The sequence below is a fragment of the Erpetoichthys calabaricus genome, chromosome 3 (genome assembly GCF_900747795.2).
Source record: "Erpetoichthys calabaricus chromosome 3, fErpCal1.3, whole genome shotgun sequence".
Lineage (NCBI taxonomy): Eukaryota > Metazoa > Chordata > Cladistia > Polypteriformes > Polypteridae > Erpetoichthys > Erpetoichthys calabaricus.
The window spans coordinates 133,029,162-133,173,340 of record NC_041396.2 but is presented as its reverse complement, the minus strand read 5'-3'; positions in this window follow the sequence as shown (position 1 = coordinate 133,173,340).

Sequence of the window (144,179 nt, the reverse complement as noted above, 5' to 3'; positions counted from 1 at the left end):
AATGTGAATCATGGGGCATATGAGAGGATGAGCATACAGTAACTATCAAGAAGGATATTAGGGAAGCTAAAAGGCATTTAGAGAGGAATACAACAGATAAGGTGAAAAATGACCCTATGAGATTCTTTCAGTATTTTAGTAGTAAACGAACAGTCATGGAGGAGGTGGAGTGCATCAGGAGTAGTAAAGAGGACTTTAATAAAAATACTGTGATGGATGGCCGGCTTCCTATTCCGGCCCTCACCCCCAGGCTGCCAGGAGGAGCTCTCCCGACAGCATGGACGAGCCCCGAATTCCAGCAGGGCCTCATGGACTATGTAGTTTTTATGCACAGCCCTGCTGGATACCTTGGGGACCACTGGGAATCGCTGTCGGGAGGCCCGGGGTCACATATATGCCCTATAACTCGGAAGTGCGTCATAATCCCGGGACAGGAAGAAACGACGTGCTTCCGGGGTGAAGATAAGGACTGTTTACCCTGACCCGGAAGGAATAAGGAATTGTGGACTGTTGGGCAGGAACACCTCCGGGTCAGGGTGTATAAAGGACTCTGGGAAAGCCCAGTATACTGAGCTGAGCTGGGAGGTAGGGTGGCGAAGTGTCTGGGAGTGGAGGATTGTGATTGAGTATTGGATTTGTAGTTATATGAGTAGTGTGGAGTGGAGGGTGCTTTGTGCACGTAATTATTGTAAAATAAAGAAGTCTTGTGCTTTTACCTGGTGTTTGGAGTGGTACCTGGCGTAGTCGGCAGGATTCTCTGGCCGTCTGTTGGCAGGGGACCTGTAAGTCAATTAAATATTGTGTATGCAGACGACCCTAAGAAGGTCCCGCTTCAACACACGAAGGTGCAAACACCACCCACTATAGAGAGCGCTGCAACGGTGATGAGTCTCGTCTCATACTGGTTCGAGTTGGCGAAAAAGTCCAGGAGGAAGAATGGGCGAGTCCAAATGATACAGAACCTCACAGAAATGTGGCCACGGGAGGATGCCGCGACGCTGTGGTCTTACCTGACGGGTCCTGTGGAAAACAGAGCTGAGATCGACTTAGTGAGAGAATGGGGGCTTAGGCACAAACAGAGCAGTGAACGGATGACTGTACTGGAGCCTGAAGCAACCCATCGTATGTTGGAGGTATGTGTTGCGACAAAACCGAGGCGCAAGGAATTGTGTTTTCTTCTTTTACAGAAGCCGAGCGATTCGGGTTACCCTATGAGAAAGACACATGCCTCATACCTTGGCAAGATGGCCGCGAAGACGAGGAGTCTATTGAATTACGGCTGGGGAGCCTATTCGCTGACGACGATCACATGGACTATCCTGGTGCAGGCTGGGTAAAACGTCATCAAAATACAAAATCACCTGACCAGGAAGGGACCTGTTTATTCGCCGACACACGTCGTATGACCTCACGCAGTGGATGCTGGGAAGGAGAAGGTCAATTGCGGTCCGTCGGTAAGGTCGTCCTCTCCCGAACGAATCCAAACTCCTTGAAGGGGATGGGGGAGGCGAGCGAAGCATCGCCGAACTTAAATAAAGAGAAAGAGGGGCGGGATGTGACTGAAGGCTCTACCGTTAAAGAAAAAAAGGCAGATCTCAGTTGGCTCGGAGCAGCCAGCCGTCCCTCTAAAGACTCCAACTCCAGAGAGCCTTTGCGCGACCCAGCCGAGCACGTGCCCAGAGGGGACGTGCTCATTGGCTCCCGGCCGGCAGGTAAGGGGAATGAGGAAGCGAAATTACCTCCGGCCGAATTAAATAACATTTTGGACATGCGGGATCTCGAGAAGTTGCTCGAGCCCGTGAATCGTTTCTTGCAGGGATTACAGGAACTGAAGGAACGCGTGGAGGAGCTGGGAGCTACAGCCGAGGCGCCGCTAAAAGGACTACAAGAATACCTGCGGCGATTAGGCCGAGAAGCCCCGGTCTTGGTGGATTTGGCGGTACAGGTAAGCCTAAGCCGTACCGGATATAATAAAGGGACACAGTGCCATCCGGCCCCGCGGTTAATAAGTAGCGGTGCCAAAGTGCTGTGTGCCTGACAGTGGAGCGTGGCATGATAACCGAGTGGTCGGGGGGAGGAACGAACGAGCCAGTGCAAGCGTGTGACGCGGCCTCCCGGAGCGAACCGAACCTCCAGACCCCGGCCTATGTGTTGAGCGAGGTGTCGCTGGTAACCGGAGGGGCGGGGGAAGCGCCGATCGCACCGGTTCAGTTGGAAAGTACTGTTACCCGGAGCGATGCGGTGCTGATGACGCCGCCTCTTAAGAAACGAAGGTCAAAGGGCATGCAGACAGCAAAGGGGCTCTCTTTTTCCAGTAGAGAGTCCCCAGCTGTGCCCAAGCCCCAGAGTAAGCAGGAGATCCACAAAGTAAAACGCGGGTCTCCTGACAAGGTGGAGATACAGGTTGAGAGCAGCAGGGCGGCCCTAAAACCCTCCTTGGTGGAGAAAGGGACGGAGATGGAGCTGAAGGAATTTCCGAGATGTTTCTGGTCTCATAGAGGAAGACAACCAGGAGGGCATCGTCGGTGCTACAACTGCCGTCGGCCGGGCCACGTGTGGCGAAATTGTCCCCGGAAGACAGGAGAGCGGTGGGACAGAAGATACACCGTTCCCCCAAGGTTCTCTGGGGGGCCTAGACAACACGGCCAAGGTCCGACTGCCGTGTCCTCCTGAAGGAGGACGTCCCTCGCGGGGCTGGACACTCCGCCTTAGTTGTCGTCACTAAGGGGGGAACTGTGATGGATGGCCGGCTTCCTATTCCGGCCCTCACCCCCAGGCCGCCAGAAGGAGCTCTTCCGACAGCATACACGAGCCCCGAATTCCAGCAGGGCCTCATGGACTATGTAGTTTTTATGCACAGCCCTGCTGGATACCTTGGGGACCACTGGGAGTTGCTGTTGGGAGGCCCGGGGTCTCATATATGCCCTAAAACCCAGAAGTGCGTCATAATCCCAGGACAGGAAGAAACGATGTGCTTCCGGGGTGAAGATAAGGACTGTTTACCCTGACCCGGAAGGAATAAGGAATTGTGGACTGTTGGGCAGGAACACTTCCGGGTCAGGGTGTATAAAGGAAAGCCCAGTACACTGAGCTGAGCTGGGAGGTAGGGTGGCGAAGTGTCTGGGAGTGGAGGATTGTGATTGAGTATTGGATTTGTAGTTATATGAGTAGTGTGGAGTGGAGGGTGCTTTGTGCACGGAATTATTGTAAACTAAAGAAGTCTTGTGCTTTTACCTGGTGTTTGGAGTGGTACCTGAGGGTTCAAGAGGTGGATCGATACCTCTACTGCTACAATACACATAGTGAAACAGCAGATGCTCTAAACTTATTTTTCTGAAGTCTTCACATCTGAGAAAGTAGATAACCTCCCAGTGGTAACAAGGACTACAAAGGAAGTACTGAGTAATTTGGAAATTATCAAGGAAAAAGTACTGCTCAGATTAAATAGGCTGAAATAAAAAAAAATCAGCAGGAACAGATATTTATCCTCATCCTTACGATGGCTAGTGAGTAAATATATAAACCCTTGAGGCATATTTTGAGGAAGTCATTGTGCACTGGGAAAATTACGAAGGACTGGAAAATGACAAATACTATCCTCTTTAATAAAATCCCTTTGTGCGTCCAGGTGTCTGTGTGTGTGTGTGTCTTCTGGTGAAGTGCGCATGCGCGGGGCACGGTGCGATGCGCGATATTACTGTCAGAGAAAGTTAGAGGCGTTTTACGGAAATACAAACCAGTATTACTGTGAGAGGAAATTAAAGGTACACAATACAGTGACGCATATTACAGCTACATACAAGCCAGTATTACTGTCAGAGGAGATTAAAGGCATATTACCGATGCGCACGCCTGTATTACCGCCAGAGAAAATTAAATGTATATCGTGGACGTACAAGACAGTATTACTGTCACATGAAAATTAAAGACGCACAATGCACGATGGCAGCCCACGAAGAACGGTCAGCTCAGCAAGTAAACCTCAACAAAAGAAAGGCTGAAAGAAAGAAAAATACAACCAACAAAAAGAATGAGGTCAAAGTCCCTTGCCATTTAATATAGACTTCCTACTAATGTTTATGCACTACTGTTCTAGCGCCCGTTATTGTAACGGGCTAAATGACTAGTCCTATAATATAAAAAGAGGGTGATCTGGCAGATTCAAGTGTGCATCACTAAGAAATGTAAGGAATTAAGGGAACAATTGAGCAATACAGGAGTTTTACTGAAAAGTCAGCATGGGTTGAGAAGAGGGAGATCATATTTTACTAACATGGCATAATTCTATGAGGAAGCAACACAAGCATATGATCAAAGTGGAGCATTCGATATTTATCTAGACTTTCAGAAACTATTTAATATAGAGCCACATGAGAAGTTGGACATCAAACTTAAAAGTGGGAGTTGTTAGTTTATATAGCACGGTCTGTAAAGTACAAGTTCATAGAGGTTATGTTCAAGCTTTATATTGCACTAGTGAGGCCTCATCTGGCTACAAAAAAGACACAGCAGTGCTAGAAAAAGTCCGGAGAAGAGGGACTAGGCTGACTCCAGGGCTACAGGGGACAAGTCATGAGGAAAGATTAAGAACAGAGCCTTTTAGTGCAGTGGATCAAGACTGTTACTTTAAAACAAGTTCAGCAAGAACACAAAAGGCACATTTGGAAACTTGTTAATGGTAAAAATTAGGGTGATTTTCTTGATGCTAAGAACCAAATACACATGGAATAAGTTACCAAGTAGTGTAGCAGACAGTAGGACTTCAGGGACCTTTAAATCTCAACTTATTATTCGTGAAAGAATTAAGTGGATAGGACTTGCAAGCTTTGTTGGGCTGAATGGCCTGTTCCTGTCTAGATTGCTGTAATGTTCTTATTAGCACAGACATAAAGATATGTGGTGAAGACTCAGTAAAATACTCAGCAACATAAAAGTAATTGGGTGGGAAACACAAAGGTATTTGATGATAACTCAATAAAATACACCACAACATAGGAGTAAATGGGTAGGAGGATTTATTTTGTGTTTTAACCCCTTGAAAATACATTTCATTACAGTTCCAACTGATTGATCACAGACAGTACTTTCTCATTTCCCAAAATTAATTCCTGGCTATGCCCCTGCTTCACAGCTTCAACACATTCTCATCATATGATTCTTCTTCTCTTATCTATGGACAGTAGTGCTGTAAAGGTGATGGTTTTGAGCAATACATTGTCCTCTGAAACTGCCTGGAGAATTTCACTTATAAGTGTTTCAGTTTAAAAAAAATGCCTTGGTAACTGTACTCTGGAAGAAGAAAATACACCCATAACTTATAATTCCACGTGATATCCCTAGTATGAGCCAACAACTAAAATAAAAAGTGCAAAACAATCAGGAAAAATGTTTGCCAAAATTAAAGCAGTGCTACATAGTACATTATCAAAATTGTTATCAATGAATTTTATGTGGGGTATTTAAGTTTGAATCAACAAAGATTATTTTTTCCCCCAAAAGACTAAAAATTAAATTCTGTAAATTATACCACTCAAAGAGAAGAGAGAATGTTTTTTCACATTTACAATACAATCTATATACTATATATACTTACACAGTATTTTGCCAACAGGTGTTTACTGGGTTAGTTAGCTAGCAATATGTCTTCTTTTTCTTGGTTTCAATTTTAGAAGTTCAGTATACCCAATAATTTTAATAAGAAAAACAAAAATAAATACATTAAGTGATGGCAGAGGACTTAACAAACTGCATGTTGGGCTTGCATGATTGTTGGTCTGTCTCTCAAATGTTATTACAGTAAGCTAAACCCTGGGAAGAATTACCTTTTCTTGTTTGGAATAACAAGATGAATAAAAACTTTGGACGATGTTTTCCCTTGCCCGGACGCGGGTCACCGGGGCCCCCCTCTGGAGCCAGGCCTGGAGGTGGGGCTCGATGGCGAGCACCTGGTGGCCGGACTTGCACCTATGGGGCTCGGCCAGGCACAGCCCGAAGAGGCAACGTGGGTCTCCCTTCCCATGGGCTCACCATTAAAATGGGAGGGGCCAAGGAGGTCGGGTGCAGTGTGAGTTGGGTGGTGGCCGAAGGCGGGGACCTTGGCGGTCCGATCCTCGGCTACAGAAGCTGGCTCTTGGGACGTGGAATGTCACCTCTCTGAAGGGGAAGGAGCCTGAGCTAGTGCGCGAGGTTGAGAGGTTCCGGCTAGATACAGTCGGGCTCACCTCGACGCACAGCTTGGACTCTGGAACCAATCTCCTTGAGAGGGGCTGGACTCTGTACCACTCTGGAGTGGACCCCGGTGAGAGGCGCCGAGCGGGTGTGGGCATACTTATTGCCCCCCGACTTGGAGCCTGTACATTGGGGTTTACCCCGGTGGACGAGAGGGTAGCCTCCCTCCGCCTTCGGGTGGGGGGACGGGTCCTAGCTGTTGTTTGTGCGTATGCACCGAACAGCAGTTCAGAGTACCCACCCTTTTTGGAGTCCCTAGAGGGCATACCTTCTGGGGACTCCCTCGTACTGCTGGGAGACTTCAATGCTCACGTGGGCAATGACAGTGAAACCTGGAAGGGCGTGATTGGGAGGAATGGCACCCCCGATCTGAACCCGAGTGGTGTTTTGTTATTGGACTTCTGTGCTCATCATGGATTGTCCATAACAAACACCATGTTCAAGCATAGGGGTGTTCATATGTGCACTTGGCACCAGGACACCCTAGGCCTCAGTTCGATGATTGACTTTGTGGTCGTGTCGTCGGACTTGCGGCCACATATCTTGGACATTCGGGTGAAGAGAGGGGCGGAGCTGTCAACTAATCACCACCTGGTGGTGAGTTGGCTTCGATGGTGGGGGAGGATGCCGGTCAGGCCTGGTAGGCCCAAACGTGTTGTGAGGGTCTGCTGGGAACGTCTGGCAGAGCCCCCTGTCATAAGTAGCTTCAACTCCCACCTCCGGCAGAACTTCGACCATGTCCCGAGGGAGGTGGGGGACATTGAATCCGAAAGGGCCATGTTCCGCGCCTCTATTGTTGAGGCAGCTGACTGGAGCTGTGGCAGTAAGGTGGTCGGCGTGGACACTGGCGGTGAGGGATGCTGTCAAGCTGAAGAAGGAGTCCTACCAGTCCCTTTTATCCTGTGGGACTCTGGAGGCAGCTAATAGGCACCGGCAGGCCAAGCGGAATGCGGCTTTGGTGGTTGCTGAAGCAAAAACTCGGGCATGGGAGGAGTTTGAGGAGGCCATGGAGAACGACTTTCGGACGGCTTCGAGGAGATTCTGGTCCACTGTCCGGCGTCTCAGAAGGGGGAAGCAGTGCAGTGTCAACACTGTATATGGTGGGGATGGTGCGCTGCTGACCTTGACTCGGGACGTTGTGGGTCGGTGGGGGGAGTACTTCGAAGACCTCCTCAATCCCACTAACATGCCTTCCAATGAGGAAGCAGAGCCTGGGGACTCGGAGGTGGGCTCCCCCATCTCTGGGACTGAGGTCACCGAGGTGGTCAAAAAACTCCTTGGTGGCAGGGCCCCGGGGGTGGATGAGATTCGCCGGAGTTCCTCAAGGCTCTGGATGTTGTAGGGCTGTCTTGATTGACACGTCTCTGCAACATTGCATGGACATCAGGGACAGTGCCTCTGGATTGGCAGACCGGGGTGGTGGTCCCCCTCTTTAAGAAAGGGGACCAGAGGGTGTGTTCCAACTACAGAGGGATCACACTCTTCAGCCTCCCTGGAAAAGTCTATTTGGGGGTTCTGGAGAGGAGGGTCCGTCGGATAGTTGAACCTCGGATTCAGGAGGAACAGTGTGGTTTTCGTCCTTGTCGCGGAACAGTGGACCAGCTCTACACCCTTAGAAGAATCCTGGAGGGTGCATGGGAGTTCGCCCAACCAGTCTACATGTGTTTTGTGGACTTGGAAAAGGCGTTCGACCGTGTCCCTCGGGGAATCCTGTGGGGGGTGCTCCGGGAGCATGGGGTACCGGACCCTCGATAAGGGCTGTTCGGTCCCTGTACAACCGGTGTCTGAGCTTGGTCCGCATTGCCGGCAGTAAGTCGAACCCGTTCCCAGTGAGAGTTGGACTCCGCCAGGGCTGCCCTTTGTCACCGATTCTGTTCATAACTTTTATGGACAGAATTTCTAGGCGCAGCCAGGGTGTTGAGGGGGTCCGGTTTGGTGGACTCAGGATTGGGTCACTGCTTTTTTGCAGATGATGTTGTCCTGTTTGCTTCATCAGGCCGTGATCTTCAGCTCTCTCTGGATCGGTTCGCAGCTGAGTGTGAAGCGGCTGGGATGGGAATCAGCACCTCCAAATCCGAGACCATGGTCCTCAGCCGGAAAAGGGTGGAGTGCCCTCTCAGGGTTGGGAGCAAGATCCTGCCTCAAGTGGAGGAGTTCAAGTATCTCGGGGTCTTGTTCACGAGTGAGGGAAGAATGGAGCATGAGATCGACAGGCGGATCGGTGCGGCGTCCGCAGTGATGCGGGCTCTGGATCGGTCTGTCGTGGTGAAAAAGGAGCTGAGCCGTAAGGCAAAGCTCTCAATTTACCAGTCGATCTATGTTCCTACCCTCACCTATGGTCATGAGCTATGGGTAGTGACCGAAAGAACAAGATCGCGAATACAAGTGGCTGAAATGAGTTTCCTCTGCAGGGTGTCTGGGCTCTCCCTTAAAGGTAGGGTGAGAAGCTCAGTCATCCGGGAGAGGCTCAGAGTAGAGCCGCTGCTCCTCCGCATCGAGAGGAGTCAGATGAGGTGGCTCGGGCATCTGATCAGGATGCCTCCTGGACGCCTCCCTGGTGAGGTGTTCCAGGCACGTCCAACCGGGAGGAGGCCCAGGAGAAGACCCAGGACACGCTGGAGGGACTATGTCTCCCGGCTGGCCTGGGAACGCCTCGGGATTCTCCCGGAAGAGCTAGAAGAAGTGGCCAGGGAGAGGGAAGTCTGGGTATCTCTTCTCAAGCTGCTGCCCCCGCGACCCGACCTTGGATAAGCGGAAGAGGATGGATGGATGGATAAGCTGCAGCTACAGCAGTTTCTGCTATAGATCAGACATGTGATGTCAAAGCTGAACAAACCTGAAGACGATGCTCATGTCAGATTAACACAATAAGCATGAAAAAACAAGCAATTTCCCTACAACTAAAGTAGGCCAACTTTTTTTTTTGTTTTAGGGCCACACATCTGAACTTGACCAATAAGCAAGGGCCACACTAGAGGGGGGAAGGAATCTCATAAACTAAACATCTCTTAGTTGGACAAAGGGCCATACATACTAAATATAATTTGTAAGAAACTATTCCACCCAACAAGCAAATATTAATATGTTACTTAAACCATGTAGTTTCTAGTGATGGCTAAGCACATTCAATTTTTGTTCACAAGAGCATTTTTTTGAAAACATTAATATAACAATACGATATTTTAATAAAAATGCGTGAATTTGGGACATAAGCATATGAGTGTATGACTTGACATGTTATTAACATCACATAATCCACAAGATTTTTTCATAGACATTTTTGATATTTGCTGTTATCCAGCATTCGTCATGACAAATGCTTACTCTTTCAGAAACTTTATATCTTTGTTCTGCATGAAAACATGAGATAAAATCTTGCCTGATTTCACTACAAAATACATAGAGTAAGTAATATAAAATATATTTTAGGTGGAGTATTTCTTCAAGGGAGGAGCAAAGTCTATTCAGAGTGGTAAGAAGCTTTCACTTTCAAAGGGGTAAAGACCGTGTAAAATACAACAGGAATATAAAATGCTTACCTGGGCTAAGAATTATCAATAAAATTCCTCTAAAGAAACCCCTATAATAATTTTTCTGCAAGACACAAAACCTTGAAACTACATAGAGGATGTTGCCTTATATCAAAAGTTTTAAGTGCCCCCCTCTTCAGCAGAGAGTGCAGATGGACCAAATTCACCCCCTACCATTCATATCATAGTGTTTCACTCATGTGACTGGAGGGGAGGTGGAAAACTCAATACAAACAATGGATGGAGTGGACAGATTTAAATTAGCAGATTGTTTCGCCCTTGACACAAGGCTCCAGGAAGTGGTAGGCTCTCTTACACCCAGACTATTATCTAAAGACTTAAGTGTTTTATTGGCTATCTTGATCAATCTTGTAATGCTAACTTAACTGACATGTATATCTACTGCTGGTTGCAGGCCTGTTCTGGAGATCAACAGGCCTGCAACCAGCAGTAGATACTGTATACATGTCAGTTAAGTTAGCATTACAAGATTGATCAAGATAGCCAATAAAACACTTAAGTCTTTAGATAATAGCCTGGGTGTACAATTGGGGTAATAATAGATTGAAATATTGTAGGCTGTACAGTTTAACAACACAGACACAAAACAGCAAGAAATAGATTGTTTCTAGTTTCAGTTTATATAAAATATTGTTGATTTTATTGAGTTATAGAAGGTAGATTATGATTCTTTCTCTTAAGGAAGATTTGATGATGTGCTACAAACTAATTTATTCAATACCCCATTTAAAATAGCTATATATACTGCTGTAAGAGGATTTAGGGCAATTGTAAATGTGATGTTTACTGATTAATAAGAAAATATATTTATCTCAATTTCTTTGAATTATTTCTAATTTACAGTATCTACTTTAACTTACTCCATATTTATGTAATTCTAACCTGTATTAATTATTTAATGAAGATGGGCTATTAGGTTTTACAGTGATGCATTTGGGAAACAGTAATGTATTCTAACTGGTGGCTGTTCTGCACGTAGTTATCAGTAAGTTGACTGTGACAGTTGTTGTAAGCCCCATTTGTCATCGGTCTGTGTACTACAAAAACTAATCATGGGATTTTCTGTCTATTTTTCTTGTACCAAAGAGCCCACTATTGTATTCCATGTATTTTTGAATTTGGTAATGACTCCTGCTCTATTGCTGAAGCAGTAATCAGACTCCAAAATATAGGGTATGTTTGTATCTTATGTGAATTTGGGTGAAACAGAGCTGGTTACAAAGATTATCAGTATATACTGATTTGACTGCAGTTTTTTATGTAAAAAATATTAACTTAAATTTGATTCCAAAGCAAACTATAAGCTATTATAACTTCTCTAGACTAGTATTTACTGGACAGCACAATAGATGCAGGATTCTTCTGTTATTTTGTCTAGAGTAGCTTTGGCAGGAAGTCCTAGAGTACACTAGATACTACAAAAGTTGCATGTCTTCAGTTCAAGCAGACAGCAAAAGCATAATCTAAGAACTCTGTTAGTACCCATGTAAACCTAGTTTCATCTAATTTTTTGAAACTGCTTTTCCTGGTGAGGGTCACTGTGGCAGCAGGCCAAGCAGGTCTGACAGAACTTCCCTTTTCCCAGGCACAGATTCCAGTACTTCCTATGGAAACCCCACACACTCCCAAACTAGCTGAAAGGTATAAATAATCTTACAAATCCTGTGTCTGCTGCAGGATCTCCACTCACTGGGACATGCCTGGGGCAGCTCTCGGGGCTTGCCCAAACCACTTCAACTGCTCTCTCTTGATCTGGAGGAGCAGTGATTCTACTCTGAGGCTCTCCCAAATTGCTGAGCTTCTCACCTAATTATGGAGTGTCAGCATAGCCACCCTGCGAAGGAACCTCATTTCTGCTGCTTGTACTTATGATTTTTTTTTCAGGCATTATAGAGCTCAGGGATGTAGATTGACTGGTAAAACTGAGTTTTATCATTAGCCTCAGCCCCTGCCTTACCACCATGTAACATGCCCACAGAATGACAACCACTGCTTCAACCTGCTTGTTGATCTTACATTCCCTTTTTCCATCACTTGTGAGTAAGGTTACAAGATACTAGAACTCCACCACTAAGGACAATTATCCCCACCTCACCTGAAGAGAGCAATGCACTCAACTATGACAACTAGACAACTATGGCCTCTGACTTATCCCAGCAGCTTCATACTCTGCAGCAAATTGCTTAAGTGTATACCAAAGGTCACAGTCAGAGACGGTAGTGGACAACATCTTCATTAAACAACAGTGCTATCCCCATGCTCCCAACTGGACATCCTCATATTTTGAGAGATGCCTGTTACCCCATTTTCCTTTGACACTTTCCACAATACAGTAATCCCTCACCTATCGCGGGGGTTACGTTCCAGAGCCCCCCGCGATAGGTGAAAATCCGCGAAGTAGCGACCTATATTTATTTTATTATTTATACATATTTTAAGGCTTTATAAACCCTTCCCACACTCTTATAAACCTTTCTCACTCTGTTGTTAACCTTTCCCACGCTCTTATAAACATTTCCTATGCTCTTAAACACTTTCTACATTCTTAAAACACCTCAGACCAACACTGCACACTGCACGCAGCGATCAGATGTCAATGTGTCTGCAGTCGCTTTGTGAAGGGGGGCAGCTGAACTCACGCTGAGCAGAAATGGACTTTGTGCTGCTTCTGCCAAAATGCCTGCTTGTCGCTCTGCGCGTTCGGAAGGAGGAGTGTGTGTGTGTGTGTGTGTGGGTGTGTGAGAGCTGAACGCACCTTCACTCAAACCCCCCCTCCCCGGAAGCGCAGTACGCTCCTACCACTTCGCATTGTTAAGGGGGTGGGGAGCTGAATGAACGCTAAGGAGAAGTGGACTTTGTGCTGGCTTTGTGCTGCTTGTCGCTCTGCGTGTCAATAATTTTAAGCCTGTACATCACCAATTTTCCTGTCTCACTGTCTTGTCTTGCGTGAAGTTAAAATGTTTTATAATAGTGAGATGTTACTCATATCCTTAGCCCGACATCCACATATCATATGTGTTAACAAAGTGTGTTTTATAAGTTTACATGTGTTTAAAGCATATGGGATGGGTATTTTAAGGCATAAACTATAAAAATGTTTATTTATATGGTCTTTCTATATCACGGATTTTCTCCTGTTGCTGATGGGTCTGGAACATAACTTCCGCGATAGGCGGGCAATCACTTGTATTTAAAAACCCGCGAAGTCGTGAATCCGCGAAAAGTGAACCGCGAAGTAGCGAGGGATTACTGTACATGCAGAGGGACACGTTAATATACTTTTTCCAAATCTTCAAAACACACGTAGACAAAGTTGTCACGCCCCATACACCCTACAGCAAATGTGTCATACCTTTCATGAGAGTCTCTGGTTGGATTTTACCTACCCCAAAAGTCTTACTACTATGGAGTTCTCGACCCACCACAGTGAGTTCAGCAGCACTGGTGGGATTCCTCGGACCATAAATGTCCAATGCTGGTAGGTTGGCATGTCCACCAGTTTGAGGATTTTCTCAAAGTGTTCCTTCTACTGCTCGACAATTTCGTCAGAAGATTCATGGCTAGGTCATACCTTCCCCTTCATGATCAGTTTGCTAGAACTGTTCATATCTTGAAACCATCCAATATTCTTTCTCCATGGCATTTTGAAACTTCTTTACCACCCCTTTTGCAGCAGTCCTCTTAGCCTATTGCAACCTTTCAACCAAGTCAGGAGTATGTGTATTTTCCTGAAAGCCACATTGATTCTGAGGTCCTAGGTTCATCACCTTGCGATGCACCGCCTGTTCACAGACTCGTTTTGAGGTGCCGCTTCCTCAACAGACATTTTGAATAGGGTCCAATTGGACTCCTTGTCCCCCACCTCATTCTGCATATAGGATCAGTTCTTTCAAAGGTAGAAGCCAAACTCTATAAGATGTCCCCAGGACACCCTGACAGCTTGTTTAGGCTTCCCTCTTCTATCTAGCCCACACTCCTCGCTTCAAGTCCAACTTGCACAGCTCTGCCCCTCTTTTCATCCAAGTGTCTAAACATATAGCCTCAGGAAAAATGAAACATCTACAAAGTCTATCACCAACCTTCAGCCCAGTGTGTTTTGTTACCAGGTACTCTTGTGTTTGAACATGGTATTTGTTTCAGACAATCTAGGACTAGCACAGAAATCCAATATCTCACCTTTCTGAATCATATCCGGCAGCCCATTCATTCCATTTAACCCCTCCAGCTATCTCTGTCATTCCCAACATGAGCTTTGAAGTCACTCATAAAACTATTGCATCAGTGGGTGGCACCCTTTCAATCACCTCACCCACCTTCTCTAAGAAGGCTGAATACTCTGAACAGTTGTTTAGCACATATACACAAACATTCAAGAGTTTTTCCTGTCTGCAGATCATAGCTGTATTGAGACAACCCTGTAGTTACAGAAAAGATTGCAATTACACAGCCCTCAGTCATGGATTTGTGAGTAATTTTTAATGTTCCCAAAGCCATTCTCAGTCATCAGGGTCTAGTCTGTCTAAGTCTTCCCAGCCTCTGCCAGCCACTAAACTGGCATTGCACACAACTCTCACCTTTCTTCTTGCAGATGCAGAGTCCACAAAAATACTCCATTTTTGGTTGATCCCAGCCAGTTTATATGGGTTTCCCTACCACCAGGCCAGGCTCCAGGAATTGGTCCTGTTAACCCTGTCTTAGGCAGGTTACACTGTTTTTTAATTTGTACCATCATGAGGTACAAATTTCAGCTCAAACCTGTTTGCCAAGGAAGACCCTACCAGGAGCACGTGGCTCCAGATAACCTAGCTCTGAGCATCTCTAAGATACACAAGACCCATTTCCTTGTCAAGGTGACAATCCATGGTGGAGTCCTTGTGAACCCAAGAGTAGTCAATCTTCTATGGCTACATGGTTGATTCTAAGAGTGTCTCTTTTAGCACCGCTCATTCAGTCCTTTTGCTTCTTTTAGTAGTAGGAACCACTACTTTAATATGCCCTTCACACAGACAAGCAAGTAACACCAAAATTGAGCACCCCTGTCTTGTGCTATCATAAGCTAGAAAATATAAAATTCTATCTGCAAGTTACAGCTCAAGATTTTTATATTTAATTTGGAAAAAATCATTCATAGACTAGGCATTCTTGTCATGACATTCTGAGTTAGGTAGGGGAAGGTGCCTGGATTTTTAGTTTTATGGAAGAAATTGCCTATATTACTGTATAATTAAGACTCTGTCTTAGACTAAACTATGTGTTATTGTTTTATTCTTTCTTATTAAAATGAAAAAATAAGCAAAAAAAGAAATATAAAAGAATGTCTGATTATTTGAAAACAGAAAACTGTGATATGAATAAAATTTAACCACTGCTTTAGGTTATTATAAATATATATTTTTTTGTTTTTCCATGGTATTTTAAAGCATATGTTTCCAAGGAGATGAGGAAGGTTAATTGGATGTTTAAAACAGCTTTCATTTGCAAATAAGACACATAACAGCAAAAGGATAGATTGCTTTCTAGGAGAATACTATGATTTACAGAACATTCAAAAACAACACTATGAGCGCAAAAGTTTAGAAACAGCCTGTGCAGCATGAGCATGCTGCTGTATATTTATACTGCACAGCAAATGGCAGATGACAGCGTTGTAACATGTGTTTATATTACTATTTAAAAGGATTATTCTGCCAAAATACTTAGTTCATGGAAATATACAGTATAATCTTTTAACAAAATTCATCACTTAAGTGATTAATTTATTTTTTCTTTTTGAAATATACACAAATTTATGTAGAACAAAAATGTATATATAGTGACATTAAAACAATTTTGATAAAAACACATACTGTAAATATACTATGTGTCTATTATGGATGGCAAACAGGCAAATATATTTAATTTCTGAGTATAAAAAGTCAACATCAGAATACATAAAATCATTTTTGAATATATATGAGGGGGGACCCAAAAATAACCGGAAATATTTTTAAAACGTGTTTAATTTAATTTTCTGTACAAACTACAATTAGTCTCCTTCAAAGTACTCTCCATTGGCAGAAATACACTTATCTAACCGTTTGTTCCATTGTTCGAAACATTTTTTAAATTCGTCTGAAGTAATGCCCATTAATGCTCTGGTCGTTTCTTGTTTTACCTCTTCCACGTCAGCAAAACGCCTTCCTTTCAAGTCTTTTTTCATCCGAGGGAACAAAAAGAAATCACACGGATCTAAATCCGGTGAGTAGGGTGGGTGGTTCAGGGTTGTCATACCGTTTCTTGCCAAAAATTGGCAAATGCTGAGAGCAGTGTGAGATGGAGCGTTGTCATGATGAAAGAACCAATCGCCCGACTCCCACAAATCAGGGCGTTTCCTTCTCACACTGTTGCGCAACCTTCTTAACACTTCTAGGTAGAATGCTTGGTTTATAGTCTGACCTGCTGGAACAAATTCATAATGCACGAGACCTTTGACATCAAAAAAAGAAATCAACATTGTTTTCACTTTTGATTTCACCTGCCGAGGTTTTTTGCTGGAGGAGAATTCGCGGTTTTCCAATGACTGGACTGCTGTTTCGACTCAGGATCGTAACCGTAGCACAACGATTCATCTCCTGTAATAATTTTGGAAAAAAAATCTGGGTCATTATCAAACTGATCCTTCATTTCACGACAAGTTTCCAGGCGACGCTCTTTTTGATCTGCTGTCAGCAATCGCGGGACGAATTTTGCAGAAAGTGCCAACCTAACAACAACAAAATTCCGGTTATTTTTGGGTCTCCCCTCGTATAGTATATTTTGAAACATATTTTTATAGGGCTACTTATGTAGCAAATTTTTAATGAATACAATCAAATTCAGAACATCTGGAATAGACTCATGCACTAGTAAAGTGGGAGTCCTAAAATGGTATAATGAATTACATTTACCAAAATATTAGTCAGTACTAGGGCTGCTATTATTCAATCTTATTGCCAAGTAGACATGAAAAAAATAATCTAACCACATTTTTTCTTATCAAATCAGTGTTCCTGCACAACCCAAAAAAAAAAAAAAAAATTGTGCACCAGCATAATTTGATGATCTGTACAGTTTTAGAGCTGGACAACTATGGCAGCAGCTGCATCACATTCTCCAGGGGAAGGTCCGTTCAAATATTGTCCAAAGGTCTCCTCTATGTGGGAGTATTTCTATAGAAAAACTGACAAAATGGGTTATTTGTTCACAGTGTAAAATATAGATGATATTCCACAGCATCATGTTTTCCAGGTACTAATACCTAAAGAGGAAACACACTGGTAAGGCACAGGACAAGACAGCAATACCATAAGTAACCCATTCATGCTCAGTCAGCCATCTTGTTAAAGTGTAGTGTTGGGATAAAAGTTGAGTCATGGTATTTCTTCAGATAAAGCAGATTAAAGTGTTGGGTAATTTGCAAAATATACTTGCCAGTTGCTGTGTTATCTTTATCACTCACTGCAGCACTCAATTAAAATAATGCTCCAATAAACTGTCTAGCTAAATTCAATCAACTAGTCTGGAAAATGCACTTGCTTGCTTTGCATATTTACCTGTAACAGAAAGGCGCTATATTGGCACCTGACCTGACACAGACAGATGCGGGAGGCACACTGATAAAACAAATAAATGTTTTATTTCAATTTCTTCACCTGTGGGCAACACCTTCCCCATCCCCACAGGCACAACACAGTCCCACAAACAAAAACACAACACTCTTCCTCTTCTTCCACCACTTCTCTGCATCAAGCTTTGTCTCCCTCCTCCCGACTCTGGCTCTAAGAGTAGTGGCTGCAGGCTCCTTTTATAGCAGCCCCGGAAGTACTCCAGGTGCTCATTGACCTACTTCAGGCTACACTTCCGGGTGTGGCTGCAGTCCAGCCCACATGGGCTCGTAAAGTCATGCAACACCCCCGGGCGGTAGCCATGGAGCCCAACAGGGATGAGCTCCAGTGTTCCACCACTGTGGCCCTGATGCAACCCAGGGGGGCTGCCACCAAGTGTTCAGGGGAACGTAGGGTGAAGCCCATGGGTGTTCCCCCAGATCCAATGTTAAAGGGTCGTCCCGGCCACCCACCACATTACCCTTTGCCAAATATTAATACCAGGGCCATCAACTTCTACCTTTTTATTTGTCAGCTTGTAGAGCAGAAAAAAAAAACAGTTTCAGTGATAAGAAAGCTGTTATATATTTATATAAAATTTCAGGCTCATCTTTATATTCCTTGCTTTGCGCCGCAATAAATGCAAATTGTCACCAATATACTAATAATCCAACAGTGCTTCACTCACTCAGAATATGGAACCAATGTAGGAAACATTTTAAGATAGAGAATCTTTTATCAGTGGCACCACTGCATGAGAACCACCATTTTCAACCATTGCAAACATATGCAGTTTTTAATGTCTGGAAAACATTTGGGATTAAATCACTTAGAGATCTGTACATAGACAACGTCTTTGCATCCTATGAACAATTACATTCTAAATTTAACTTTCCAGCAACACATTTCTTTCACTATCTTCAAATTAGAAACTTTGTTAAACAGAACCTGCCTAATTTTCCTCATCTCCCACCTCCCTCTATGCTGGAAAAAATATTCATCAGTTTCAAGTATTTAGACAGCATCTCTGCAATATGTAAAACCATTTTACAGTCCCTCCCTTTCAAAGATCCAAGAGGACAATGGGAAAAGGATCTCTCCCTCAACATATCAGAAACGGAGTGGAAGGTAGCAATGCAGAGAATTCACTCGAGCGCCATAGGTGCACAGCATACAATTATTCAACTAAAAGTAGGTATCAAGCACATCTGTCTCACTTAAAATTGTCCAAAATGTTTCCAGGGCAAGATCCAACCTGTGAACGCTGCAATCAAGTTCCAGCCTCACTGGGTCACATGTTTTAGGCCTGCACCAAATTAACATCATTTTGGACCAAGATTTTTAAGTACCTTTCAGACAGCCTTGGTGTCACAATCCCTCCTAATCCACTAACAGCTGTGTTTGGTGTACTTCCAGATGGGCTTTAAGGGGGAGAAGGACAAACAAACTGTAATTGCCTTTACTGCACTTTTGGCACATAGACTTATCTTGCTCAACTGGAAGAATCCTAACTCTCCCCTTTTAAGTCAATGGGTAACTGATGGTATATATTATTTGAAATTGGAAAAAATAAAATTCTCACTTAGAGGATCTGTGCAGAATTTTTTCCAAACCTGGCAGGATCTAATCAATAACATTTTAGAATAAACTTTTAAAGCAATATTGAAGCAGATTCTCTCCCTATTCTTTTTCTTCTCCATTTATCTATATTCACTTATTAATTTATCTATTTGCTCATTTTTAGTAGGTTTAAGCTTTATTCTGCTGCCCATTTTCTCTTTCTCAGGGGTGGGGGTTGATTTGTTTTCAATCCTATTCTTGTAAAATTTATCTATTTGTATGGAATGTTGTGTGATTTCAATAAAATCAATAAAAAATTCATATGTCTACTCAAATTATTTAGAAAATATTTTCTAGATTTATCTATCAAATAGTTCATAAGCTTATTCATTTTACAAAATAACCATTAGTGGCAACCACACTCAGAACAATAAGAAAATTATTCTTCAAATAATCAACCTACACTCTACTGTACACCAGAGTTATTTTTGTGGGCATATTATGGGACATACAAGACCAATCTGCTTATATGGTAGCCCTGAATGAAAGCCTTGACAAACAGAATGTTATTTCTGCAACTCATTTTTTTTTTACATTGTGATATATTGCAAGTATGATTGCATTATTTCACAAAGGCACTAAAAGTTCTGCAACATCTGTAACATCTAGTGACAGGAGGAAAGGAGATGCTTAGCAAGCTATCACATGACATTACCAAACTGACATTAAACTTATAGATAGTTTTAACCATATTATTTAGAACAGATTTTTGAAAGTTGGCATAGTGGTGGCTCAGAAATTTGAATCCAACCCTAATCGGGGCATCTGAAGGTACATTGTTTGGTATGAGTTCAAATTTATTATCGCATATTTCTAAAAATAGCTGCATGAATGTTAGGGGTAAGTATCAAGGCAAAAAATTGTAATCAAAACTGAGGCTATGTAATGCTTGTAAATTTTTATTTATATATATTTATATATGTATGTGTGTATTTATGTATGTATGTATATATATATATATATGTATGTATATATATATATATAGATATATATAGATATAGATATGTATATAAACATAAATTATACACATACACGCACCAACTATATGAAGGAGCCCTTTCTTTTGTATAATTTGATAGCTAAAAGTACTTCTGGACAGTGTGTCATAAAAGCAAATCCTAATAAGAAATGGATAGGATATTCTGGACATGATCTGAAACATTAAATTTCAGTACTGTAGCTTTTTCCTTAGAAAATAACAGCTCTTTAATAAATACAACATTATTGGAGTTTATTTGAAACTGCAATGTCCTTTTATCAAAAAAAGCTAATGGAAAATTTCATTCAATACCTAATTTTAATTGAATAGTTTTGGTAATATGCAGAGTGTAAGTCTAGGGACGGATCCTAATTCCAAGGACACTTGAGCATGACAATACTACAGAGTCCTTTCTACTCAGCCGCCACCCAGAATCAATCTATGGATATGTTGAATAAAAGTATGTTATTTATCTAAATACTTATTTGTATTTATAGTACAAACACAATGTTATAACTTTGTTAAACTTAGTAAATAGCACATATTACATGCTTCACACAACAATGATATGCATTGGTATTAGTATGCTACAAAAAAACATTTTGGATGGTGTGAAAATAAGAAATGTAATGTTTATATAAGAAGTATTTGTAAACTCTGTTTATCCCTCCTTGAATTTCTTAATGCAATGCAATGTTTGATAATAATAAATTAGAAATTGGTTTGGACAATTCCTGATGGGGTGGGGGGGCAGCACGGTGGCACAGTGGTAGTGCTGCTGCCTTGCAGTTAGGAGACCTGGGTTTGCTTCCCTGGTCCTCCCTGTGTGGAGTTTGCATGTTCTCCCCGTATCTGCGTGGGTTTCCTCCGAGTGCTCCGGTTTCCTCCCACAGTCCAAAGACATGCAGGTTAGGTGCATTAGCAATTCTAAATTGTCCCTAGTGGGTGTTTGGTGTGTGGGTGTGGGTATGTGTGCCCTGCAGTGGGCTGGCGCCCTGCCTGGAGTCTGTTTCCTGCCTTGCGCCCTGTGTTGGCTGGGATTGGCTCCAGCAGACTCCCGTGACCCTGTAGTTAGTATATAGCGGGTTGGATGATGGATGGAATTCCTGATAGGTATTGTGTTATGAATAAGATTATAAAGATATCATTTAAAATTGTTATTATCTAGTTCAGTTAGCAGTGCAGAAGTTCATATATATTATCTCACAGCCAACCAATAGAGGCCAACACAGATCAGATCTAAATAAAGTAGGGGATAGAGGCTAGGGAATAATAATAGCTCAAAGAATAATAAATAAATCAGCTGTTCTTCCTTACACAGGCTTCTGGCTGTAAAATATCTCCGTACTTATCCTTACCGGTTCACCTGAGTTCAGCTTTCAAAAAATTGCCTGGTTTCATTTTCATGAGGACAGCCCCCAACCTTTAGACCCGTTCAGGGATCAATCTCTGTATTTCCTCATATCAATATCTTGTAAAATCATGTTAGCTGTATTGGATGGAGGAATAAACAATACTTGATTTTTAACATCATAGACACTACATACTGTTACTTATTCACGGAAAAAAGTAGTCATACAGGCATACTTAAACTTCTGACTTAATAAGAAGTAACATAAGTATGCCAAAGCCTCATATAATAAAAATTCATATGCATGCTTAATAAACTTCTCCATAAAAATCAAACTAACATCTTATATCTAATATACACTATAGTACTGCGGTTAGCATTACTGTTTGTTGCTATAGGCAGAACAATTTGAATACTGGGCCAGGTTACTGTGTGGAGTTTGCACATTCTCATTGTGTCTACTGTCTCTGTCTATAGTCTCTGTCCACTCCATTTTCTTCCGCCTCCCAAAAAAAGAGTGAGTCAGGTGATTTGGCAGTTCCAAACTAGCCCTGTGTAACTCCGTTTGCCATTTAGAGGACGTGTGTCCTATCCAGGGTTGTTTATTGCTTGACTTCCTATGACAGAAGAGCTCAGGGTTCCGTTTTGAAAGGGACTCATATATTCATGCGATTTTGCTGATAAGTTTTCTTATTAGATTTTCAATGTAAATTTCTTTTTCAGTCATAAAAATGAAGTGAACTGTAGACTCCTTCACACTACAGTACATTTAGAAAATATTCAACCTCCTCTTCACTTTTTTCATTGTTTGGTTGCAGCCTTAAGCTAAAAAATCATTTAATAATTTTTTCCCTCATCAAGCAACATTCAGTGGCCAAGAAAGTCAAACCAAAAACAAGACTTAAATTTTTACAAATTTATATTAAAAAAAAAAACAAAAAATATCACATTGACACAAGTATTACACTTGAAATTTGGTTCAGGTGCATCCTATTCTATTCATCATTAAAGAGATGTTTCCACACTTTGCATGTAATCCATCTGTGGTCAATTCAATTGATTGAAAATGATTACAAAGGCACTCACCTGTCTAGGAGGTCTCACAGCTGACAATGTGTATCAGAGCAAACACCCAAACAAAAATAAAAGGTATTGCCTGCAGAGCTTACAGGATTGTGTTATGGCTCAGATCTGGGGAAGACTACAAAAAAATGTGTGTAGCATCGAAGGTTCCCAAGAGCTCAGTGAAGTCTGGAACAACCATAACTCTTTCTTAAAGCTGGTCTCCAAACTGAGCAATCGTTGTAGGAGGGCTTTGGTGAGAGAGGCAACCAAGTACCCAATGGTCATTCTAGCTGAGCTCCTGAGAACCTGTGGGGAGAAGGGGGAAACTTTAAGAAGGATTACTACGAGATTTCACTGATCTGGGCTTTATGTCAGCGACCAAACAGAAAACTCTACAAGTAAAATTCGCATGATTCTCTTGTCTGATGAAACCATGATGTATACCCTGGTCAGTTAAAATCTTGCAAGTGATGCCAATATGCGTGAAAATTTCAGAGAGAGCCTTAGCAACAGCCTGCACATTAGCGTTCAGCAGAGTGGCATAATCAACCAACACGAGCATATACTGATAACCATTTTTACTCTTGAGATGGGGTTGACAATATCTAACCCCACCCTTTAAATGGAGACATCTAAAATAGGCATCTGTGAGAGGGGAGCCCTAGTGGACCTATGAGCGAAAACAACTTGACAGTCGGAACATGCCCTACAAAACTGTTCCACATCTCGGCCCATATTCAGCCAATAATAGCATTTAAAATTACAATCCTTTGTCTTCTCTGTGCCGAGATGACCCCCCAAGACATGGGTGTGAGCAATTTTTAACAAAGTCTCTCTATGCCGCCTTGGGATCACCAGCTGCTCCTCCCTTCACCTATACAATCAGAAATCACCCGATACAATAAACCATCCTTAATTAAAATGTGTGGTGTTTAAAAGTCCAGGCCCTCCCTCACTCCGTATAGTAAGAATCATCTGCAACATGTGCTTGTTTTAAATATGAAGTCTAAGCTGCAGTCAGCTTGTTGCAGGCATGCAAACTCTGTCAGAGTGTCTGTCTCTGTTTCCCCTGAATCTGCCGCCATATCCCACTCTTCCCCTCCATTGCTTCTTTGGGACACGTAGCGGTCTGTCTCCCACCTCACTGGACAACTCTTGCTTAATCTGAAGTTTGGCTCCTTGACTGACAACATCAACGGCAAGCCCCTCCCTATCTATTACAGAGGGAGGTGCTCTGCAGATGGCTAAAACGTGTGGGAAGAGGACATTCCTCTTACCTATTAAGAGGCCATGGTGAAGTGTCTGATATGGCAGTCCAAACCCTAAAGTTCTTTCCTTTAAATTTCAGAGGGAGTAATATAGTCTCATATGTTTTAATGTCCCCATGAACACAGCATATATTCTCTCTGTCTGTGGTTGTGCAAGGGGTCTGCCAGAGCAAGTCATAGTGGACTACACTGAGGTCGCTACTAGAGTCCAACAGTGCTGGGATTTTCTGCTCAACCAACATAATAGAGACGTTAAAGCTGTCTTTCTTCAGCATCTTGGGGGAAACTTGTGAACCTCATACCAGGGTCAGACCGATGTCCATGGACTGTGCAGGTAAGAGGTGGCACTCCCAAGCCAAATGTCCAGGTTGACCACGGCAAAAGCACCTGTGCTCCATCCCCGCTGTGTAGTTACTGAGATAGCGTCTTCCTCCATGGAGTCGGGTCATGTGACCCCACCAAAGGTGTCGGTGAGTTTAGGAGCCTAATCTGGAATAGGAGTCGTGGCAGAAAATGTCCTGGGGAGAGGCGAGGATGGTTTGGAGGTAGAAGCTGGTACCTGTAGCTTCGGTGATTGGTCATCTGGCAGGAATGTGAAGTTTTGGATTGAAGTTGGTGCCAACTTGGGATAGTCTGCGGGTCAAACAAGCAGCAAATGGGAGTCATTCCAGAAGATCTCATCACAAAGGACCTCGTTTATCCCTGGCAGGATTCCATCAATAGTAAGCTTCTCTACAATCTGCTCGAAGGTGTCCCCACGGAACCAGCTTTTGAATCAGGTCTACTAAGTCCTGGACCTGTTCCAGTATAGGGCGATCCTGATCATTTCACTACAGACAAAATTGGTGCCCCTTGCCCATGGGAGTTATAGCCATACAGAGGAGGATCTGTTGCTTCAGGAAGTCATAATCATTGAGCCTTTCGGGAGGGAATTTCACACAGCCTGTAGGGCCTTTAGGGTCAAAAACATGGCCAAAATAGCTGCCTTGCCTCCCCAGTCCCAGCGCATCAGTGTTGCTGTGTGTTCAAAGCAGCATAGGAAACAATCTGGGTCATCTGAGGGAGCCATCTTCACCAGCACATGTCTGGGACAGGTAAGGGCAGGAGTGTCTGCAGGAGCCTCATCTTGCTCTGGTGGCAGCGGGACTAGATGTGCCCATTCCTAGTACCATGTGACAGGTGAGTCACTGTCTTGCACCCGAAAAATGAGGCTGAGTCCACGGGCTTCAGGAAAACCAGCTTTATTCAATTCATAACGGCAAGGGTTTTTATTGAAACGAGAGCTGCCACTTCAATACACACAGTCACAGCAACCAAGCAACAATCATTTGTCCTGCCTTCCTTCTTCAGTTCATGAACAGATAGTCCTCCTTATCAGGTCAGTCCCGTGGCTGTGGATCAGTGGCTGTGATCAGGTCATCTTGGATTAGTAAAGAAAAAGCGGGCCAAGTCAGTGGCCAGTTTAAAGTACTCCCTGCATCAACTCTTGGCCAATAGAAATGTGCAGCATAGCTTCAGACTTGTAGTTGCTTCGGTGATATGGCAAACCTGCTGTTGCCTCTCAGTGGACCAACAACCCTTGTTGGACGTGTCACCCCTGTTTCGGTACTGGGGGTAAGCAGGTTCATGAAACCATTTAAAAACTTTCTTTAAAATTACAGCCCTCTTTTGTTAAAGCATGATTCTAATTAAGCTTTGATAACAGTGTAACCTGCAAAATATATATTGGCTTTAGAAATGCACTCTCTGAATTCCCACTAAAATGCTTCATAACTATGTCAAAGAAACAAGGTTCCTTTTTAAAAAAACAAAATAGTTTAAGACTTTTTCCTCTGTTATAGAGTGGAACTAAAAACTCTAAAACGTTAAGAAATGTATCGTAACTAAAGTCAACAAAATAGTACTCTCTAAATATTTTAACTATACAAACTGTATTACTCATATTTGAATGCACAGTACATACAACATACATAATCCCTAATGAAAATAAAATCCCATTTCACATAAATAGACACACACAACTATCTATCCTATAGTATCCTCCCTTTTTTTGCAGTTAATATGGTGTTTAGTCATAGTGCCCTAAAAAAACTGACAGAGTATTTATAAATACTATTCAGTTCATCCTTGAAAAGCACAGTACTGTTCACAAATGCAACTATCCATCAATTCACTATCAAAACCAACTTGAACTGGGTGTTGTATGCCAAAGGCTTTCACAGCAGTATCAAAAATCAACCCATGACTCATTCTTGACAAGGGTGCTGATACGGTAAGTAAAGTACACGCACAGATAACACAAATGATATTCAACTAAAGAACGAAGTAAAAAGATAATGTTGAATATGTAAAATACAGTGAAATGTGTACACGGAAATAGAAATGTGTATTTTTTCCTACAGGTATACTTTTTCAATTTTAGCCCAAAGCCGTGTTAATGTGCACCTCTGAAAAGAAAACAAAATTCAATTAAGTGTATTTAAGACTGGAATTTTTCATGCATGGAAAAATATTGTTTTCATGAAATAAATTATTCTGAGCTTATGGGGAAAACACATATTAATATGCCTAAAATGTATTTTGTGCATTTTTGAGAAGATATATGTCTCTGTATACATGTATTGGTATGTGTGTGGTTAATTTTTTGGACACTGCAACATGAGAATTAAGTGAACAATTCTTATGAAATTCTGTGAACAACTTGCACTGCTAGAGTTTTCTGTGAATTCCAAGTCTTCCACTTTGAGAAAGTTCAAAGTTTTTAAAGCCAATACCTGCAGTTAAACCACTGCTCTGGAGTTTACAAACTTAAGCATAAGCCTTCAGGGCTTCAAGACAGAAACTTTTGTAAAGTCTCTTTGTTGAGTTCATTCCAAAGCTTGAGCTTTGAGCTTTTCAGGTGCAAAATTTTCAATTGCAGTAGCTACACTTTATTACAAAGTAACATTTGACTACATTTTATGCCTTTATTAAATTACCATTATTTACTCTTAAAGCAGATTTATGTGAAAAATATACTTAAGTACAATTACATCTTGCATATATTCTGTTAAATGTACACCTTATATTGTGTTCATGCTGTAAATATGGAGGAAACCATTTGCTGGCAACATCAGAATTTTTATTTAAATAAAATCATTCCTATTTTATTTTAGTGTATGATGGTTGTTTGGTTGAAAAAATTCAATTTTTAATGAAATTTTTGTACAAAACACAATCAAACATATATACAGTATGTTTGGAAAACTTTGAAAACGCATCAGATCTCAATGGAGGAAAAATCATGCTGGATATCTATACTGATATGGACTGGGTAATGTGTTAGGAATGAAAGGATGCCACATCGCTTGATGGAAATGAAAATTATCAACATACAGAGGGCTGAATTCCAAGACACCCCGAAAATCAAAGTGAAAAAATGATGCGGCAGGCTACTCCATTTTGCCAAAATTTCATTACAGCAACTCAAAATTGTACTCTGTAGTTTGTATGGCCCCCATGTGCTTGTGTGCATGCATGCCTGACAACGTTGGGGCATGCTCCAAATGAGATGATGGATTGTGTACTGGGGGATTTCCTCCCAGATCTGGACCAAGGCATCACTGCACTCCTGGTGCAGAGGTGTTCTATTGGATTTAGGTTAGGCGAGCATGGGGGCCAGTCAATGGTATCAATTCCTTCATTCTCCAGGTCTGCCTACATACTCTCGCCACATGAGGCCAGGCATTTTCGTGCACCAGCATAGGGTCTGACAATGGGTCCAAGGATTTCACCCCGATACCTAATGGCAGTCAAGGTGACGTTGTCTAGCCTGTAGAGGTCTGTGCGTCCCTCCATGAATATGCCTCCCCAGACAATCACGTTGTCTAGCCTGTAGAGGTCTGTGCGTCCCTCCATGAATATGCCTCCCCAGACAATCACTGACCCACCACCAAACCGGTCATGCTGAATGATGTTACAGTCAGCATAATGTTCTCCATGGCTTCGCCAGACCCTTTCATGTCTGTCACATGTGCTCAGGGTGAACCTGCTCTCATCTGTGAAAATCGCAGGGTATTCTATGGCAAATGCCAATTGAGCTCCACGGTGCTGGCCCATTAGATGATGTCTAGCTCTCAGGCCACCCTCATGAAGTCTCTTTCTGATTGTTTGGTCAGAGACATTCACACCAGTGGCCTGCTGGAGGCCATTTTGTAGGGTTCTGGCAGGGCTCATCCTGTTCCTCCTTGCCCTTTTGCTGATGGATTAAGGACCTTTTACAGCCCTGTCCAGCTCTCCTAGAGTAACTGCCTGTCTCCTGGAAGCTCCTCCATGCCCTCGAGACTGTGCTGGGAGACACATCAAACCTTCTGGTAATGGCAAGTATTGATGTGCCATCTTGGAGAAGTTGGAATACCTGTGCAAACTCTGTAGGGTCCAGGTGTCGCCTCATGTTACCAGTAGTAGCACGGACCCTAGCCAAATGCAAAACTAGTGAAAAAACAAATGATGAGGAGGGAAAAATGTCAGTGGCCTTCACTTGTTAAACCATTCCTGTTTTGGACGTTGTCTCATTGTTGCCCCTCTAGTGCACCTGTTGTTAATTTCATTAACACCAAAGCAGCTGAAACTGATTAACAACCCCCTCTGCAACTTAACTGACCAAATCAATATCCCAGAGTTTTCATTGACTTGATGCTATATTCTGATTTAAAAGTGTTCCTTTAATTTTTTTGAGCAGCTTTAATTTGAATCTATACTAATAAAAGGCAAAGCCCTCACTGACTCACTCATTACTAATTCTCCAACTTCCCGTGTAGGTGGAAGGCTGAAATTTGGCAGGCTCATTCCTTACAGGTTACTTACAAGAGTTAAGCAGGTTTCATTTCAAAATTCTATGTGTAAAGGTCATAACTGAATCCTACTTACGTACAAATACTGTATATGTCCATAGACTGCAGCTCGGTCGCCGTGTGAGGCAGCGTTGCGTCCTCCATCCCCATGCCTCCCACGTAGTTGGCTGCCTGCCTATATTGTGTCCCCCATCCCCACGCCTCCCATGTAGTTGGCTGCCTGCCGTATATAGATGAAACCGTTTGTATGCTTACAACGCTTGACAGATGCTGAATGTCACTTCAACACAACTCAAACTGATTATGGCAGCAGCAATCCAAGCTGTGAGAAAACAGTAAAAAGGAGGCGTGTCAGACGTTGTGGTACATTTTCTGATGCAGCTAGATGGAAACAACTTCGTGACGCTGCCGCCAAATACTCGCAGAAAAATCCACAAGTTAATAGACACACTGTCGCTAAATACTCAAAGGCAAATCCACAGGTTCATAGAGACGCTGTCGCTAAATACTTGCAGGCAAATCCATAAGTTAATACAGATGCTGCCACTAAATACTCTTAGGCAAATCTGCAAGTTAATAGAGACGCTGCTGCTAAATACTCTCAGGCAAATCCACAAGTTAATAGAGACGCTGCTGCTAAATACTCGCAGGCAAATCCACAAGTTAATAGAGACGCTGCCGCTAAATACTTGCAGGGAAATCCACAAGTTAATAGAGACGCTGCTGCTAAATATTCGCAGGCAAATCCACAAGTTCATAGACACGCTGCCGCTAAAAATTTGCAGGCACATCCACAAGTTAATAGAGCTTCTGTTTCTAGGTACGATCCCAATAATGAAAAGCATCTCATACGAAAACAACAGGTTTTGCTCAAAAAAGCCGATTGTGGATTTGCGTACGACCCAAACATACATTATGAATCTGACAAAACAGTACACATTGGATCCATGGATGTTCACTGTGAGTATTGTCAAGCTAATAGGTGGAGATGCGAGTCTCCTGGTTTGTGCTGTAACGGTGGTAAAGTCTCTCTCACTCCTTTACATAAGCTTCCTGACCTTCTTGAGGGCCTGTTAAATGGCGAACATCCTCAAAGTGAGCATTTCTTGAACAACATTCGAAAGTACAACAGCGCATTTCAAATGACATCATTTGGTACTAACCAAATGGTTGAGGGAAATTTTATGCCTTAATTTAAAGTCCAGGGACAAGTGTATCACTTGATTGGCAGTCTTTTACCTATGCCGACTGAAGAACACAAACTTTTGCAAATTTATTTCGTCGGGAACGATGAAAACGAAGCACAAATGCGGTGCGCTAATGTTTCTGGAGTTAACACACTCCTGGTGCAGCAATTACAAAAAATGCTGCATGATTGAAACACTTACATCCAAGACTTCCATTCCGCAATCAATAGTATTTCAGATGAAGACAAAGACTTCAAAGTTGTCATTCACACTGACAACCATTAAATGCACACAAAGGCAGGTTTAATAAACCTACAGTACGTCAAGTTGATGTTGTCATCGTTGGGCAAACGTTCGAGAATAGGGATATTGTCTTGAAAAGCAGAGACAATAAACTGCAATGCATTAAGGAAACCCACAGATCATATGATGCACTTCAATATCCCCTCATGTTCTGCTATGGTGAAGACGGCTATTCTATGTCTATACCTCAAGTTCATGCTGCCAGTAAGTTACCTATGAAGAAAACCGTCTCTGCAGCAAACTTCTATTCATACCGGCTTATGATCAGAGAACATCATGATAATACTATCCTTTTCTTCCGAACTTTATTAAATCACTTTTAAGTTGATATGTACGCAAAAACTGAATCCGAAAGACTAAATTATATCAGACTAAATCAGAAGAAACTATGAGCTGAAAATTATGTCCACTTGGAAGATGCTATTGACAAAAACGACACTAATATAAGGGAAATTGGTCAAGCTGTGATATTACCATCATCGTTCACTGGAGGACCTCGCTATATGCACAAGCGTACACAAGAAGCAATGACATATGTACGTCATTATGGCCGCCATAACTTTTTCATCACATTTACTTGCAATCCTAAATGGACTGACATCACTGAAGTTCTCCTTCCACTTCAAAAACCTCACGATCGCCACGACCTTATCAGGTGTATTTCATTTGAAAATTCACAAAATGATGGACTTGCTCACAAAGAGTAACATTTTCGGCTGTACAAATTGCTACATGTACACCATAGAGTGGCAAAAGCGAGGTATTCCCCATGCACACATTCTGTTGTGGCTAAAGGATAGGATTAAGCCAGCTGTCATCGATCAAGTGATCTGTGCAGAAATTCCCGATCCACAGACTGACCCTGCCCTCCACAAAATAGTAAAATCCATCATGATTCATGGCCCATGTGGACCTCATAATATCAACTCACCCTGCGTGATCACCAGAATATGAAGTAAGAAGTCCCTGCGTCCCTTCATCTCAGAAACTCAGACCGGAGAAGATGGTTACCCTCAGTACCGCCGGCGCGCACCTGCTAATGGAGATCATACAATTAACATCAATGGAATAGATGTCAACAACAGATGGGTGGTCCTTTATAGTCCTGTGCTGTCCCGCTTCTTCAATGCTCACATCAAGGTCGAATTTTTCAATTCAGTAAAATCAATCAAATACATCTGCAAGTATGTTAACAAGGGAAGTGACCAGGCAGTATTTACAATACAAAATCAAAATGACAAAGTATCTTGATATGAAGCTGGGCGTTACATTAGTAGCTCTGAGGCAGCCTGGCACATTTTCTGTTTTCTCATTCACGAATGTTACCCTCCGGTCGTTTATCTTGCTGTGCATCTTGAGAACGGACAAAGAATTTATTTCACAGAAGGCAATGTTGCCGATAAAGTTCACAATCCACCACAGACGACCCTTTTAGCGTTCTTTGACCTTTGCAACCACGATGATTTTGCAAAACAATCTTCATTATAATGAAATTCCATCATATTATGTGTGGGCAAACAACATGTTTCGTCGGAGGAAACTGGGGAACACTGTACCAGGACATTCGGGAGTGAAAAAAGATAATGTGCTGGGACAGGTCTACACTGTGCACCCGAATAACACTGAATGCTACCATCTTCGACTGCTGCTCAATGAAATCACAGGTCCCACCTCTTTCAAATCTCTCAGAACAGTTGATGGTGTCCTACATCCAACCTATAAGTCGGCCTGCAGGGCACTTGGTTTTTTACAGGACGATAGCAACTGGGACGAGACTCTACAGGAAGCTGCTCTGTCTCGATCACCTCAAAAGATCCATGAACTCTTTGCTGTCATACTGGTGTTCTGCCAAATGGAAAACCCCTTAAACCTATGGGAAAAACATAAAGACAGCATAGCAGAAGATGTTAGGAGACAGACTGAAAGAGATCATATACAAACAGAAGTCCACCACTGGTTACATTTGATCTACAGCAAGTGTCTACAGTTGCTTGAAAACTATGTAATTGCTTTTGGAGGTCAATCTATTGATCATTACGGTTTGCATTCACCTTTCAGAGAACTGGCAGAAGTTACGTCAAATCCCGAATACTTGAAAGAGACATCTTACAACACCTCGCAATTGGCCAATATAGTCACAAAATTACGAGCTGTTGCTAAATAGTGACCAAAAGACAGTTTATGAGCAAGTCATGAGGAGCGTTGTCTCGGCCACTGGCACTGTGTTTTTCCTTGATTCTCCAGGAGGAACTGGTAAGACATTCCTCATAAACATTCTCCTTGCGAAAATCCGAGCGGAAGGTAACATTGCCATAGCTGTGGCTTCTTCTGGAATTGCTGCAACTCTTCTTGAGGGTGGCAGAACTGCTCCTTCAGCTTTCAAGCTGCCTCTGAACCTCAGCCATACTGAATCCCCCATGTGTAACATATCAAACCAGAGCAACATGGCTGAAATGCTTCGACATTGTCAGCTTATTGTCTGGGATGAATGCACTATGGCACACAGAGAAAGTGTTGAGGCTTTAGACAGGACCCTCCAAGACATCCAAAACACTAACAAACTTATGGGAGGCTTGACAGTGTTGCTGGCTGGAGACTTCCGGCAAACCCTATCAGTCGTGCCCAGAGGAACACGCGCTGACGAAGTTAAAGCATGTCTGAAGTCTTCATACCTATACAAATAGATCCTTAACAAATAATTATTTGTATATTTTCCCTCAGTTTAAAAATGCTTACTTTTCTTCTTAATAAAAATTTTAAGGCAGTACTTCGCCGCTGTGAAGCGTGGGTATTTTGCTAGTAATTAATATATAAATAAATAATAAACAAAAAAGTATACATCACAAACTTAACTATAACTTTTAACATGAAATATAAATACTTCTTTTAAAATAATCAAAACTTGAACTTTAATGTTTAGGAGTTTCTTCATTCTCTTTGTTGCATATCACAACAGCACTCGTCTATTTTTTGAAGGCACAATCATATATGAGGTTGTCACATGACAGCTTCTGTGTAGGGTTTGAGTTAATGCTGATGATAGCCAAGGTGCTTACATGCTCTCGTGCCATGGAAGACCTCAAGTATGCTGTGATGAGCGTAACTTTTGAAAAACTGGTAACTGGTGGGGATGCAGCAATCTGGAGGGCAACCCACACATAACAAACTTACTATATGCAGTAAACACTAGGTCAAAATGAAGCTGAATGTTTAGATCTTTTAAAAATGAAAATATAAACATTTATGCAAACTTCATCTTGTCCTTCCAATGACAGCAGATAGCAATACTAAACTATATCACAATGTTGGCTACAAATAAAATTGACCAACAATTGAACTTTATCTGAGGTAATTGCTCTTTTTGTATGTGAATGTTGCTTTCATGGTACTTTTCCATAATTCAACCAATAACTAGTAGCAAATGAATCCTCAAAGTAACTGCACTCAGTACTTCATATGTTGACAAACATTAATAGCCTTTAATGATGAGTAGAGTTCCTGAGGTCGTATGACCTTAATAAATAATCTTCATCCATGTGTCAGATACGTACTTTAATGTCAGATATCTGTTTATCTGTTATAAAACTGTTACATATACTGCTACTCTATTACTGAAGTAAACCACTAACTTTTGTGTAGTGGTATTTGATGTGACTTTGGCTAGCTTACTAAAAATTGGAGAAATTATTTTTTATTATTGATTTTATTTGAAGGATGTAACATTCTATATGATCAAGTCTCTTATACAATAAATTAAATAACATTACATACAATCTAGTCAAACTTAACAACCAAGAATTCAACCCCCACTTGAGAGAAAGTGAAGAGAGCCAACAACAACAGCAGCAAACCTTAAACAACAAAGAAAGAAGAATATCCTTTTCTCTGATATAAATGCTTACTCTAAATTTTTTTTAGTACAGCCTGCCATATTTTAAAATTTAGAACAGATTCTCTAAGTGTGACTTTGATTTTTTCCAATTTGTAATAGTACAGAACATCACTTACCTAATGACCTATAATAGGTGGGCTGGGATTCTTCCAGTTGAGCAAGATAAGTCTACATGCTAGTGGTGTGGCAAAGGCAATTACAATCAATTTGTCCTTCTCCACTTTAAGCCCATCCAGGAGTAAACCATGGCTGTTAATGGGTTCGGAGTGATTATGACACCAAACTGTCTGATAGGCATTCAAAGATTTTTGGCCAGAAAGATGTTAATTTGTTGCACGCCCAAAACTTGAGGTCCAGTGAAGCTGGAGCTATAGTTCAGCATTCACAGATTGAATGTTGGCCTGGATATATTTTGGACAATTTTAAACAAGATAATTGCACTCGATAAGAGATTTTAAGTTGAATGATTAAATGCTTTCTGCATATGGATCTAGAGTGCATGGCTGCCTTCCACTCTTTTCTAAAATGTCAAATGAAAGGCCCTTTCCCAAATGTACCCTAGGATATTTCAAAGGATGGAACATTAAAATGTTATATTATTGAGATACTACCTAAGTCTTCAAGACTGATCAGTATTTCTTCTAGAGCAGAAATGGGCGTGAGGTGAGGAAAGTTGGGTAGGATCCTTTTAGCAAATTTTCTATCTTGAAAGTAGTGGAAAAATGGTGTAGATGGGATGGTAAATTTGAAGTGTAATTGTTCATAAGATGCAAAGACATTATCTACATACACTAAGTGTTTTAATCAGATGTTATCCAAACATTAAATACTGTGTAGGTTTGAGAGGGCAGAAAAAGGTGATTATCATGTAGAGGTGGAAAAGATAAAAGCTTCTCTGTCTTAAAGTGCTTCATGCATTACTTCCATATTCTGAGTGATTGATGGACAATTGGATTATTAGTATATTTACAATAATTTTGTGTATACTGGGGCACAAAGTAGAGCATATGAAGAAGTACAGAAAAAGATTTTATTTCTACAGCAGACCAGACTTGTGTATTTTCAACAATTTGTGTCAATGTCCAGGAAACCGGAGTACCCCGACGCACACACGGGGAGAACATGCAAACTCCACGCAGGGAGGACCTGGGAAGCGAACCCAGGTCTCCTAACTGTGAGGCAGCAGCGCTACCCACTGCGCCACCGTGCCGCCCCTGAGAGTCATATGTAAGATTATTATGGTACAGTCAGTCAGTCAGTCATTTACCAACCCATTATATCCTAACACAGGGTCACAGGGGCCTGATGGAGCCAATCGCACCCGGCACAGGGTAAAAGGCAGGAACAAACCCGGGCAGGGCACTAGCCCACCGCAGAGCACACACTCACACATACACCCCCACACACCAAGCACACACTAGGGACAATTTAGGATCACCAATGTACCTAACCTGCATGTCTTTGGACTGTGGGAGGAAACCAGAGCACTTGGGGAAAACCCATGCAGACATGGGGATAACATGCAAACCCCAAGCAGGGAGGACCTGGGAAGCGAACCCAGGTGTCCTTACTGTGAGGCATTTCGCCACCATGCTGCCATATTATGGTACAGAGAAAAGAAAAAAAAAATAGGAACACAGTGGAAAAAAAGCTTGAAATAACAACTTTAATCTAGAAATTTCCATATTAATCATGTAGTTTATTTTGTCATTAAAGTATAACATAATAAACTTAACCTTAAAATCTTTTAATTTACTAGTTTCTCAAATCCCATCATAGCTAAAGTAGCATGTTAAATGTTTCGTAATTTGTGTGTTCGTCTATGTACTGTACTGTGTGTGAATCACTACGTGCTTCTTAAACAGGCTTTCTTCTATGCCAACAGGACACAAAATACATTACATTCATGATATTACAGGTCTCTGAACACTTTAAATACTAAGATGTATACTTCATATCATTTTCATGATGAAATGAATTAAAGCATGTATTAAACATGGGATCATAGTGGTGCAATGGTAGCGATGAGCTGGTTCCCCGGTCAGAGATTGTTCCTGCCTCCTGTAAGATACTTGCAGTGCCGTGTGTGACCCTCGATTAAATAATTTATTGTAGTAGTACTGTTTCAAATGTACTAACCCCCAATTCCTGTCCTTCCTTTTCTTTCTCCAAGTAACCAATCGCCACACAATCAGCTCTTTAATAAATGTCAAGCTTATAATAATAAATAAATGTAAGCTTAGAATGCCAATTCTTCAAAACATTTAAGGAACATTGAAATATCTTCGTAGTACATGTTTAATTATTTCATCCATCTTTCCATCAAGGGCTGCGCCAGTCCCAACAAGCATACAGCGCGAGGCAGAAACAATCCCTGAATGAGGCTTTAGTTCATCGCTGCCGCTGTCCACTGTGTCCACATGTTTAATAACAGTATACATTATGTAAATTAAGTTAAACATTTGTCTGTATAATGTAATATATATATATATACTTTACTGCATTTCATCTGGAAAACGATGTCAAGAGCTCCAAGAAGATAGCACCTGGACATCTAATTCGAGTTGACATCATCTGTAAATACGTGCTCTCTTCTATTGAATTGAGTTGAATTCCTTTATTGTGATTGTATAGTATGATGAAATTCAATATGCAAATCCTCCATAAACTTATTTTCCTATAAAATGATAAAATAACAACAAAAATAATAATTATAATAATAATAATACAATAAAAAAACAATTAAAATATACAATATGAAAGCATAAATGGCTCAGGTTGTGCAATATTACAACTGCAAGTTTACAGTGAAGCAATTGTACTAATAAGTACAAACAGTTCTACCGGGAGCACTTGTTGGACTGATTGAGTGCGTTTATATCTCTTGGAATTAAACTGTTTCTGAACCACGAGGTTCGTGCAGGAAAGGCTCTGAAGCGTTTGCCGAAATGGAGAAGTTCAAATAGACTATGCGCATAGCTGAGGCAGCATGTGCTAGATGCTGTACCCCGAGAATTCTCTCTGCTCGTAAAACAATCTACCGTAGAACTTTTCGATCAGCTGCTGTAAAACTGTGATTCTTCACTCAGATACAGTGGGTTACAATACTCAGTGGTGCACTGAGAGTAACAACACTAAAGCAGCTATAGTATTTGGAATAGTTTGGCCATTCCGTGCACCATTATATGGTTATGGGTTGACTAAAATCAGATGCCTTAAACTAAAAAAATGATATGCGATTAATGTCAGTGTATTTGATAAAACCACGTCAGGGATGTGAATATAAAAATTTAATTAAGCCACCCAGGAACAGTAGCACTGCTTTGATGCTGGGTGCCACCAGTTTGCAAAACCGTGCCGAAAACTTGCGTACGCTATGGATTGACCTGGCATGAGAATGTGTGTGGCTTTACGCCAAGTTTAATTTTTATTAATTGCGAATTGAGCATGGAAACTTGCATATGCAACATTTTTGATCATACACACCATTTATACATGAGGCCCCAGGTCTCTATAGTTGTATATTTGCCACCCAGGCATAAAATTGAAAGTTAGGTTGTGCCTTGGCCCCTCTGCTTTAGGTCTGTGGCGATTCGTTGTTTAGATGCATTGATGTTTACTAATAAATTAGATTATAATTGAGTCCAGTTTCTGAAAGGAAAGTTTGTTAACTCTTTTAGGGCTAATTTTTTTTTTTGTTTCTTTTCTCCCAGGGCTGAATATTTTTCCAAAAACTAACATTTTTTAAAAAAGAACACAAAGCAATTGTTTAACATATCAAATCAACAAAAAATATTTACTTTTGACAAATGTTACTGTCTTGCATGTTGTATGAGCCTGCATACTCTATGATTTCACATACATTTTACACAGCAAAGTCTGATCTCGCTCAAAGCAGCCAATTTCAGTCATTGCCATATTGCACTCCTTACAATACGTGTTGCTTTGGTGCCTATTTTTCAATTGCCTGTTGCTGCACTTTCTAACATATATTGTTAGTGTGTACTGTAGAGAGACAAGTCACCCATTTGCCATCATGCCATGCCACTGCCACCAAGTTTTCTGCCTGCATGAAAACCGTATTGTCACCTCTTTTCATCTTCTGAAACTTTATGAACTTTATGTATGGCATTATAGCCTGGCTCACCCCATGGGATTTGCTTCTGTTTATTACAGAAGTGAATAAAACTTTGCAGCAGCACGTACATAAGTCACCAGGGGACAAAACACGTTTGGACCAATGCTCCCTGAAGTTATATCACCAGTTCTGTCCCATCTCTATTTGTAATGCCACACCGTGCTTCATCTCGTCTTTCGTTGTGGGTTTCCACTTTGAAAAACGAGAATGCGATGCAAACGCAGCCCGTGATTCAAAAAAAATCTCTGCCTACCTGTTTGTCTCGTCTGACAGTAGCTGAAAAGCAGCATCAGGAGAGAGCAGCCTGAAGTACAGCAGCTGGTGATCTGTCGTGTCCAAAAGCAAGCCATGCCGTCTTGTAAACTCCGGTAGCCAGATCGGCTCTCAATGGATCAATGTCTGTGTATTTATCCCATGCAAACCTTGCCGTAGATGCATCGGCTGCGTGAAGGCACTCAACTGGCAGCAGATCCGCTGGCGCGGCATCGGCTGGTGTCTGATCAGCTGATGCCTGCTTCTAACTCTCTTGCTCGATCTCCTGATCACTGCCAATAAAGTCCGATTCTGAAAAATCAAGAGTCCGACTCCGCGATAATGCGCAAAACAACGTCTGCCAAGTGTTTTCTTTTCTGCACTTGCTTCGCTGCCTTTTCACATGTCGGTGCCATCTTGCCTTTGTTTACATTTCGCAACTCACGCACACGCAATGTTTATTTGCCGAGTCAACGAGTCTAGCATTCCTCCAAGCACAGAGGGAATGCCTGTAACGTGACAGTGAGATTTGTCGCCATTAACAGCTGATTGTCGCCCCCTATCCCTGGATGTCGACTTTTGTCGACATTCGCCTTCCACCCCTCCTGTCGACAAAAGTCGACATCCGCCCTAAAAGAGTTAATGTACATGGGGATGCTTGGATATAGAAAATGAAGCTTGGGAAGGATGTTCATCTTGACAATATTGATCCTTCCTGCTAATGTAAGATAGAGGGTAGACCATCTGTTCACATCATGTTGATTTTTTTTCCATGCTGATAGCAAAATGTTGTTGAAAAATATCTTTATATATACTTGAGATGTTTACCCCTGAGTATTTAAACTGACCTGCTTAAAGAAATGGGTAGGTGTCCAGTCTAATATAGTGCGCTACAGAGTTCATTGGAAAAAGCACACTTTTATTCAATTTATTTTTGAGTCCTGATATCTTTTGAAAAATCTGCTAGTGAATTAAGGACTACTGTAACACAAATTTGTTGGTCAGTATGATATTCTCTCATCTTCATAAAGTGTTATTTTCTGTTCAAGATCTTCTCTGGTAATCCGCTTTATCTCTGCATTTCGAAAGTGAATGGCCAACGACTCAATTGCGACTGCAAAAAGTGTCTAGTTTGAAGTATCTTGAAATTATGTTAAAACAAACAGTGACTTCTGGACTGGTATAAAGTAGTTTTATCCATGCAGGTATGTTTGGGCCAAACTCAAATTTCTACATTTTGGTGAAAAGATGGTCTCATTCAACAATGTCAAATACTTTTTCTGCATCCAAAGAAAATAGGATCGCTGGTGTGTTAGATTTGATGGATGGTATATTACATTAAACAAACGTTGAAGATTAGAAGCTAAATATCTGCCTTTAATAAATCCAGTTTGGTATAAGGATATTATAGAAGGAAGCACTTTCTCAATAGTTCTAGCTAGAACTTTAGAGAGTATTTTAACATCATTATTCGGAAGTGAAATAGGTCTGTCTGTCTGCACATTGTAATAAGTTGTTATTTTTCTTTGGATAGATGGTAATTAATGCTTGGTGAAAAGTCTGATGTAGAAGTTTGTTGTCTATACCTTCTATAAATATTTCTAATAATAGGAGCTAATTTATTTGATTTTTTTTTATTATAAAATTCCACTGGGTAGCCATCAGGTCCTGCTGCTTTCCCCCTTTGGAATTAAATTATAGCATCCAGTAATTCTAAGATTGTTAGAGGTTTGTTCAGTTCCTCTGCATTAAGAGTGCGTAACTGTAGTATTTGAAATGCATTAGATTGTGTCTTATCTACTTTAAACTGATTAGAATATAAGGACTTATAGTGGTATTTTTTTTATTTTTTTTTATATTTTATTAATTTTATTGTAATCATTCCGTACAAATAGATCAATTTTTACAAAAAATAGGATTGAAAACAAATCAAACCCCACCCCTGAGAAGGACAGCATGGCTAAAGGAGTAATACTTAAAGCTTGTAAACATACCTACATTGTTGAGTTTAATAGGGCAATAAAGATAAATGGATAAATTGATTAGATCCTGCCAGGTGTTGAAATAGTTCTGTACAGATCCTCTAACTGAGAATTTGATTTTTTCCAATTTCAAATAATATAAAACATCTGTTTCCCACTGACTTCTAAGAGGAGAGTTAGGATTCTTCCAATTTAACAAAATAAGTCTGCGTGCCAAAAATGTAGTGAATGCAATCACGGTTTGCTTGTCCTTCTCCACTTTAAATCCATCTGGAAGAACACCAAACACAGCTATTAATGGATTAGGAGGGATTGTGACACCAAGGCTGTCTGAAAGGCACTTAAAAATTTTGGTCCTAAATGATGTTAATTTGGTGCAGGCCCAAAACATGGGATCCAGTGAGGCAGGAGCTTGGTTGCAGCGTTCGCAGGTTGGATTTTGCCCTGGAAATATTTTGGACAGTTTTAGGCAAGACAGATGGGCTCAATATATAATTTTCAGTTGAATAATTGTATTCTTTGCGCATATGGAGCGCGAGTGAATTCTCTGCATTGCTACCTTCCACTCCTTTTCTGATATATTAATTAAGAGATCTTTTTCCCATTGTCCTCTTGGATCTTTGAAAGGAAAGGACTCTAATAAAATTTTATATATTGCAGAAATGGTGTCTAAGTCCTCGAAATTGAGCAGTATTTTTTCTAGCATGGTGGAGGGTACGAGATGTGGAAAGTCGGGCAGGTTCTGTTTAACAAAGTTTCTAATTTGAAGATAGTGAAAGAAATGTGTAGCTGGAAGGTTAAATTTGGAATGTAATTGTTCAAAGGATGCAAAGATATTGTATATATAAAGATCTCTGAGCAATTTAACCCCAAATCTTTTCCAGATATTAAAAACTAGATATGTTTGCGAGGGTTGAAAGAGGTGGTTCTCCTGCAGAGGTGCCACAGATAAAAGATTTTTCATCTTAAAATGCTTTCTAAATTGGTTCCATGTTCTAAGTGAATGAAGCACAATTGGGTTACTAGTATATTTGCGATAACTTGCATTTATTGGGGCGCAGAGCAGTGAATATAAAGAAGTACTGCAGGATTTTACTTCTATTGCGGACCAAGCCTGTGTATGTTCATCTATTTGTGTCCAGGTTTTTATAGCTTGTATGTTTGCTGCCCAGTAATAAAACTGAAAATTAGGTAGAGCCATGCCACCTTCTGCCTTAGGTCTTTGTAGGGTCGCTCTTCAGATACGTGAATGTTTTGAGTTCCAAATAAATGAGGTTATGGTTGAATCTAATTGTCTTAAAAAATGATTTATTGATGTATATTGGAATGTTTTGAAATAGAAAAAGAAGCTTAGGAAGGATATTCATCTTAACAATGTTAATTCTTCCAGCTAGACTGAGATGAAGGGTTGACCATCAATGCAAGTCTTGCTTAATGTTTTCCATACAGACGGCGAAATTTTGTTGATAAAGAGCTTTATGTTTACTTGTGATATTTACCCCTAGGTATTTAAACTGATCTGCTATGATACAAGGTAGGGTGTCTAATATTATATGCTTGAGAATTCACTGGAAAGAGTATACTTTTATTCAAATTAATTCTGAGACCAGAGATCTTTTGAAATTCTGTAAGTGCTGTTAAAACTGCAGGCACAATGTTTTATGGGTCTGATATATATAAAACCATATCATCTGCATATAGAGAAATTTTCTGTTCTAGTCCTTCTCTGATAATCCCCTTTATCTGATAAGAATTTTGACAATAGACCGCCAGTGGATCAATGGCGATTGCAAACAGTTTAAAGTTTAAAGTAGTCTGAACAAATGTTAATACAAACTGAAGCTTCTGGATTGGTATACAGTAGTTTGATCCATACACAAATTTTTGGGCCAAACCCAAATTTCTCTAATGTAGTGAAAAGGTAGTTCCATTCAATCATATCAAATGCTTTTTTTGCATCCAATGATAATAATATCTCTGTGGTGCTTGACTTTACTGGTGAATATATTACATTAAATAGGCGTCGAAGATTGGATGATAAGTGTCGGCCTTTAATAAGTCCAGTTTGATCCTGTGATATTACTGAAGGCAGCAGTTTCTCCATCCTTCTAGCTATAATTTTTGAGAGTATCTTAACATCATTATTCAGAAGTGAAATTGGTCTGTATTTAGAACATTGTAACAAGTCCTTAATTTGTTTAGGAAAGACGATGATTAATGCTTGACTAAAGGTTTGAGGTAGAATTTGATTGTCTCTAGCTTCTGTAAATGTTGCCAATAAGAAGGGAGCTAGCTTAGTGAAGAATTTCTTATAAAATTCTACAGGGTAGCCATCAGGGCCTGCTGATTTCCCACCTTGAAGTGACTTTATAGTATCTAGTAATTCTAGTAGGTTTATCCAGTTCCTCAGCACTAAAAGTATCTATTTGTGGTATCTGTAATGTATCCAGAAATGCATTAGATTGTTTGTTGTCTTGTTTAAACTCAGTAGAATATAAGGTTTTATAGTAGTCTCTAAATGTGTGCATTATATTTTTATGGTCAATGATTTCATCTCCATTCGTGTTGGTGATTACTGGGATTGCATTGCGAACTTTTTGCTTGTGGATTTGTTAGGCTAAAAGCTTATTAGCTTTCTCTCCATGTTCATAGTAATGATGTCTTGATTTATAAATAAGTTGTTCAGTTTCTTTAGTTGTCAAGATGTTGAGTTCTGTATGCAGAGTCTGCGTTTTCCTTGGATGCCTGGCTTGTTCTTCATCTATTCTAGTAATTTTGTTTCTCTGACACTTTCTTGGTTTCTAATTTATTTCTGTGGGAAAGATACAAAATAATCTGTCCTCTTAAGAAGGCCTTTACAGTTTCCCAGAGTGTTCTTGCAGAAACCTCTGAGGGTGTGTTTGTCTCTAGGAAGAAACTGATTTGTTTGGATATAAATTCTGTACAGTTCTCGTCTGGTAATAGAAGTGGGTTAAGACGCCATCTGCGAGGTGAGTGTGAGGGGCATAATGATTTTAGCTCCAAGTCCAGAGGTGCATTGTCGGAGATAACAATTGTGTCATATTTGCAAGGTTTAATCGTAGGCAAGAAATTATTATATATAAATAAATAATCAATTCTTGAGTAGCTATGATGCACTGGTGAGTAGAACGAATATGTTCTTGAGTTTGGGTTTAGAAACCTCCAGGTGTCTGATAAGTTGTGGTCAGTTACAAACTGTGTAATTGTCTTTGCAGTGTTAGATGTCGTCCCCCCCTGTGTCAGGAGTCCTATCTAAGAGTGGATTTAAAACACAATTAAAGTCCCCAGCCATTATAATTTTATGAGTGTTCACATTGGGAATGGATGCAAATCGATTTTGCATGAATTCCTTATCATCGACATTGGGTACATAAACATTTATCAAAATTATTTTACAGTTAAATAAGTTGCCCATGTCACATATCTCCCTTCTGGATCCGATACTACATCTGATGCTACAAATGAGACTGTTCTATGTATGAGAATCCCCACACCTCTAGTTTTCTTTGTAAAGCTAGAATGGAACATTTGGCCAGTCCAGTCTTTTTGTAGTCTGAACTGATCCTTGCTTAGTAAGTGGGTCTCCTGTAAAAATGCTATTTTAGTGTTTAAGCCTATTAGATGAGAGCATACTTTCTTTCTCTTTAATTTGTGATTCAGGCCTTTAACATTCCAGCTCACAAAGTTAACTGTCCCATCATGGAGACATTGATTCTGAATTTTTTATGTCATTTTATAGTCTTAACTGGTAGTGAAGCAGTTTTAATCTTAATTTCCAATTTCCCCACGAGTTACTGCCATACAGCCTATTGTTGGGTTAATAGTTATAATTTTAAGGATTAAAAGGATAAGTTAGATATAGCCTGATCTCTTTCCGTTATTGTGTTGCGAACTTCCTGCTTGTGGATTTGTTGAGCTAAGATCTTATTAGCCTTCTCTCCGTGTTCATAGTAAAGATGTTGTGATTTAGTGAAGAGCTGTTCTGTCTCTTCCATTGTCAAGAGATTAAATTCTGATTGCAAAACCTGTCTGTCCCTCTAAAGTGCCTCATTTGGAGACCTGGTGTATTCTTAATCTAGTCTGGTAATTTTCATTGATTAGCTCCACCGCCTTCTTGGTTCCCAATTTATTTTTGTGGGACAGATATGAAATAATCTGTCCTCTTAAAAAGCCTTCAGAGCTTCCCAGAGTATTCCTACCGAAAACTCTGAGGATGCGTTTGTCTCTAAAAAAAAATCAATTTGCTTAGAGACAAATTCAGTACAGTTCTCATCTGCTAATTACAGAGGGTTAAGACCCCTGCTACGAAATGAGTGTGTAGGGCACAGTGATTTAAGCTCCATGATCAGAAGAACATGATTGGAGATAACAATAGTATTGTACTTGCAAGATTTGATAATGAGTAATAAACTATCTCTAAAGAATCAATTCTTGAGTTACTATGATGTACTGATGAGAAGGAATATGCTCTTTAGTTTAGATTTTAAAATCTTCATGGGTCTGATATGTTATGATTCATTACAAACTGTGTGATTATTCTGGCAATATTAGATGTTATTACCACTGTAGTTGTTTCCAGGTCTGGATTAATACACAATTAATATCTCCGTCCATTACAATTTTATAAGTGTTCATATTAACAATACCTGCAAATACATTTTGGATGAAATCTCAGTCATCCACATGAGGTGAATATATATTTATCAAAATTACTTTAGATTTAAATAAAATACTCATCATCATGACATATTGCCTTTCAGTGATCAGATACTGTGTCTGATATTACAAATGAGTTTGTTTATTGGTAATAAGATTCCCACACCTCTAATTTTCTTTGTTTAGCTGGATTGAAAGATTTGGCCAATCCAATTTCTTTTCAACCAAAACTGGTGCTTACTTATTAAGTGGGTTACTGTAAAAATACTATCTTAGCATTTAGGTCTGGTAGGTGAGAAAATACTTTCAGCTTTGTGCAAGTGCTATTTAATGCTGTAGAATGTATCTTGCTTGGCAGCTGTTAAAAGGGAGAAATGTGGAAAAATACAAATGTGGTTATTTTCAAATATAATCCCCCCTTACTATCCAATAATCAACATCAAGTTTTCTTTAATCCATAGTTTGTCAAGTCAGACAATCAGGCTTCTTGGTTTTCAGGCATTCGAGCCACGTATGCAATAAGCTGCTCAGATCTAAGTGTCTGATTTAAAGTCCTCACTGATTATTTTAGAAAATAAATCAGCTATGAATTTCACTTAGATTGGGTTTTCATGGTTTTCTGGGAGACCTTCAATTTTGATGTTGTTCCTTCTATATCTATCTTCCAACGCAGCTAATTTATCACCGGGCACTTTGCATTCAGGTTCTACAGCAGTTGCTGCTTTCTCAGCAATGGATGTCAATTGTTCAACTTTTTCAATATGAGTCATAAACATTTAACTTCTTCTTGGTGATCACTGAATACTTTTATTCTCAATTTTGCTCAAATTTTCCTTTTTTTTTCTCAAGGCTTACATCAAATTCATTGCTTAAACGTAACTTCTGATCTTTTATATCCAGATACAGCTTGTCTCTTCTGCTGTCCAGTCTGATGACAATTCTGTCTTTTCTCTTGTATATTCTCCTTTACATCATTTATTTGTTTCCCCAAGTGCGGCAATCAACATCTTCTGCACGGATAGCTCACTTCTATCTTCTCTGTGCTCTGAAAGCCAAGTTACATATCCCGTTGGAGTAGGTTCTCTTGATTCACAGGTGGTGTTGGTTGTAATTAACAGCGGGGATAAAGAAGCTATACTCTTTTCCAATATTCCTCCTGAGATCAACGAATTGTCACTGGCCATCTCACTTGCACTTTTGCATCCACATTCGCTGTCGGCTGGAGCAGATGCTGCAGCGTGAGGTTCTGGTGGATCCATCCCTTTGCCTGTCTCTTTCAACTCAATCTGTGATGGACCATAACATGCTCTTGAGACCAGCTTAGACTTTGATGTACCGTTAACTACCTTTTCCTACTTTTTCTGACCCCTTCTCCTGCTCTTGCTTTGTATATACCTGTAATGAAATCCTCCTGGGTTGACTAAATACAGGATATCTCCAAAAGGTAATAAAAAAAGCTAATTAACACCGCTGCCAGCAGAACACTGTCTCAGATGTCCATTTCTCACCACGAATGACACCTAAAAGTGAAAAAAGTAAATAAATTGGACAAATTTAGATTTCTAAACACAACTGCAAGTACAGCAGAAGCTGGCTGCTTCTTCATGCTTTTTTTCCTCTCATCTCTGCTTGTTAATGGAAACTTATATGACTGTCAACAATGTCAATTTGATGCTTCTTGATACAGCTATAACCCCAATAGCGTCAAGCTGTGGACCTCCAGAGCTTTGCTCCAATGAGGAAGAGGTTGTTTTATATTATACTTGAGTGATGTTATGCATTACACCCGTATACACTGTGGTTAAGTTTAGTTTTGTGGGAGGAGTTATCTGACTCAAGGCAAGTACACCAATCGACAGAAATGTGTAATCCAACTGGCTATTCAGTGGAGCTCCTGAATCTCAGAAGTCTGCAAACTCCTGACAGACCCACATCTCCCTCACCTGTATGATGTGTCCTTCGATTACTGGCCAAACACACAGTGAATATCTGTATAGGAAGGGGTTGACTGTGTGTGTGTGTGTGCATGTGTATGCTAATTTCCTACCTTGGCATTTTCTTTCTGCAGTATGTGCAGGTTCCTGGGTAATACCATGTCCACAACCATTTGGCATGTGGTGATAGTTACTATGATTGCGATAGGTAAAGTTCTGTGCTTATCCCTGGTGATAGAGCCCTAGTGAGGAATATGTCAGAGAACATTAGATCTGTTAAATTGCATTCCTATTGGGAAGTCCAGGTACATATGGTTGTTTCAAGAAAGAGGGAAGACAGTCCTATGTGTGATGTAAGGCCAAACACTGCACTGTAATAGGCTAATACCATGTAATGTTCTGCCATCTAGGGAACCAATTAGATATGCAATGAGACACTGAGAGAAGTCATGGAGCTAAGACAAGGAGGAATATTGGGCACACAATCATCAGTGTAGGCCATTGGAGCCAAAATATGAATCAGCAGATAATATGGTGACTGAAAAACAGACACCACTAAATTCAGAATCAGATGAATTGAGATCCAAGAATCATTCAGAGACACAAACTTTGAGTCCAACATTCAGCAAACAGACTCCATTGATCTCAACATTCAGAAAACAGACACCATTGATCTCAATAGCCAGTGCTGCCAAGAGAGCACACTAAGGGCACAGAATATACAGTAAATTGGATTCTGAAGACTTCTGAAGACAGCTGATGCTTTGTTGGAGTGTAAAGTGCAATAAGCAAGCATTATGTGATTGTGGCAACACCAGTCAGTGGACAATATGCTGCATTACGAATAGCTCAATATTGTTACAAACTAGATGGCTTATTTGGTTCCTATTCCTGCTAAAAACTGACTACAGTAAACTCTAAGGTACAGTTCCAAACTTTTAATAGATTCTTGGTTTCTTTCATGGACTGTTTTAATATACAGTACATTGTGAAGTGACGTGCATAGACTGATTATAAATTTTCATTTATTGATGAAAACTGTCAAAAAAATATGAACCATGAATTTTACTTTGGATTGAAACAAGTACTGTATATGTGGGAAATATTGAATTGATACATGTTAGTAAAATGCAATCAGTTTTTTTCTGTTGCTGCTCACAAGAATATACAAAGTTTGAAGTTAAAAATAAAACTAATTTTTAGTGTCAGAAGACTGACAATGAAGAGTAATGTAGTGTGAAAATAATCCATAAGTTACATCAGTAAATGACAATGTCTAAAATTACATTAAGTACAGAAATAAATGAATCTGTTCCATAAGTGTAATATGTGAACTTAAATCTTTGAGGCTTAGTTTGTACTGGTTAAAAGCGAGACTGACAGCGTATATGAGATTATTATGTAGTGTTTATTTTAGAAGAAGTTAATTCCAATTACACTGCTGTTTTGTCTTCATAGAGTAATATATATAGCTCTACTTTCCCCTATTGTATTATTAATATGTAGCCTTAGAATGCCTAATCTCACAGACTTGCCACTGTTTATAAGGTATTATTGTATATAACTTATCCCCACCTTCCCTTCCATATCTATTACCTTAGGCAATTAGATGTAGTAAAAAGACAAGCAGAAGTTAAGTTACACATAAAATAATGTATTATTGATAATATTTAGAAATAATAACAAAATGCAACGTATATTTGAATATTGGCAACCATACAACCTGATTAAATGATGATATGTAGTTCAGGTGGCACACAGACTTCTAGTTACTTAAATATCTCTAGTTAAGGCATCACTGGTGCTCAGCTTTCAGCCACATGTCTGTTCAAAATGTCTGCTGAGCTGTGCTGTTCATTGTGTTCTCTTCATCATCACAGGTTAGCAAGAGAGATGCTTCTTCATCATATGTTGGTTGGTAAGAGAGAGATACTGAGGTTAAACACATACATTTATAGATGTTCTGTCCAACCCCGAGAGCCAATAGGACATCATGGTACTTAAAGGCCTCCGAGACAAGCCAATTCCAATACCTCAGACCAATGAGGGAAATAGAACATCTTAACACCTGCCCCCAAACCATATGTTAAAGTACACCTTTGCGGGGGTAGAAATGACTTTAGCAAAGAAATACTTGCCAAACTGGTTTAAAACACACATCCCCCAAATCCTGTCGTAAAATTCAAACAGACCCATTCCTAAGGGGGGGGGGGGGGGGGGGGGGGATGGGGGGGGTTGGGGGGGGGAGAGGGTAAACACTAAATTACATTGCTTTGCCCAAATTAGAAATAAAAGACATACAAAACATTTATCAAGTTATATGTAAAATCTCACATCACAACAACTGCCTTAGAACTACAAATAATGCATGGGGACAACATGTATTTTCATGGGGAGGAGTTTGGGACTTATAAAGGATAATAAGTGAAAAAATGTACTTTAAAGAGAAAAATACATTACTGCTTCATTTTCTACAAGAACACTATTCCAGACCTTCTTGTAGATATTGTGTTGGAGTAGCCAATTGGTGGTGGATGTTGGTCACAGTGAAGAATTCTCTTTGAAGGGTCAAAAATGAGACAGGATAGGTGTTGGCTTAAATAACATTCAGAATGTGAAGATTTATCTCACAGTGAAGTATAAATTATTTTTTGTTGCTAAAAGTTCCCATAGAACAGTGTGCGTAAGTATTGTATATTGCCAGCCTCCACCTGTACTGGTGTTGAGTATGCAAGTAGGGCATAAATTTTAACTTTTGTTTACATGCTGAACAACAGCAGGTTTAAGCAAAATAGTAGAAAGTACAAAACCAGCCATGGATTGCCTGAAAGCGTGCATATAAATACACTGACATTAACACTGATATTGAGCCAGTCCAGTTTTGCGCATCAACCCGACAATGTTTCGACTGTACAGGATAAAGAAAAGAAAGTCACACAATTCAGGTTAAAGACCACTAAAGCTGCAGTAAGGCAAAATGCCTCTGTATTCATATATTGATCTCTTTCGTTGTATGGATTGCATGGCTTTTTGTGTTTTATTGCACCTATGTTTGTATATAGGTGCTCCAGCTTGAGTCTGTTCACTTGTTAATGCATTTTAAGATTAAATTCAGCAGAACTAAATATAGCTTTCATTACAATATTTAGTACCTTTCATTCAAATATTAATTTTTTTTTCTTTTAACACAAAATCACGATCCACAATCTGAATTGCAATCTGTCTTTTCAATGTGGCATATACTTAAGAGAATATCCGGACTCAAACTCATTAAGACCTAAGTAACACTTTATTTTAAATATCAAACAAAGTTGAATTCAATTGTTCTCTTGTTCGCTCACTAAGCGGAGTTAAGGTACACGCCCAAAGCTGGCGAGTGAGTGAGGAAGGCCCCTCTCCTCGGTCCGCTGCGTGTCTCTGAGATTCGCGCAAATAAATCTGTACCAGAAGCAAACTATGATTCTTAGCACGATGAGGGAAGTCGCAAAAACAACCGGAATGTTGAAGCAAATTATAGAAAAAAAAAAGCCCAATCTAAATCCCTTAAGTATTTCTCTCATTCGCTAGCTAAGTGGGTATAAGGTACACACCCCAAGGCTGCAGTGTGAGTGAGGAGGGCCCTACACCACTCAGTAAATTGGTACTGCAAGCGAACTGCTATAAATAGCTAAATGAGAGAAGTCGTAAAATCAACCAGAATGTTCAAGCAAACTAAAGAAAATAACCTGATCTAAATCCGTTAAGTAGTTCTCACGTGAAATACGGACAGACATACAGAAAGACATTGGATTATATATATTATATATTAGAAATCCTTCAAAATAATGTGCTGTTAAAGTCTCAACAGCATTATCAGCATTTCTGGAGCTTAGTAGAGCCAGATAACTATACGAATCTTCACCAAGCAGCTCTGAAAATGCCTGCTTTGTTTGGGTCTACATACCTCTGTGAGTCTGCCTTTTCTGACACGAATGTCATGAAATCAAAGTTCAGCGCAAGGCTGACAGATGAATATTTAAATGACTCCATAAGAGTGAACCTAAGTGGCTACACTCCACCATACGCCTCTCGTTGACTCCATGCAGTACCAGTCATTTGACTAACTGAAAAAAAACGCATCACACATGCAACAGGACATGTGAATACTCTTGTGAAGTGAAACAGAGACATGTAACAAAATGACAAATGAATAAGTAATATCTGTTTATTTGTAATTGCATTGTTTTGTTTTGACAGCATTGATGTTTTTATTCAGTAGTGTGAGATACACTAGATAATGCATACAGACATACAAAATGCACTTGCAGGTGATCTAAATATTATTTGTGATGTTTTAATGCAAAATGTGAGTTGTGGACACCAACATTTTGTAAATGTTCAGGCAAAACAAGCTTTTTCAGTTTGTTTGAGTTGAAATAAGCTATGAGAATAAACGTTAGAAAACATGAGTAGCTCTCGGCCATTTTCATTTTGTAAAAGTAGCTCTCAGGGAGAAAAAAAGGTTGGATACCCCTGGTCTAAAGGGAGGACCTAGACCAAAAGTAAATAATAATAATAATAATAAAAAAACTTCAACCACATTATTAATTTTATAAGCAATTGTATACATTATGTTTGTTGTATATACTTTCTTGCATACCTCCAATCTATTTTTGGCATATTCAAATATAGAAAGTTCCGAAATGGTAAAATTAAAATTTTCAGACTGGATATTGAGAGCTAATTCTTAAGGACATTCATGGTCTATGGATTTTCACATCCACTTACTCAATTTATTGACTTAATTGGTTTCACTATTTCTTCCCTGAAAATGATTTTATGCATATTCAATTACTTAAATGTCATTGTTGTGAAGCATATTTAACTAACTGCAATACATGTTTGAGATAATAGAAGTACAGCAGTGTCACATTTGTCCGCTTACTCAGACAACTTGCACAACATTAATTTATTTAAAAAAAAAAATCAGCTAGGAAGGTTTTGTTTCCTGTTAAACATTTTGTGGATATAATGCAGCAGAACCATTTTTCATAATGGCAAGATATGGACATTGCTAATGGGTTTGGTTTGAGTATATTTATATATGCTTTAATAGGACACACCATTTATCATTTTAATGATGTTGTTCATAGTCAGGCTTGGGTTAATCCCTTGTTGATTAATTATTCTACATATCTACATTGATTGCTTCACATCCCCTGAATTGTTGTAATTATTTCTATCATGTTTCAAGAATATGTTTCAAAGGAAAATAACATTTATCTAAAAGATTATAAAATGTAAAGGCAAAGCAAAATTAATCAAATACACACTGTTCATGCAGTCAAATGAAAAAAAAAGTACTTATAAAAGTTGATCTCTTTGCTCAAGGTTTATTTTATCTACTACTGGGAAGTTTGGGCATGCCATGTACAATTTACTTTACGGCTGTAACAATATGCATCCTAGCCTAATATATGTACCTGATACAGAACAAATCACAGCACAGAAACTGCACTCGTTAAAGTAGTAAATGACTTGCGGGTAAATGCAGACAGAGGCCATTTATCTGTTCTCATCCATCTAGATCTGAGTGCCGCATTTGACACCATTGATCACAATATTCTTAGAAATCGCCTTAGTCAATGGGTGGGCCTCTCTGGCAGTGTCTTAAATTGGTTTGAATCCTACCTAGTAGGAAGAAAATTCTTTGTTAGTTGTGGTAATTACAACTCAAAGACGCATGATATCCTATATGGTGTTCCACAAGTCTCTATTCTGGGTCCGCTGCTTTTCTCAATCTACATGCTTCTGTTAGGTCAGATTATCTCAGGGCACAACGTGAGCTACCGCAGCTATGCTGATGACACACACCTGTATTTATTAATAGCACCTGATGACCCCGATTCTCTTGATTCACTAACACAATGTCTTACTTGTATTTCTGAATGGATGAATAGTAATTTTCTAAAGCTAAATAAAGAGAAAACTGAAATTTTAGTGATTGCTAATAATGGATACAATGAGGCTATTAGAAAAAAACTTGATGCATTAGGATTAAAAGTCAAGACGGAGGTAAAAAGCTTAGGGGTAACTGTTGACTGTAATCTGAATTTTAAATCACATATTCATCAGACCCCTAGGATATATATATATATATATATATATATATATATATATATATATATATATATATTTGCAGCTAGAGATCCACGAAAGGAGAAAAAACGAATCACGTATCATAAAATAGTTTTTTTTTTTTATTCCTGAGCTTTCAACCCCTATCAGGGGTCTTCATCAGAGGATAATGCTTAGACTTACAAGAATCAAAGGCAATATATAGCAACACATTCAGTGGGTGGAGGTGACTAAGTCAGTATGATCAAGGGGGGGGGTTTATAGTTTAATTATTGTGTACATGTCCTTCTTAAGTTGGCATATGCTGGATTTATGTCCAAGTGCTCAGCGGTATACATAGGACAAACGTCAAAAAGAATCTCAACACGTGTACAGGAACATCGCAACGCCGTCAGAAGAAAGGACGCACTATCTTTGATATATGCACATACTAAATCGACAGGACACACATTCAACTGAGACAACGTAAAAGTAAAATTTAAGGCCAGTACTAAAAGTGCCAGAGAGTTGGCCGAGTCTTGGCTATCAGATGAAAACGCCATCAACAGACACTTGGACATAAATCCAGCATATGCCAACTTAAGAAGGACATGTACACAATAATTAAACTATAACCCCCCACCTCCCCTTGATCATACTGACTTAGTCACCTCAACCCACCCCCCACCCCACCCCCAACTGAATGTGTTGCTATATATTGCCTTTGATTCTTGTAAGTCTAAGCATTATCCTCTGATGAAGACCCCTGATAGGGGTTGAAAGCTCAGGAATAAAAAAACTATTTTATGATACGTGATTCGTTTTTTCTCCCTTCGTGGATCTCCAGCTGCAAATATGCAAACCGTATCACAGACCTTCTCGTCCATATATATATATATATATATATATATATATATATATATATATATATATACACACACACACATACAAATAGAATTATAAGTGTAATTAAAATGTTAAAGTAGCAAGGAAGGAAGTAAAATGTATAATTACAGGAAAAGACTCACTGCAAATAGGCCAAATTGCAGGTACAGTCTTCTTTGCTTTGCCAGGACACGATGTGACTCACAATCGTATTTAACAGAGAGTTGGGAGTAACTAATTTGATCCTATTTGCCTATGGGCAACTTAATCATAAGACTTCTCTTGAAGCCCACTATTTAAAAAGAGAAATAAAAGACAGAGGACTGAAAAGATATTAATCCTCTTCAACTGGCTAAAAAGTTTTGTAGATCTTCTCATAATAATCTAATATGTAAACGTCTACGCGTGCAAGTGTGTGTGTCTGTCCAGCCTGGAAGTGAGAAGTGGAGTCGGGGTAAAGGCTCCACCTCCAACTCTGTTGCCAAAGTAAAACCACAGAGAAAACAGAGAATCTGTTAAGCAAGCGAGACGAGCGCATCGGCAAAACGGTTTCCCTTTTACTTTTCCTCCCGCCGCTAATACACAAGCGAGGTGAGCACGTCAGCACAATGCCTTTCAGTTACCTGACATCTCTACATTTCAATTTTTTTTTCTGATGATTTCAATAGCTTCTAGGACCCCGGGCTTTTTACATCACAGGCTTACACAGCTAGTCAAATATAAATGGCTCAAATTTTCTGAGGCATTAAAATTTCAGCAGAAATCATGTCATGTTCCATGAATAGAAAGATGTGCCTTCTAATTAAGAGAAGGTTCAACAAGTATCTGCCACCCTTCATGAAAGCAAATGTTTTATTGCTGCTTGTGTCAGTCAAATTGACAAGATCAGCTGTTTACTCTTGAGGAGCCTATTTGTGGAGAAACCAGTCAATACAATTATTTTGCATCATATCTAGAAATCTAAATATATTTGAATTGAACTGAAAAGCAATCAGCTATGAATTTACAACATGATTAAATTCTGTCTCACAATTTAGTTCCTTTTTTTCTAGCTTACTATGATTTCCTTCAAATGAAGTAAATTGATGAAAACCTGCAGGGCTTATTGCTTCCTTGCTGCCAACTGTGGCACTAAGTCAGCATTTCAAAGTTTTTGTATGTTAACATATTTAAAATGCTTTAAAATGTAATTTTACAATGCTTGTTGATTGCTTCTCTCCATAACCATACATCCCATGTTTTAGATTAAAGTGTAAAAAATTAAAGACAAGGGTTGTGGATTGCACATCTAAAAGGACCCTTTAAGCACTGGAGAACTATTTTTATTGTAAATGATTTGGTTCAGAGCTCTATTAAATGCATCAAGTACAATTTAGTACTTTAAATTTCATTTTAGGTTTTCTACTCACCTAAACGGGTGATACATTACTTCAATTTGAAATTTATTGTAGGCAGTATTATTGGAAGGAATTGGTCTGGTGTTATAGCAACAGATACAAAAAGCGGCAAAAGACAACTCTCACTACAATACACAACAGTTAACATCATTGTAACATTATATACTACAGGACCAAAGTGGATTTGATAGAAAAAAACACCATAAATATACAAAACAATACAACAAGAATTGCACCCCTGCCTTTTAATTTGGATGAAGGTGTTTAGGGATTCAGACATTAATAAAAATGTTGTTATCTAGGTAGGCTGCGGAAGAAAAGAAGCTATTTACATGCTCTGTGGTTCTGCCAGGAAATGACCTAAAAATAGTAATCTAGAATCACTAGAATAATAGTCTAAAATAAAGAATTGTCTAGAAATGAATGGTGTAACTGTTTCTAATATTTATTAAAGAATTATGATGGCATCTTAGCTGCATGCTTAAAAAGTGCTTCGGCATGTGCATAATAATGAAATAAATTTGACTAAACTTTCTTTCACACTTCATTCAACTACAGACAATCAATCTTGTTTAAAAAAAAAATCACAACTAAATCATAAATTAACTTTCCTACACTTTAACTTAAAGTCCATCATTGTTTGACATGAACATGTTAAAGCATTAGTTTATCTTTGCCAAAAGAGAAGTGAACTCATGTTACACCCTTGTTTGTATACAATTAATTTTGTGTCTCATTCCATATGATAGATAGATAGATAGATAGATAGATAGATAGATAGATAGATAGATAGATAGATAGATAGATAGATAGATAGATACTTTATTAATCTCAATTGGAAATTCACAGTAATTCACATACTCCAGCATTAGCATACTGATAAAGAAAAAATTAAATTAAAGAGTGATAACAATGCAGGTATACAGACAGACAATAACTTTGAATAATGTTAACGTTTACCCCCCCGGGTGGTATTGAAGAGTCGCATGGTGTGGGGGAGGAACGATCTCCTCAGTCTGTCAGTGGTGCAGGAAAGTGACAGCAGTCTGTCGCTGAAGCTGCTCCTCTGTCTGGAGATGATACTGTTTAGTGGACCACCGCGTAGAAGAGGGCGCTCGCCACAACCATATGATAGAACATCTGTAGCATCTTATTACAGATGTTGAAGGACGCCAGCCTTCTAAGGAAGTATAGTCGGCTCTGTCCTTTCTTACACAGAGCATCAATATTGGCAGTCCAGTCCAATTTATCATCCAGCTGCACTCCCAGGTATTTATAGGTGTGCACCCTCTGCACACAGTCACCTCTGATGATCACGGGGTCCATGAGGGGCCTGGTCCTCCTAAAATCCATATGATTTATATCATATATCATATCCATATGAGCTACTTTACAAACATTTTTTGTACTATTTTAATGTACGTTTTATTTTCCAGGTGTTATTGGAGTAATTTATAGGTCTGTGTACCCAGTTGGAGAACCAAGACTTTGCATCTCTAAGGATTGCAGATGATGTTGTCCTCTTGGCCTCACCAGACTGTGATCTCTTGCATGCACTGGAATTGTTCACAGCTGAGCGTGATGCAGCTGGAGGGAGAATGAGCTCCTTTAAATCTGAGGCCAAAGCTTTCAGCTGCCCAGTTAGTCTTCAGTATTCTCCTAACCTATGGACATGTGCTCCGGTTAGTGACAGAAGCAATGAGATTGTGATTATACAGTAAGAGGCCAATGATTTCAGCACAAGTTTATTGGGCTCATTTATCCTAATAGAGTTAATAGTTGAGCACCAAAAGTGTCTCTACATTAGGGCAAGCAAGCCATTGTTTTATGTTCTAGCAGATGACAGTGTTGTACAAAAATTAAATAAGTAATAAAGTGGGCTTATGTATTGTTAAAATGCTTATTGCAAACTCAGCTTACTTGTCTCAATGAAATTGTTCCAATTTTCCTTGATATGTTCAATGCAGTTTCTTGCTAGAAGAATATTTTCTGATTATGTCAAATTTCCTTTCAGCCTTATACTGCTGACCTGTTTCTGGGTTGCTGTGCCAGGCCCTTGGACCCTACAGTGTTCTAGATATACTTTTGTTTATGTGTGCGCAATTGTAACCTGAACCTTTCGGTTTCAGCCTAGAGCTTGAAGGATAGTCTTCAGTGCTTTTAAGTGACCCATTGTTTAATTTTATGTGAAGCAGTTTAAACTGTTGGTGAACTTTTACATCATGCTATTTTGGAATGGTCATTGTTTTCATGAACCACATTGTTTATGTATATTCAATATGACTTAGCTCTTTTCCCATTTAACCAAAATTAGAAACACATTAATAATCATTTGATCTTCTGATTTTAGCATTGAGTATTTGATGATGATGATGAAGTTGAGATCTTTTGATACTGTCATTTGGTGATTGTACTATATAACAATTTGTAGATAGATCTTTGTCTTTTTTCCAATCTTCTACTGCTCCTCCATTTCTTTACTTTGCTGCAAACCCTACCTTGATATTCATACTGCTGGCCCTGCATCATACATCTGCACTCATTTTCCAAGAGAAATAATTCATTTGGAGAAGAAAGAAAAAAGCAGCAACAGAATTAAAGCAAAATATCCAACAATCGGCAAGTTTTGCTCTTTCACATTAGATTGCAAAGCATAGAAATCCTTTCACAGATGGAGAATGTGTAAAAAAGTGCTTTTTAAATTTGTCCGAACATATTTACTCTGTGTGGTGGGTTGGCACCCTGCCCGGGATTGGTTCCTGCCTTGTGCCCTGTGTTGGCTGGGATTGGCTCCAGCAGACCACCGTGACCCTGTGTTCAGATTCAGCGGGTTGGAAAATGGATGGATATTTACTCACTTACTTCAAAAAAAAGAAGAAGATATTATTAAAAAATTAAAGACATCTGGAAACTACTGGAAGTGTCATTGACAGCAAGCTCTTTCTACCAATTATTACAAAAATGCAGAGATGAGAAGTTCACTCTTTCATTTTTGACAAAACTACTTGTGGCATATGTCAATCAAATATCAAAATTTTTCACTGTTTCTAACAGACTTGAAAGCAAAGATTTGTGGTCTTCAAAATGTACATCTTTACAAGTGGAACTAAAAAACCTGGAAAGAGCAAAAGAGACTTTATCCATGAATTACGAATGGACGGAGCTTTCCAACTGTCGAAAGGAGGACCAAGTGATTTTTGAAATGTGGAACAGCCTTCCAGACTCTTATTGTCAATTCAAAAATGTAGTTTTTGGAATTTTGATGATTTCTGGGTCCTCTAATTCTTGTGAGCGGACATTATCCAACATGAATGATATCAAATGCAAGCTAAGAAGTCAGCCTAATGATGTCAGCTTGGAATCATGTTTGAAATTGAAGACTTCCAACTACTCACCGAAAATAAAACAAGGCTGTGGAAATGCAGTGTCAAAAGTCTCATTAAATTGTTTGTACTTGAAGTTTTATTTTTGTGTCAAATGCATTTCTATCCCCTTTGCCTGTTGCGGCTCTTTGTAAATCTTGGGTCAAACATTTAGGATAAAATGGCTCTTTGCTTTAAAAAGGTTGCCAACCCCTGGTCTAGGTCAACGCTTGCAGATAGAAGTTGAGGGACTGGCTAGCTTCATGTAAGCCTCTTCTGAGATTGCCATTGAAGATTCTAGCCTGCTGTGTGTGCATTTTGGAGGTCTCATATCATTTCCATTATGTTTGTGGCTCTAATACACAACAGAATGAACAAATGATTTTTTTCCTTCTTAGTACTCTGTGTACTATGTATTCTGTACTGTGAGCTTCAATTGCTGATATCTGAAGTTCATTTGTTAGGTTTTACTGATAGACCAAACTTGACTTACATTAAATATAATACAAGTCCCAAAAATTAGGTTGAATTCAGGTGTTTTGTGCATTTACCTCCTCGCCCCCTGCTTGCAGTGAAAAGCACCCCATGCCATAGTTATAAATAATATACTAGGGTCAACTATGAATCTCTGCCTGAATAGTGTAAATAATTCATTATAGGAAGTAAACTTATAGTACTTTGTATAGAATGCTTTCATTCTCCAAGGGATTAAATGTTCAGGCTAAAGCACTAAATTAAAAAAAATCTGTATAGCTTCATTGTTTTTCCAGTCACTTGAATCTTACGGAAGATTATAGACTTTAAGCCTTTTTGGAAAGAACCTGACTTTCTCCCTTAGATACTCCCTAACATAAATTTAAACACCCATGGTGACTTTACATGTTGGAAATGACAGTTTAACCTTCCATCCCACACACATTCATTCTGTTTCGGTTTGTTTTTCTTTAGTTATTGCAAAATATTGCATAAAAGAGAAAAATGAAAAGTAAAATGACATTTTGCTAAGAAAATAAATTCCATAGTCAATGATAACTTACACTGGCTACATATGTAAGAATTGCATTTTCTAGAAATTCACTTTTCATGAGATGGTATGCGTATTGCAGTGATACACTTATGTTTTAAACTGAGCAGCCCCTAGTTCTTTGTGCACCCATGTGATTCAAAAGACTGCAGTGTCCCATAAAGGAAGAAAATGATATTCTGCTTTTATGATTAACTTCTTCATATAACATATGCACTTATTGTAGAAGAACTGATAAATACTGCTTTATTTCTCCAGTGACTAGAATGTAATTGCTGGCCTGGTAATTATCTGCTTCTGCAAGTCTTAATAATTTTCACTACATTCATACAAGAGGCAGGTTAACTTACCTGGCAACTCTAAATGACCATCCATGAGTATATGTAAGTTTGTGTGTTAGTATGCTTTGCAGTGGGTTGACATCTAATTCACCTGTCTTAGGTCCAACCCTGGAAAAATGATTACAGTGGAAATGTCACCTTAAAAAAAAACTAAAAATGTGTAAACTCCATGATAAATAAAGACAGCTAAAAGACGAGGTTTGATAGAATGAATAAATTACAATATATGTTTACACCTTTAATCATTTTCTTTTGTGCCTTTCAAAAGGGAGAACTTTACAGAGGGTGGTCTGTAGAGACCATGTCATTGGCTCAACCCCCAGACATAACAAAACAGACACAAGTCCTAGTTTCAAGCAAGAGTTTATTTTAAAGAAATACCTTACACTGTGTAATACTTCAATAAAAAGCACATCCCTTTACTCCTTTCCAGGTGAGCTTTGTCCTTCTCTTTTTCCGACTACAGCTCTTCTGGGTGAGCAGAGTGGCTTCCTTAATGCCAAACCCCTGACTACTTCTGGTGACACCATATTGCACCCAGAAAACCCTTCAAGCGCAGGCAGAGCCTCCTTAAAACAATGAATCCTACTTCTTGCAGCTCTCCCTGGTGGCTTCCAAGAAACCCAGCAGAGCTACCCAGTGGGACTACAACTCTCATGCAGCCCTGTGGGTGTGCATGTGGGGATCCATTACAGAGATGCTTTCACCTATTTAATTGGGGGAACATAGGCCCGGAAGGTTACTTCCCTCCATCCATCCATTATATTTTTATCACAACTGAGAAAGGGAATGTATACCATCCCAGCCATTGTGCTCATTAGTCTATGGGAACTGTCAATTATACAGTAAATGCCTCCTGACTGGGTAAGAAACCAGCGTTACTGTTTATGGCTGTTTGTTGGAACTCCAAATCCTGCTACCTGCTCCTGCTATGCTTTCTGCTGCTTTGCTATCGCCTTTCATCTATGCTACCGCACCCGCCTGTCCTACCGGCTCCCCTGTGCTGTGCTACTTCTCCACTGCTTGCTCAGTATCATGCTAAAATGCTCTCATGACAGACTCCTTCATATTAAACAGTTTGTCTAAAGCAAATGGTCTGACTGGAATATCCTAAAAGACAATAGCATTTTGGCGCCTGAAATATGTACATTGCGGGTCAGGTCGCCGCCACCGCCGGGCTGCGAATGAAAAGACCACCGGCGGCATTTGCTCAGGAATATGCCGTCCTACTCATGGCCCTGGAAATAGAAGTGTCAGTGTGCCAAATTTACATTATGTGAAAATAAACTCTGTCAATTGTTAAAAAAATATTTTAAAAGGAGCATCCCACATGAAAATATAACGATCTCATTAACTGACAGTGCATACCAATTTATAAATTTTATGTCCGTTTGAGGTTAAAAAGAAAAAAAAAAAAAAGAAGTAACACTTTATCCCCAGCGGGGAATTGAACTCATGTCCGTAAGGCACAGCAAAACTACTGCGCTCTGCGAGGCAAATCTTAACGTGCTACACCACGGAAACTGTTGTATAGTCCTTGAAGCTTCTGTGAAAGTGTTTATTTGATCTTTGGAACTCCGGCTTTACACATTCCATAGTTTATGCCTACATTTTGTAACATTTATTACTAAAATATGAAAAAATTTCTGGTTTAACAATGTGTTTACATAGATTACTGTAGAAACGGTACACACATGAAATGCATGTGTCCAAATAACGATCTATTATTTCCATTCTAAAACTCCACTTCACTCCCAGATAATCAATCAAGGCATGAGCTGGGAAAAGTTTGTGCACATTCTAAGTCGGAGGGGGGATGGAATAGCCGGCTGCTGGCAGCTTGTCTTTTATCAGCACATTTAGAGGACAAAAGACGCCGGCGGAGAGGTGTGAACGGATTTAAGAAGCGATTTAAGGTGGGCTGGATCTACAAGTTTTTTCGTAGACTCTGGTAATTCTAGTGTTAAACGACCTTGTGCCAAACTACATCAGTGACCTTCTCCATCACTATGTGCCTGTCCACCCACTAAAGTCCTCTGATTCTGGAAATCTTGTTGTGCCCCACACTAATCTACGCTCCATGGGTGACAGGGCCTTTAGCTGTATAGCACCCAGACTCTGGAATGACCTACCAAAATTAATTAGATCAGCTGACTCCATGAATTATTTAAAAAAAACAACTCAAAACTCATCTGTTAAGGAAGGCTTTTAGTTCTGCTTGACTTTATTACCCTTCTCTCAGTTTACCTCTATGTCAAGATACTCATGTAACCTGTATGTGTGTGTGCTAGACCATCAATTATGTTGTCTGTTAGGCTTTTTCTCTGAATGCACTGTCTTAATCTTCTTTATTTATCTCGTTTAGTACAATGCTATATACTGTATGCCCTGCCGTTCTTTCTTAAACTCTGTGAAGTGCCTTGAGCATGGGAAAGGTGCTATATAAATAAAATATTATTATTTTATTATTATTAAACCATTCCAAGAGCTGTTATCAATTGTATTTAAAAAATGCCTTTTTAAAATACTGAAAAGACAGGAAACTGTGTATGCATAAAGCTATAAATCTAAAAAGAGTAAAAAAACTTTTAAAAGTGTTGTGCTATTAATAAATAATGCACATGCCCCTTAAGAGAAACCAGCCTTAAGAAATGTTTTGGATGAGAGATTCAGGGCACCAAAAAGACAATGAGAGCAGTGTGAGAGTTGAATAGCCAGAAGGCCGGCATTAGAGAAACACAGCTCTGATACTAGTATGGGAGGAAAAAATCACACCAGAATTTTTGTTCATAGAACTTTGAGTGAAATAAAAGCCAGTATTGATTAAGCATACTGTAAGTGGTAAGAATCCAAATGTAGTACAAGAACGTTTTAGCTAAATTGGTCTTTAAATCTGGTAAACATTACAAAATTCTATCATCAGATTTCAAGAAATGTTTGAATGTTTGGGCTATAACACGATTGCGAGGTGTCCCAGTGAAATCCAAGGTAATGAAGGAATAACAAAGAAGAGTGACACCTGAGAAGGCAAGAATGAACTCTAGACATTCTTTAGTCATTACAAAAATGTATCCTTAATTTTAAAGTGTACTGTATATTATCCTGCTAATCAAGCAACTGTAATTTGGTCCAATTTTAGTAATTGTAAATGTGACAGTGCAGAGTGTAAAGCACTTTCTTTCTAAAGCACTCTCTTTGCACTTTATACATTAACAGAATGAAAATTTATACTAGACTAAAACCTATTTTTTTTGTATTTTAATTTCAAAAGCAATAGAAATTTTTCTTTATACATTTTTATATATTTTGAATGTATAAATGAGTCAATAAACTGTGAATAAATGCATAATTAAATAAGTTATCTAATTATTATGAAATATGATGTCATCATTTAATTATTACAGGTTTTTTCAAAATGGATATATTTTCATAGACTTTTTATTTCACAAAGTGACTTTCCCAAGCTCAAATGGTGCTTTTAATCTCAGTGCTGTTTATTTCAGAGTACCTCTTTTCATGATGGTTTCATCACTTGTCGATCAAAACAAACATCAAACCTATTCTTATTGGTTAATCATTTGCTGTTGATTACTTTTCCTTGATTGTAGATGGTAGAAAACCAAATATCTTTAGTGCTACTTTTCTCAAATTCAATCTGGCAAAACAGCAAGACAGAAGCAATTGTAATAGTTCTTCAGCCAAAAAAAATAGAGATAATTTAACATATTGTAACTGTTCTAAGCAATAAGTACATTTATTATTTAACAATAAACGTTGCATTCAAAGCCTAACAACCTAGTTGCACATTCTCACTATTCATGGGAAACACCTTGTAAAACAAGACACACTGCTAGTATTGTGCTGTTGCCCCTCCGTGATGTACACTTTCTGCCTTATAACTTTCAATATTTATTTAAGTCATTTTAAATGTCTCCTACATTTGGAAATTGCACCTCCTAGTCATTTTTAGTTGATCTTAGGTATCCTTATGTCAGTACATTGGTTGTGATGCCTGATATATTGCAAAATATTCGAGGATGATGGCTGTAAATATATTCTCACTCCTTAGATGTTAGATATTTCTCCAAACCTCTTATGTGTTACTCAGCCCATGTCACTTTCAGCTGTTTATACTGTATGTTCAAAAAAGTTGAAAAGTATTGTCTCTGTAGCCTAGAGTATTTCTTTTAAGATCATACGAGAAGTGTCAAGGGTGAAAAATTTTGCATGATAATAACAAAGGCAGTAAAGAGAACAATGACAGAAATCTGTATAAATGCAAAATGGGAAGATTTTTAGTACAATGATCCTCTATTATTAATTTGTGTTTTGTCCTTCCATGTTTGGCTTATGCAGAGGTACAGTACTATCTAACTGTGAGGGTCAATGATGATGTTTACCTGGCATAAGGCTGTCTGTTCAAGTACAGTGTAAATAACTCTGCATAATGTATAGGGAATCACTAATATTCTTTAAAAGCCACAGCACTGTTGCATTAACCTATTCTCTGTGGAGATATAACCATTCACTGTAACGAAGTGTTTTAATGGTAAATGCTCAATGTCAGAAGCAGTACATTCGGGTCTGTGGACTGCAACAGATATGCTTTGCAAATGGACTGCAGAGGCATTTAAGGAGATTTTATATTCTGTCACTTGGTGTGAACACATGGAAAATGAATACCAAAAAGCTACATTAAGTAGTCATTGATATGGGTGAGAATAGCAAATAGTTTAGCCGCCCCCTTATGTGTCATCCTAAGGATGATAATGGGGTCATTATTTTATTTTGTATAGTGAATATGTTGAGAGGGCAAAAATTACAAGAGTAAGTTTCCTATTAGAATTCTTGAACAGTAGAATAAAGAAATGCATTTCAGCTTTCAGTAAATGCAATGACAAGGACAAAGTAATCCATACTTCCGCAATTGGACAAAGTCGATGAACCATCCCATTTTCAAGGTCACATTGAGAAGGCGTTCTGATTTTATCATTTCCTATAAAATAAACCATGCATTTAATTCTGTAATGTTGCAATAGCTGAAAGAGACACACAAAAAAATGCATTATGTTTTAAGCACAAGAAAATTATGAAATGAAAAGAAAAAAAAATCATATTGTAAAGGATAAATACATTGATTTCAACAGAAAGTAGTTTAATAAAAGTTTATCTCCGAATATGTTTTGTTAAAGGGGTTATATCGTTAGGTCTCTTTGAAGAAACAAAAATGATTTGTGGTGTCTAACAGGAAGAGTTGCAGGCTGTGATGTCCCTCATCAGGACACTTAGGCTTTATAAAACAGGGTATCTTGGAAACAAATTACAATGAAAAATCAGGATGTTAGCAATGAATAATAGAAAATATTAGCAGTGATGAAACTGAAATGTGAGAAAAACTGCTAAAGAAGAACTCAGAAAAGAACAGAATTGCAAACAATGGCTTGTTCCAAAAACAAAAATAGTGCAAGCCTGTACTACACACCCTGACTTGTTGTTTGGTTAAAGACATATACTCTGTGCCAGTTATTTATGCAAGTATATTATACCCATAAATAAAACATAGTAGCTTGTGAGACATGTGCTTACTATGAAATAAATCTCTTCAGGCCTTTGACAATCTATTAAGAGTAAAAACCTCAGTTAGTTGCAAAGCAGCAGTAGAGTTTTTCCTGTTATGCATATCTTTATGAATAAATACAGCAGCACTAAATGGTGAGGAGGCAGACTTGGAGTGGTTGTTAATGATGATCTTCAAATCTTCATTGTAATGCAAAAAAGGGGAGTGAATAGATGCCTACAACAGAAGTATTTTCAAAATGAAAAAAAATCTCTACATATATGGAAAATATTAAACAAGTAAATTGAAATCCAGTACAATGCAAGAAAAATGTATGAATTAGTCCCAAACATAACCAATAAACCAGCCAGTAAATAAAGAAATACGGCAAAATGATTATATTATAATCTACAAGTGGAAAAGTCAAGCAATAGCAATAAAGAAAGAAATTGTTACATACAATAATACCATATATTAAACACATGAACAGAAAAACTTTCCAGAGATGTCAAAAAGACATAATATTTATGAGGGTACTAAACACAGGGAAACCACCACCATTGCACTGTCACATAAAATATCCTCAAGTGAAAGAAAAAAAGAAAATATACAATAGAAGTGGAACAATATGTCCACCAACTTTGGAAAGATCCCAGAGGCATTAGAGACGATTTATTGTGTATAAATTTTGATGCATTTGTCTTGTTTATTTTTATTAAGTTATCATGGCACCACTTTGTAGTAAGTTATGATAGTTATAATGCCTGTTGTATTACATGATCAGTGGAACCGCAAAACGTGACATCATCCTACTGCTGTAGAAGACTGAACAGAGAGTGATGTATGAAGTCAACAAATCACATAGTAAAGGGTTTAAGTTTTGACTTACTTCTGTTCAAAGACACCAAATTAATATTTCATTTTGGTTTGACCATTTTGTTTTAACCCTGTTTTGCTTATTGACTATTCCTCTGAACATTCTTTTTGAGAGACTTTAATTTTGTAACACAAAATGTAAAACCAGGTTCATTAAAATGTCCTTTTGGACCCTTGTTTTTTTCCCCAAACTTCTTAATATTAGGAAGAAAAATAAAAACTCATGATGAAATCAGTAACAAAGAAGGCATAAAGCTAAAAATAATTTAGAAAAAAAAAGTGTAGAGAGTAGTGTTTAAAGAATATATAAAAGAAAACCAGAGGGCAGAAGAGACACTGGCAGGCCAAGCAAATAATACCTGGATGATGTGGTGGGAGATTTTAAACTTCTAGGATGTTGTGGTTGGAGAAGAAAGGTGAGAAAGAAAGAGAGAAGAATTGGCATACAATCTGCAGGAGACCAAGGCCCTCTGTGGGATGTAGCGCCTTGGGGTAAATAAATAGGTAAGTAAATGTTGGTTTACGGGCGGCACGGTGGCGCAGTTGGGAGATCTGGGGACCTGGGTTCGATTCCTGGGTCCGCCCTGCGTGGAGTTTGCATGTTCTCCCCGTGTCTGCGTGGGTTTCCTCCGGGGGCTCCGGTTTCCTCCCACAGTCCAAAGACATGCAGGTTAGGTGGATTGGCGATTCTAAATTGGCCCTAGTGTGTGCTTGGTGTGTGGGTGTGTTTGTGTGTGTCCTGCGGTGGGTTGGCACCCTGCCCAGGATTGTTTCCTGCCTTGTGCCCTGTGTTGGCTGGGATTGGCTCCAGCAGACCCCCGTGACCCTGTGTTCGGATTCAGCGGGTTGGAAAATGGATGGATGGATGTTGGTTTACATGATATGTCTGTATGCTTTTATGTAGTGTACTTTGAATGACACCAGTGATGGATTCAACCAATGTGCACTGTAAGAGCCAATCTTAGAAAGTTAAAGTTTTGAGTTAAACTCATATTAATGTTTGCTTAATTCGAATACAATGTAAATTTCTTCCATAGTCATAGACAATAGTATAGTCTTTTCCCCCTATACGTTAGTACGAGATAGAACCTTCTTGCTATAACTGAGAAATACTGTGATAGTTGAGTCAGTTGTGTTTAGAACAGGTCCCAGTAAACAGGGACTTGAAAGACCCATTTCCAACTCAGAAATGGAGTAGGCATACAGTTTTCTGACCATCGTTTAGAAATGGTTCAGAAACGTTAAGTGATTAGTAATGATTTGAAATGCAACAAGATTTAAGCTTTGAACAGAACTTTTCTTAACAAGAATTTTTCCCCTTTTTTTGCTATTTTAATTTTCTTTTTTATGTGAACTGTTTTACCTTGAATTTTAAGAAAAACTTTTAAAAACAAAGATATTTTGTCTGTGGAATCATTTTGACGCATCAGGCTTTTGCTGAATCCCATTTTTAAGTTAGAGCTGCTGAACTTTGACAATTTTGGAAAAACGCTGCTACATTTTTGTCAGAAAACTTGCCTTCTGAAGGCCTTGAACTTGAACTGGAATCTACCATCTGAGGACAGAGGACGCTTGTGCTCCAGAACTTGTCAATGAAAGAAAAAGAACTGGGTTATTCTGTGTACTGTCCTCTTCTATCTCTGCATGATCATAAATGAAAGCAAGGTCACCATACCTGAACTTGAGAAGTTTTAAGAGACTTATATAAAAGACATTGTGGATGATCCGTTGTGCTTTTGCCTGAGTCATGGAAGCCTCGCTGTAAGGAAGTCGTCTATTGTCAGAGTGTTCGACTGTGACGTTTGTTGCTGTCAGGAAACGCGCTGTCAGTCATTCGAGCTGCTGTCATGGCAACGTCTAAGCATAGCTCAATTGAAGTCGGGAGTGATGTGAGTATGGACTCAAAGCCAGTGAATGTAATTGGAGATCTTAAAGGTCATATAAGTCGGAGGAAAGATCAGCTTTCTGTGCTTATAACTGAAATCGAAAGCCTTAAAGATACTACAGAAAATCATTTAGAAGTAGCAGAAAGACTTGGAATTTTTTGTGAGAAGCACAGTCAGATAGAGAAACTGAATAAAAGACTACTATCAGCGCTAAGTAAAGAAGGCGCCATTAAGAAACAGAAAACGACATTCGCAGAAAGTTCTAAGAAATGGAATGAATTTATTGACACTACAATGGCATGGCTGAAAGATACAAATAGCCTGCTAACACACACATTTGACGAACAGCTAGTTAATCAATTCGAAGAGATGCAATTGCTAGAATGGGATCACACAGAGTCAAAAGTACGAAAAGCTTCTCCTCAGTTAAAGCGCGCTTTGGATATTAAATGTGACTCTTTTACCCGGAAAACCGCTGCAGCATCATCACCCTCTTCGATAGTCACACTTGAACGGACGGAACTCGACAGTATCCTACAAATGCTACATGAACTTAAAGTGGAAAAACAGGAACAATCCACAACGTGCAAAAACCAACACTCAGAGCTCCAGAAATTATATATTAGACGTATATCAGAAGAATCAAGCTGAATGTCAAAGATATCAAGCCAAATGTCAGAAAGCAATCACTGAAATGGCTAAATCATTAACCCAACAAAAGATAGCTACTGCTCCACCACCTCCTGCACCGCGAGGTGAAGTACCACACAGACAGGTCCTTTTATTTTCAGGTGACCCAGGTGACTTCATCATAGCCTTTGATCACGCTGTAGGTGATGTTTTAGTAGACCCACAAGATAAATTAGATTACCTGATCCAGTACACTAGAGGCTTTCCACAAGAAATGATTAAAGACTGTTCACGAATGTTACCAGAAGCAGGCTACTTAGAGCCAGAAGGTTGCTTGAAAGATATTATGGCAATGAGTTATTCGTAGCGGACGCATATCTCGATAAAGCATTGAAATGGCCTCAGATAAAGCAAAACGATGGGGAGGCTCTGAGAGATTACGCTAACTTTCTCTCAATCTGCATGAACACTATGAATGACTCAGGGAATGGTGGAGAATTCAATAACAGTCATAATGTGCGTGCTGTCCTTAAGAAACTTCCATTTTCTTTGAGAAACAAATGGATGAGGTATGCTTACAAGATTCAAGAAAATAAAAAGAGACCTAGCATACCCGAACTAATTAACTTTTTGTGTCGCGAAGCTGAAATGCTGTTGCACCCTATGCACAGTGCCGTTTCACAAGGCTACACTTGTATAGAGAAAAAAGGAAAGATCGACAACGGTCGGTTTCTGCTAAAGAGTGACCAGAGATCAGGAAGTATTTTCACTACAAGTATTTCTGATGCTGCTGAAAAGGGGACTCAAGAAATCTCTGTCAAAAAGACTGTTAATGATACATGTGCATTTAAAAAGCCTTGTGTATTCTGCAATGGCCAGCATACCCTTGCTGAATGTAGTAAAATCAAAGAACTGCCACATAAAGAAGTAATTGACTTTTTAAAATCTAAAGGTTTATGTTTTCGCTGTCTCAAACGGACACCTTGGTAAGAACCGTAAAGAAAGAATGAAATGTCAGACATGCTCTTTTCAGCACCCAGAAATCCTGCACATCAAAAAAGACAATGGAGCAACATCTAAAGCTACAGCCAGCCAGTGATCTACATCTACTGAAAAGGAAACCGAGATTGGAACTTTACTGGGGCTGGAGAAGAATGCGCACTGCAAGTAGTTCCTGTTAAGGTAAAATCTAAGAAGAGTGAAAGGTATGTAGAAACATATGCCTTTATAGACCAAGGCAGTACAGTAACAATTTGCACTGGAAGGCTCCAGAGACAATTAAACCTTCAAGGGAGAAGAACACAATTATTCCTCAAAAATATGAGTAACTATGATGATGATTCAAAGATGCTAACCCAATGTTCTGTCTTATCAGATTTACAAGTCTGTGGTCTCAATTATGATGAATATATTGATTTGCCAAAGGTCTTTACACAGGTCTCCATTCCAGTGAACAGAGAAAGTATTCCATTACAAGAAGATATCGATAAGTGGGCATATCTTAAAGAGATACGTCTATCTCATATTGACTCTGAAGTTGATCTTTTAATAGGAATCAACTACTCAGAAATCAGGTCAGCACTGTTGCTGCAGTGCATTTTGTTTTTATGAATCCACAAGAATTCACCTGTCCACGTTGATACCTATAATCATTACGACACAAAACAAAAGTAGTGGGGCAAGCTAGTTTTGTGTAACCATTACATGAATTTCTAAAAATAAATGCAGGTGTTGATGTTATAAATATTTATTTTTTCATTTCCGGTTTTCACCTTTGCATTTTATCCAGCAAACACTGCCCTGAATTATAACTTACACTGCACGCAGTTCTTGCATTCGAACATATTGGTACATTTAGCGCTTTTCTTGCCATTTTAGGCATTAATGAGTGGTTTGAGGCTGTACAGCAACAACGGGCTCTTTTTATCGCGCGCCATCATTGTTAGATTTCATATATACAGAGAGTTATTATGAAATAAATGTTGGTTAAATGTCGCTGAATTATTTATTTGTTACAGTGATTTATGAAAAAAAGTTGTTAAAGACATTCTGATACAGACTTCTGCTTGCTTAAAAATAAATGGAAATGTATCTTTTAAAAATGTGCTAAGTTCTAACTGCATTGCGCACGCTTCATGCTATTACCGGTAGTAAAAGCGAACACGACCCAAGTTGCTTATATTAGAGATAACTTTAAAGAAAAACTTTAAAATTTAGAGGCCAGTATTTTAAAATTATTATCGATTCTGAGGTATCCACAATTGTAAGCTCATTGCTTGAATATAAAAAGATCACTGCACTTGAAACTGCAAGGGGGGCACCCATCCCCCTTAACTTCGATCTCAATACAATACATGTATTGTTACATATAAAAAAATCGAAGGTTTGGGCACAACTTGTACAGCTTCACCTATATTCTAGAGCCAGCCCTGAGTGAGACAGTGCTCTTTATTACTTTAATGGCATACTGTAGGTGAAGGCCCCAGTTTGAGTGAAATGTTAACGCCCTGCTAATTTTATACACTCACAAATTAAGTTAGTAAGTCGTATGTATTGTGTCCTTGATCAGGCAACACAGTAAATACCTCTCTGTAGGATATCTCTACTTGCCTAAAACCTCAGTATGATATACTTGTTCAGAAAAGAAACAAAATATAAAAAAATTTTAAAAGGGTATCATGATTTGCACTTGTACCATCTTTCAGGAAACTCTTAAACTTGTCAAAATTTGTAAATTTAGCACTTAAAGCCTAAAACCTGAGTTGGAAATGACTGCTGGTAATTGTGCAGATGACATCCAAATATGAATGAATTACTGGTCTTCTCTGTTGCTTTCAATTTGCATATGCTACAGAAGATCTTCTAGGGACTCTTTCATGTGAAGATCTGAACATTTCCTTCAAAGAAAAACCTCATGGCCAGCAGTACATCAAAAGGTAAGCATTATTTAATTTTTTTTAAGAAATATTGTTGAACAAACAATGTAGTTATTATCACTTTTGCTTTGTTCTTTTTGTTGAGATTAAAGACTCCTGTAGCAACTATTATGTCAGAAGTGTCCATGTCCTGATGATATTTGAGATCAAGCAGGGGAGAATTATAAATGATAATAGGGAAAAGGAGGACATTTATGATATTAAAGTGATGAAAACATAAATATATATTTATAGATGTGGAAATTTGAAGAGTAGAAACTTGGGTTTTGTCCTTCTCAATTAAATTTTTCCATAATTCAATAAAAGCAGTTTGAAATGGCACATATTGTTTCTGTGTTTTATCAGGAAGTAAAGAAGATGACTACTATCTTGTTTTTAGTTACCTAAAAATTTAACAATGAAAATATAAGCAGTCAGATATTTGAGTAATGCTATCTTTGATTACAAATTTCATTTATGTCAGGCTTCATCAAAGTTCATAATTCATAAACAGTTTATTGATAACTGGTGACTATTTTCAATGTCCTTATCCTGTATTTTTTTTAACAGGAGCTGCAGTTTTCTGTGCAGCAAGATAACTTACAAGACAGCTGTACATCTCCCTCCTCTTCGGAATGCAATACTCTAAAAAATGCCAGTCTTTCACCTACCCCTCAATCCAGTGAGCAAGGATGTTCCACAAAATTTTAAAGAGAAGCCAGCCCCTCTAAAATTACCAAACTACCAAGCCCCAAATACATACTTCATAGTGACAGTGAGTTGGAGCAGGTCAGAAAACATTGGTTTGAACTGCAGCACATAGGGAAAGAGGAGCATTGTATTCTTTCAAAGGATCTTCGCTGTAGATTAATTAGAAATACAGTGACCAACATAGTGCCCATACTGAGGACAACAACAAGGGAAGACAGATATACCTCCAAACATGAGGTTTCTTCAATGGCAAAATGTATAGTCAAGTATTATCCAATGCTACGTGCAGCTGAAGTTCAAAATTCATGAGTGAATGTAAATAACTAGTTTTTATAGGGGTTTTAGACTGAGCAGCCACACCTTGTATTCACTTGCACACTTTTTAAAAGAGTGTAATCTCATTACAGGAACCTGTGTTTAAACAACTCCTGAAAAGGCTACAGAATATCCGCACACCTCAGAAGCAACAGGGCTCTATGCCTGAAATAAATAAAGAGATGTCTCGGCGTCACCACTGACAAGCCTGATGATGCTGAAGTCGAGAATTCAGGCGAGGCCGATTCCACTGCATCATCGGGGAATTCTATTGCTTCAGCGACGCTTGTTAACGTTTCACCTTTTAGTCGTACCCAAGAAGTTACAGCAGAGAAAGAATGTGAACCATCTGGTAGGTGCACAATAGAGATGGTCATATCCCATCTTAGTTCAGACTGTTTAGAAAACACAACCGATTTGATTATTCATTTATATGTTTTGCAGCTGTTGACACAATAGTTGACAGCCACCAAATACAGGCCAGGCACTACAAAACACTACAGGACCTTTACAAGAAGCCAAAGCCAAATAAATTTGCAGTTACCTAGCTCCTTGATAATGAATTTAATGCACAGAGGTCATTTATAGATTCTATGGGATGCTTACCCATGCTTTAAAGAACTGGATTGTGTAAGTACATAAAACACAGACATTTGACTGAAATACTTTTAAAAATGGTTTCTTAAAACAAAATATGTGCTGACTTTGGAGAGTGTGCTTATTTTATAGGTAATGGATGAAATGTGTTGTAGTCTTAGTTGGAATAATCTTAACTGCATCACAGAAGTTAAGAGCAGATGGACCAGTTTTTATGGAAAAGCACAGTTTTATGGTGTAATGAAGAAGATCCTGAAGCCTCCACATATGCACGATGAGGGTAGAATTTGTCATGCATATTTTATTCATACTGATTTTATAGTTAGTTATGCACTTTACTCAGTGTTGCAGCATGATAGGCCTAAATGAAAATCAAATTGAAGTTGTATAAAGTTATGATATTTTGCAGTTGATGCTCAAAGGGTTGCACTTGTTTATGCCATTTTTTCCATAAAGACTTAATCTATATTAGAGTAAGCCAAACTTTGAGAAATTTTCATGCAAAATATTATTGCTACTATCTTTGCCAGTAACTGCTGATTTGTGAATTCCAGGTTCCCTTTTTTTCATTGTATTAGAAAGTTGTACTGTGTTATTCTGAAATAAATTTTTGCCTTTAATTATGTTTTTAAAAAGCCATTTATTAGCATTGTAAATAGTTTTGTCTAGCATCTTTAATAAAGCATAATAAACTGATGGACACTTTCCTTTTATTAGGTATAAATAATGAAGGAATATTTTAAAGAATACTTAAAACTTTAAATATGATCTATGTAAGGTTCATTTCAATTGTTCATTCATGTTATAGCATATTAGTAGGTAAAAATAATACCAGACATCTTATAATTTTTGTTATAAATCATTCTTAATTTAAAGCTTGCTGTATGTTGTTGTTTTCATTAAAAGGAGAATGTTAGAGTTATATTAGAACATAATGCGAAAGATATTTAATAAGAATTATGTTCTTTTCTTTTTTTCATTAGTGAAAAATGCCATCGCCATGTTTAGAGCTCTGCCATCCATGTTTCCTTCACTTTCTCTACCCCCAAAAAAGTTGGGAAACAAAACATGAGGCATTAGTTCATGTCCTTAAGGAAAAATAAAGACCGTTATTGAAATTCTAGTGCAGTGCCGCTGTCCTCTCTGCAATTCAAACTGAAATATTACTGGACACAATTCATGAGAAGGATGTAACTGCGTCATACAGGAAAGCCTTAGCTGAATGGAAACAGTTTATTGGTCAGTAATCACTGAGGCACTACTTAAGCCTGGCCAACATAATTAACTTGATACATTTTGAAGCAAAATGATTGGTTAAGTGTAACTGTAAATTAGATAAAGAAACCATTGTACGCACATTCCAAATAATTTGAAGGAAAAATACAAATATGCTAGAAGAAAAATTGTGTGAGCCAAATGTAGAACAGTAAATGCATGTCTATGATGTACTGTATATAATTACCATAATATTTGAAAGTCATTTAGATAAATTAATTATAAATAATTTGATTTTTTGTGGATTTTAACATGTTAGGTTGTATTTTCTTTGTCCTGTTTTTTGGCAAAGTTACCACTGTTAAAATTTTGCAAGTTTATGTTATGCATTTCTGACTATGAGTTGTGACAAGATGAGACAGTCCTGAACTACAATGTACAATAATGATATGGATATGACTTTTGTGTTATATGCAAGGTAATATTCCTGTGTCAACTAATTTTCATGTGCTTATGTTTTTCTCTGTTTCTGTATTGTAAACACAGCAGCAGTGCTGTTGGATACTGATGTAATGCTTAAATAAAGAGCAGTGCTAATGATTATGTCTTTATTGTAAGTTATTTTATGTATTCAGGAAGCCAATATATACCAGGAAATTATATTTTAATTATGTGTCTTGTTGTAGCAATGAATTCTTAATTCAAACCTCTGCTAAAATATTTGGTTTCAATTTGAAATGAAGACCATCCTAAAAAGAGAGAACTGTTCTACTTTTACCTTATTCTTTTGTAGGTGGACTGAAATGTGTTGTATATGTCATGCAAATATAGCTTAGTATGTGTTGCAATGAACTAATTTCAGGATTTTTTTAAAAATCCAAGTCAATATATCTCACCCCATTGGAATATAATTTTGCTTATTCCAAGCATTTATTTCTTAATAATCATATATTTTTTTCTTATTCTGTGATTTTTGTAAAATAATTTTCCTGTTTTAAGATATATACTCTGAGATTAAATATTGGAATACCTATTTCAAGATGAGCTAACTTGTTTCTAGTAACAAGACCTTCATTCTCCACTGGTATTAAGAATTTTCCATTTATATTAGTGATTTATTCTCTTGTTCCTTGGCCTTCATTTTTCAGTGTGCTAAAATTAAGAACGAAAAACAACTGAATTAAAAATTATTCTCAAATTTTCAGTGTATTTCCACTGTAAATAGTCTAATCTCAAGTAATTTGTTCTAAAAAAACAGCATTTTCTATTTATTTCAAACCTTTAAACACTATATCAGAGCTTTCTTATTTCTAGAATGGAACTAACTTATTTTAAGATAGTCTTGGCAAGTAAAATTATCTTGCTGCATGGACAGATAATTTCACTAATATTAAGTCATTTTCTTCTGAAATTCAGTGTTTATACCTTATTTCTTACCTAACTTTTTTTGCAGTGCAGGCAATGGAACAAATTTTGTTGGAGCAGAAAGAGAGCTAAGAAAAGCTACTAAAAACTTGGAACATGAAAAAATCGGCAACGCTATGATGCAGAAAGAAATCAAATGGATTTTCAATCCACCAGCAGCCTCTCATCAAGGTGGAGTGTGGGAAAGACAAATCAGAAACATAAGAAAGATCTTAAATTCAACACTAAACCAACAAACACTCGATGATCAAAATCTTCATACAATGATGTGTGAAGTGGAATCAATACTCAATAACAGACCCCTTACAAAGACATCAGATGACCCAAATGATTTGGAACCACTCACACCCAATCACTTGCTGTTAATGAAGACACAATCTGAAATGCCACCTGAACTTGTTTCAGAAAATGAGCCATACCCAAGAAGATGCTGGAAACAAATTCTATACATGGCTGATATGTTTTGGAAAAGATGGACTAAAGAGTATTTGCCAATACTTCAAGAACGTCAAAAATGGCTTGCACCAAGAAGAAATTTTGAACCAGGGAATGTTGTTTTAATTGTAGATAAAGCTACACCTTGCAATTCCTGGGTAATGGGTTGAGTCATCAAGACAATGCCAGATGCCAAAGGTGCAGTCAGAAGAGTTTGTGTGCAGACCAAAAACAGCACAATGGACAGACCCGTGAATAAACTGTGCCTGCTTCAAGAAACAGACAATGTTTGAAATAAGAAAAATTTAAAATGTTTGTTTGCAGTGATTTTGCTAGTGGCGGCACGGTGGCGCAGTGGGTAGCGCTGCTGCCTCGCAGTTAGGAGACCTGGGTTCTCTTCCCAGGTCTTCCCTGCGTGGAGTTTGCATGTTCTCCCCGTGTCTGCGTGGGTTTCCTCCGGGTGCTCCGGTTTCCTCCCACAGTCCAAAGACATGCAGGTTAGGTGCATTGGCAGTTCTAAATTGTCCCTAGTGTGTGCTTGATGTGTGGGTGTTTGTTTGAGTGTGTGCCCAGCGGTGGGCTGGCACCCTGCCCGGGGTTTGTCTCCTTCCTTGCGCCCTGTGTTGGCTGGGATTGGCTCCAGCAGACCCCCGTGACCCTGTAGTTAGGATATAGCGGGATGGATTGATGGATTTTGCTCGTGATTTGAAAACAATATTTAATGTAAAAGTAATTGGCTCATAATGAAGTAAAGTATAGTAATTGTTCCCGCTCCTGGGCAGAGACGTAGCTAGGGTTTTCAGCGCCCAGGGACAACTGAAGATTTCGCGCTCCCTCCTGTTTGCCAAAATGCAATGGGGAAGGGAAATATGGCACCCCCTGGATGCTGCCCCAGGGCCCTTGCCCCCCCCCAGCTACGCCACTGCTCCTGGGTAGTCAATTAGGGGCCGGAAATGTAAGAGCCAATCCTAGAAAGTTAAAGTTTTGAGTTGAACTCATATTAATGTTTGCTTAATTTGAATATAATATAAATTTCTTCCATAGTCATAGACAATGGTATAGTATTTTCCCCCTATAAGTTAGTAAGAGATAGAACTTTCTTGCTATAACTGAGAAATAGTGTGATAATTGAGTCAGTTGTGTTTAGAACAGGTCCCAGTATACAGGGACTTAATAGACCCATTTCCAACTCAGAAATGGGGTAGGCATACAGTTTTCTGACCGTCGTTTAGAAATGGTTCAGAAATGTTAAGTGACTAGTAACGATTTGAAATGCAACAAGATTTAAGCTTTGAACAGAACTTTTCTTAACAAGAATTTTTCCCCCTTTTTTTTTTGCTATTTTAACTTTTTTGTGTGAACTGTTTTACCTTGAATTTTAAATAAAACTTTTAAAAACGAAGATATTTTGTCTGTGGAATCATTTTGGCGCGTCAGGCTTTTGCTGAATTCCATTTTTAAGTTAGAGCTGCTGAACTTTGACAGTTTTGGAAAAACGCAGCTACATGCACATTTTCCATTCTCCACAAGCATCATATTTCTTCTGTTAGTTCTTTGTACTTCTGCATTTTATTTGTGTGTGTACTTTGTAAGTTGCGTGTGTTTGGTACAGAAAAGTCAACGATATACAGTATGTAGTTTTATTTTGTTTGTCTGCCAGTGTTATGTTTGCTCTGTTATGGTGTTATAGTTTATGTTGCAACTCCTAGTACTGTGGTGGGGGTGTACTTATTATATGTTTTTATGTGTCTTACAATTTGAGCTGCAGTGCCAGTTCTTGATGTATAATGTTTGCCATTTGATTGTGTGTATATGTCATTTGACTGTGTCAGTAATTTATAACCTGTGTTACCAATGTAGAACTCCATAGGAGTAATTGAATATAGATATGCTGTATAGTTGGCTTTAGTGCATGTACTGTAAGTGTGTTTTGAGTTTTTGTGAAAGTCGTGATGTACAGTATATTTTTGTGTAAGAATGCATTTAAGTTGTTTGTTTTTGTGCAAGTTTGCCCTGTTGGAACCCAAAGTATATGTATAGTTCACCATCTGCCCTTGCCTTGGTTTGTTTGCTGTTTTCGAGGTTATACACACTTTCTCTAATGATTTCCTTTTCTACATTAATTGTTTTACATTTGTCAACTCCAAACCCCATGTGAATATCTTTTCAAAACGTTTCAGTTTTCTCTAGTAACTGTTGTTGCTGTTTGTTTGTTCCAGCATATATCTTTGTTATTTATATAGAATAGATGTGGTACTGTGTTTTGTTTTGGGTTTTAATTTTGAATCTGTATGGTGTGCTGTTTATTCTTTTTTTATAATGGGTTGAGTGTATGACAGAACCAGAGAGCATTAAGTGAGTTTCTGTGGAAGATGCCTCGTCTTATTTGTACTGAGTCTGTGTGTATTGGTGTGTTGTTGATGCATCTCTGTAGTGTTGATCTCCAGTGTCGCATTAGTGTTTGGTAGGCAGTGTATGAGTATGGGATCTGTCTTTTATAAATTTAATATTTGTACTAGCCATGTATGGGACACTGTCAAATGCTTTTTTTTTTTAGTCATCCTGTTATTTATTTTGCAGATGCTTTTATCCAATGCATCTTAGTACATTACAGTGGCATACTCTCACACACATTCATTCACTTAAGTATGGTTGTTTTGAAGACACCAATTAATCTAACACACATGCTTAAGATTTGGAAAGAAGCTTAAATATTTTGCCAATATAGGCACTATCAACTTGTTTAATCTCAGTTCACACAGTATCTGGCCTGGGATTAGAGCCTATGTACATGAAACTGTGACACAGCATCACAAGTCATTGTGTCACCGTGCTGCCCTTCTATTTCATACTTGAGTTGAAATACTGTTACGTAACTTACAGAGTGGGTTTTGGTCATCTAATTTTCAGTGCCCATAACAATTTGTACATTATGTCACTGAAATTGATTTGTTATCATTATTCCAATAACATAATTTTGTTTTGTAGGATAGCTACAATTTTTGACAAGTTTTGCACAGCTGTAGCCATATTATGACTGCTATGCCTATTATAAGCTTTTTAGATTTGCTATTTAACAAATTGCAAAAATTTGTGTGTGTTAAGAGCAAAAAGCAAGATAATGTGATGTTGACTTTTGACTTTGGTTTTGTACTTCTGGGTTTTGACATTTGGTGTTGCCTGTTTTTCTCAGAATTTTGACCCTTGCCTACTTTAAGAATTAATTTTTACCTGCTGCTATTTGCATCTTTCATCTTCTGGTCATCTCCTCTATCTTGTTTCCTTTGGACACTATTCCTTTGAATAATCTCAATAACAGTTAAGACTTCATTCTTATCTTTCTGCTTTAAACTTTCACCTAGGTGTTTGAGATGAGAATCTTAAAGATCTTTCTTTGTTTTGAAAATATTAACACCACTAATGTCCACATGTCACCAGAACATAGGTCACTGACTCTAAGTGTAGATAAATATGCTACGTGGAACAAAATGTTGCTGTTTCTCTGTTGGGAATCAACAAACAGTGTAACAGCTGAAGAGTGATTCATTTCTCATAATAAAAGGATTAGTTTATGGAAAGTCTGACCAAAACTATCTAATCAGTTGAAAGATAAGCAGCTCCTCATTCCATTGTCTGGCAATTATGCTGAGAGCAGAAAGCAAAAAGGAGGAGAACAAGTTGCCTGACTTTAATTGCTTATCATGGACTGTGGATAATTTTGTACTTGAACAAAATCAGTCCAAACACTTTTCTAAAACAAACTTTGTGTGAGCCTATAAGAATCAATACTAGTTTAAGTTCCTATACAATGGAAAGAATCAGCTGAAGATGTTGCATTTCTGTTAAGAGTGACTTTAACTGCTGTCTTTTCTAGGTGCTGCAGGCATGTGTGTGACAGATAGAACAGAATATGGAAGAATATATAGAGATCCAAGAGGATCTGAAAGCAAAGCCAGAGACTATAGACAGCAAAAGCTCAATTAGTGATCCTCCACTAAGGATAACAAGACTAATAGGACACCTTGATGCTTGGTATTAGTTTAGTTTTGGCAAAAAAGTAGTTTTTATACAGTATCATATTACTCTTGAAGTCTGCTTCCAGCAGATTATGGTTTACTAGATATCCTCTATATGCCTGTAATGTTTTATATTACCAGAAAAAGTTTTCTCAATTGCAAAATGAAATAGCATTTGTCATGAATACAACAAATTCTTGTCAAATCAAAATTAACCTTGACTGTCATAATGGTGAAGTTTGCTTTAAAAAAAGAACAAAGGTAGAAATGCAGTACTGCATTCAAAGGGGAAACCTACACAAAGAAGTATAGAATAAGAATCATTATTTAAAGAAGTTCGGAAAGTTAAGGCATGAATAGATAGATAGATAGATAGATAGATAGATAGATAGATAGATAGATAGATAGATAGATAGATAGATAGATAGATAGATAGATAGATAGATAGATAGATAGATAGATAGATAGATAGATAGATACTTCATTAATCCCAAGGGGAAATTCACATACTCCAGCAGCAGCATACTGATAAAGAAAATATTAAATTAAAGAGTGATAACAATGCAGGTATACAGACAGACAATAACTTTGAATAATATTAACGTTTACCCTCCTGGGTGGTATTGAATTGTCGCATAGTGTGGGGGAGGAACGATCTCCTCAGTCTGTCAGTGGAGCAGGAAAGTGACAGCAGTCTGTCGCTGAAGCTGTTCCTCTGTCTGGAGATGATACTGTTCAGTGGATGCAGTGGATTCTCCATAATTGATAGGAGCCTGCTCAGCACTCGTCACTCTGCCACAGATGTCAAACTGTCCAGCTCCGTGCCTACAATAGAGCCTGCCTTCCTCACCAGTTTGTCCAGGCGTGAGGCGTCCCTCTTCTTTATGCTGCCTCCCCAGCACACCACCGCATAGAAGAGAACACTTGCCACAACCGTCTGATAGAACATCTGTAGCATCTTATTGCAGATGTTGAAGGACGCCAGCCTTCTAAGGAAGTATAGTCGGCTCTGTCCTTTCTTACACAGAGCATCAATATTGGCAGTCCAGTCCAATGTATCATCCAGCTGCACTCCCAGGTATTTATAGGTCTGCACCCTCTGTACACAGTCACCTCTGATGATCATGGGGTCCATGAGGGGCCTGGTCCTCCTAAAATCCACCACCAGCTCCTTGGTTTTGCTGGTGTTCAGGTGTAGGTGGTTTGAGCACCATTTAACAAAGTCCTTGATTAGGTTCCTATACTCCTCCTCCTGCCCACTCCTGATGCAGCCCACGATAGCAGTGTCGTCAGCGAACTTTTGCACGTGGCAGGACTCCAAATTGTATTGGAAGTCCGATGTATATAGGCTGAACAGGACCGGAGAAAGTACAGTTCCCTGCGGCGCTCCTGTGTTGCTGACCACTCACTAGGATGTGATACCTTTGGGACTGGGGTGATGCAAGATGTTTTCCAAAGCCTCGGGACTCTCCCCTGTTCCAGGCTAAGGTTGAAGATGTGCTGTAGAGGACTCCCCAGCTCCAATGCACAGGCCTTCAGCAGTCATGGCGATACTCCATCTGGACCCGCTGCTTTGCTGGCACAAAGTCTCCTCAGCTCTCTGCTTACCTGGGCTGCTGTAATTGTGGGTTGGGGTAAACTCTGTCCTATGCTGGTATCAGCAGAAGGATGGGTGGAGGGTGCAGTACTCCGAGGTGAGAGTGGGTTAGGGTGGTCAAACCTGTTAAAAAAGTTGTTCATCTGGTTTGCTCTCTCCACATTTTCTCCACATTTCGAGCTGCAGCCAGTGATGAATATAGTGAGACCCTAAGACCATGACCCATAATGATCAGTACAGGGTGGTCCAGATCTAATTATGCAACTGTTCGACTGACAACCGTCTCCCCGCCATTTTGGAATGCAGGGCAGGTGCTGCCATCTATCGGCAACAGAAATAATTTTAAGTGAAATCTCTATGTGCAGGGCAGGTGCTGTGAATTCTCTGCGTAATGAACTTAATAAATTATATAAGTATTGAGTTTTTATCTGTGCTTTAAAGTATGTCACAAAGGCCAAAACAAGGCTATTTGCAAAGGGGATTGTCTGCTTAGAAATATGACATCCTAGCATTGTGTTACAGTATTTTCAGAACAGATACAATATGGATCATATACCATAGGCATGAACGACACATTTAGCATTTTTTTCTCTATACACTGGTGAAAGAGCTATTGGAGAAGTTTCTGCCAGCAGCCTTGTTCTTTTGTGCCCTCCTTTTTAGTCAGGGAATAATGCAAGGAATTAATGGATCTAGGGTGTAGGGTCAACATTTGGATTGTGTAATGTCTATAACCTTCGGATCTCATCATTTAAATTAAGGCTCAAGATTTACCACATTCTTATTACAGCTTTTTCTGAGGCCGTGTACACTATGTTGTATACTGCTTTCTAATTAGCTGTATGTTGTCATTGTTTTTTCATCCATTGCTAAATCTTCCTCATATGCTTAATACATTGTGGCATTTTTCCTGACAAATGATGGATTTGTTTTCAGATGTCTTGTGTTTATATTCATTTCTCATTTGCCTGTAGAATGATTAATTTCTGAATGTAACTGACTGTTGTAACCTGAACTTAAAAATGCACCCTGCTTATACAGTATCTAAAATGTAAATCTTCAGAGTGGTGTTAATGGTTGCTGTGGTGTTCTAGCTCTTTAATGCCAGTATTAGGTCTGGGATTACAGGAACAACAGTAGCCACCTATTGGAGTTTTAGTCTGGTTTCTGTGGCCCAAGTCCTTTACCTAGAACTAGTTCCAAGGGGAACAGAAGTGACCTCAGAAATTGTAATGTGATGTGAATTAAAATGTCCTTTCAGAGAGCTTCTAGGTTTTGGATTTGGAAAGATAAATAGAGATAGATAGATACTTTATTAATCCAAGGGGAAATTCACATACTCCAGCATACTGATACAAAAAAAACCCAATATTAAATATACAATATGAAAGACAATAACTTTAAAGGTATCATTTGGCAAGAGCTCAACTAGCCAGAGGAGGAGAAGGCAGAGATGGTATGAAAAATTATGTGGGCTGTTTTAAGTTGTCTGTGTTTGGACAGGTTGGGGTCAAATGTGGATTGAAATGCATGTTAGTCAGGCTCAGAACAGCATATTACCCCATATCACTATTACTTTACTCCTGTTTGTTTGTACTTTGCATTCTCTTTGTGTTTGATCTTCACTTGGGTGCTTTTTTCATGTATACTAGGGATGCTCCAATCAATTTTCCGATGATCTAAATTAGCTGATTTTCACTAAAAAGACATTTTTTAAGCAAACTCCCTGTTGTGTAAGCAAAGAGCAGTGAGTGGAACCTCGTTTTACAAGAGAGCGAGAGACAATTGAAACATTACCTTTACATTAAAGAAAGTGGAGTAAAGTGGAGCAAAAGGAATTGGAGAAGTCTTGTGCTATTATACAAATGACAAGAAAAGCTACTTTAATGAATTCTGACCTTTTTATTTTGTCTTTTAAATTAAACAGACATTGTTCCAGTTTGGACAAGAAGCTTATTTTACGTGCAGCAGCTTACATCTTTAATTGGAAAAAGAAAAGAAAGATGAATTTGAAATTGCCGCTTTGTGAACAGTGTTTATTATATGTTTCCCTGTATCAATCATACATCATATGATTTGGTAAGAAACAAGTACTACATAATTAAAATGGTAATCCATATTTATAATTACACCTCCAGAATTATGAATGTCTAGTTTTGATAAGCTGAAGAAAACAAACACACCTATAAGTGCATGTATATTTACATTTAAGCAGTGTATAATTTCCAATATCAATTAATTGATTGTGTGAAAATATATATTTTTCAGAGAAATAGTGAAAACTACTTTCATAAATTAAACTTTATTTCAGATAGATACAAAGTTAAAGAATATGACAGTCTGTAATTATGAGAAGCATTCTATTTTATTTTATGCCATGTGTATTATGGGTAAATATGTTTTTATATATTTTATTAAAGTATGTATTATAAGGAAATTACTATCTGTTTTAGTGTTTTATGGTTACTGATCAATAAGCCTACAGAATTTAATTTTGTTAATAAAAAAAATAATTAACACCTGTGGTCTATAGTTTAATTATAAAAATACACTTTAATATTATATAACACTTCTATGCATCCGGTTATGCAGGAGTTTAGTGTAAAAAGTTTTTTAAAGTGACAAAGGAAAAAAAAATCATCATTGGAATTGGCCAATCAAGTAACATGAAGATTGGCCTGAAAATATCTTATTGGAGCATCCCTAATAAATACACCCTTTTTGTATATTTGGTTCCTTTTCGTACATAGTTGGTTTTATGCATGATTTAACACTAGAATCCCTGAAGCCTACACCATCAGCATGGCATTGCCAGTTCTAAACACTAGTGTAGAGAGTTGCTTGCGTACTGAAGTAACTTTAGTTGCAGGTGGAAGTGCCATTTTACTTATGGTGCTAAGCAGAGTTGTGTTGCAGTGTAGCAGTCTATTAGCTAGTGAAAGCACTGTGAAGAAGCTGTCTGTTGTTACAGTTCTGCCTTTGTCCAGAAATGGCTCTATAAGCTTTATGATCACAGACTAGGAAAGTCTTTGCCCTGGGTTGCAACTCAAAACACAGTTTTCAACAAAATGTTGCCAGATGTCCAAAATCGCACCAAATCTGTCTTTTTCACACAGTCTGCACGGGTGTCTTTTTTGTCAAAAGCGCTAATGGCTCATGATTTTCTGCTAGCGGTCACGGGACATTGTATCTTTGTTTGCCGTTACAACACAAAGTTCTGAGCAGGCATCAAACACTGCACCAACTGTGGTCATCGCTGTTCTTTTGAAAAGAATGGAAATAAATGCCATCAATTCAGAGAGGCAAGTTAATTGTACCATGTGAACGTCACTGACAATAAAAATATATATTAAAAAAAAGCGCTAACTTGTACAAGTAGCCAAAATTTACACTGGGTGTTACAGATTCAAGTCAAATGTATATTTTTATAATATTATAGTAATAATAATAGCCGCTCACTACTTAAAACACGGAGCTCCCAGACTCGAACTCGGAACCTTTTGGTTATAAGGCAGCCGTTCTTACCTCTGTACCATTCAAGAATACAAGTCAACTTTATGTAAAATGACATTTGAGCTTGGGTTTTTAACCCATTGACAGCGACATGTAAATTGAATGTTTTTTTTCCTTTGGTTGTATTCTTGAATAAAAGTGCATGTGTTTATTTGATATTTAAACTAAAGTCTTCACATATTATACACTTCACAGCATTATTAGTATACCATGGAAAAAGTTTCTGTTTTAGGTATGTGTTCAGCATTTTTTGCCTCACATTTCCTGTCATCCTACATTTACCTGTACACAGATTGTTGTAGACACAGAACACAAGTTAAATGTATGTATTCCAAATAATGATATATTATTTACCCTATACAACTCCAGGCACCTCACATCCAGATAAACACACTTGAGCTCTGAAAATTTTGCGACTGACTTCAGCTCTGTCGGGGAGATGTAATAGCAGGCTGCTTGTGCTGATCAACACATTTGCAAAACAAAAGACGCTGATGAGGAGAAGTGCAAAGGAATTTAATGTGGCCCAGGAGTACGGGTTTTTTTCGTAGGCTTCAGAGATTCTAGTGTTAACAGCCCCATTTAGATTAAAATATGCATAATTCTTTTGTACATATTCTGAGATATTTCCATGTTTCTTTCGACATTGTTTTGAGTTTATATGGCATGTCTTTTAGCATATACATTTGCCATTATTGGACAGTATACTAGGCTGTTATGTGGAAATGCACCTAATGGTAATAACATTACATTACACACAATTATCAAACCCCAAGTTTAGAGTCATGGGAGACTGGATTCTTTCCTGGCAATATTGCGCACAGATACGTTCAGAGTGCCAGACCATCACAACATTCGTTCACACACAACTACAGGGCCAATTTAGAGTCACTAGTAATGTAATATGCATCTTTATGGAAGTAAGAGAAAAGCTCATACTTACAAAGGGCAAACATAGAAGCTCCACACAGCCAATGTCTGGACAAGGATCTCAAACCCAGAACACTGGACAATGGCAGCACGACAGTAGCTTGCAGCATCCTCTCCAGACACAAAATGGTATTATTTTCTACCTTTTGTCTCCTAGCCCATCCTCCTGCAGTAAATGGGCTTTGGAACAACTTTTGGTTGTATTTACCATCATCAAACAATTTTTCTGTACAGAAATAGTCAAAAAATTCAACCCAAAGGACAACCTGGTTGCTGCATGGACCAGGTCTTCAGTCATCGGTATCACCTGATACCGAAGGCTGGAGGAGGACTACACAAAATCAGTGTGTGAGGACACAGAAGCATGGAAAGTGGGTGAGTACATATGAGGCTAATAGCAAGCTATGGTCGGCTTGCTGACCCATCCATTCTACTCTCAAATGTTTGCTCCCTAGACCATAAACTGGATTACATCCGACTTCAACAGCCTACCCAGCATGAGTTTAGAGACTGTTGCGTCATCATCTTCACGGATATGTGGCTTCGCAGCAGCATTCTGGATGCCTCGGTTCTGCTAGTTGGGCAAGCTGTGTTTTGTGCTGATAGAAAGGCTGCTCAGTGTGTAAGGCTCATGGTGGCAGCATGTGTATTTACATCAATACGGAATGGTGCAAGAACTCTGTGTTAGTGTCTAGCTACTGCTCACCACTGGTGGAGTTTGTGACTGTTACATACAGACCTTTTCCATTTACCACTGTGTTTATAGTCAGAGTTTATATTCCCCCCAGCACAAATGCTAAGAAACCACTCTGTGAACTGCACAATGCTCACCCAGACAGACTGTTTATTGTCACGGAGATGTCAAGAATCCTAAATTCCATCAGTATGTGGACTTTGCAATGAGAAGGGAGAATGCACTAGACCTTGTTTACACAAACATTCTTGATGTGTACTGGGTGGAGCCATGCCTTCACCTGGGTTACTCAGACCACCACTCTGTTATGCTAATTCCAGCATACAGACTGATTGTTAAGCAATCCAAACTGGTCCTGAGGCAGATGAAAACCTGACAATCAGGAGCCATCTCTGCTATTCAAGATTGTTTTGATCACACTGACTTGGACATGTTCAGAGAGGCTGCAACCAACTGCGACTGCACTAATTTGGAAGACTACATGGCATCAGTGACCAGCTACATCAGCAAGTGCATTGATGATGTCATTGAGTGCAAGTTCATCATCATATGGCCCAACCAGAAGCTGTGGATTACTGCACAGTTGTGTGTGCTTCTGAGGACCTGGGATTCCACTTTCAGAACAGATGACCAGGCAGCCCTAAGAACAGAAAGGGCCAAACTCTTCTGGGCCATCAGAGTAGCAAAGCAAACACATGTCCAGAGAATCCGCAGCCATTTCCAGGACAGTGGTGACATATACTGTGCATGTAGATAGACATCCAGGCTATCACCAACTGCTAGACAACACCACCAGCTTGTGATGTTGTTGCCTCCCTTCCAGATGTGCTGAACACCTTCTACTCATGGTTTGAGACACAGAACAGTGCGTGGCGAGGAAGACTAACCTCCTCCCAATGACCAAGTACAGTGTCTGACCTGAGCCAACATGTGGAAAACTATATGCAGAATCAACCCACAGAAGTCTGCTGGACCAGACAGTTTTCCTGGCATTGTACTCAGTAAATGTGCAAACCGGTTGGCAGATGTTCTTATTAACATTTTTAACATCTCTCTGATCAATGCCACTGTTCCAACTTGGTTCAAGACTACTACCATTGTTCCTGTTAGGAAGAAGTCCTTAGTGTCCTGCCTTAATGACTGTCATCCCATTGCACTCACACCCATCATGAAGTGTTTTGAGTGGCTTGTCATGAAGCACATTAAGACCATGCTGCCCCCTTCACTGGACCTGATGCAGTTCACAAAAGTATTTAACGGACAACGCCATAGCCTCCACCCTCTATCTAGCTGTTTCTCATTAGGACAAGAATGACACTTGTGTGAAAATACTGTTCATTGTCTTTGGTTCAGCATTTAATACATTCATTCCTTAGCACATGACTTTAAAGCTAAGATAAGCTGTATCACTGTCTGGTTTGGGAATTGCACAATCATGGATCACATAACGCTGCAGCGGATAGCAAGGTGTTTATTGCCCTCTTTAACATCAATGACTCCTTAGGGCTGCCTGTTCATCTTGGCAAAAATCCTTCAGGTCCCTAAATTCTTGGGCTGCCTTGCATGAACTGCATGTTTGAGATCTAACCAAAGTAGCTCAATGAAACTGAGGTGAAGAGACTGTGATGGCCACTCTAGCTCATTCACTTTTTTCTGCTGTAGCCATCCTATGTGCAGCTTCCAGAATGATGAATAGAAGTTGTCCTCCAATATTTTCTGGTAACATGCTGCATTCATCTTGCCATCAATTTTCCAAAGTTACCTGTGGCGCAGTGGTAGCGCTGATGCCTCGCAGTAAGGTTCGCTTCGCTGGAGTTTGCATGTTCTCCCCGTGTCTTCATGGGTTTCCTCTGGGTGCTCCAGTTTCCTCCCACTGTCTAAAGACATGCAGGTTAGGTGCATTGGTGATCCTAAATTGTCCCGGGTGTGTGTGTGTGTGTGCCCTGTGGTGGGCTGGTACCCTGCCCAGGGATTTGTTCCTGCATTGCGCCCTGTGCTGGCTGGGATTGGCTCCAGCAGACCCCTGTGACCCACCCTATGTTAGGATATAGCAGGTTGGAAAATGATTGACTGACTGACTACCTGTGCCGCTGTAGCTCACACACCCACAGACCATCAGAGATTCACCTCCATGCTTCACAGCAGGGATGGTGAACTTTTCATCACGGGACTTGATGCATCCTCTTGAAACAAAAGTTCAATTTTCATCTCATCACTCCAAAGAACTTTGTTCCAGAAGTTTTCCGGCTTGTCTAAATGCTGTTTGCCATATTCTAAGTGGACTGTTTTGTGGCGTTGTCACAGTAAAGGCTTTTTTTCTTGCAACCTGTGGAGCCCATTTTTGTTCAAGTACCTCCTTATTGTACATCTTGATACAGCAACACCACTTATTTGCAGAGACGTCTGCATTTCAGCAGAAGTGGCTTCTGCATTTTTCTTGGCAGCTCTACCAATGATCCTGGCAGTTGTGGCTGAAATCTTGGTTGGTCTACCTGGCCAAGGCCTGGTAACAACAGAACCTCTAACACTACTGACAGTCATTTTTATATCTCCGGATATCTTTTTATATCCTTTTACTGATTTATACAAATCAACAACCTTTTCTCACATGTCCTTTGACATTCCTTTACTTTCCCTATGGCTTGGTATCCAGAAAAGTCAGTGCAGCTCTGCATGAATTTAAATAGACTATTTATACACAGACACCGATTACAATCCAAGAGGTTACAGTTGTGGACACTCTCCCTTAACACTAGAATTATCCAAGCCTGCGAAAAAACTCATAATCCCAGCCCACTTTAAATCCGTTCGCACCTGTCCGTCAGCGTCTTTTGTGTTTTAATGTGTCGATCAGCACAAATAGCAAGCAGTCTGCTATCCCATCTCCCTGCCCACCGCCGTAGTTCAATTCGCAAAGAAGGTTCTCAGTGCTCAGTTTTTATCTTGGAGTGAAGTACCTGGAGCCGTACAGTCTAAATAATATATCTTCATTTGAAATATATACATTTCATGTGTGTTCTGTGTCTACAACAATCTATGTAAACACATCGTTAAAACACAGACGTTTTTCATGTTTTAGTAATAATTGACAAAATGTAGACATGAAGTGTATAATATGTGAAGCCAAATCCAAATATAAAATAAACACTTTCACAAAAGGTACAAGTATAACAAAACAAGTGCACTTTTATTCAAGAATATAACAGAAGAAAAAGAAAGCAGGTTATGGTAGGCTGTTGATATGACAGCTTGCGTTGTGCAATGGTAAGAACTGCTGACTCCCAATCAAGAGGTCACAGGTTTGATACCAGCTGCTTCCTAAATTTACAGTTTTGAGTAGTGTGTTGCTCTTGTTAAGATTATACAACCAGTAACGGTACACTGCATGATAACGTGCAATGAATACACTTGACTTGAGCATTCATAGTTTTCATACTCTTTCTCTGTATGTTTAGCAATCATTTGCTCAGAGGTTGATACGCTTGCAATAGGTCAAATGGTTTGCGAGCTACAGGTGATTTATAATCCTGGACAGACAAACAAACAGCCACGGTAGCATATTATATATAAAGATAAAAACATACATTTCATTTGCGTCTGTAACAGCCGGTGTAAATTTATAGTACTTGTCAAAGTTAACATTTTTTTCTGTTTTATTCTCTTACTTATGTTTATGCTCCCACAACCCCCTCCCCCCAACTCCTGATCAGATACCGTTTTCAGATAAAGACATGGTATAACAAACAAACTTGTTTTGGTTATACCACCTCTTTATTCGAAAAAAGTGTCAGATCTTGTGCGTGAGTGAGTCTTGGACTGGGAAAACTGGATGTGGGTGTGAGTGGTGTGCGTGACTGAGAATGATTGTGGGTGTAAGTTTTTTTTTTTTAATTCAGCTTTATTCTTGAGTGTTCCTGCTCACGCTGAATTAGTATGCACCTTATGGTCCATGACGTCAAAGGTGCACTGACAAAAAAGAGAGACACAGGTATATATGATATTTGGAATAATTCATTTTTTGACCTGTATAGTGCATTTCAGAAAACATTGTTGCACTAATGCAACATTATATTCATTCGCATACCTTCATGCAGTTGTAGTCAGTGACCACATTTTTGTTTTTTTTTTCCGATCTTGCACAGTCTCCACATTTTGGTGCATGGTGTGTTTTCTTTTGTACTCCAAAAGATGCTGAGGACAGAATAGTACAGTTAGGTCAGTTCTGCGCTATATACAATCATCAAATTCAAATGTTAACAGTTCCCCCACACCCAAGGACCATCCTTCCTATGTTTACGACATGTATATCTGTTGCAATGTACACACCTCTCTATGCTGTGGTTCCTATTACACCGAAGGAGCACCTGACACTGAACTTTCTTTCCTGTGGGAAGCGGAGGTTTTAGAACAGAAGCTTGTCGACATTGCATCCTCTTTTCTTTTTCCATCGCCTTTTCTTGTAAGAAGCGACAACGAAGCTCCTCTGCAAGGTGAGCCATGAACACTCTTCTTTTCTCAGTAGGAAGGACGGTCCTTGGGAGAGGGGGAACTTGCAATTACTCAAAATTGTACTTAGTAGTTTGTATGGACCTCACATGCTTGTATGCATGCCTGACAACATTGGGGCATGCTCCTAATGAGACCACGGATGGTGTCCTGGGGGATCTCCTCCCAGATCTGGACCAGGGCATCACTAAGCTCCTGGAACGTCTGATGTGCAACCTTTTGGCATTGGATGGACCGAAACATAATGTCCCAGAGGTGTACTATTGGATTTAGGCCAGGTGAGCGTAGGGGCCAGTCAATGGTATCAATTCCTTCATCCTCCAGGAACTGCCTGCATACTCTCACCATGTGAGGCCGGGCATTGTCGTGCACAGGAAGAACCCAGGACCCATCTCACCAGCATAGGGTCTGACAGTGGGTCCAAGGATTTCATCCCGATACCTAATGGCAGTCAAGGTGCCATTGTGTAGTCTGTAAAGGTCTGTGCGTCCCACCATAGATATGCCTCCCCAGACCATCACTGACCCACCACCAAACCGGTCATGCTGAACGATGTTACAGGCAGCATAACATTTTCCATGCCTTCTCCAGACCCATTCATGTCTGTCACATGTGTTCAGGGTGAACCTGCTCTCATCTGTGAAAAGCACAGGGTGGAACTGGTGCACTTACCAATTCTGGTGTTCTGTGGCAAATGCCAATCAAGCTCCACGGGGCTGGGCAGTGAGCACAGGGCCCACTAGAGGATGTTGGGCCCTCAGGCCACCCTCATGAAGTCTGTTTCTGATTGTTTGGTTAGAGACATTCACACTAGTGGCCTACTGGAGGCCATTTTGTAGGGCTCTGGCAGTGCTCATCCTGTTCCTCCTTGCCCAAAGGAGAAGATACTGGAATCTCCTCAATGCCTTCAATACTGTGCTGGGAGACACAGCAAACCTTCTGGAAATGGCACATATTAATGTGCCATCCTGGAGAATTTGGACTACCTGTGCAACCTCTGTAGGGTCCAGGTGTCGCCTCATGTTACCAATAGTAACACTGACTATAGCCAAAATGCAAAACTAGTGAAAAAACAGTCAGAAAAGATGAGGAGGGAAAAATATCAGTGTCCTCCACCTGTTAAACTGTTCCTGTTTTGGGGGTCATCTCACTGTTGCCCATTTAGTGCACCTGTTGTTAACTTCATTAACACCAAAGCAGCTGAAACTGATTAACAACCCTCTCTGCTACTTCACTGACCAGATCAATATCCCAGAAGTTTCAATGACTTGATGCTATACTCTAATTCAGAAGTGTTCCTTTAATTTTTTTGAGCCCTGGCTTATTGTACCCGCCTCACTCGCTCCCTCTTGTCCCTCCCATGACAGATTCTTCTCAAAAGTCGAGTTACTGGAAAGCAATAATAGCAACTGCAGTATCTCCCATTTTTTCACCTGATGATACACTGGTTTATCATTGACTGAAAGCCGCCCGGTGATTTCTGTTACTCTGTAATGGGCGATCCGCTTCAGCAAGGAACTTAGTCCCATTTGCTGAAAAGATGATATGGAGGAAAATACTGGAGTTGCTCTGTTTCTTTCAAATGTTGATCAGGGATCAGAATGACCAGAATATTCCTGCTTCACAAATAACTGATGTCTAACTCTTTTTATAGTAAAACTGACAAAAACACACACACGCACGTACATGCACACACACACATTCAAACTCACACATTGTGGGTCACACACACTACTGCTTAAGTGTATCGGTCAGGGGCGATAATTTTTTCACCCCATAAAACGTTAGTTCATCAAAGGCAGAAAGCAGCGCGGTGATTTCTATTATTCCTTATTGGTAGTATTTCATTTAAAGATGATTCAAGTCATGAAGGAGAAAGAGTCTCTTATTTTGATAAGACAATCTTTTTTTAGGCGTAAGCACTCGCACATGCACGCACTCACACAAGAAGAGAATATGTAAACTGGCCTATCTGAAAATATTTATATATATCCGAACTGGTGTATATATATTTGAACTGGCATATATATATCTGAACCGGTCTATCCGAACCGATTTATATATATCCGAACCAGCGTATATACTGTATATGTATATCTAAACCAGCGATCTTCAACCTTTTTCATCTCATGGCACAAAAAAAGTAATAAGTAAAATTCTGCCGTACCCCAAAAAATATTTTTGATTGACTTACAAAAAAATAATAATAGTTATTACTTACCCTCTTTGCTTCAAATTGGCTTTTTAAAAAAACCTTTTTGATATAATTTATTTATGACAGTTTAAAATAAAAAAGTAGTGGAGGTTTCTTAACCCAAACTCAAGAACATATTCGTTCTACTCACCAGTGCATCATAGCTACTCAAGAATTGATTATTTTTTTATAGATAATAATTTCTTGCCTACGATTAAATTGTGCAAATACGACACAATTGTTATTTCTGACCACACCCCTCTAGTCTTGGAACTAAAATCATTAAGCCCCTCACACTCACCTCGCAGATGGCGTCTTAACCCTCTTCTATTGGCAGACGAGAACTGCACAGAATTTATATCCAAACAAATCAGCTACTTCCTAGAGACAAACACGCTCACAGAGGTTTCTGCAGGAACACTCTGGGAAACTCTAAAGGCCTTCTTAAGAGGACAGATTATCTCATATCTTTCCCACAGAAATAAATTAGAAACCAAGAAAGCGTCAGAGCTAAGAAGCGAAATTACTAGAATAGATGAAGAACAAGCCAGGCGTCCAAGTATAGCTCTTCATAGGAAAAGGCAGGCTCTGCATAAAGAACTCGACATCTTGACAACTAAAGAAACTGAACAACTTATTTATAAGTCAAGACATCATTACTATGAACACGGAGAAAAAGCTAATAAGCTTTTAGCTCAACAAATTCACAAACAAGAAGTTCGCAATGCAATCCCAGTAATCACCAACACGATTGGAGAAGAAATCATTGACCATAAACATATAATGCACACATTTAGAGACTACTATAAATCTTTATATTCCACTGAGTTCAAAGAAGACAACACATAATCTAATGCATTTCTGGATACATTACAGACACCACAAATAGATGTTTTAAGTGCTGAGGAACTGGATAAACCTCTGACCCTATCAGAATTACTAGAAGCTATAAAGTCACTTCAAACGGGAAATCAGCAGGCCCTGATGGTTACCCCGTAGAATTTTATAAGAAATTCTCCACTCAGCTAGCTCCCCTCTTATTGGCAACACTTACAGAAGCTAGAGACAATCAAATTCTACCTCAAACTTTTCATCAAGCATTAATCACTGTCTTTCCTAAACAAAATAAGGTCTTGTTACAATGTGCATCATACAGACCAATTTCACTCCTGAATAATGATGTTAAGATACTCTCAAAATTTGCCATGTTTCATTTTTTGGTGCAATTCTTGCAAAGTTTGATTGGTGTGTTTCATTTTTGTCCAAGTCATGCCCAACCATCCCCAGTGCCTAAACTAGCAAATATCTTATATGTTGTGTATGTTAATGAATGAATGGTCCTGACTCAATAGCAATAATAATTAATGAAATAAGAAGTGTACAGAATAGTACAATCATGCTGAATAATGATAGCGATGACAGAACACATTATCATAGTAAAAACAATGCAATATTTATTAACAAGCCATAAAAACCTGGACACAAAAAAATGAACATACACAGGCTTGGCCCGCAATAGAAGTAAAATCATGTAGTACTTCTTTATACTCCCTGCTCTGCGCTCCAATAAATGCAAGTTATCGCAAATATACTAATAACCCAATTGTGCTTTACTCACTCAGAATATGGAACCAACTTAGAAAGCATTTTAAGATGGAAAATCTTTTATCTGTGGCACCTCTGCAAGAGAACCACCTCTTTCAACCCTCGCAAACATATCCAGTTTTTAATACCTGGAAAAGATTTGGGATTAAATTGCTCAGAGTTCTTTATATAAACAATATCTTTGCGCATCCTTTGAACAATTCCGTTCCAAATTCAACCTCCCAGCTGCACATTTCTTTCACTATCTTCAAATTAGAAACAGAAACTGCCCGATTTTCCTCATCTCGTACCCTCCACCATGCTAGAAAAAATACTGCTCAATTTCGAGGAATTAGACACCATAAAAACTTATTAGAGTCCCTTCCTTTCAAAGACCCAAGAGGACATTGGAAAAAAGATCTCTTAATCAATATATCAGAAAAGGAGTGGAAGGTAGCATTGCAGAGAATTCACTCGAGCTCCATATGCGCAAAGCATAGAATTATTCAACTTAAAATTATATATTGAGCTCATCTGTCTCGCTTAAAACTGTCCAAAATGTTTCCAGGGCAAGATCCAACCTGCGAACGCTGCAACCAAGCTCCTGCCTCACTGGGTCACATGTTTTGGGCCTGCACCAAGTTAACATCATTTTGGACCAAAATTTTTAAGTGCTTTTCAGACAGCCCTGGTGTCACAATCCCTCCTAATCCATTAATAGCTGTGTTTGGTGTTATTCCAGATGGATTTGAAGTGGAGAAGGACAAGCAAACTGTGATTGCATTCACTACACTTTTGGCACACAGACTTAGTTTGTTAAATGTGGGAAACAGATGTTTTATATTATTTGAAATTGGAAAAAATCTAATTCTCAGTTAGAGGATCTGTACAGAATTTTTTCAAAACCTGGCAGGATCTGATCAATAATATTTTAGAATAAGAAGAAATAATTATTTCTTTCCCTTCTCCATTTTTTATTTACCTATATATATTTTTTCCTTTTTTTTTGTTTATTTTTGCCCTATTAAAAAACCCTAAGCAATTCTCCTTTGGCCATGCTCTCCTTCTCAAGGGTGGGGTTTGATTTGTCTTTAATTCTTTTTTGTACAAATTGATCTATTTGTATGGAATGGTTACAATAAAATTAATAAATAAAATTAAAAAAAAAACAAAACCTTTTTGATATAATTTATTTATGACAGTTTAAAATAAAAAAGTAGTGCTCAAAATTATAATGCGCCTTATCTAACAGGAAGAGGTGATGGTAGGGATAAGATTGCTGACTCGCAGTTAAATGATCACTGGTTTGTGTCAGGGTGGCTCTTATTGTTATTTATTTATTTATTTTTACAAATTGCTTTGAGATGTGATTGTTACGGAACTCCTCTTGTTCGTGTGCCTTTGTGCGCTGCTTGTCTTTTGTTTTAACGCATGCTCTGTGCAAAATACTGCCCTGATGTCTGCGTTCTAAGGCTGCAGGTATATTAAATGCTATTGATGTTTTACCGGGGTGCTCTGTGATTGACGGCGGACAGTAAACTTTATTAAAAGGATATTGGAAAATGCCAGTCATCAGTTGTATTTTCAGTCGTTTTGGCGTGTTTACTGTTCTGTTACCAAAAAATTCTTCAAAGGGGCTCATCAACAAAGAAACATGGATAGTAAGATTTAGTAAAATATCAGTAATAATAATACATTGTTTGACACCCAGTACCACTTTACAAAGACATTTAAAAGATTCGTTAAAATAAATGTAGCAATCCATTGTCATGCTATAAGTGATAGCTTGTTCTTAAACATTCACACAGGTGGTTGTTCCTGGGGATAAAAAAGGAAGAAAAAAAAAATCCACGGGAAAGGCTTTGTTGTTGAACTCAAATCTCACCTCCGCCACATGAGTCATTAAAACTATTGGAATGAAAACGCATGTCTCATCCACTGGTGGGGACGCTCATTTCCATGGCTGCTGCAGAGCCATAAAATGTGTGCCTTCTGACTGCCGATTACAAAATGAATACTGGAGAGATAAAATTATGCAAAATTGATTTTAAAAGATCGTAGAATTGATTTTAAAAGATCGTAGGTTTAGTCTTCTATATAATCTTCTCCACTATGCGACTGCATCTTATCCACTACAGGGAACACTCATTTCCATGGCTGGAGCAGATCCAAGGGCTTGTGTGCACCTTGTCTGCTGCTTTCAATATTAACCCTGGATAAGTAATATTATCTGAAATCCATGGTAAAAGATTGATGAAAATCTTCTACTTCACTTTTAAGTCTACTGTGTCCCATTGTCCTCTTCACTCAAAGGGACACTCACTTCTGCACCTGAGCTTTTGCTTCAGAGTTGTGAGCCCCAACTGCTGCTTGCAAAATGAACATTAGACAGCTAAAATTGTTATTGGATTGGCTGTTTTTTCATTATATATTAATATTAATTTATTTATTCATTCAGTCTCTGTTAAAAAAAAAAAGAAGCACATTTTCCCTTAGAGGACAACTAAAGTTCTATCTATCTATCTATCTATCTATCTATCTATCTATCTATCTATCTATCTATCTATCTATCTATCTATCTATCTGAAATATATGAGACTTTGAAACATTAATATTATTTGTCAAATGTTCACTGATACACATTTGTATGACAAGTCAATTAAAGAGTTCGACAAACAACAACTGAGATATTAAAACATAGAGTGTGGGGAATTGAACCTCAGAATATAATTACTCCAGATCTACAGGCTATCAAATAAACAAACTACATGCCGTGGTGCAGTGTAAAGGGACTTTGTCTCTGATGCTGACGTTTGAGTTTCGATTCCCCGAGAGGGGAGCAGTAGAATGTGTATGCCTGATGAGCCCAAATGAGGGCGAAACACGTGTTGCGTACTCTTTGCTTTATTTGACAGTAAACTATGCAATATATATATACTGTATATATATATATATATATATATATATATATATATATATAGTGTGTGTGTGTGTATATATGTATGTATGTTTATATATAAGTATATATATGTGTGCGTGTATGTATGTATATAGATGTATATTTATGTATATACAGTATATATGTACAGTACTGTGCAAAAGTTTTAGGCAGGTGTGAAAAAATGCTGTACACAAAGAATGCTTTCAAAAATGGAAGTGTTAATCATTTATTTTCATAAATCAGCAAAATGCAGTGAATGAACAAAAGAGAAATCTAAATCAAATCAATATTTGGTGTGACCACCCTTTGCCTTCAAAACAGCATAAATTCTTCTAGGTACACTTGCACACAGTTTTTGAAGGAACTCGGCTGGTAGGTTGTTCCAAACATCTTGGAGAACTAACCACAGATCTTCTGTGGATGTAGGCTTCCTCACATCCTTCTGTCTCTTCATGTAATCCCAGACACACTCGATGATGTTGAGATCAGGGCTCTGTGGGGGCCATACCATCACTCCCAGGACTTCTTGTTCTTCTTTACGCTGAAGATAGTTCTTAATGACTTTGACTGTATGTTTGGGGTCATTATCCTGTTGCAGAATAAATTTGGGGCCAAACATACGCCTCCTTGATGGTATTTCATGATGGATAAGTATCTGCCTGTATTTCTCAGCATTGAGAACACCATTAATCCTGACCAAATCTCCAACTCCATTTGCAGAAAAGCAGCCCCAAACGTTCAAGAAACCTCCACAATGCTTCACTGTTGCCTGCAGACACTCATTATTGTACCGCTCTCCAGCCCTTCGACGAATAAACTGCCTTCTGCTACAGCCAAATATTTCAAATTTTGACTCATCAGTCCAGAGCACCTGCTGCCATTTTTCTGCACCCCAGTTCCTATGTTTTCGTGCATACTTGAGTCGCTTGGCCTTGTTTCTACGTCGGAGGTATGGCTTTTTGGCTGCAACTCTTCCATGAAGACCACTTCTGGCCAGACTTCTCTGGACAGTAGATGGGTGTACCTGGGTCCCACTGGTTTCTGCCAGTTCTGAGCTGACGGCACTGCTGGACATCTTCCGATTTCGAAGGGTAATAAGCTTGATGTGTCTTTCATCTGCCACACTAAGTTTCCTTGGCCGACCACTGAGTCTACGATCCTCAATGTTGCCCGTTTCTTTGTGCTCCTTCAAAAGAGCTTGAACAGCACATTTTGAAACCCCAGTCTGCTTTGAAATCTTTGTCTGGGAGAGACCTTGCTGATGCAGTATAACTACCTTGTGTCTTGTTGCTGTGCTCAATCTTGCCATGACATGAACCTGTCTTCCACAACCTCACCTTGGTAGCAGAGTTTGGCTGTTCCTCACCCAGTTTTAAGCCTCCTACACAGCTGTTTCTGTTTCAGTTAATGACTGTGTTTCAACCTATGTGTGACATTGATGATCATTAGCACCTGTTTGGTATAATTGGTTGATCATACACCTGACTATAATCCTACAATATCCCTGACTTTGTGCAAGTGTACCTATAAGAATTGATGCTGGTTTGAAGGCAAAAGGTAGTAACACCAAATATTGATTTGATTTAGATTTTTCTTTTGTTTGCTTACTTTGCATTTTGTAAATTGATAACAATAAACAATCATTATTTATATTTCTGAAAGCATTCTTTGTTTACAGCATTTTTTCACACCTGCTTAAAACTTTTTCAGAGTACTGTATATGTTTATATATATATATATATATATATATATATATATACTGTATATATATATATATATATATATATATATATATATATATATATATATATATGTTTATATATATATATATATATATATATATATATTATACATATATGTATGTACTGTATATATATACTGTATATATGTATGTGTGTGTGAATTTCTCCAGGGGATTAATAAAGTATCTATCTATCTATCTATCTATCTATCTATCTATCTATCTATCTATCTATCTATCTATATTGTGAGACATGCCCGGACACACGTTTATTTTTCTCCTTCCAATAAACACAACACACCGTACAGCACTGTGCTCCTCGCACCAATCACCTTTCCTCCGGGCTTCTCTCTCTCTGTCTGTTAGCCGCCTTTCCTCTCTCCACGGGAGCTTCATCCTGCTCCCACTCCCGACTCCAGCTCCCTGATTGGAGGGAGGTGGCCCCTTTTATTCTCACCTGGATGTGCTCCAGGTGCTTGATGTTCTTCCGGCTCTTGCACCCGGAAGCACTCTGGGCGTCCCTGGCAGGATAATTCTCCATTTTCCCGGGTATGGTGGAAGTACACGCTTCCTGGGCCCCCTGAGGCTCGGGGCGCCCCCTGGCGGTGGCCATGGGCCCCAACGGGCTTGAGACTCCTTAATCCTCTCCTGTGGTCCTCTCCCGATCCAGGGCGGTTGCCCCCTCGTGACCCGGAGGACGAATATGCCACTTCCCGGTCCTTCCAGGCGTCCCAGCCAGGTCAGTCCCCCAGCCTCCTTTGACACTGCCCCATCACCAGCGAAGACTCATTGGGTGGAGCAGCTCATCCCGCGAGGGCAGATTCCCCACGAAGCAGGTCCTACTGCGAGTCCAGTGTCTAGTCCTACAATCCAACACGCAGCAACAGGGGCGGAGACGCTGCCTGGACACCACCAACAGATGTCCTTCCGTGCCACACACAGGCAGCGTTCCCCCCTCTGACCAGCACCCCGCAACTCACCTTTTTGGCACCCCCTCCGTGGGTTCCGTGCCCCCCTTGTTGGGACATCCAATGGGAGCGCTCGCATTCTTGGCTTCCCCACTGACTTTGGGGCTTCCCTCTGCACGCGCAGAGGCTGGCCCATCTCCGTATGTGAGATCACAGGCTCACGTCTCATTTTGTGGGAAGACCCAGTTCATTCCTCGTGTTCTCCTCTTCCTTCTGGGGTGCCCTGACAGCTTGAGCCTCCCTGTGGGAAAGGAAAAGACTCCTCACCGTCTGCACCCGTGTGGAGTGACAGGTAGCTGACGCTGGCACTGGCGGTAGTGCACTAGGACCCACGGCACTCATCAGCCGGCGTCTAGGCACCACCTTTATCAGGCGATCGGCCATTCGCATCGCCTCCACTGTTGGAGCCGTAGCTACTGCACGATACCGGGAAACATTCGCTCTCTTCTCCTTTTCCCTTTACAACAACAACAACAACAACAACATTTATTTATATAGCACATTTACGGTACCGGTCTCGCTCACTTGTACTGCCAGGATCCTCCAGCCAGAGATTCCAGCGCCTCGTTGCTTTGCCCCCTGACATGACGCGATCACCGTCCTCTTCAGCTCGACTAGGTAGTCTCGGAGGTTGTGTAGTACAGTGGAACCTCGGTTCACGAACGTCTCAGTACACATACAAATCAGTTTACGACCAAAAAGTTCACCAACCTTTTGCCTCGGTTCACGACTACACACTCGGTATACGAACAAGCCAGTTTCCCTTTCGGTTTGCACATGTTCAGTCTCTCCCTGTGCATTTCCTGTGCAGCCAGCAAGAGAGAGAGTGAGAGAGCGCGTGAAACACACACACACACAGAGGCAGCCCGAGAGAGAGACAGACACGCACACACAGGCAGAGCGAGAGAGAGCCGCGCACACACACAGGCAGCGCCAGAGAGAGACAGACGCACACACACAAGCAGCGCCAGAGAGAAAGAGCCAGCAGCACGAGAGAGAGACAGACGCAGACACATAGGCAGCGCGAGAGAGAGCCACGCACACACACAGGCAGCGCTAAAGAGACACACGCACACACAGGCAGCGCGAGCGAGAGAGAGGGCTGGACTCATAAGGTAGAGAAGGCAGTTAAAGAATGCACTGGGCTTGATTTTTTTTCACTTCTGTTTACAGTGATCGGTTCGTAGTGTGCATTGTTGCAATGTTACTTTTCTTGGTGGTTTATTAAAGTACGGATTTTTTCAAATGTTCATTTTTTTCCCTGTGCTTAAAACTTATTAAAAAAAAGTGTTTTTAGCCAGCGGTTGGTAGCGCTATAGCACGAACTATTGCAGTGTTAGTTTTCTCTGTTGTTCAAGGTTTTCTCAGTGTTATTCAATGTTTTTACATTTAGTTTACTATTATGCTGTGCATTCTATGGTTTGATTAACTATATTTGTGCTTAAAAACTTAAAAAAAATATGTATTTACATACAGTTCATATGGTCTGGAACGGATTAATTGTATTTACATACAATCCTATGGGGGAAATTGCTTCGGTTCACGACCAAATCGGTTTACGACCAGAGTTTTGGAATGAATTATGGTCGTGAACCAAGGTTCCACTGTACCTGTAAAACTGGCTCTGCGAACCAAAGGGAAACCTCTGGGCAACGCTGAGCCACCGGCACAAACAGAGCATTAGCAGATGAAGGACTTACCGGTTGATCGGTCCTATTCGCCGGCTGTGCTCTCTGGAGCTCTCTTCCGGGTTGTATCTGGCCCTCCCCCTGCTTGGGATGGATGTTCCTTGGTCCCGCCTCTATCCAATCATCGGCGGGTACGCAAGACACACTGTCCAATCCCTTGCCTATCACGGGTAGGGACTTCCAGTCCGCCGCCATCTTCTCCCTTCTCCCGAGGGGTTGGCAAGACCTACTGCAGCACCTCTGCTGTGGCCTCTCGAGACGCCGCGGATCCTCTCTTCCTTCAAGCATTGCTGCCCTGGCCTCGTTGTACGGATTGACACACCCTGGCCAGCGACGCAGACCCAGGCAGTCCCCACCTGCAACAGAGACGATGGGCTCGGCACGGCCGACCCCCTCGGGCTGACTGCCGCCGGGCCTGGGACTTACCTCCTGGATCCAGTCCCTGGGTGCATCACGTAACCTGCTGGCGTATCCATGGCTGTGCTGACCCCGATCCTTACGGGAGCAGTGACCATTGGGAAGTCCGCAGTTCTCCGGCCTTGTCTGCCATTTCTCTCCCCCATTGGGTGGGAGACTGTGCTTCCGCGAACCTCTGGCGGCCCTGGGCGATTTGCGGACCGTCCGCGGTGTGTATGCGGGCTGCTTCCATGCGGCGCGTGTGTGTGTGGTAGTCTGAGGTGCCGGGCAGCTCACAAAATATTTAGAATTAGGGTCCCCTGCTTTAGAACAGGCGGAAGGTCCCTGTTCAGGCACCATTGTGAGACATGTCCGAACACCATCAGACAGATACCACATCTTTATAAAACACACGTTTATTTTTCTCCTTCCAATAAACACAACACTGTCCCGCACAGCACACTGTGCTCCTCACACCAATCACCTTTCTTCCGGGCTTCTCTTTGTCTGTCCATGGGCCGCCTTTCCTCTCTCCATGGGAGCTTCGTCCTGCTCCCACTCCCAACTCCAGCTCCCTTTTATTCTCACCCGGATGTGCTCCAGGTGCTTGATGTTCTTCCGGCAGCACTTCCTGTTGTGGCGGAAGTGCTGCTCTTGCACCCGGAAGCACTCCGGGCGTCCCTGACAGGATCATCCTCCATTTTCCCGGGTGTGACGGAAGTACATGTTTCCTGGGCCCCCTGATGCTCGGGGCGCCCCCTGGCTGTGGCCACGGGCCCCAACGGTCTTGAGCCTCCTTGCTCCTCTCCCGTGGTCCTCTCCCGATTGAGGGCGGTTGCCCCCTTCGTGGCCCGGAGCACAAATACACTACCTCCCGGTCCTTCCAGGCATCCTGGCCAGGTCGGTCCCCCAAGCCTCCGGCGACAATATATATATATATATATATATATATATATATATATATATATATATATATATATATATATATATATATATATATATATATTATAAAGGTGGCTGCCCCAAATCTTCCCAATGTCTCTTGACTATTTTTGTGACAGTGGCGTAGCCGGAAGGATGGAAGAATCCCAGAAGAAAACGGGTTTGGATCTGACTTATAAACAGGTGTGAGAGTACTGGGTGGGGGGTTCGTCCCAGATTCAGGAAAGAACCGGTGCAGACTCCGCTTCCTTTGTTTAGTTCCGGGCCACATAAGATGCATAGGGAGAGTGTTGAGGGGACACACGGAACTGGGCTGGTCTCTCAGATGAGAGGGTTGTCCTCCCCACCAGGGTTAAGGCCCCAGAGAAGGGTGGGGATTCCCCAGACCAGCAGGTGAGGTTTTTGCAGACCTGGGAGCTTGATCCAGAGAGATCTACCCAAGAGCTTGTGGATGCTGTTTGGGAAAAGGTGGCAGAGTGGTTGAATCCCTCTGAATGCTCCACCTTACAACTAGTAAAGAAGGTGGCCTGCTCTATTTTTTTGAATAAAATACCGGAGCATCTCACCCAGCCGGTCTGCGGGGAATTCATTAATATGGACGAGCTCATCAGGCTCGTAGAAACTGCCAGGACAACCTTACAGTCTGGAAGAGCAGAACGGTCCTTTAGCAGACGCCATGGAGGTCACGTCCCTGCTAAACTGATTAATGATGAATCACTTATTTATGCAGTTCTGTACAGACCTCCAAAGGTAAATATGGATTTTATTTTAGAATTCCCTGAATTTTTAGTTTCATTTATTTCAAATTATGATAAATGTTTTGATTGTTGGGGATTTCAATATTCATGTTTGCTGCCCTGGCAAGCCTATGGTAAATTATTTTTTGGTTCTTATTGATTCATTTAATTCTAAACAGGTTGTTAATGCACCCACACATGAACAGGGACATACCCTGGACCTTGTATTAATCCATGGTATTGATTTAAGGACTATAGAGATATGGGATGTCTCTTTTTATGACCAGTATCCTGTTTTATTTGATGTGTCTCTAGCTCCAAATGCCTCGCCTGCTCATACCATCTTATAGAGACATTGTGCTCAATTTTTAAATGATGAGGCTGCGAATAATTTTGCATCACTTTTCAGTGTTGCATCAACTCACTTTTTGGGGTAGATGCTGACAGAGGTGTTGATGTCATTGTATCCATGTTTAATTCTATCTGTTTAACTACCCTGGAAACTGTTGCTCCTTTAAGAGATCGTTGTGCTAAATCCAAGTGTGCACCTTGGCTTAACAGTAATGTTAAATCATTGTGGTGCTCATGTAGGCAGGCTGAGCGTAAATGGAAGAAGGACAAATTTCAGATATCTTTCGTGATGTTTAGATCAAGTCTTGTCAGCTTTCAAAAAGCTGCTGCGTAGGCTAAAAAAGGTTATTTTTCGAACTTGGTGTCTACCAATTTTAATAATCCAAGATCATTATTTTATGCAGTGGACTCTGCTTTAAACCCACATGTTTCCAGCTGCCATGACTTGTCTCTGGACAGGTGTGAGAAGTTTCTCAGGTTTTTTATTGAAAAGATTGATATCATACAAGCCTGTATAGTATCGTCCCCTTGTGATGCTCCCTGTCCTCCTGTCTGTAATGCTGTGTTAGACCAGTTTGAACCAGTGTCTCTTTCTTCGCTTATATACACTATAAATGGACTAAAGGTTACTTTTTGCCCTTCTGATATTAATCCAATACACTTATGGAAAGCATCATTAAATACACTTGCACCACATTGATTATATATTATTAATTTATCTCTTACCACTAGAATTGTGCCTGCCTATTTTAAACATGCAGTGGTTAAGCCCTTATTGAAAAAACCTAACCTTAGTAAGGAAGATTTAAATAATTTTAGACCGATTTCTCAACTTCCTTTTTTGTCTAAAATACTCCAGAAAGTTGTCGTGCAGCAGCTTCTGATTTTTTTGGAATGTAATGGTGGCAAAGAAATTTTTCAGTCTGGTTTTTAAACATCACAGCACTGAAACAGCTTTACTCAGGGTTTTTAATGATATTTTACTTTCAGCTGACTCTGGGGTTTCGACAGTTTTCGACCTATCCTAAAAAGTCACATGGAAGAGAGGCGCAAGCAACACAGGCCCACTATTATGACCGTGGCACGACGGTCCGGGAGTTCCAACCTGGGGATCGGGTCATGGTGTTGGTTCCCACCTCCCACTCTAAGCTAGTTGCCCATTGGCAGGGACCATACGAGGTTAAGGAGAGGAAAGGGCTCGTCGACTATTTGGTAAATCAGCCCAATCGTCGGCCGAGCGCGCGGGTACAGTATATCAAGTGAATATGCTGAAACCGTAGGAGGAAAGGGATCCCGATCCCTCCTCCGGCCAGCCCCGCTCATTCATTGCTCAGACCAACACCTTTAACTTTGGCTCTAACTTAAACACCCGACAGAGACAAGAGCTCCAAGCAGCTATCTCGTCCGTCCCGGAGGTGGTAGACAAAAACCCCGGAAGGACCTCTCTGATTGCCCACAACATTATGACGGAACCCGGAGTTATAGTCCGAGAGTGCACCTATCGTCTTCCCACAAGTCCCGAGAGCTGCAAGTAGACACAGAATGTCAGCCGGCGGTGGACTTACCCTTTGATCGGTCCTACCCTCCGGCTGCGTGCCGCGGAGCCTTCTTCTCGGCTCAGTTGGGTCCTCCCCTGGCTCAGGACGGACATTTGTTGGTCAAGTGCAACACACACCGTCCAATCCCTCGCCAGCCTCGGGGAGGGACGTCAGATCCTCCGTCATCCTGCTGTTCCGGACCCCGATGAGGTGGCAAGCCTGCCGGCAGCTCCTCTGCCGCAGTGGCTTTCAGACACGTAGCAGCTCCTCCTCCCCAGTGTTGACTACTGCCATCGTCCTGGCATCACTCCCCGGATCGAGCTGCTTCGACCACCGACGTAGGTTCAGGTATTCTGCAGCTGCAAAACATAAAGGCAGTCCGGCAACACTGACTCCCCAGGGCCGACCGCTGCTGGGGAAGGGACTTACATCCTGAACCCCTCCCTTCGGAGGAAGCTGCTTCCGTGTGGCCTTCCCTATCGCAGAGCCAACCCATGTGTCCATGGCGACAGTGCACACCAGAGAGTCCGCTGCTTGTCCGTCTTTCGTGTTCTTCTTCCCCATCGGGCAAAGACGACACTTCCGTGGACCGTAGGTGGTCTTCTGGGTGAGTCGCTCCAAATCTACCGTGGTTCGTGTGTGGGTTGTCCTGCTGTGTTGGGCTGTCCACAAAATTATTTGTTTGACAGGTCCCCGCCTTGTATCAGGCGGAGACAGGCAGACACTGATGGTTCAAACACCACACACATTTTATTTACAATTATTTACAATGAATATAGTCCCCCACACAACCCAGTGTCCTTCCACCAATCACCCTTATGTCCGGGCCTTTCAAAAGTCCTGTTTTCACTGCCTCCACTCCTCTCCTCCGAGCTTTGTCCACTTCCACCCAATTCCGGCTGATGACTGGAGGGAGGCGGCCCCTTTTATTCCCACCCGGATGTGCTCCAGGTGCCTCCTGATGAGCTTCCTGCGACACTTCCTGGACAGCGTAGCCTCTGCTTTGGAACATAGGGCATAGGGCACATCCTGAGCATGGCAGAACCTTGGCTTATCTTTTGGTTTTAAAGAAATGACTGCTTTAATGCCCTTCATTGTCCCCAAATCTTTAGTGAAAACTGCAACATGTTTTTGTAATATGTCCTTCAATGTAACATGCTGTACTGACTTTATTTCTTGTCAGTTCAACTTAATTCTTCTGATCCACACCCTACCAAAAAGGGGTGTATAATTTCCTCTGATAACATATAATAGGAGGACAGCTGACTGCTTGTTGACTTTCACATTAATAACTCCTTCAGGCGATATTGGTTTCCCTGTGTAAATCTTCAAGACCACATCACTTGTTTGCAGAGGCATGTGGCTCAGTAATTTCTTATATAGTTGTGTTGAAATTAATGACACTGCTGCACCTATGTCCAACTCCATTTCTTATTCCGTGCCTTCTATTTTAGGTTTCACACTGATGTGTGACTTCTCCCCGTCTTGAATCAGCTTATGCAAGGCTAATTCTGTGTCTATTTCATGATTTGACTCTTCACTGGACAGCTCTGTGATGGTGTGGGTCCAGCTTCATGCTCCATCTTCTGTATTTTGGGGGCCCTTGAACCCAACACCGCTGGTAATGTAACCGGATGAACTGGTCTAATGGGGACAAATCAAACTGAGCAAGGGGATGGTGCAAAAGGTGCAAGTGCTTTTGTTAAAAACAAAATCAAAAGTGTCCATAGTGCAGTGCTCAAAAACATCTATAAATAAATAATCCATATGTTTAAAACAAGGCTAAAACATGAGAATAAAAACCTGCAGCAGTCACTGGGGCTACAAGCACAACTCCTTTCTGGTCCGTCCAGCTCACCCAAGACTTGCTCAGCTGAAGAGACTCCTCACGCTACTGACCCCTGTCTTGGCTGGCTCTGCCGGAGTCTGCCAGACCAATCGAGGTCAGTTGTCCTCCAGTCTTCCTTCTTGCACATGCAGTTGTCCCTCGGATCCCTAGGGAGGACTCCACCTTGACCGAACCCTCCACCTTGACCGAACCCATTCCTCCACATAGTCAGTGGGCACAATCTGTCCCTTGAGTGCCGATCCTTCACTCCACACAGGAACCCTGACCATGCTGACATCAATTTCAACCATCTGGCTCATCCACTCACTTTCCCCCAATGTTGCTCTCACTCTCTGCTTTTCTTTTGTTGTCTCTTTTCCTTTTTTTGTCTCTCCTGTGCTAGCCTGTATTTATACGGCTCAGTGGGCACAGCGGCTCAATTATGCAACGCTGGAAACCAATGAAGCAATTGAGAAAGATTGCTCCCTCACATGCAGGTGCAACTCACCCCAATTACCTCATCAACTCCCCGCGGCTGCACAGTTGCATCCACGGAGACTGATATGGCCAATGGATTATTTAAAAACCGGCATTGATCGAGAGCCACTACACCATAAGCTCCTGCAATAAAATGCAATTTACGGGTCTCTTTTTAGGATAGTCCATTCATCGCTGCAAGTTTTCTTTACACTGTGTCCTCCCCTCTCTCCTTATAGTGACCCTCTATTTGCGTACTCGCGCTGTGTGGTCCTTCTTACCACATTTATGGCAATTCTGATCTTTGTCCCAACAATCACGGTCACTATGATTAACTCTTCTGCATCATTTGCATTTACTAATCAGCATCTTGTCTGAAACCAACAGCTCATTCACTTTTAAGGATCCGCAAAACTGCTGTGATTTGCGTGCCACAGTCTTCATAGAATGGCAAACTATCAGTCCTTTGTCCAATTACACTTTATAGTACTGGCACCAGTTTGTTCTCCCCAATGTCATTAGCTATTCCAAAGGTTTTGAAACATTTAATATATGAAGTCAACTGCTCCACATTTTTATCAGTATTGTCCATGTGCTCCAGTGTTGCAACCATCTTGCCACAAATTTTACACTGAATAAAAGCACCGACTGTAGTCACAAACAGATGTACTCACACACTGGGCATCAAAATTGTCATCCTCGTTGCCAGTTTATTATGTCCGGTAATATGAGATAGATGACAGGCAGACATTCAATAATATTGTTGACACTGAGGCCAGAAGTTGAGTTGTCAACTGCACTTTAGTCTTTACTTAGCAAGAACCCCAAAGACAAGAAAAGAAAGAAAGTTTGTCAGGAGTACAGTAATCCCTCCTCCATCGCGGGGGTTGCGTTCCAGAACCCCCCGCGAAAGGTGAAAATCCACGAAGTAGAAACCATATGTTTATATGGTTATTTTTATATTGTCATGCTTGGGTCACAGATTTGCACAGAAACACAGGAAGTTGTAGAGAGACAGGAACTTTATTCAAACACTGCAAACAAACATTTGTTTCTTTTTCAAAAGTTTAAACTGTGCTCCATGACAAGACAGAGATGACAGTTCCATCTCACAATTAAAAGAATGCAAACATATCTTCCTCTTCAAAGGAGTGCGCATCAGGATCAGAGAATGTCAGAAAGAGAGAGAAAAGCAAACAAATCAATAGGGCTGTTTGGCTTTTAAGTATGCGAAGCACCGCGGCACAAAGCTGTTGAAGGCGGCAGCTCACACCCCCTCTGTCAGTAGCAGAGAAAGAGAGAGAGAGAGAGACAGACAGACAGAGAAAAACAAACAATCAAAAATCAATACGTGCCCTTCCAGCTTTTAAGTATGCGAAGCACCGCGCAGCATGTCGCTTCACGAAGCAGCTGCACAGAAGGGAGCAACATGAAGATAATCTTTCAGCATTTTTAGATGAGCGTCCGTATCGTCTAGGTGTGCAAACAGCCCCCCTGCTCAATCCCCCAACGTCAGGATCAGAGAATGTCAGCGCAAGAGAGAGAGAGAAAAGTAAGTTGGGTAGCTTCTCAGCCATCTGCCAATAGCGTCCCTTGTATGAAATCAACTGGGCAAACCAACTGAGGAAGCATGTACCAGAAATTAAAAGACCCATTGTCCGCAGAAATCCGTGAACCAGCAAAAAATCCGCGATATATATTTAAATATGCTTACATATAAAATCCGCGATAGAGTGAAGCCGCGAAAGGTGAAGCGCGATATAGCGAGGGATTACTGTACTGCCAAACATTATTATAATCATCTCAATATATAACACCCAGTCCACGTGTTGTGTTCTCTGGTAAATTACCCTATATTATATGTTCTCCAGGTTGTTAATTCTCAGCATTATGTGCAGGTTACACTTTACTCCCAGGTCACTTATTACACCACATCCTGCAACCCTCCTGTCCACCATTTCATCTGCAGTAAACCAGTTCTCTGTTAGTGACCTCGTGTTTTCTCTTCTGTTCCATTATCTTTTGACTACTGGTTTTGATTATTACTTCACTTTTCTTTCTTTATCTGTGTCAAGTCCCTTTTGTGAGTGATATTGAAGTGTTCTTACTTAGTATGTAGATGATCTGTTGCTTTGCTCTGACTCAAAGTACTACGGTGTTGTACCGTGTTAGCCGTTATGAATGTAATGAGAAGTCAAGTAAAATGACACCTTTTATTGGCTAACTAAAAAAGATTACAATTGCAATTGCAAACTTTTGAGGCAACTCAGGTCCCTTCTTCAGGCAAGATGATTACATTACTTTATGATTTATGTCGCAATGCACTGTTAGAAGTGTGTGGTGTGTAGGAAAAGGATTTAAGGTAGGACAATCTGTTATCACTTACCCAGATGGCCCCTTTGATCATTTTCATTTCATTGAATTGACACCTTTGCGGAGGTATAAATTTTGCTTGGTTATGACTGATGTGTTTTACCTATGGGTAGAAGTGTTGCCCTGTAGAAATGCTGATCCGAAATCAGTAGCAAATGCCTTGGTGAGGGAGGGGGTGTCCTGGGGCCTCATGCATAACGCCGTGCATAGAATTCACACTAAAACATCGCGTACGGACAAAAGCAGAAATGTACGTAAGCACAAAAAAATCCAGATGAATAAATCTGTACGTTTGACAACTTCCACGTTCTTCCACTACATAAATCCCAGTCAGCATGAAAAATAACGCACATGCACGTGCCTGCCACCACTCCCAAACTCCTCCCAGAATAACGCCTCTTTGAATATGCAAATCAATATAAATAGCCCTTATGCTCAGCGTTCTGTGAAAAGGCAATGACAAAAGCACAGGGGAAAATAGAAGAATTTTAGTGAATACCATGTGGAGGAAAGGAAAAACGTACTATTTGTTGGTTTAAGCAGTAGTATAAACAACAAAAGGAAGTTGATCGAGTGACATTGAGTGTCGGAGAAACTTGAAAGCTCAAGTTCACAAAGTTGCACAGTGCCAAAAATAAAACAAGTTGTCAGATATCAAAGTCGCCGTGAAAAGGTGAGTCGTAGCCCACTGTCTGAGTGTCATATAAAAGCTTATTAGGGTACAGAGAAAAGAAAAAAAATAGGGACACAGTGGGAATAAAGCTTGAAATGTCAACTTTAATATCAAATTTTCCACTTTAACCACACAGTTTACTTTGTCATTAAAGTAGAACATCATAAACTTTTCTCAAATACCATCATAACTAAAGTAACACATTAAATGCTTTGTATTGTATATGTTCTTCTATGTGCTCTATGTGTGTGAATCACTATATGCTTCTTAAACGGGCTTTATCTTCCTCCGACAGGACACAGAATCCATTACATTCGTGATATTACAGCTCTCTGAATAATTAAAAACTGAGATGTATACTCAATATAATTTTCATGGTGATAGGAGTTAAAGCATTTTATTAAACATGGGAACACGGTGGCGCAGTGATAGTGACAAGCTGGCGCCTTGACCAGAGATTGCTCCTGCCTCCCGCAAGATGCTTGTGGCGCCGTGCGTGACCTTCAATGAAATAATTTATTGCAGCAGTACTGTCTCTTTCAAATGTACTAACCCCCAATTCCTATCCTTCTTTTTCTTTCTCCAAGTAACCAATCGCCACACAATCAGCTCTGTAATAGATGTTAAGCCATCTGTAAGCTTAGAATGCCAATACTTCAAAACTTTTAACACTAGAATTACCAGAGCCTACGAAAAAACTCGTAAATCCGTCCCACCTTAAATCGCGTCTTAAATCCGTTTGTACCTCTCCGCCAGAGTCTTTTGTCATCTAAATGTGCTGATAAACACAAGCTACTAGCAGCCAGCTATTCCATCCCCCCACCGACTTAGAACGAACTTCTCCTAGCTCATGCCTTGCCTTGATTTGATTACAGTATCTGGGATTGAAGTAGAGTTTTACAGTGGAAATAATATAGCGTTATTTGGAATACACGCATTTCATGTGTGTTCCGTTTCTATAGTAATCTGTGCAAACACATTTTTAAAACAGAAACGTTTTTCATATTCTAATAGTAAATGACAAAATGTAGGCATAAACTATATAACGTATGAAGCCTGAAGTCCATATATCAAAGAAACACTTTCACAAAAGGTACAAATAAGAGAACACGTGCGCTTTTATTCAAAAATATAACTGCACAAAAAAAAAAAAAGCCGCGTTACCATGCCACATTGACACTCTTACTACATCCACCGCGGTGGCGTAATGGTATCAGTTCCTGACTGGGAATCAGAGGGTGGCGAGTTTGATCCTGCACCGCTCCACTTCGAGAAGTGAACTACTCTTATTCTTACAATTTTAGAATAACAACATAAATTTGATTTCAGTCTGTAACAGCCGTTGTAACTTATGATACTGGTAAAGGTTAGCTTTTTTTTTTTTTTTTTTAATTCACTTTTCATTCTCGCAGTCGCATTCAGAATCAATCCATACAACCCCATCTGACACAGCTGTTTTCACATAAATAAAACTGCACTTTTATTCAAGACTATAACCGAAGAATAAAGAAAGCAAGTTACAGTTGGTGGTTGGTACGACAGCTTGCGTGGTGCAATGCAAAGAACTGCTGATTTCCGATCCGTGCTATATAAAATCATCACATTCAAATATTAACAGTTCCCACACACCCAAGGTCCGCCATTCCTACATTTACGACATGTGTACTTGTTGCAGTGTACACACCTCTCTGTGCTATGGTTCCTATTACAGTGAATGAGCACCTGACACTGTACTTTCTTCCCTGGGGGAAGCTGAGGTCTTAGAACGGAAGTTTGTTGATGCTGTATCATCTTTTCTTTTTCCATCGCCTTTTCCTGTAAGAAGCGACAACGAAGTTCCTCTGCAAGGTGAGCCATGAACACTCTTCTTTTCTCAGTGGACCCCGTGCATGCCTTATACACTACGTGTGCGTTCATCGCTGCTAGGTCAAGGATGTTGTAGAACATAGCAACCGGCCACCTGCGTGTTCCTGTTCGCACTGAATAAGCACGTGCTTTCTGGTCCATGATGTCAACGCCACACTGGGGAAAAAAGAAAGACAAATATATGTGACATTTTGAAGAAATCATTTTATCACCAGAATAGCACCAGAATACTTCGTCACACTAATATTTTTTTCATTAGCATACCTTCATGTGGTTGTAGTCTGTGACCGTGTTTGTTTTTTTTTTTTTATCTTGCCCAATCTCCACATCATGGTGCATTGTGCTGAGAATGCAGACAGACTTCTTCTTTTTGGGCACATACACTGTCAGCATGGCACTGGGAGATCTAAACACCAGCGTGGAGAATTGTTCGTGTACTGAACTGACTTTAGCTGCAGGTGGAAGTTCCCGTCGCACTTTATTCATGGTGCCAAGCAGAGTTGTATTGCGGTGCAGCAGTCTATCAGCCAGCGAAAGTGACGTGAAGAAGTTGTCTGTTGTTACGGTTCTGCCTTTGTCCAGAAATGGCTCCATAAGCTTTATGACCACAGACTCAGAAAGTCTTTCTCCCGTGGGACGACTGGGATCTTTTCCTAAATAAGGAGTGGCATTGCACATGTACTTTGTCTCCAAATCTGCCACAATCCAAAACTTGATGCCAAATTTGTCAGGCTTGCTCGTAATGTACTGTAAGAAAGGACAACGGACCTTGGTTGGAAACAGTTGCTCATCAACTGTAATATGCTGCCCTGGGTTGTAACTCAGAACATAGTTCTCAACAAAACGTTGCCAGATGTCCGAAATCGCAGCAAATCTGTTGTTTTTCACACGTTCTGCACGGGTGTCTTTGTTGTCAAAGCGCAAATGCTGCATGATAGTCTGATATCGGTGCCGGGGCATCATATCTTTGATTGCCGGTACAACAAATAGTTCTGACCAGGCATCAGCCACAGCACCAACTGTAGTCATCGCTGCTCTTGTCAAAAGAATGGAGATAAATGCCATCAGTTCAGAGAGGGAGAGGCTCCAGCTGGGGTCTGCTCTGTGACCTTCGTGGACTGTGCAATCTGTGATTGTCAACAACATACCTATGTCGATCAAACACATGAAGCTCTGCAGTTGACTGGTTACTTTACGCTGTAGGAAGATAAGTAAATAAATAAAGGTAAATACGTAAACAACATTCGATGCATCTTTTATATAAGTAACATAAAAATGTTTTTCATATACAGACCATCAAAAAACATTATTGAAATCAGGACTTAGCACGATACCTTGGCGAGCTCCGTAGGTCCGGCTGCTTCGCTGAAGGACATGTGTGTGGCAGATCGACTGGCAGGACGACGCTCAACTTCTTGCTGTATCCAAATGGTGCCATCTTTTGCCTTTATGCCTGGTGCAGCTGTGCTGTTCTTATGTTGGACTGGACGTTTCTTGCGGGGAGGACTTCTGTTCTCTTTGTCTGATATAGAATCCTCATCTGGGCTCTCCTCTGTGTCTGTCTCATCGTCTTCCTCGATATCGAAAATAAGTTCCTCACCACCGTCTGAGTCGCAATCGTCCATTTCTTGCAGCAGAGCCAAAGCCTCCGAAGGGGACAACCTCCTCTTTAGTGACAGAGCTGTGGCCATTGCGGTGTCTGTTTGCTCAAAATAATAATCAAGCACAACTGATTCACCTATGTTTGTGTGTCAGGTTTTATCTCGCCACATCAGAGAATTCCACATCTGAGAATTCCTTGCAATTTGCAGCTCCATTCATTATCTCAAAACACCACGCAACATCAAAGTAATTCCCAGTTATGTCCACCACTTACACCCACGCCCATAACCATACAGAAGTGATTCATTCAAGTTTATGTGTAAGCTTTTTATCCCGCCACATCTGAGAGTTCCCTGTAATTTGCAGCTCTATTCAGTATCTCAAAATACCATGCACATTCACAGTAATTCTTATGTCCACCACTCACACCCACGCCCACATTCCACATCAGAGAATTTCCACTTCCAGCATAAATTCACACCTGATCTGACGCTGTTCGTTTTCAAATAATATTGCATTAGTGTGATGAAGTTTTCACATATATTGTCTCTTTCAGGTGTGTAATAGAAACCACAGCATAGAGAGAAGTGTGTACATTGCTTCTTACAGGAAAAGGCAATGGAAAAAGTGCATTGGTACGAGAATGCAGTCATGAGTATACTGCAGAGCTATAGCGCGTCTTTATGTGAAAACAGCATAAATAATGTGAAATCATTCTCTCCTCTGCATGTCCTGGAGTACAAAAAAGAAAATCAAGTGACGGTGAGATACGAAGAAGGCAGCTTCGCCAGCGTTTGTGTGTCAGAACCCTTTTGGGGGGGGGGGGGGGGGGGCGGTAGTATACATCGTGGTACACTGCAGAGCGTCTTTATGTGAAAACAGCTGTGTCAGATGGGGTTGTATGGATTGATTCTGAATGCGACTGCGAGAATGAAAAGTGAATTAAAAAAAAAAAAAAAGCTAACCTTTACCAGTATCATAAGTTACACTGGCTGTTACAGACTGAAATCAAATTTATGTTGTTATTCTAAAATTGTAAGAATAAGAGTAGTTCACTTCTCGAAGTGGAGCCGTGCAGGATCGAACTCGCCACCCTCTGATTCCCAGTCAGGAACTGATACCATTGCGCCACCGCGGCGGTTGTAGTAAGAGTGTCAATGTGGCATGCTAACATGGCTTTTTTTTTTTTTGTGCAGTTATATTTTTGAATAAAAGCGCACGTGTTCTCTTATTTGTACCTTTTGTGAAAGTGTTTCTTTGATATATGGACTTCAGGCTTCATTCGTTATATAGTTTATGCCTACATTTTGTCATTTACTATTAGAATATGAAAAACGTTTCTGTTTTAAAAATGTGTTTGCACAGACTACTATAGAAACGGAACACACATGAAATGCGTGTATTCCAAATAACGCTATATTATTTCCACTCTAAAACTCCACTTCAATCCCAGATACTGTAATCAAATCAAGGCAAGGCATGAGCTAGGAGAAGTTCGTTCTAAGTCGGTGAGTGGTTGGAATAGCTGGCTGCTAGTAGCTTGTGTTTATCAGCACATTTAGATGACAAAAGACTCTGGCGGAGAGGTGCAAACGGATTTAAAACGCGATTTAAGGTGGGACGGATTTACGAGTTTTTTCGTAGGCTCTGGTAATTCTAGTGTTAAGGAACATTGAAATATCTTTGTAGTACATGTTTAATTATTCCATCCATCTATCCATCCAGTGTCGCGCCAGCCCCAGCAAGAATACAGCCTGAGGCAGGAACAATCTCTGAACGGGGCACCAGATCATCGCTAGCGCTGCACCTCATATAGTGGTGTCCTCATATATTTAATTATTAACAATATAGATTATTTAAATGATGTTAACATTTTATCTGTATAATGTAATAAACATATTTTACTGCATTTCATCTTAAAAATGATATCGTCTTCATATGTGAATACGCTCTTTATAAATTGGCTCAGGTTGTGCAATATTATAACTATCCCAAGTTTACAGTGAGGTGATTGTGCTAATAAGTACAAACAGTTCTACAAGGAGCACTTGATGGATTGATTGAGTGCGTTTATAGTTATTGGGATGAAACTGTTTCTGAACCGCGAGGGTCCGTACAGGAAAGGCTCTGAAGCAATTGCCGTTTGAGAGCAGTTCAATAGACTGTGCGCATGGCTGAGGCAGCGTGTGCTTGATGCTGTATACCGATAGTTCTCTTTCCGATCAGCTGCTGTACAGCTGCGATTCCACACTCAGATACAGTGGATAAATACTCTGAGTGGTGCATTGAGAGAAACAACACTAAAGCAGCTATGGTATTTGGAATAGTTTGGCCATTCTGTGGACCGTTATATTGTTACAAGTTAATTACAATCAGATGCCTTAAACCAATAACAATATGTGGTTAATTTCAGTGTATTTGATAAAGCCATGTCAGGGATGTGGATCTAAAAAAGAAAGGGAAAACACACTGTAACAAAAGCATTGCTTTGACACTGTGTGCCGCCAGTTTCAAAACCGAGCGGAGAACTTGCATATGCCAAGCATTTAGCTGGCATGAAAATGTGCGTGGTTTTACGCCAAGTTTAGGTTTTATACTGTACATCGTGATTTGAGCGCGGAAACAGGGTTAGGCAACATTTTTGTGCGTACACACCGTTTATACATGAGGCCCCAGTAAATTACACTCGGACAATGAGTCACATTTTGTTAACTTGGTGATCCATCATTTAGCCGAATGGCTACAAAATACTATTGTGCTTATCTGCCACAGAGTGGTGCCATGGCGGAAAGGGCCAATCAGATGTTGAAACTGAAATTGGCTAAAGTATGTGAGGAAACTGTTTTTTTCCTGTCATCCTAAATTTACATAGATTATTGTAGGCACGGAACACACATGAAATGTATGTATTCAAAATGACGATATAGGAGGATGGGATAACAGGCTGCTTGCTGCTTGTGCTGATCGACACATTTGCAACACAAAAGATGCTAATGGAGAAGTGCAAAGGAATTTAAGGTGGCCCGGGTTTACGAGTTTTTTCATAGTCTTCAGGGATTCTAGTGTTAAAAAGGTTGTTTAACAACATAGCAATACAAACCTTGTAAAATTCCTGAGTTGGTAATGTCTTTACTGAGCTACAGGTAGGTAGGTGAAGAGAGTCTGCCAACTAGTGAAAAACTAAACCTACTAACGTACTGTTGTATTTATTCTGTTTTCATTATCTTTTTCATACAAATGGTTTAGCTGTGTTTACAAGATGAATTAAGAAAAGTTCATAAAATAATAAAACTAAGATTGGGCAATAACAACAAATAACAAAGAATAAAGTTATTTAGTTATGAATATATACTGTATATAGTACTGCTGCAAGAAGCTGGCACCCTGTCCAGGGATTTTTCCTGCGTGGCATCCATAGCTGCTGGGATAGGCTCCCAGTTTCCTGTGATCATGCTGTGGATAAACGAGTTTAGAAAAAGAAAAAGAAAATATATATATATATATATTCCTTGTTTCCTTGTGCTCACTAAGCACCACTAACTGTTCGAGCTGCCCAAACCTTCCACGCCCTCATGCCTCCACTCCCCCAACCCCCCCCCCCCCCCCCCCCCCCCCGATATAATCCCAGAAGAAATACTGCCATTGTGCAACAAGTGTGGATTACAGGTTTTGTTTAATTGTCAAGGAGACTTTTATTAAGTGTGCATATGTCTTTTTTTATTAAACATGATGTTTCTTAAGTATGCCTACAGGATTTCACTTTTTCTGCGAGGTCTTGGACCCTAACTCCTGCAAAGAAATCAGGATAGCTACATTTGTAGAAGAATAATTATCAGCATTACATATGTAATAACAAAAATTTTAAATAGTTTATATATATACAGTATATACACCTTTTCCCAGGTAACACTCAGGCCTGATACTTTTAGCACTGTTTTTACAGCCCAAGTGACACTCAGGTCTGATGCCAAGGAGGTTAATTTTCATATAGATGTCTTCGTTGAGTGAAAACTCAGAATGCTGTGACAAATTTTCAGGTAAAATGCAATCATAGATTATAGCAATTACTAAATACAGAATTAATATGTATAAAGATACAGATTTTTTAAAAGACACAGAAAACAAAGTAGAAATGTATCAACATAAATAGAAACCTACAATATCTGTCAATTAATTAATTGTTGTAATATAGCCAGTTAACAATGTAGGAGATGAAAACTGTAACAGGGAAAGTCAAAGACAAAGTCGGGCACAGTTCTGGAGACCTCGGCCAACTAGCTGTCCACCCCGTCCTGGGCATGCTATAGTAGAGTCTATCTCCATCTATGCTGCATTGCTTATTAGCTCCTGCACAATCATCTATTTGGTCTTTAAAATTCAAGTTCATTTCATAAGTATATCATTAGTATTCAATACATTTCACTGTTCCTTTATTTGCAATCATCATAACTGTGTTATCCATTGCATGAGAAAAATTAAATGACTTCAGGTAGACTTACAGTACATGTCTTCAGTAGAACTAATGGGGACATTGTCACTTTTTATGTTTTATTAATCAAGAAAATAATCTTTTTTTATTCATGAAATGCTTTTAGACGATAATATGTCATCAGCACAAGGTGAAATATTTTCTTTACATTAAATATGAGTATAATTAATGCAACATACTGTATATGGCTTATTCAAGAGAATCACAGCAGATTATTTTCAAAAATGTATTTTCCTAGCTTTCATTGCAGTGAACTCTTCTATTAAATCCCCAAAATCTAAGCTTTCTGCTAGTTTTTTTTCAATGGAGATTATAGCCAATCCATTCAATTGTTCTTGAACCATTGTTGTGTTTAATTTCTTTTAAAGAACAACTCCCTTTTAGTTGAAGATTCGTGAAATTAAAAGTGGCTCAACACAATTTACACATTTAGAGCCCCCATTAAACAGTGGTAATAGTTTGCCAATGAATTTGACTATTGTTCCCTCACTGGGCTGGTGTGGTAATTTATCTAGCAAGGCATTGCCAAGGAAAGAAAACAGCTTTATAAGTATTTGTATTTTCAAGGAAAGGAGAACAGAAAAGAAGAGAAGGTAAGATGATGCTTTTACTAGCATTTTAGCACTGCTTCAGCAGTGCAACACAGTGGGGCGCTGGCAATCCACCGGCAGTGTCTCCATGGACACCAAAATGGCTTCACATGCAGCATGGTTCCAACATTAGCAGGTTGTGGCCACCTGCCGCTGAAGTAAGAAAAAATGTTACAAAGCACTTAGATTACCGCAGAAAGTAAAAAGTAATGCTGAAGATTAGCTTAATTGTACGTTTAGAAAGTGAAGCATTAACTTGTCTTCAGTATGGTAGTCAGAAAGTGCTCAAGCTCAATTCGCCTGCATGCATGTTTGGCCACTTGTATTTTAAGAGACCTTGAAGAGGCTGATACAACGTGATATGTGGCCATGCTTGCATCACCAGCAGTTGGTTAGAGGGTGATGTAGAGCTCCATGATTGGTCAGCAAAACAATGTCAAGTATGAAAGGTACTTCCTGGTGCAGGGGTCGAGTGGCGAGTGCTTGGTGCAGCTCAGCTTTCAAAATACATCAACCAAAGCTGTAGCGGCTTTGCCTTATTTTTGTGTGTGTATAGGAAATATAAATATCTCCTAGTAATAGTATAGCTTTCGTGGATGTTTTTATGTGAATTGGTCTTGGGTGCACATTTTGTCTTTTTTTTGGTCTAACTGTATATACTGTACACTTATTTTTTCCTCTTTATAAATATTTTTGTGGATCTTACTAATGGAAGGACTGTTTTTTTGTATAGTATCCTCCTGTCAGCATTTTTATTCAGGAAGACTGCCAATTTTTGTGCATATACCTTTATTATTCATTTCTTTTTCATTTGGGGGCTTGCTATATGCACTGTAAATATTGTGCTATTTCATGTTTTCTTTACGACATTACTATTTTTGTGTTTTGAGTGTCAGTTGGAGTGTGGACTGTGTAATAAGCCAACCCAATGCTGTTTAATGTGCACCTACAAATAAAAACCCACTTTTGTTTATGAAATATAATTTTTTGTGTCTGTGCCTCCCTAACATCTCACTTCTGATCCCGATCGGTCCTGAGCTACAAGAGGGCCAGATTATACTTTTGTGTCCTCTTTCCCACTACACTAGGTATCACAGCTGGGTAAAAGTAAAATAAAATTAAAATGTGACTTTTCATCCTTTGAGTTATTGATCAGGTTTAATGACGCACATCAAACTACACCTTTTGAAATGGTGAATGTACATGTTAAGATGGACCTAGACGAATAAGCAATTGTGAACAAGTAGTTAAATTTATCTTCTTCAGTAATTATGCAAATAAATTATATGACTAGTTGACATCAACAGAGAAGACAGCCAAAACACCATTTAAGAACCCTCCTCCTTAGAAATTCACTTGTATTTCTAGTAAAGTTGTAGAGGAATGTGATTCTATTATGTTTTGTTTCATAGTCTTTAAATTGTTATAAAGGATTATAGGCAATATTTTATGACAGACCATACAATTTTCTACACCTGCCTAATCCAGAGCAGGGTCACAGGGATGCTGGAGCCTATCCCAGCATGGAAATGTCACAAGGCAGGACCAGTCCCTGGAAAGGAACCCAGTCCATCACAAGGTGAACCTCCATATGCACACAGCACACACAATTCAGTGTCACCAATCCTCCTAACCTGCATGTCTTTGGATTGTGGGAGGAAACCAGTGCACCTGAAGGATACCCAGGCAGAGAACATGCAAGCTTCATGCAAAGAAGACCCGTGTGGTAAAACCATGGTCTAAATACTGCAAGGAAACAGCACTATCACTGTACCACCATGCCACATCACAACCTTCACCAGCAAAAGCTGATGGGAAGACAAAACTAGATTTTTTTGACATTTGAAACTGTATGCTTTAACTGTTAGTGCATTTTTCTTACATGGAAAGAGGAAGTATTATTATAGACAGAAGGCAGAGAGGGATTTTTTTTTCTGCAGTGAGAAGAACAGACAGACACTTTTTGTAGAGAAGAAGTCTAGTAAGATGGAAAGGTCAGAACCTTAAATGGACTTTTCCACTTTTGTAAAAGCAAAACCACTGCTTATCTTTAGTTCATCTTGGCCCTGATAAGCTTTAAAAAAATCAATTTCAAGCAGGAAGAGAAACAGAAGAACCAGGAAGGAGGGGAGAAGAAGGGAGAATCAAAAAGACAATGTCGTGAGACCTGCAAAGTGACCTGAAGAGACTCAAAGCCACACATATGCATATGTCAGACAGCATTGTCTATGACAGCTTGCAAATTATCTTTTACCGAGGATCATCGAAAGAAAAGAGGGACAGTGTATCCCTTGGAATGTAATGTTGTTCAAGATGGAAATTTTAAACGATATTCAGAAAAGAGTAAAACAGTGCAGTGCCCAGTGGGCCCCTAGGCAGGGGACACAGAGTGACCGTCCCATTTGCCCTACCCAAAGGACAAGCTGTAATTTAAGAAAGGGATGCAATTCAATGTGCAGCTTGTGTTATGGTTAAATGGTGCCTTAAGTGTCTTTTATCAGATTATTACAGAAGACTTACTCATTTTCTTTTCAAGCAGTCATTAGGCATTCTTCTATAACGCTGCTGACATTTTGACACTGTTTGCTCCACATTGTTTTAGGTGCAAAGCTACACTTTATTAAAGATTCTTTTTGTGCTTACTCACAAGATTTCTGACTCCTCAGACTTACTCAGAGAAGTACTAGCCCCAACCTTCAGGATGCTGATACTTTGCTTTTTTGAAAACAAGCTTAGGAAAGCGTTTGCTAGTGAACTTTAAATCACTCCAAGAAGAATAACTATAAATGAGACATTGTTGTATTTAATATAATATGTTCTTAAAGTTGTTTTACAGACTTTCATAAATTAAAAGCACTTGAGAGAACATCCTTGAAGGAGGACCTGAATTAGTGGACCAAAAGTATCTTCCATACTTCATGGAGGAGTATAAGCATTTGGTACTTACCCAGGTATCTTTGAAATGACAGAATGCATTAAGAACAGGTTTGTCTAGATATTTTACATGAGCTGAAATTGGATGCATGGAATTTATCTTCTTAATCCTAGCATTCTTTAGATAAGAACATATTATTAACTACATTGTAGAAGATGAAACAAGTTTGAATGTATAGACTAATCAGTTTCTGGATGAGATAGAAATTCAGTAGCATTGATCTTAATAGTTCTCCAACCTTCATGCTGGTTTAAGCTCATTTTCTGGGTTCACCCAGTTTCGCTGATTGTCCCCAGATCTTGAGCATATTGGAGCAGACATTTGTATGGCCTGAAGCCTTCCCAATACCAAGCACCTTTAGTTTCCTATCTCGACCCACATGAACAACCATAACCTTTTTCTAATCTCAAGTCACAGGGTTTCAGTATTTTTCTGAATGGACAACACAATTTATTATAGGCAGAATGTTTCATTCAATATGCTTGCAATGGCCATAATGGGCTTTGGGGCACCACAACTATTACACTATACTAAGTGTGTACAGAAAATGGATGAATGAAGACTTTATGCCTTCTCACACAACTGCTGCACAAAACTGAAAAGTTGTTTGCTTGGCGGTCAATAAGAAAAGCTCATTACCCTGGATAACATTTCCCTTTTCACATGAAAAATAACCACAGAACTGATTTTGCTTAATCAGCATCTTGGCTCACGGCAGAATTACTTTCTGCAGATGCTAATTCTATATCAAAAAGCAAACATTGCCATTGCCACTACTTCAATACCTCAGCAGGAGTATTACCATACATATCACAAGCTGAGGTCATTGTCCTTGCTTGTGTTGGCCTGCTTTAACTTTAATTTTATAGGTTCACTGTCATCACCAGCAGTTTTCCCAAAAACAAATCTTAGCTCCTTTCTGTTTCTTTGTACCTAAACATTTTGCTCCTTGCCCCTCTCATTGCCATGATCTTATAGCAATAAGTTTTTTTTGTTGTTCTTTTTTTCCTCTTTTCCTTGTTAGATGGTCAGTTTTTCTTTATTTTAAATGTTAAAGGAATACAACATCAGTTCAACCACTTTCCATTTGCCATTCAAGTCAGGCTTACTAAGTGAAACAAAACACTTATTCCAATCTTATTCCAATTAGGGATTCAAGTTAATTAAAGAAGGAATAATAAATAATACTGTACATCAGTCAGAAAACAAACCATTCAATTCCAGAGCATGGCCAGATCTAAATATGTATCTCTCACTCATACATGTCAAATACATACCATTTATCTAGTTAAAAATGTTAAGTAGAAGAAAGACAAATTAACATTTTGTAGCCCTTAATGAAGTTTAAGATTAGGCCAGACACCTGCCTGTCCTAATTTGAGCCAGTATTTATGTAATTAAAAAGCCAGGCTTCAAATTAATGTGTGCAGATTGATTTGTTATATGTTATTGCTCTGCTAAGCAATAACCAAGTAGACGTCATTATATTACACGCCGTCTATTTTTAATCTATTTTAATATAACATTCTCCACTCATGGGGGTGCTGTGCCTATCCCAGCAGCACTGGGTGCAAAGAAACAGCCCAAAACTGGATGTCATTACTTCAGGGACTACTCTTGCACCTTGGGGACAATTTAGAATCAGCAATTAGCCTAACCTCAATGTTTATGAGAATGTGGGAAGAAAACCCACATAGAATGTAGGAAGCAGATGCAAGCTCCACATTGACAGGGCACAAGACTGAAGGCCAGGATGCTGGATCTGTGTGGTGGCAGCACCACCCACTGAACCCTGCTGCCAGATTTATTTAATAAAAGTTCTTATCTGCATTTTCTGTTAACTATGATATACATATTTTAATACATTCTTGTTCATGCCGTCAGTTTTTCTGATGTGCTGCATATTGATTACACCTTAAAATAAGAATTTTACTGTACTCTGTATGCATGACAATACTACTACTACTATTAACAATAATTGTACTAGTACAAATAAATATATTCCCAAACTGTTCAAATAGTAAGTATTATTTTCATTCTCAGCTTTAAGAAATAAAAACAAAATTCATTTTTCATGTTATTTGATTTTGTTGTTATGTCTGTTCACATTAGAATGCTAAACAAATTAAGATATATTTGCAAGTACTGTAGAGTGCAGAAAAACAGTAAAATGATAATGTCAGTTTAAGCAAAATTGCTCAGTAAAAATCTCAGTTAACCTGCACTCCTTCGGTGTTTAATTATACATAATAATAATGTATTTTCTAAAATGTAATAAGAATAACATTCTCTAATTAAATATGTTGCTATAATCATGTTTCAGATATACAACTGTAAAATGGAAAAAATGTTTAATATGCTAATATGTACATTATTCAAATATTTTTTTCTGTAAAACAGAGATTCTTAATTGTACATTTCAGTTCTTATACTAATTGGCATTAAATGCCATCAAAATTAAACCCCTTTAATTATAAGGAAAATGAATAAATATCACATCTGTGCATCTGTTTTTCTATTACCAAAATAGATCATTTAAATTTTAATGCATTTTAACTCTTTATATGCTTATGTCAAATTTAAGAGCTCAGGCTTTGACATAAAAAATATAAGAACCATTTACTCCTTATTATTGTCACTTAAGTAAAAAAAATAAAACAGGGCAGTTCTGCTTACACTACTCAAGCTCCACTTAGACGTTCTAACTATCGCTTAGGTTTTTGCTCCAGTATAATATTTGCAATATATAGTGTGAAGCACGCAGCTATGAAAAACTCTTCTTCCTCCATAGTTGTACCCAATACCCAGAGATCACACTGACTTAGCCACCTCCCAAACGTAATTTTTTGCTATATATTGCCTTTGATTCTTGTTAGTCTAAGCATTATCCTCTGATGAAGACCCCCGGCAGGGGTTGAAAGCTCAGGAATAAAACTTCTTTATGATACGTGATTCATTTTTCTTCTTAGCGTGCGCTCAGCCTCAACTTCACAACGCGAGTGGCAGAGACACAAGGTGGCAAGCATTAAGCACGCCCCTTGGGGGGGGATTAGGGGGTGGGCTAGTGAAGCGAGTAGGGGGCAAAGCCCCCTAGTATATATATAAAAAAGCCAGCACCTACTGACTCTTTCATGTGCTCAGTGTGATCCTGCTCTCATCTGTGAAGAGAATGGGACACCAATGGTGGAGCTGCCAATTGAGCTGCATGGTATTGAGCTGTGAGCACAGGTCCCACTACAGGACATCGGTCCTTTGTGCCACCCTAATGGAGTATGTTTCTGACAGCTTGTTCAGAAGCATGCACACCAGTAGCCAGCAGGAGGTCATTTTGTATGACTCGGGCAGTGTTCCTCCTGTTCCTCCTTGCACAGACAAGCAGATGCTGGTCCTGTTGCTGGGTCGATGCCCTTCTACGCCCCTGTCCAGCTTGCCTTGGGTAACAGACCGTCTCCTGGTATCACCTCCATACTCTTGAGCCTATGCTGGAAGATGCAGCAAACCTTCTTGTGACCACACATATGTATGTGCCATCCTGGACAAGCTGGACTACCTTTGCAACTTGAATCAGCTGCAGGTACTGCTTCATGTTATCAGTACTGACAAGAACACTAGCAAAATGTAAAACTAGAAAACAAACAATCAGTCAGGAAGAATAAGGAGAGATCAATTGTCTGTGGTCACCAACTGCAAAGCCATACCCTTTTTGGGAGTGTCTTGCTGTTGCCTCTCCAATGCACCTGTTGTCGCTTTCATTTGCTCCAAAGCAGGTGAAGTTGATTCACAATACACATACAGAATGGTCTCCACAATTTTGGAGCAAACACATTTTTCCTCGATTTAGCCTGCTGCTCCACAGTGTAAATTTACAAATCAAACAATTTAGATGTGACTACACTGCAAATTGCAGACTTTCATTTAAGTGTATTTGTATACATTTCGGTCACAGGATGTAGAAATGACAATACTTCTTCTACATGGTCTCTCCATTTCAGGGCAAGATAAGGTTTGGGGCATTTGGCTCCACAGGTATTTTTGATTACTAAGGTGTGTTTCATTGCTTCATTAGTACAGACATAAGATATCTAGGCTTGCTTTGACCTACAGGCTACCTTTGGAGTCTAGTTACCATTGTTCAACAGGAGGACAAGAGCTGTCTCAACTGAATATCATTAAAAACAACGAATACACTGGTGAGTTCAGTACTCATAAAAGAAGTGTTAGGCCAAGGACCACCTCCATTACTGATAACAGAAGAATACTCACCATGGGAAAGAAAAAGCCCCAAACATCTGTCCGACCTACAGTATCAGAAGCAGCCTTCAGGAGGCATATATTTACATGTCAGAGACTACTATCTGCAGAAGAGCTGAAATACAGAGGCCACTCTGTATTCTACACTGTAGCCAAAGAAACAGGATAGCCAGATTACAGTTTGCAGAAAATTACTCATCTGTTAAATATGATGCTGGGGGTGTTTTGGCTTGGGCATGTATGACTGTCAGAGGTACTGACATGCGTCTCATTGATGATGTACCAGCTAATAGCAGTCGCACAATGAATTTTAAGATGTATAGAAACATCTGCTCAAGTTACAGTGAATACATCCAAACTCATTTGATGGTGCTTCATCATACAAAATAATGATCCCAAACATACTGCTAAGGAAACAAATGGAATATTCTTGAATGACCAAGCCAGTCACCTGATTTCAATCCAACTGAACATCCCTACCATATGCTGCAAAGAGAAAACTTAAGTGGACAAGCCCCTGAAACAAACATGAGCTGAAGATGGCTGCATTAGAGGCTTGACAGAGGATCACCAGGGAAGATACTCGGCACTGGGGGATATCTATGAATTGCAGACTTCAAATGGTCATTGTATGCAAGTGATGTGCAACAAAGTAGTAAATGTGACGGCTTTAATATACTTCCATTGCTATATCCCAAACATTATGGTGCCCTGAAATGGGGGACCATGTAGAAAAGTGTTGACATTTTTACATGCTGTGACCTAAATTTACACAAATACCATTTAATGAAAGTCAGCACTGTGCACTTTAATCACTCCTGAATTGTTTGATTTGTAGTTTTAAACTGTGGAGCAGAGGGATAAATCAAGGAAAAATGTGTCTTAGTCCAAAACATTACAGAGAGCATACTGTTCATGGTATATCAAGAGATATGTTTATAATCTAAAATTAAAAACAGTCCCACTGGTACTGGTTCCATTTAGGGTAATAATCTATTTCCTGATCGTGACTGCAGATCATAATTAGTAAAAGATATATAAGGGCAGCAAAGTGCATCCTGACCCCAAAACTTAGCAATCTCAATGTCTTCAGTTAGGCACATTGAAGAATGATCATTTTTCCAAGCTCCTACATGCAGTAAGAAGCACATTAACAATATGTTGTAGAGTTCTAAATGGAGTAGGGTTAAATGTTAATCAATTGATATTTTTCCTTAAAGGTAAGTATATTGATTTTAATCTTTCCTTTGATAATTTACTTATGATTGCAGGTTTTCTTGTTAATAATTTAGATATACCAGAATTTCTTTCTTCAGTTCCAGAAACATCAGATATCCCACAGTCAAAATGTGGAAAACCTATGGGTGATTGTCACGGTTCACCTAAACAGAACAAAAATTGATCTATAACACTTGCTAGGTTACTGATGGAATTTATTGAAAACAGAGTTCTTATGTGAAAGATATAATCTTGAAAATAAGCAATACAGAAGTTATAACCATTAATTCTTTCAGCCCCTTGAATTCTGTTGCTTGAAGTCATTAAAGTTCTGGATCTCTTACTTAGTTAGGTCAGAAGATGTGACAGGTTCATGATCTAGAACTTTTTGTCATCTTACTGGTAGACTGGAAAGAAACACGATAACTCAGGTTTATTCAATTTAGAATTCAAAGCAGTAACTTGTGAAGCTAAGGATAGGCTAGTGAGATAAGAAAAGTGAAAATTTAACAAAAGAAACCATTTCAAACATTAGAGGGTCAAAAACAAAGGTTTGGGAACATGCACTGCCATGCCACCATATGTCAAGCCACACCTGGATTGGGACCCAAGTTTTTTTTTATATACAGTGGCTGAAGTGCCAATCTTGACATCAATCCCCAAGTTTTCTCTGTACATTGGAGGACCTGCTTGCTGGTCTGCATGCAGATTAATGCCATACCCAGGATGAAGCTATTGCAGGTTAAGGACCTTGCTCAAGAGCCCAACAGAATAGAGTCACTTCTGGCATTTACAGGATTCGAGCCGGCAACTTTCCAATTGCCAGCACAGATCCCTAGCCTCAGAGCCAGTATATACTGTATATTCTTTTTTTATTGCTAACACACTGGATTTATTTTTACCTTATAGTTTGTTATATTTATTAATTCACTTTTAAGTTAGGATAACTGACCCATAATTACCAGAGAGCACTTATCTGAATTGAGTATATGCAAACAGTACTTAATTTTTATGAAGAGCATACTGGGTAAAATTCATTTAAACTGCCTATGTACTATATACATACCCTGCTACATAACAAAACAAGTCTAAACATGGCCTTTTTTCAGGATGATTGGTTTTCCAATAACCAAATCTTTGCAATCACATGTGCACAGGCTTTATTTTCCCTACAGCTCTCTATTCTAACTTGTATGCCTAGAGCAGAAATCACTGTCTCTGTAGCTCTTTCTGTCACATCTTATTGCTTTAAGGGAAAGTAAATAAACTGCATGAAAAGGCCTACAAAAAATAATTTATTTATGTAGGATTTTTAAAGTGAGAACAAAAATGTAGACCGGAAGCAGTCAGTACACATTAAAATAAAAAAAAATCTTGAAGGCGGGACCAGAAACTCAAAGTTAAATATCACTAACAATGAGATGATATATTTAGTCAGTCCACTTATTAAGCAACTGAATAGGCCAGATAAACTTGTTGACTACTTGTTGATATTAAGAATTTTATTAGCAGTGTGGTTTGTGTGGCTTTATTATAAGAATTTTCAGTTTCTAAGTAATATAATGACAATCACTACTCCAGGATATAAGAACTGATCCCCACCAAAAAAAAAAGATATAATAGGCCTCTTCTTAAAATTTGTCATGTTATTTGTGCTATAAATCTAAATATCCTACAATGAAATATTATTATTTGTTCTCTGAAATATCCAAAAGTTACATTTTTAATCACAAATCACAAAAAGTTGAGATAGTATGAAAAATGCAAATAAAAAATGAAATGAAGTGATTCTTAAAGTTACTTTGACTTTTATTTCATTGCAGACTGTATGAACCCAATGTATTTCTGGTCAGGTTAATTTCATTTCCTAATATACATCCATTCCTGTATTTCAGGCCTGCAACACATTCCAAAACAGTTGGAACGGTAAAGTTTTCACCACTTTATGTCTCCATTCCTTCTCAAAACTTAAGATGCTTTGGCACTGAGGATATCAAGTGGTAAAGCGTTTCAGATGTTTTTCTGTTCCATTCTTCCTGAAATATAACCCTCCCACAACTCTGCTCTTAAGTATAGCGTAACTGGGCACACAATGAAAGTTTTGTGTTGTTGAAGTGTTATGTGACTGACCTCATAGGTTCTGCTGGCTGCAATTATACTTGGTTGTACACAGCGGCAGTGCCAGGAAACAGCTGCGTGGGACTGACTTGTTCCATTGTTTGAAGTCGTGGCTCAGGGTGCATCTTTTTTTTGTCTACATGTACCTATGCAGATGCTTTGCATTTTCTAGAAAGAAACACCTTGTAAATAGTAATGCATTTTTTATTTTCATTATTTCTCAGTGTGTCCTTTGTTTTGTGACGAGAAGAGGGCTCATTTAAGGCACATTTTAGTTTTTATTTCTATATTTTTTTCTGACATAACTTGGAAATTCAGATTAGTTTTCCTTTATTGTATATTTTTAGTTTTAATTTAGTTTTTATTTCACAAAGTCATTTCTATTTTTTATTTTTTATAAATTAGTTTCAGTTTTAGTTTTAGTAGTTATGGTATGGTTAAAGAGCTACTATGGAGTTTAGTTTTGTGTCACAATCACATAGAACTGTACACTTAGTGGGTTTGGATATGAGTTTAATGTTAGTGGAAACTTACTACACTACATAGTTTACTATCCAGTATTGTTTCTCTCTGATTAAACAAGCAAATCAAAAGCAGATACTGTATATGAAAAATTTTATAATTTTTAAAATATTTTCTCTGTTATTTGTGCTGAACAAATGTGCATTGACTTTTGGCACTTTTCATCTTTTCCTTTTCTTGCCCAGAATGGGCCAATTCATGACGAAATGTAGGTGAATTTTAACGATTGAGTTTTTTTCACTCTAAATGTCTACAGCATACAATATATCCTTCTCCAAGACAATGTGTTTATAAATAATGCCTTTAATATTGCAATAAAAAATCTCCCATATTAGGCTTTGCTATTTTCTAGCAGCTGTATTGATCTCTGATTCCATCTTAGGCACGTACAGTTTATAGACAGAATTTTGCCACCTGCAGGCCTGAAAAGATATCAGAAATCATAAAATAGATTCTACTGTGTTCTTACAGGTGTGATCATGAAAATCATGGGGTATTAGGAAGAACAGGACTCTTAGGCTTGAATCAGTGTGCATAAACCCACCAAGCTGTATTAAGAGAAACATAGAAAATATATATATTTTCTGAACTCGATTATCCAGAGCAGGATTGCAGGAAACTTGGAGTCTATTCCAGCAGCTTTGTATGCAAGACAGGAAAAAAAATTGCTTGATAGGGTACGAGCCTATATGCAGCATATATGACATGGCTGATGTTAAAATATCATACTCTTTTTGTTCTTATGTTCTTTTGTTTTATTTTGAGAGAGAGAGTAACATAATTCTGCCACCGGATTATTTTCACAATATCAAGTATTTTGAGCTGTGAATGTAAAACTAAAAAAAGATAATAAATACAGAATAAATACAAAAGCGCATTAGTAGGTTTAGGTTTTCACCAGTTGGCAGACTCTCTTCACCTACCTACCTGTAGTTCAGTACAGATATTAACAACTCAGGAATTTTACAAGGTTTGTATTTCTTCATTGTTAAATTACCTTTTTATCACTAGAATCCCTGAAGCCTACGAAAAAAACGTATAATCCCGGGCCACCTTAAATTGCTTCGCACCTCTCCTTTAGCATTTTTTATGTTGCAAATGTGTTGATCAGCACAAGGAGCAAGCTATCCTATCCCCTACTGACACAGCTCAAGTCACAGAGAAGATTTTTAAAGCTCAAGTTTGTTTATCTGAGTGTGAGATGCCTGGAATTGTAGAGGGTAAACAATATATCGTCATTTGGAATACATACATTTAATGTGTGTTCCGTGTCTACAATGATCTATGTAAATGTAGGATCACAGGAAAGACCAGTTTCCTCACATACTTTAGCCAATTTCATTTTCAACATCAGATTGGCCCTATTCTGCCATGCCACCACTCTGTGGGAGATAAGCACAATGGTGTTTTAGGTCAATCTGTAGCTATTCGGCTAAATTATGGATCACCAAGTTAACAAAATGCGACTCATTTTCTGAATGTAGTTTTCCAGGGCACCCCTCCCTCACCAATAATTATTTTATTTCAATTTATAAAAATGTTTTTTATTAATAGTTTCAGTTTTGATTTTAGCTTTCATTAACTATAATAACCTTGTTTGGGAGGTTGAAGAGCAAGGTTTGTCCTGGGTTAAACAAGTGCGAACAGAGACGGGGTAAATATCGCCCAACATTGTCAAAAGCTTTTGGTAGATTGGTTTGGAGGAGGTGTAGAGGGACTGGAGTGGCAGGGAGTGTTTTCAGCATATCCAAGCAGCTAAAACGGCATTTTTTCTTTTTTGTAACCTCGTGTTCTTGCAACCCAGAGACAGCCACATCTGCAATGAGCCAATTTTAAGATGTCTCTATAAAATTTCATTGTGCATCGATCACAGTATACAGTATGTACATTGGGTATTACCATTGTCATGCTCATTGTTACTTTTTTGATTTCAAAAATCCAAGTATCACCTAGCAACACACATATAACTAAATGGCCAATCACAAAAGCATCTTAGGCCACCTTAACTGAAAGAATCCAAACCAAATACACAGAATTATATATGTGATGCAGGGAAAGTACAAATTAAGTTACACCCTGAAAGGTCAGAAGCACACCATCAATAAAGACAGAAAGAGAAGGAAGTGCACATCAAAGAAAATGGAAGAGGAGTTACAAAAAAAAAAAAAGGAAAATAGAAACAAGTCATCATGTACTTCAGAGATGTGTGTGATTCAAGTGATGATTTAAATGCAATGTTTGGAGATGCAAAATCATACACAGTACACAAGGAAGAAGTGCTGTAAGGAGAATCACCTAACTAAAAAACAAACACTTGGCGGCACGGAGCTGGCTGAGATTTGAACAGCAGAAGGAGAGACGTGCTGAAGACTAGTCAATGGAAGCTGAAGAAAAGATTAAAACTAGCTGTCCCAGTGAAATGCTTCTGTTTAAGGCACTTTATGCTATGTAACAGGCTGAGAATGAATAAGGACTTTACCAAAAGTAAATAAGCCATTGAAGAGGTATGGAACAAAAGGATTGAGTGAATGACAGTGGGTTGCCATCTACTGGAATCCGGACACCGCGGAACATTTAGCTTTTGGTAGGCTTGATATAGTGCCTTAGGAAATGAGAAGGGGCAGTGAAGTCAGAGCAAAAATGGTTGTCAGGGGATTTAAGACTGACAGGCACCACTGTGAACAGGATACCGGGGAAAAGAGAGACCCTGCCAACCTGATGACACCCAGTTGTTGAGGAAGAAATTGTGGTTTTGAAGTTTTTATTATACAGATACATTTTTGGCTGTGCTAAAGGATACACTTGTTTATTCAGTTTAGACAGCTGGTAGATGTCATTGGCAAGAAGTGACTGAAAGTAAACAAGACATGTCATCACTAGTTTTCTGAATAAAGGTAGGAAGACAGTCAGTAAAAATGACAGAAAAAATAAATAGCTTTCATGTTTATGTTCTTAAATACTTAAGATTAATTGTGTTTGTGAAAAATTGATGGTGTTAGTGTTTTGTTTTTTTTTAAGAATGGTAAAAGAGGGTCATTCAAACAGACAGGAACTTGAATATTATAATTTTAAAGATACATTTTCTGGAGAGGGTGAGGCTACCTTATAGCTCAAGACAGGCAGTCACAAACAATAAATTGGTGAGTTTCAGTAGGGCATTACACAGATTAAAAAGATCCAGTGCTCTCTGTAAAACAGATGGTATTATGGCACCCGGCTGGGGTTTCTACCCGGCCAGGACGCCCGGGGAGACAGGAGGAGGGCTCATGCCTCCTCCAGACCATGAGGGGGCGACTGCCCTGGTTGCATTGGGGGCCACGGGTACAGGGCTTGGAAGCTCAACCCTGTAGGGGCCCGTGGTCACTGCCAGGGGGTGTCCTCATGCCTAGAGGACCCTGGTCCCCAGCACTTCCACCACACCAGGAAGTGCTGGGGGGGGGGGAGAAGAGAGGGAACACCCAGAGTGCTTCCGGGGAGACAGCCGGCACATCCGCCACACTGGGGCGTGTTGGTGGAAGATTGCCGGTGCATACCTGGAGCACATCCAGGTATGGATAAAAGGGGCCGTCTCCCTTCATTTGAGGCTGGAGTCGGGTGGAAGCAGGACGAGGTCAGAGAGAGAGAGAAGGTGTCTTTTTCTTTTCTTTGTATATTCAGAGCACAATACAGTAATAGACACTAGTGCACCTTTTTTGTTTGTTAAACATTTTGAGAAGCCTACGGCCATAATGTTTTTTTGAATGGGTAAAACTATGTCAGGGCCATGAATACGTATTGTCTGAACAACCACATTATAGAATATTAATAGGACCAAAAGCACTCGCACAGTTTAAGGACACATGTGACTTGTGACTTTGTTGTGGAGTGTGAGTAGCTGCTTGCCCACAGTTTCTAAAAATCACACTATGTATGCCTGGACTTACAGCATGAATGACAGTTCTGCACATGGCTGCTACCTCTCTGTCATCCTGGCCTCGCAAAGCATCATGGGGCATTTTGAAAGCAATGTTTGCCTAAGCCAGTTGCATGGCGAATTACCAGGAAAATATTCAGTGAACACAGTGTATTTGCTGTGAATAGCATTTTGGTGAATTTTGACGACGACTTATGCCACTGTCATATTCGAAAACCCAAAACTATAGCAGAGAAGTGTAACAATATGTTCAAACACAGCAAAATATATCTCCAACTCTACTCTGTATATCACCAATACAGTTATATTGCAATAATCATAACACTACAAAAATAGAGACAATATCAGTTTCATCAACACATAAAAAATCACACACTTACCATACAGGTATCATGCCCTCACAGATTATACCTGTATGATGAGTGTGTTTTTTGTTAAAGATAAATGATGAATCTGGCATCTGAATCTCTGCATTGTTGAGGTGCTGTTCTGATATCGGTATATGGTCTTATGTATTGATGATACTGTTATTGTTTATACATTAGAATTTTTTTCTTTTTTTGTAGTGTTTTCATTGTTGTAATTTAAATGTATTAGTGGTACATAGAGTTTGAAATTTACTTTATTATGTTTGAATGTAGTGTTATACTTCTCTGCTGCGGTTAAAGGATCTTTCCTAAGTAAGTATGGATTTTAATATTTTTGTTGGTTACATTTTATTTAATAGTTGAAAATCACCAAAGCACTGTGGTTCCCCATATGCCTAGAGTGTCAGCTTTTAAAGTGCCAAATCTATCTGTAAGTTGCACACATACAGGCAGTTTTGTTACCTATCTCCTAACTTTTTAATAAGATTCTGCCACTCCTATAGAGAAACTTAAACTGTTGATGTCACATTACGTAAGAGGCAACCACCTCAGTCACTCAAGTTATTAAAAAAAGAAAGAAAGAAATCTTCCAGTTCAAGTGATTATTTATCATTTTGAATCTAAGTGCTCATTTTGCAACAGGTTCCCTATTCTTGAACATGTTACTTTCTCTTTGCTGAACTTGCCTACCCAATGAACCTAGATTAATGTGAAGGGTTTGTAGGTGTTACTAACACTACATCACTTGCAACACAGATGTATTTCAGATAAATCACAAGGGGGCAGATTTAAAACCCAGTGATGCTCACAGGCACACAACTTTATCTTGACTCATGAAGCACTTCTCTACCACTTCTTCACTGTGCACGCTTGGGTTTTAGCTGTTGTTTCACCCTCTCAATAGACCATAAAAAACATCACCTTATTGAATCAAACAGAAAGATAATCTTTGCTAGTTTGAGGGACTATTTGCATTTTTGACTATAAGTAATGATGTCATTTATACATTTTGTAACAGGCACAATTGAGCTCTAACACACATCTGCTTCACTAAGCATTTCTCTTTACAGTGAAGTGCCTCTTGGCAATACTGATTTGTTAAACCAAGGCGATGGTGTTAATAAGGCAGACTCACTTGGATGCTATAGCACTTGACAGGGAAAAGGATGCTTCTCTAACAAACACAAACTTGAGTCCTAAAGTTTATTCTGTTCTCTTTGTGGAGTACTAAAATTGACCTCCTTGTTAAAAACGAATCTTATGAAGGGCAACACAGTGGCGCCATAGTTAGTACTGAGAGAGTCAAGGCTGGGGTGGGGGTGGGCTGTCAAAAAGCCTCTGGCCTGTTAAAGCCCTTTGAGGCATTCCTTATATGATTTTGGGCTATACAAGAAATACATTGTTACTGTTGTTGTTGTATTGACGCCCCAATGATCCAAGTCAAGTAGCGTTTATAGTCATTTGAACCATATACAGTTAATACAGTACATAGTGAAATGAAACAAAGTTCCTTCAGGACCACAGAGCTACCTAGAACACAAAACTACAAAAAACTGCACATAACAACGTAAAGTGCATATATGTAATGTGCAAACATTACAAGATAGTGCCAAGACAAACAGTGATACAAAACCAGACAGTGTAGTGCCGGCTAATACATATTTATGATATGTAGCATGCAAAAAAGTATCAGGTTGTGCCAAATATGACTATCTAAACAAAAAGAACAGATGTAAACATGACACTGGTAGTAAAGAGAAGGTAACAGTATAATAAATATAATAATGTAAGTATAAAGACATGAACTAGTTGAGTGAGAAGGTGTATATGCATTGTTGGTGTAGTCCCATAGTGTTTAGGGGTCTTATGGCTTGAGGGAAAAAACTATTGCACATTCTATTAGTGAAGGCCTGAATGCTTCAGTAGTTTTTTCCAGACTGCAGAAGGGTAAATAGTTTATGTGAAGGGTGCGTTGGATCCTCCACAATGCTGGTAGCTTTGTGGATGCAGTGTGTGATGTACATATATGTGATGGAGGGAAGAGATCTTCTCACCTGTCCTTTGTGGAAGAAATTTACGGTCAACCACACTCAGTGCTCTGTTCTCCCTGTATAATTGAAGCAATGAATTCAGGCATGAGAAAGCATCAATCAATCTTACTTTATTACCTAAGTCTTGAAGAGGTAACCCTTACAGGAGCACAAACAGCTTATTAGCAAGTGTTACCAAGGAGGAGCTGGTACTGCTCTTTATCTATACACTTCACAATTCCAAGGAATTCATTACATAATCAGAAAACCTTTAACATCATTGGTTTCATCCAGTTGCAAACAGCACATGGCAGAACATTGATACCTTAAATGGTTACAATTGACCTGATCCACTAGGCTGATTGGCAGCCCCGTTAACTTAGGAGTATGTGACTTTTAGGTGTAAAAGTATGCTACGTGCATGGTGCTTCAGCACCTCCACTTTATTCTGAACCCTTTGTGTGAGCACATGTTTCCTTCTTAGTTCGGCCAACCTGTCAACAGGAAACTTATCCTAACAATAGAAAAGCAAACAAGATTTAAAAGATGACATTTTTCTTTTGGCTATATAAGATAATAAAATCACTTAAAATGCCTTTTGTTAATAACTCAAAACTTTGTCTTAGCAAATATTAAAATAACACCTTCAGCCTTTAAGCACAAAGAATAAGAGACCCAGCATGTAATGAAGTTGATTTCCTTTTAACAGCACACTGCATAACAGATTAGGTGCACATTGAAGCAGGGTTCAAATTCAGCTTCTTCACTTCCCCCTTTGAACTAAAAGGTTCATTTTCTTATACATGTCATCAATATCAGTAATATGAAAGAAGAAAGCTTCTGGATCATTGACATCATTTAGAGGAGGAGCAGTTGGATTTGTACGGGAGACTCACCATATTATTTATCATAGTGTTGGATACCATATTTGACATCACATTATGAAGGATAGGGAGACATCAATAGAAAATAACAGCCACAAAACCAAAAGTACAACAAGGATTATTTACACAACCTGGGCAAAACAAACACCCCAGTCACCAACAAGATCAGTGAACCATTGAGTGGGGATCCACAATTGGAGTTGGCTTTAAGCTTAAAAGGTAAACCTTCTAACTGCTGTAATGCACAGGTATATTGTGATAGATGGTGGCACAGTCGGGATGTCTGGGACGTGGAAGGACCGGGAGAGCACCAATACCTCCCCTGGGACACGAGCTCTGCTGCTCTACTGGAAGGAGGAAAACCCAATAAAAGAGTGTGTTTCGGACATTGCTGTCTTGGTGCCTGTTCATGGTCGAGGAAGGTCTTCACAATATATATATATATATATATTGTCACCGGTGGCCGGGATGCCCCGGAGGACCAGAAGAGGGCTTACGCCCGCCTCAGGCCATGTGGGGGCGACCACCCTGGTTGCTATGGGGACCATGGGTTCAGAGCTTTGAAGCTCAACCCTGTAGGGGCCCGTGGTCACCACCAGGGGGCGCCCTGATGCCTTGGAAGCCCTGGGCCTCAGCACTTCCGCCACACCCAGAGTGCTTCCGGGGATGCAGCCGACACTTCCACCACACTGGGACGTGTCAGTGGAAGATTGCCGGAACACACCTGGAGCACATCCGGGGGAATATTAAAGGGGCCACCTCCCTTCATATTGTGACTTGAGTCGGGTGGAAGAGGACAAAGTCTCTGGAGGAGGCAAGGAGGCGGCATGAAGAAAGTGAAGGCATTTGACTGTGTGGCCAGGACTTTGGGGGCTTTTTGGGGTTTAAGCACTCTTTTGTAAATAAGTTATGTATAATAAACGTTTGTGGGGTGATTACAACGTGTCTGCCTGTCTGTGTCCGGGTCAAGTTCCACAATATATATATATATATATATATATATATATATATATATATATATATATATATATATATATATATATATTATATATATATATATATATATATATATATATATATATATATATATATATATATATATATATATATATATATATATTATATATATATATATATATATATATATATATATATATATATATATATATATAATTATAAAAAAATTTTGGGTCGAGACGTCATCATCTCAGAGAGACACTTTGAAGTCTCGCAAGACTTCTTGCACATCACACCCTACTTACAAACAATTTCTCTGAGACACTTTAACGTCCCACGAGACAAGGAAGTGAGACAAAAGGACAGCTGCTGTACAGGCTTTTAAATGATCGACATGCAGCGCGACATGCAGATCACACAGCTCACTAGCAGCAAGGCAGCAACTGATCCGTCTTTAGCGTGTGTTCAGTCCCCACCCCCCCACCCCCCCCCCCCACAATGCGAGCGGCTCACAAAGTGGCTAGTATGAAGTGCACCCCCGGGGGTGGGGGTTGTGGGTTGGGCGAGCAAAGTGAGTAGGAGTTTTGTAACCCTCTTACAAAATGCTGATAAACTACCTTCACATTGCTCTCTTACTTTCTGGGCTCTCTTGCGGCTGCTCTGTCACTTGATATGTTTCTCAGGTGGCGGAACGCATACTTAAAAGCCTGAACAGCACCTGTTCTTTTGGCTTATTGCTTTGTTTCTCTCTCCCCCAGACATCCTCTGCTCCTGTTGCTGGTCCCACTCCCATTGTGCTCTCCCTATGATGTTTGCCTATTTCTTTAAATGAGAACTAACTGCATACTGAGCTTGTTTTACTTCTGAAAGAGACCCAAGCGTGACTATATATATATATATATATATATATATATATATATATATATATATAATATATATATACTAGCTGTATCCCGTGGCTTCGCCCACATAGTAATGAAACAGGACAAACTTTAAAACTCAATAGACATTGGCACTATATCTGATCATGTTCAGCTCTGATGGGATAGTGTTCCCCACATGGGGAGAAGCACATGACCGTGATATCTGTGCCAATCAGCAGCTACCCTCCAAAACACATGGAGCTCTGATCTCTCTCTCAAAAATGTTAAACGTTACTCCTTAACAGTCTATAGATGATAATGTCTGTTGAACAAACAAGTATTGCTAGCTAAGTGGCGGCAAGGTGCACTCCAACATGTAGCAAGACGTAGACTAACTAGAACAGAGGCTGGTGAATGAATGAGGAAGGCCCCACCCACCTGCTCTTGGCCCACAGCCACTCAGTTGGATTTGCATAAATACATCGATACCGCAAGTGAACTATGGTATTTAGCGCGATGAGAGAAGTCACAAAATGAAGTTTAAGCAAATTATAGAAAACAACCTCATCTAAATTCGTTAAGTAATTCTTTTGTGAAAAGCGGACAAACATGCAGACAGAACATGCTTGGACCACAAAATCTTTAAAACAGTTTCTTAGCGAGCACCTATGGGCCAAGGGTAATCTACATTCCAAATTTCAAGTCCCAAGTCCTCATGGTTCGGGAGATTTCATGATGAGTGAGTCAGTGGTATTTGGCTTTTATATATATATATATATACATATATACAGTATAAATATATATATATATATATATATATATATATATATATATATATATATATATATATATATATATATATATATATATATATATATGCAATATCTATGACATGACTGATAAGAACAAAAACAGTATGATAGTTCAACTATCCATTTTTTGTTTGTTTTTGTTTTTTCTGTCCTGCCAGCCATCAGACCTTACTTAATTCATTGTTATTTAGTATTGCCTAATCTTATTTTTTATTTTTTTATGAACTTTTCTTTCTTCATAATGTAAAGCACTTTAAGCTACACCATTTGTATGAAAATGTGCTATATAAATAAATATTGTTGTTGTTGAAAAGAGGGAGACAAATATTTTAAAACATAATTCTGCCACTGGATATTTTCACAATGAAGTATTTTGAGCTGTGAATGTAAAACTAAAAAAAGATCATAAATACAGAATACATATAAAAACACATTAGTAAAGTATTTACTTTTAGTAAATTATTATTTTATTTCAGTTAGTCTTTTCAGCTACCTTAATAGTTTCATTTCATTTTAGTTTTTCATTTTGGTGTTGTTAATTATTTTATTTCAGTTTATAAAAAATTTTTTTATTAATAGTTTCAGTTTTGATTTTAGTTTTCGTTAACTATCATAACCTTGGTATATAACACACAATTCAGATAGGTAGGTAGGAACATATCCATGTATTGATTTAAATACCAACAGCAACATTCAGCTGGATCAGCTATCAGCACTTACATTTTATTTTGATCAAGATCGAGAAAATTGTGTGGCTTCCAGGATCTTACTTCTACAAGACAATTGTGCAGCCGATCCATTGAAGAGTTATACACAGGAACATAAACCTGTGTCAGTATAACAGTGAAATGAAATATTAAGCTTCCTAAAAATAGCTCCTATACCATCAAGATATATAAATAATAAAATAAGACCCAGAATGAATCCCTGAGTGTGGCCACATTTAATAGGAGGAGCAGACAGGAAAGAGGAATTCAAAGTTGTCTACCAGTAAGATATGACCTGAACCAGTTAAGAGCAAGCCCTTTAAGCCCCACCAGATGCTGAAGCTGCAACAGTAAGATCTCATGATGTTTAGTGTCAAAAGCTACAGAAAGGTCTAGGAGGAAAGGACTGTTGTCCTACCTGAGTCAGAAATAAGAGAGATGTCATTAAATACTTTCAGGAGGGCAGTTTCAACATCATGATAATGTCTGAAGCCATATTAGTAGATCTCAAATAAATTATTGGAGTTAAGATGATTAACTAATTGATTATAAATAATTATTTATGGCAAATAGCAATTGGGTGAAAATTAGCTAACACACTAGGATCTAATTCTGCCTTTTTAAGATGGTTTGAATCATGTGCTGGACCACAGTGTGGAGTCTGCATACTCAGAGTCTGAATAAGTCTACACCCTTCAATGGACTAATATTTCTTGTTTTGCTGTCTTTAACTGTATTCAGAATCAAACAAGTTTGAAAAATGATCTGGGTGGTCATGTTAAGACTTTTTTTTTGGTTAGATCTTCAGTCCAAATGTTTAGGATCTGTCCGTCTTCACTAGAGCCTTTGCACCTTTTGGAGCACCAAGAGACAAATCTTTTCTGAATTTCTTTTTCTTTGAATGTAACAAACCATGGACTCATTAACACCCACAGATGTAAAGAATAATCTTTCTTTTATCACTTCCAAAAAGACATTTTCTCTGCCAATGCTGCATTTTAGCTTCAGGTTCAGTTTTCAATGAACTTGGAACACGTTTAAGCTCCATACTCAACAAAGGTTACATGTAACTGATTTACAAAAAACTCAGCAAAATGCAGCAGTGCACACTGCAGAGAATAATGGAAATGGGACATGGGCTGTGGAACTGGTTTCATACAAGAGCCTGCGCTTTAAGCCTATTGTATCAAAAGAGTCGTATTTTGTATAACCTATGGGGCAACATTCATGGATTTCATCATTTGGATAGTGGTGGAGGCATGTTGGTCAACCATACCTATAACAATTGCATTGTACATGTGACAATAAATATGACCTGAACTCATTACACTGCTATATTTTATGGTAAGCTAATAATAGTTAGCTTTTTTAAGATGCTAATATCATTTGTAACCTGTAGTAGTAAGTGAATTATTAAGAGTTTTGGCTTGCATACAGTTTTCCACGTGATTCTGCAAGTACAAATTTTTAAATTCACTAAAATTAGATTTTGATGTTTTCTTGGGAGGACCACACATGCAATATTGCTCCCTAAGGGTTATTCTGCAGGCAGAACCACTGACTTTTTCTTTGGTTACTCTCGAACACCACATCGAGGCTTCACAGCGCCTTCCATGTGGTTTCACACAGTATTCAATGCACTACCTGCCTTGTACATTCACACCACTAAATCTGCCTCACACCACTCATTCATGGTTAAAGGTAACACCATGAGTAACACTATCTGCAGTCACATTTTAACAGCATGGGAGTTGTTGCAGGTAAGTGCTGTCTAAACTTGCTGCCCTTTCCACACCCTTCCCAGTAATAAATTGTGCCA